Source organism: Heloderma suspectum, chromosome 2 (genome assembly GCF_057233095.1).
Source record: "Heloderma suspectum isolate Gila_16-S chromosome 2, 16-S_ref, whole genome shotgun sequence".
NCBI lineage: Eukaryota > Metazoa > Chordata > Lepidosauria > Squamata > Helodermatidae > Heloderma > Heloderma suspectum.
The window spans coordinates 104,198,967-104,313,066 of NC_139459.1; the positions used below are offsets into that span (position 1 = coordinate 104,198,967).

The 114,100-nt window shown below is 42.6% G+C and overlaps 1 protein-coding gene across 4 annotated transcripts; it reads right to left on the reverse strand.

Annotated features, from left to right (window-relative positions):
• Positions 1-20,324: 20,324 nt before the first annotated feature.
• On the reverse strand, positions 20,325-113,422 carry LOC146352576 (histone-arginine methyltransferase CARM1-like). Of its 4 annotated transcripts, none has more exons than XR_014787771.1 (14): positions 113,017-113,422; positions 81,369-81,494; positions 76,670-76,776; positions 76,353-76,457; positions 68,385-68,495; positions 49,009-49,186; positions 47,083-47,173; positions 34,152-34,233; positions 32,706-32,791; positions 30,975-31,064; positions 28,911-29,048; positions 23,906-23,995; positions 21,044-21,555; positions 20,338-20,862 (listed from the first exon to the last, which is right to left on the reverse strand). XR_014787771.1 is itself a non-coding variant. In XM_084834408.1 (13 exons), the coding sequence occupies exons 1-13, from the start codon at positions 113,183-113,185 to the stop codon at positions 21,546-21,548; spliced, it is 1,383 nt and encodes a 460-aa protein (XP_084690534.1). In that variant the 5' UTR covers positions 113,186-113,422; the 3' UTR covers positions 20,325-21,545. The 4 variants fall into 4 exon arrangements, 2 of the variants coding, with proteins under 2 accessions (XP_084690534.1, XP_084690531.1); XR_014787770.1 differs by having other exon boundaries at positions 76,637-76,776; XM_084834408.1 differs by having other exon boundaries at positions 20,325-21,555.
• Between the last annotated feature and the right edge of the window lie 678 nt (positions 113,423-114,100).

Consider the following 114,100-nt stretch of genomic DNA (forward strand, 5'->3'; position numbering starts at 1 on the left):
GGCGTGCTATGGTCCATGGGGTCACGAAGAGTTGGACACGACTGAACAACAACAACTGAGAGTAAACACGCCTCGGGTTGTGCTGAAATAAGAGGGAACTGACTCTGAGTCGGGGGAGGATGTAGGGGGCGATGAAGATGGAAGTTTAACTAGATTTACCTTTGCTGCACCCTGAGATGTGGTGGATCTCTCTGAGCTGCGCTGATTTCAACCTGACTCTGTGATTATTTCAGGTGGTCACGGCTGCAGTCCTGTACCCACTTACCTGAGGCTGAGCACCGCTGAGCACTGCGGCGCCTGGAACAGCCTCCGAGGCTTCAGAGGATTGTGCTGTCAAAGACACGGACGCTGTTAGTGAAATGATCTGCATCACCGTTCATGCTATTGACAATTCTACAGCAACTTGATGGCATTTATATTCTGAAACATTGCAGTGGAGAGGCGTATCTGTGACATCTTCAATAAACATTAAATAGGTGACTACCCTTAAAGCAGGCTTCCCCAACTCGGTGCTCTCAAAATCTTTTGGACTTCAACTCCAATCAGCCCCAGCCAGCATAGCCAATGGTCAGGAAGGCTGGGAGTTATTTTATTATGTATTGGGTTTTTCAAGGTGCAGTCCCAGCATTGCTGGCTGGGGCATGCTGGGAGTTGCAGGACTCTTTTTTGTCTAAAGAAGTATAGGATTGTGCCTGTAGTCACTTTCCCCTTTAAACACAAGTCAAGGCGACTTACAAGAAGTTCAAAACACAACATTTAAATCAGCTAAGAACAATGTCCACTAAAATTCCATTTGGAGTTGTAGTCCAAAACATCTGGAGGGTGCCAAGTTGGGGGAAGACTGCCTCAAAGCCTTTATGAAAGAACTGTAGTTCACGATAAGTCCCATCTGAAAGATAGACGTCATAAATACAAGGTGGTTGTAACCCCCACCCCAACCTGCAATATGGGGGTAATAACACTAGACTCTATTGCAGGGTTGTTGTAAGCCACTCCTTTTCAGATTCATCACCCCCGCCCCAAACCAGAATATAAGACAGTATCTCTCAGACACAACCTTCTAATAATTCTGAACACTTTTATGTCTCTCTTCCTAGGACAGGAAGTGTCTGCTGGGCGATCTTAAAAAAAACTGTTTAAAACTAAAAAAAACAGATGAATCCCATTTTACACATACAGCAACCCTGAACTTGAAAGAACTTGCACTTCTGTCTTAGATTCTTGCATGCAGCAGGGGAGATGGGCAGGAAGCAAACCAGACGCTGTGAAATCACTGCAAAATCCTGGCCTTCTACATTACTTTGCCTCTAGACAAGGCAAAGGAGGCAAAAGGGCTTCGGGGTGTTGTTATGCGTGTGGTCATAGAAGGCCCCATGGATAGGTTTGGGATAGGAAGCTGGCGCTAACAAATTCTGGCATTTAGCGCTGAATTTTAACAAACATCAAAGTTCTCATGATAATTATCTCATTTTCCCTGAAAATATAGGTACCTTCACTAAGATAGGGTAAAGAAATTATATTCCCAAAACTACTTAAGATTTGACCTGGACCAAACCTGCTTCCTCCAGTTGCCAATACAGAGGCAAAGAAAGGGTGTGGTAGAAAATGTGGCTATGGGAAAGATGCTTGCTATGGACCATTTTGGCGAATTTAAGATCTCACCATTCTCTGGTAGAGCTCTTGTACCTTTCCTGCCTGTGTGACAGTCAGAAATCCAACCACTAAAGCATGCTGTGGAAACCTCTGCCTGTTGAATTACTTCCTATCATGCAACCATTAAAGCTCCAGCAGAAAAAAGTGACATCCTAGTCATCACTGTGATACTACTGCCATGGTGCAGTTCACCCAGTGGGTTTGTTTCCAATGCTATGCTGTGTTTGTTTTATCTAAGCTTAAAGGATTAATTGGTGCCATTACTGAATAATGCAGGAAACAATATGAGAATTGACTTTTGAACAGGGTTGTCCCTGTAACTGAGGTTTTAGTGTTGACGCTCTTGTCTTTAAACAGACATTTCTTGAGTCAGGCCATATGTAAACCATCAGGTTTCTTGTTTCAGTTCAGAGAAATGTCATCTGCATTGAGACTGTGCATTAATTATTTTATATGGTTAATGAATTAGCTAAAGGACTGAAAGCAAAACAGTTGCCCAAATAAAAAAACTGAAGCAGTTGTTTACCACTTTGTCAAGCCTTTTTCCTTCTCCTTGTTTGAACAAGCTGGATTACACGTGAAGAAAAGGCTAAAGTGTAGATGTCCAAAAACGGTGTGCATTTTTTTCTGGAGTCACATCTCAGCATTTTAGGGCACAATCCTATGCATGGTTAGACAGAAAAAAAGTCCTACAACTCCCAGCATTCCCCTGCCAGCATGCTGGCTGGGGAATGCTGGGAGTTGTAGGACTTTTTTTCTGTAAACATGCATAGGATTGTGCCCTTAATCGCTTTGCTGTTCAGTAAGGAATATACTCACCACCAGATGGCATTAGCATCTCAAATACCATAGACTCGAGGGCAAGCAAAGCTACTGTTTCACTACATTTGATAGGGTACTCGCTCAGGTATAGCGATAGTCCCATCATTTGCAAAGGTTAAAGCAACCAACATATATATATGTGTTACTATCTTTGCATCTGGTAAAGTGGGCTTTATTTAAATTTGTTAATCTTTAAGGTACCACCAGACTCTATGTTGTTTTTCCTGCATCAGATTAACGCGGCAGTCCCTCTGGAAATGGCCCTTGCTTTGTTTTACTAAGCTTCCCCCTCGATGACATGTTCACCCCTAGGACCACTCTCAGCCTGATCTCCCACACGGGGCTGCCCGCATTGCCTGAGTCCATATACACACCAGTTGTGCTTCTACAGACACGCAATGTCACCTGCCTTTAGATCGTCCAGGCCCTGACGCACAGCTTGGAAGCGGGAGGTGGTGGCTGGTGGCTTCTTGTGGCAGCGAAGTGCCAGCATCAGTGGGGGAGGGCTTGCAACTGTGCAGAAATGCTTCACCTCCCTCAAGGCCCACTTGCACTCACTTAAATGGTCAAGAGGACTAGGGATGGATGGATTGCGGTAAATCCAATATGTCTGTGTTTCATGGATTGCCAGCCATCTTTCAGCCCATTGTCTGTTCATTAATGGAACTGGAATTCTTTTACCAGAATTTCATTCTACTTGTGCTAATTCGCATTGGTGCTAATGCACACTTGCACTACTGCACATTAGTTAATGTGAATTAGCACTACCCCCCACCCCCAGTGAAACACCAGTCTGCAAATCCACGTGACTCGGAAAAAGCCAGTCTGCAGTATCTGCAGGTCAGATTCATAGAAATCCTAAGTCCCTTGAGTCCACTGTGGATTTCTTCATCAACCCTAGAAAGGACAGAGGATCCTACTCTATGCACCCCCTGCAATGATGGTGCAGGAAAAACCTAATGATAAAACATTTAAGAACCAATAATATGCAACTGTCATCCCTGACCATTGGCCAGGTTGGTTTGGCCTGATGGGAGTTGGAGTCCAACACAGTGGAGGCTGGTGGCTCCAATTTCGGTGGGGCTAAGAATCCATTCTGGGTTTCCGTCAGAACCATCCTCCACTGTGTTGGACTCCAATTCCCATCAAGCCCAACCAACATATTTTGGGGATGGGGTTCAGCACCTTTAGAGATCTGGCTGGTTCTGACTGAAATCCAGAATGTGGTGGTTTTCACTGCATCTATACTTTTTTTTTTTTTAATCATGGTTTGGTAAATGAAAAACTACCTGTAGTTGTTATGAATGCAAAGATCTATCTTAAGCTTGTTGGTGTTTGCACTTCAGTTCTGCAGATGATTTTATTCTAGCTAAAGACAGACAACCATCAAACCCCCTAGTTTCTTAGCAAACATGTTTTTAAAAAATAAACTCTGGATTTCCATTTATAAGCTTCTAAAATTCTCCCTTCTGCAGTGTTCTCAACAGGGGAAAGAGAAAAGAGGATTAATGGATTACTCACTTTGCTGTGATTATATGCAATCCCCTATTACACGTGGTAAAAACACTTCTGTGTAAAGAACAGAACCAGCCGTGTTTTGTCTCACTTCTACATCAGACCATCAGACCCAGTTTTTATGTTTTGCTTTATTTTTGTGTTTTTAAGCAGTTCAGGAATTGTGAGTCCTAATGTCTGTTCAAATTTGGCAATATTGCACTGAAAACAGACGTCACAAACTGCATTTTGATTAATATGCAAAATCTGGCTAGTACATGTCATTGTAAGTGTACATCATTTGTTCACTTTTGCCCCTTGGTAAGGTGATCAGACTGAGATTTTTAGTTTCATGCTTAATTTACAATTCACAGCAGATTCACACTCTACAAAACCAAGGCGAAAACTGGCGCTTTCCCACCTGCTCATGAGCACTCTCTAGCAGATTATAGTGTTCATCTGAATCACACTGGAAAGAACCACTCCTGTGTACCTCTGCTGATTTTGGCTCCCTCAGAGCGGAGCCCTTTCATTGTTGCCCTGGCTGGGTGGGAACCCCTTCTCGGTATGCAGCTTCTGCATGGCTAGGCTAATGTTTAAACAGCCCTCCACATGGGTGGGTTCCAACCCTATGGGTCCTCACCTCAGAATGGACACCCCAACAGGTGGAAAGAAAAATCCATGTACTTGGGCTATTCAGACGTTACCGCTATGGAAAAGCAGTTCCCACATGACTAGGGTAACATTTAAAGGGCCCAAATATTAATTTTTGATGTGAAAAAACAACTACATGCTCTGCACATGTACTTTTTTTCCCTTTTTTCCTTTTGCAAAGTCTGCTGCAATAAGCTCAATGCTTGTAATAGTTATTTAAAAACAACATTGTTTAGGCTTTTAAATGCCAGAAGCTCTTGGATACCTGCCATTTTGATGGTCATTATTCACTGCTTATTTTCAGTTAATTCTGTTTTGAGATGAGTGCCTTTGGACTCAATGGCCTGAAGGATTTGCCAAATGCAGTTCTTTAAAGGGCACCTTCAACACATCCAGATGCTACTTGCTGGTTGTCTTTTTGCAGCCATGGGGCCATCTGTAGAGCTAAAGAGTCTATTCCACTCTTATCTAAAGGCTTTAGAAATCTGCACTGATTTCAAAGGACTGGAAATAGTAAGGAATTTTGGAATTCTGGTCTCACTTTCCAAAAGAGAAGCTGAAGCTTTCTATTCCGCATTCTTTTTTATATGTGTGACGGCAGCTTCCTATCAGTATCTTTGGTCTGGAGATAGCATCTCTGAAGATGGCAAAGTGTAGCATTGATTGTATAAGGGAACAATCCTATGGCTGCTAGTCAATGGCTAGATGTCCATAGGATATGTGGTTTTCCAGGAACTGACCTCGGAGCCCATGCTCCGAGGCCAGTTCCTAGAGAACCGACCTTCTCCCCCTTCCGCACGGCCCTGCGCTCTGAAGAGGAGCACGGAGTGGCAAAAATGGGGCATTCTGGGGGGGGGTGTTCTGGGGGGGGGAAGGTGGAAATGCCGGTACAACACATCCTATGTGTCATCCAGGAGCCTCCTCCCCCACGCCACCTTCCCACAGCTAGACAGCCGAAATCAGCTGTCTAGCTGCAAATGCAGGGCAGCAGAAATGTGGAGGGAATGATCCCCTCTGTGCTTCTCCTGCCCTGCATTGGATAGGCGGTCACCTCCGAGTTCGGAGGCAGCCACCTACCTGCATAGGATTGTGCCCTAAATGTCTGTTCCATTTTGTATAATTAGTTAATATATGTAAATTGCATGCTTTCCTGAATGAAGGATATTTATATATTTATTTATTTATTGGATTTGTGCCCTGCGTTTCTACCAAGAAAACTGGCACTCAAGGAGGCTTACAGTCATAAATAAAACTAGATTAAACAATAATAAAATAAACGTATTGCAACACAATTAAAAACACAACAATTACTGAATAAAAACAGCACCCAACCCAACAGACCTGCTTACACACCAAAGGCCTGCTTGAATAAAAAGGTCTTTGCCTGCTGACAGAAGGACAGTAGAGAGGAAGCCAACCTAGCCTCCTCTCAGCAGAGAGAGCTGCACAAACACACTCCTGGCTGAATTTCAGTTCAGGACCGAGTCCAGGAGTACACACCTGAGTCTTCAAGGGAGTGTAACCCCATCCAGCAAAGGCTGAGTCCCTTTTACCTGATCTGCATTTCCACTAAGCAGCTTTGTCTTGTCTGGATTAAGCTTTAATTTGTTTGCCCTCATCTAGTCCATTACCGACATCAGAGACCCATTTAGAACTAGAACAGCTTCCTTGGATTTCGATGGAAGGAAAAAGTTGGATTTCATTGTCATACTGGTAATACCGCACCACAAAACTCTGGACAATCTCTCCCAGTGCTTTCATGTATATGTTAAATAGCAAGGGGGATAAGATGGAACCCTGAGGGACACCACAGACCAATGACCATGGCATTCAACAGGAATCCCCCAGCACCACCTTCTAAAATCACCCCTCCAAGAAGGACCAGAGCCACTGTATAACAGTGCCTCCCAGTCCCACCTCAGGCAGTCGGCCTCAGTTATGGAGGCCCTAAGCTTTAAGGTATTTAGAGCTTTAATGACCACCTTGAATTGTGTTCAGAAATGGACAGGTAGTTGTTTCAAAACTTGTGAGATATGATTAGGGATGGACCAATCTGACAATGTTGGTTTCTCAATTTCTCATTTTTCCAGTTTTAAGTTTGGTTCATTCAAAATTCATTGAGAATTTTCCGAATCTTAAGTTCAGCATGTTTTTAAAAAGTTTGCATGAAAATTCATAGCCACTTTTGTACACATTTCTCCTAATAAGTGCATTTTGTCTGCAGTTTTGCCTAACATATACATTTTTTGCAAATAATTTTCCTAACCCAAGGTATTTGAATATTATTTTCATGAATATATGCATTTTTGTACACGTTTTGATTGAAGAACCCCATTGCAAAATTTGGAGAAGTGCGAATTGCGAAGGGTGAACTGAGTTGCAGTTCACCTATTGGTTCATAAGTGCAAAACTAAGTTCACATTAAAATGCAAACCAAACTAATTTCTCTTTCATCCCTAGATATGACCCATTCAACAGGTCCTACTAAGTAATCTAGGATGACAGTGCCCACGAAAAGCTCCCTCTGCTCTACAAAAATGGTTGTTTGCACACAGACACTGACTGGGTATTAACTTGACTGATGGGGAAAACATGGATTGGGGGATGTGCAGCCACCATCTTTTTTAAAGCTGATAACGTAGTGTGAAGTGTCAGTGTGTCATGTTGATCACAGAGCATGAGCAATATTGGATCAAATTTTCCTTCAGAACCAATGCCAAGCTTTGAGGCACAGAGCTCACAATCTGAATAAGAAGGAAATGCAGAAGTGTGCGTCTACTCTCACCAAAAGATATTCAGGGCATAAAAGTTAATTTGCATTGAGAAATGCCAAGACAGAACATTAGCTGGAGTAGCAGATGAACCATCAGTAGGCAGCATGAGCCAAAGAGCGTTACTGAGAAGCACAGCCATGACGTACACATGTAGCTTGGACTTCATGCTGGCATCACCGTACCACCCTGCCCAATGTTTCTTTTGTTCTGGGAAAAGCTGCTCAGGCAAGAGGCTCATGGCAACTAGGAACAAGAGGATCCTGGCGTTAGTAGGCGAGGCTACCTGCCTTTATTGTAATTGAAGTTCATTGACCTGTGTGTGTCTTCTATGATAATTTAATCAAAGAGGACAGTTGTCCTCCAACAGCATGCAAAACTTGGGAACCCTGGATAAATGCAAATGCCTTCCTAACTACCAAGTCACCATCCTAGTTCAACAACCCACAGGAATACATTTACATTGGCCAATCTAGAGCCTTGACAGGAAACATGGCCCAATCCTGAAGCACCCTCAGTCCTAAGGACAGATCCGCGGGTTAAAGCACTCCCTGGCCACCCCTCGTCGTACCCTTTTGTTCTGTATACCGCTATCTACCTCTCTCAAAAGCATGGTTTTTGTAATGTGTAAACAGCTTTAATTCAGTCAAGTAGCCAGGAACCCAAAAGAAGGTATCATTTCATTCCCCAGAGCTGAGCATTGATCCCTCTGTTCTACCCCATCCTTACCCCACACAAAGTCATTGTCCCTTCATTTGATGTCTATAACTACCCTTGGGTCTGGGCACCCTGGTGCACTCCTTTATCATGGGCTCAGGGCGGACGAACTTTGTGTCACACACAGCTCCGAGAATTGCCCAGAGTTGGTTTGGCTCTTAGCCTGTTCCTTGTGATCCTTCCAGCACTCTCCCTCTCCTACTCTGGTGCCTAACTCACATTCCCAGTGCCAGAGTTCCTCTGCTCTTGCTTGAACCACCTGGCTCAGATGGAGCTTCACTCCCTATGGAGCACCCATTGTGGCTTTTCAGCTGACTTCCATTTATTTGGTGCAGCCCAATCACACTGTGAGCACAAAAGATCTGCCTGAGTCATCTGAGGTCTCCCATTCTAGGTACATGACCACAATCATGAGGCCACCGATCTTGTTGTAGGTTCTTGGGATCTCAAGGAGCCACTCCTTACAGTAGAGGAGAAAGTGGGGACAGTTATGACTTGCTGAAGTCCAAGCACCCTAGTTTATTTCTCTGAAAGACAAGCTGGGAGCCTAGGACATTGTGCTAAGGCAGCCTTTCCTCAATCTGGTGCCCTCCAGATATTTTGGAAGTCAATCCCCATCAGCTCCAGCAAATAATGAGGAATGCTGGGAGTTGTGGTCCAAAACATCTGGAGGGCTCCAGGTTGGGGAAGGCTGTGCTAAGCTGTTCTAGGGTGTCAAGCCAGGTACAACTGCACACATGCTAAACTAGTGCCCCTTCCATGAATCCTTCCCTATGTTCCCTTGCCTCTCCCCATGTTTGTTATTTCCCCTTCATGGATCACTGCCTTGTTGTGGCGAAGGGGCTTGCGTAACTCAGTGAAGCCATAAGCTATGCCGTGCAGGGCCACCCAAGATGGACAGTTCATGGCAGAGAGTTCTGACAAAATGTGGTCCACTGGAGAAGGAAATGGCAACCCACTCCAGTATTCTTGCCAAGAAAACCCCATGGAACGTATCACAAGGCTAAAAGATATGACGCCGGAAGATGAGCCCCTCAGGTTGGAAGGTGTCCAATATACTACTGGGGAAGAGCAGAGGGTATTTCCAAGTAGCGCCAGAAAGAGTGAAGCGGCTGGGCCAAAGCCGAAAGGACACTCAGCTGTGGATGTGTCTGAAAGTGAAAAGAAAATCCGATACTGTAAAGAACGATATTGTTTAGGAACCTGGAATGTCAGATCAATGAATCAAGGTAAGCTGGAGGTGGTCAAACATGAGATGGCAAGATTGAACATCGACATCTTGGGAATCAGCGAACTAAAATGGACAGGCATGGGCGAATTTAATTCTGGTGACCATCATATCTACTACTGTGGGCAAGAATCCCTTAGAAGAAATCGAGTAGTACTCATAGTCAACAAAAGGGTGGGAAAAGCAGTACTGGGGTACAATCTTAAAAATGATAGAATGATCTCAGTACGAATCCAAGGCAAACCATTCAACATCACAGTAATTCAAGTCTATGCCCCAACCACTGAGGCCGAAGAAGCTGAGGTTGATCGGTTCTGTGAAGACCTACAACACCTTCTAGAACTAACACCAAAAAAAGATGTCCTCTTCATCATAGGGGATTGGAATGCTAAAGTAGGAAGTCAAGAAATCACCGGGATAACAGGCAAGCATGGCCTTGGTGTACAAAATGAAGCAGGACAAAAGCTAATAGAGTTTTGCCAAGAGAACACGCTGATCATAGCAAACACGCTTTTCCAACAGCACAACAGACGACTCTACACATGGACATCACCAGATGGTCAATATCGAAATCAGATTGATTATGTCCTTTGCAGCCAAAGATGGAGAAGCTCTATACAGTCAGTAAAAACAAGACCTGGAGCTGATTGTGGCTCAGATCATGAGCTTCTTGTTGCAAAATTTCGTCTTAAATTGAAGAACGTAGGGAAAACCACTAAACCATTCAGGTGTGACCTAAATCATATCCCTGATGAATATACAGTGGAGGTGAGGAATAGATTTAAGGGATTAGACCTGATAGACAGAGTGCCTGAGGAACTATGGACAGAGGTCCATAACATTGTTCAGGAGGCAGCAACGAAATCCATACCAAAGAAAAAGAAATGCAAGAAAGCAAAGTGGCTGTCTGAATCTGATGAGGCTTTACAAGTAGCTGAGGAAAGAAGGGAAGCAAAAAGCAAGGGAGAAAGGGGAAGATATATCCAACTGAATGCAGAGTTCCAGAGAATAGCAAGGAGAGACAAGAAGGCCTTCTTAAATGAACAATGCAAAGAAATCGAGGAAAACAACAGAATGGGAAAGACTAGAGATCTCTTCAAGAAAATCAGAGATCTCAAGGGAACGTTTTGTGCAAAGATGGGCATGATAAAGGACAAAGAAGGCAGGGACCTAACAGAAGCAGATGAGACTAAGAAGAGCTGGAAAGAATACACAGAAGAACTATACAGGAAAGATCTGAATGTCCCTGATAGCCATAATAGTGCGGTCACTGAACTTGAGCCGGACATCCTCGAGAGTGAAGTCAAGTGGGCCTTAGGAAGCATTAGTAACAACAAAGCTAGCGGAGATGACAGTATTCCAGCTGAGCTATTTAAAATCCGAAAAGATGATGCTGTTAAAGTGCTGCACTCAATATGACAACAAATTTGGAACACTCAACAATGGCCGCAAGACTGGAAAAGGTCAGTTTACATTCCAATTCCAAAGAAGGGCAACGCCAAAGAGTGTTCAAACTACCGCACAATTGCGCTCATTTCACATGCCAGCAAGGTGATGCTCAAAATCCTACAAGCTAGGCTTCAGCAGTATGCGAACCGAGAACTACCGGAAGTACAAGCTGGGTTTTGAAGAGGCAGAGGAACGAGAGATCAAATCGCCAACAATCGCTGGATCATGGAGAAAGCAAGAGAATTCCAGAAAAACGTCTATTTCTGCTTCATTGACTACGCTAAAGCCTTTGATTGTGTGGATCACAACAAACTGTGGCAAATTCTGAAAGTGATGGGAATACCAGACCACCTTACCTGTCTCCTGAGAAACCTGTACAAGGGTCAAGAAACAACAGTAAGAACCAGACATGGAACAACCGAGTGGTTCAAAATTGGGAAAGGAGTACGACAAGGCTGCATATTGTCACCCTGCTTATTTAACTTATATGCAGAGTACATCATGAGAAACGCCGGGTTGGATGACTCACAGGTCGGAATTAAGATTGCTGGGAGAATTATCAACAACCTCCGATATGCAGACGATACCACCCTAATGGCAGAAAGCGAAGAGGATCTCAAGAGCCTCTTGTTGAGGGTGAAAGAGGAGAGTGCAAAAGCTGGTTTGAAACTCAACATTAAAAAAACTAAGATCATGGCATCTGGCCCCATCACTTCCTGGCATATAGAAGGGGAAGAAATGGAAGCAGTGACAGATTTTACTTTCTTGGGCTCCAAGATCACCGCAGACAGTGACTGTAGCCATGAAATTAAAAATGGGAGGAAAGCTATGGCAAACCTGGACAGCATAGTAAGAAGCAGAGACATCACCTTGCCGACAAAGGTCCGTCTAATCAAAGCTATGGTTTTCCCAGTAGAAATGTATGGCTGTGAGAGCTGGACTATAAGGAAGGCTGAGCGCCGAAGAATTGATGCTTTCGAACTGTGGTGCTGGAGAAGACTCTTACGAGTCCCCTGGACTGCAAGGAGGTCAAATCAGTCCATCCTAAAGGAAATCAACCCTGACTGCTCATTGGAAGGACAGATACTGAAGCTGAAGCTCCAATATTTTGGCCACCTAATGCGAAGAGAAAACTCTCTGGAAAAGACGCTGATGCTGGGAAAGACTGAAGGCAAAAGGAGAAGGGGACGGCAGAGGATGAGATGGCTAGATAGCATCACCGATGCAATGAATATGAACTTGAGCATACTCCGGGAGAGAGCGCAGGACAGGAAGGCCTGGCGTGCTATGGTCCATGGGGTCACGAAGAGTCAGACACGACTGAACGACTGAACAACAACAACAACGTTTGTTATTTTCCTTGAAGTAGTAAGTTCCTAAGGGAGACTTTGCTCTAGGGCTCTCCACTCCAAATTCTATTTTTTTAACTACTTCTAGCGGGTTCACCGTGCTAGTCTGTTTGCAGAAAAAACAAGAAAAAGTTTTGTGGCACCTTAAAGATTAAGGACGTAATCCTATGGGGATAGGCGGCTGCCTCTGAATTCAGAGGCGACTGCCTATCCAATGCAGGGCAGGAGAAGCGCAGAGGAGATCATTCCCTTTGTGATTCTGCTGCCCTGCATTTGCGGCTAGAGAGCCGATTTTGGCTGTCTAGCCGTGGGAAGGCAGAGTGGGGGAGGAGGCTGCCGGACGACACATAGGATGTGTTGTACTGGCATTTCTGCCTTTCCAGCCCCAGAACACCCCCTGGAACGCCCTGTTTTGGCTGCTCCTCGCTCCTCTTCCAAGCGCGGAGCACGGGGCTGTTCCATGCTGCCTGCGAGGCAGCACAGAAGTGGGGGAAGGTCAGTTTCCGGAGTGCGGGCTCTGAGGTCGGTTCCTGGAAAACCATATATCCTATGGCCGTCTAGCCACTGACTAGTGGCCATAGGATTGCTCCCTAAGATATTTATTCTGGATTAGCTTTCATGAACTATAGCCCATTTCATCAGATGCATGTGATATTACAGAAAGTTTCAGGTTTATATACAATACATATGGGCATGGGGGAGAATTGTAAACAGTGATGTCAGAAGGAAATTAAGTGCAGATAGTACTGACAGTGACAATCACATTATTAACAATAGCCCTTTGCAAAACAGTTGCTGCTGGTAACACAAACATCCAGGCACTAGCTGATCCAATTAACACATGGAGTGTGATTTTTTAAAAAATCCATTATCCTGTGTAACAAACAGTGTCATAGAAATGGGAAGAAGAAGAGATTGAGTCAGTATGCTCCTCACCCAATATCATGGTGACATCAGTGGCACTTAAGACGAATCTGGAATTAGTCGAATTTATGGTCAGGGCTATAAATAGGTGTTGGCCATGATCACTAAATAGAGGCTCCAGGTTCTGGGGAGGGGCAAACTGCATACAGTAGGAGGGTGGTTGCTTCCATGCCCTACTTCTGGGTTTTCCCCAAGCAATTTACCACCCAACTCACAAATGCCCTCAGAGTGGCTTACAATCATAATAACCCAAAACTATAACAAAATACCAACACAATAATACAGCCAATGAAAATGTAATAACATTGTTTATTAAAAACATTTAAAATAGTAAAGAGCCTGCAGTAAAATGGATAAAGAAGACAGCACATTATAGATTAGATGCCTGCTGGAGGAAGAGGATGTTAGCCTCGCATCTTCATATATATAATTAAGATGCCAGACAGACCTTCCTGGAGAGGGCATTTTACAGATGAGGCCACCACAGAGAAGACTCTTTCCTTGAGCTGCTTGCTGCACAGTGGTGTAGTGGAGGCAGGGCTCGCAGGGATGCAGCTTTTTCATTAGCAGAGACTCTGATGTCATCTGCCACCCCCCTCAGAATTCCGTGTTCCCTCTGAGCTTAGCTGTGGGGGGAATGAATTTTCCAAGCAACAATATATTGTTCCATGTTGGAATGCCTAGTATTTGGAATGACTTGGTCTGGAATGGGCAATTAAGACCTATTTGCTTTATCAAAGACTTGCTCCTGGTGGAGATGAAAACTCCTAGAACGGTTTGTTGATACGGATCAACACAGCTGCCTGAAATTTTTAGACTGCCCTTGGAGGCTATCACAATGAGCTCCTGCATTTCCAAATTTACCACTCCACCACTGTGTGTGTGTAGTTCAATCCAGCTGGGTGTGTGGACATTTCTGTTGCAGGGAGGGGGGAGATATAGTGAAGGAGCTTAGGGAAGGCTAACGAGTAATGTTGGGGTGCTAAGGGAGTGTGCAAGGGGGCTGTTTAAATGAGAAGGGATCTGTCCATGAAGGCTGAGTTGAGAGGGTGAAGCTTCCATAGAGGATCATATTTTGAAAACCTAAAATGTTTGTGTTTGAGTGGGTGAGTGAGTGAGGGTGGAAAAGATTTTAACACCCCTGCATTTTTTCTCAGACGTCCAATTGAAATACCCCTGCACTGTTTTTGGATCCCAGTTGAAGGCGGTATAACTTACAAGGCTGTATAATCTTAGAAGGGGCGTGGCTGTGAGGGGGCGTGGCAGTAACTGCCACGAAGGGGCCCTGCACTTCTGAACTTGCCACTGCACTACTGTTGCTGCAGCATTGTGGGTGGGGGCACTGAGAGAAGAGCCTCCAAAGGTGATCTTAACAGGCAGGCAGAAATATAGGGGAGAAGGCTAGGGGTGGACGAAAGTCACTTACCTGTCCTTGAAGGACATTCGCGGTGGGGGGGAGGCGCTTTGCTGGTCCCCCCGCAAAGTTCAGGCCGGGGGGGGAGGCTTCCCGCCTCGCCCGGCCGAAATTCAGGCTAGGGAGGAGGCTTCCCGCCTCGCCCGGCCGCGAACGCGAAAGTTAAAAAAAAAAAAAACGCCCCCTGATAGGCTACGTGACGATTCACGTAGCCTATCACGGCTAGATCTGCAAAGTCAGCCGTGATAGGCTACGTCAATCGTCACGTAGCCTATCACGGGTGACTTAAAAAAAAAAAAAAGTGTGTACGCTAATGGCGGCCCCCATAGGGAGCCGCCATTCCCGTTCCTTATTTGGTCGCTGTAGTCTACGTAAACATTTACGTAGACTACAGCGACCAAATAAGGAACGGGAATGGCGGCTCCCTATGGGGGCCGCCATTAGCGTACGCGCTTTTTTTTTTTTTTTTTTAAGTCACCCGTGATAGGCTACGTGACGATTGACGTAGCCTATCACGGCTGACTTTGCAGATCTAGCCGTGATAGGCTACGTGAATCGTCATGTAGCCTATCAGGGGGCATTTTTGTTTTCTTTCATTGCAATGGTGGCGGCGGCAGCCGGTCAAAAGACCGGCTGCCGCTCCCGCCCCGCTCGAACACCCGCCGAACCGCCGGCCGGACCTGCCGCCGGGAGGGACATTCGGCGAAGGTAAGTCCCGTCCCGGGGGGGGTGCGGGGTGCGGGGGGGTGCGGAGGATTTTTCCCCGAAACTTGTTCGGGGGGCCGAACACGTTGGCGCTCGGCCCCCCGAAGTTTCGGGGAGAAATTCTCCGCCAACCCTAGGAGAAGGCACGCATTCCGGTAGGTTGATCTTAAGCCATTTAGAGCTTTAAAGGTCAGCACCAACACACTGAATTGGACAACCAGTGCCATTGACACAGCACTGGAGTAATATGTTCTGCCCTGCTCCATTCTGCACCTAAAGTCTCTGGGCCATCTTCAGAGGTAGCCCCAAGTGTAACAGATTGCAGTAATCCAGTCAGGAGGTCACCAGGGAATGGATAACTGCATCCAGGCTATCTCCGCCCAACCAGGGGGGTAGCTGGTTGTAATGGAAGAGTGAGTGGAGGGAATGATTGACTTGGGGATCTTGGGTGGAGTGAGTGGCACCTGGGGGAAGTCAGTTAGAAGGAGGACAGGGAGTTAGGGAGAAGCCTGGGAAAGGAGGCATGGAGTTAGGATGGACAGATAGTGAGAGGAATTAGGGCCAGAGTTAGTTAAGTTATTCAGTGAGTGGAATCTGAGACAGGGAGTAAATGAGAAAGGAGGGAGAGAAGCTATTGGAAGCAGAGACATGGTGTTATGGTTTTTAAACCATTATTATTTTTTATCAATTGTTGTTTGTTCTGAATAAATGAATAAAGTTATGTTTATACTTTTAAATACCTATGTTCTGGTCTGGGCGGATTTGAACATTGGCATATCTCATCCCACATGCTAAGTATAAAAAAAGAGGAGAATCCTACTGCCCTCTGTAATTCAGTAGGTGGTGGCAGCTGGTGTTGGGGGAGTCTTGGGAAAGGTCTGGACTCTGTGGCCTCTAGGAGACAGGGCTTTATAGGGGACCCCTAGTTACATCATACTGGTAGATCAACCTAAGCAGATAAAAAGCACTTGCGTCACTGTGACCACTTGGGCCTCAAGTGACAGAGCTGGATCTATGAACACCCCCAGATTATGAACCTCCTCCTCCTGGGAGAGTACAGCCCCGTTTAGATCAGGTTGAACATGACTTAACTGGACAGATGAACCATCTACTTAACAGAACCTCCAACTTGTCTGGATTGAGCCTTGGTTTATTGGCTCTCATCCAGCCCATTACCAAGTCGAAGCACTAGTTCAAGGTAGTTACTGCCTCACCTACATTGGATGAAAAGAATAGAGCTGAGTATCATCCACAAATTGATGACACCTTGGTCCATCCCTCCAGACAACCTCTCCCAGCAGTTTCAGGTAGATGTTAAGAAGCATGGGGGACAAAATAGAGACCCAAGTGATGTCATAATGGAGTTTCCACATAATGGGGGCAGAACAGTCCCCCAGAACCACCTTCTGCAGTCAGCCATCCAAATAGGAGTAGAAACCACTGTAAAACAGTGCCTCCAATTCCCAATTCATACTCTCCCAAGCAGGATACCATGGTTGATGGTATCGAAAGCCACTTAGAGGTATAGAAGAACCAATAGGGATGTACTGCCCTTGTCTTTCTTTTGGTAAAGATCATCCTGCTGGGCAACCAAGGCAGTTTTCTCTCCATAACCAGGCCTAAAACCTAATTGAAATGGGTCCAGATAATCAATATCATCTAGAAGAGCCTGAGGCTGACCAGCAACCACCTGTTCAATCACCTTGCCCCAAAATGGAAGATTGGGTACTGGTCTGAATTTATTAATGTCTTCTGGATCTAAGCCTGGCTTTTTCAGGAGAAGCCAAACCACTATCATTTTTAAAGACATTAGTGGTTGGCCATCCTTCAAGGAAGCATTGATCATTTCCTGGAACCAAGTCCTCAAACCACATCTACTGTCCTTAATCAGCCAAGATGGGCAACGATCAAGAGTGGTTGGACAGACAGATCCAAGCACATGCTACAACCCGTCACCTCAACCTTCTTAAACATTCACATGAGCACATCTGCTTGTAACACTGGGCTAGTGTCAATGCATAACATTGTGGTTGGCATTATTACCTTGGTACAATGGAGTGGATTCACTATATCCTAGGCTTTTATTGTCTGGCACAGAAAATCTTAAATCTCAGTTAGGAGCACGCCAAGTAATTCTGGAAAACTTGCACTTTGATCCAGTGAGGGGGATCTGTACCTGTAGGAAGACTTCTGCATAAGGATCAGGAATCATGTGCACAAGATTCCTATTGCTGGTCCCCCACTTTCAGCCCTGCTGGATGTGATGCAGTTCCAAACAGGCCCACACACAGGGCACGTTTGCATGATCAGGGAAGAGAAGTAAAACACCGTGGCTTATTTTCCCACCTTGCATGTGCCAGTTTGTTGTTGTTGTTGTTGTTCAGTCGTTCAGTCGTGTCCGACTCTTCGTGACCCCATGGACCATAGCACGCCAGGCCTTCCTGTCCTGCGCTCTCTCCCGGAGCGTGCTCAAGTTCATATTCATTGCATCTGTGATGCTATCTAGCCATCTCATCCTCTGCCGTCCCCTTCTCCTTTTGCCTTCAGTCTTTCCCAGCATCAGGGTCTTTTCCAGGGAGTTTTCTCTTCGCATTAGGTGGCCAAAATATTTGAGCTTCAGCTTCAGGATCTGTCCTTCCAATGAGCACTCAGGGTTGATTTCCTTTAGGATGGACTGATTTGACCTCCTTACAGTCCAGGGGACTCGTAAGAGTCTTCTCCAGCACCACAGTTCGAAGGCATCAATTCTTCGGCGCTCAGCCTTCCTTATAGTCCAGCTCTCACAGCCATACATTACTACTGGGAAAACCATAGCTTTGATTAGACGGACCTTTGTCGGCAAGGTGATGTCTCTGCTTCTGCCTAATTACCATAATTACCCTTGCCAGGTAAACCACCCCCACCACACACCTTTGCCAGGTTTGGATGTCATGACAAGCCATGCCCGGTGAAGGTAATTATGGTAATTAGGCGGCACACAGCCCGCCCATACCAGGCAGGAAAATAAGTCACGAGGGCTTATTTTTTCACGCAAATCATGAGAGCCTGGTCATAGTGTCCCCCAGATGATCAGCACTGTCCATCAGTCATGATGATGTCAGTTACCTGCTGGAAATGATTCAAGCCTTCCATCTTTTTCACACAGATAATCAGCAGTGCAAAGATAATAGACTAGCTGATCAGCAGGGTAGATGCAAACAGGCCATGTCTGCACCTGTTTCAGTGGCTGCACAACAGGGACTGCATTAGTGGTCAAGAATTCAGATTTTCCAAAGCTACAGCATGTCAATAGAAAAAGCATGATAAGCCACATGCTCCCTGGGTGGTACAGAGATCCTAGACAGTGATTAGGGAGATATAACACTGGCTGTGGTTCTGACAGATGATTTGATTATGGTTAGTTCAGTCCAGCAGCAATGAGCAACCTCCTCACCTTGCTCTTCCATCTGAAATTAAAGAGCAGTTGGTGACTGGGATTCGCCCCTAATCTAGCTGTTAGTTGGTAACTCAAGGAATGTAAATGTATTCACTTCCCAGTGGGCTGCAAAGCATGTTCTGCACTGCTTTTCCACCACAGGCCAGCTGCTGGAAGCCAGCTGGATCAAGCGACAGATCATTTAAGAGAGTAGGGAGATAGTTAGCTTCATTTCTCCTAGTCAGTTCATTGTTCAGCCTTTCTGTGTGCTTTTCTTTTTGTGCTGCTGAGTGATGCTGTAAATGATCACTGGCAGAATCAGAGGGAATGACACATCAAATAGAGCCCCAGGGCTAAATACTTGAGGCCACAACCCTGTTGCCCACTAGAGATATTTGTTGTCCTTTTCATATGAGCAATGAAAATGACACAGTGGAAACACAGACAAATCAAAAGCTAAATGGGGGACTCGTGTGTGTGTGTGTGTGTGTAGATTGTATAGAAATCATATATTGAACAGATGGAAAACTTTTTAATCTCAGTAGGCTGAAAGCAAAAAGTAAGGTAATTACATCCTCTGTCATAGAACTTCAATACAGTTATGATAACGTAATCTGTGCACATTCAGAGGAAAATCTCCAAACTATCCTAAATATCTTCGCAGAAGCATGTGAAAAGCTCGGCCTCTTGCTTAACATCAAAAAAACCAAAGTGCTTTACTAGCAAGCACAAACCAATCCCTCTGTAGTGCCATCAATCCAGCTTAACGGTGTGATGCTGGAAAATGTCGATCACTTTTCTTATCTTGGCAGCCATCTCTCCTCAAAAGCCGACATCGATGCTGAAATTCAGCATCACCTGAGCTCTGTGACTGTAGAATTCTCCCGAATGAAGCGTAGAGTGTTTGAGGATCGGGACATTCGCAGGGAGACCAAAATGCTTGTTTACAAAGCCACTGTACTACCAACCTTACTGTACGCCTGTGAAACATGGACCATCTATAAACGCCACTCCCAACTTCTCAAAAAATTCCACCAACGCTGCCTCTGAAAAATTCTGCAAATTACTTGGGAAGACAGATGGACTAATGTGAGCATACTGGAAGAAGCAAAGACCACCAGCGTTGAAACAATGATTCTCCAACATCAACTTTGCTGGATCGGCCATGTTGTTCGAATGCCTGATTATCGTCTTCTAAAGCAGTTACTCTATTCCCAACTTGTGAATGGAAAATGGAATATTGGTGCACAACAAAAGAGATTTAAAGATGTTCTTAAAGCTAATCTAAAAAAATGTAACATAAGCATTGAGAACTGGGAAGCTCTAACTCATGAGCATTCCAAGTGGAGGTCAGCCTATATTAAAGGCGCTATGGACTTTGAAGAAGCACGAGTACAGAGCAAAAGGGAGAAACGAGCTCAGCGGAAGGCACGTCAAGCAAACCCTCACCGTGACCGCCTTCCACCTGGAAACCTATGTCCTCACTGTGGGAGGCTGTGTAGATCCAGAATCGGCCTTTACAGCCACCTGCAGACCCACTGCTAGAGATTAATGTGTTGATTGACCTATCTTCTATGAATCTGTCTAATCCTTTTAAGGAGCTATCTATATAGACTCTATCTTTGGAAGACAATCTTACTCGGTCACGAGTGATCGCCATGATGATGATGATGGAGATAGTATACTTTCCAAAATAAACTCTCAGAGAAACAGAGACCACAACCTCATTATATTTTGTATTTAAATTTTATTGGAAAGATTAAATGTACAAGTGCAATTGTTATCTACAGAATGTATGAAATATACAGAAATATGGGTGCAGAGAAGTTATTCTGCTGTTGCCCTTCTTTGTGAAGTTTATTTTAAGAGCCTGTGAAGCTTGACTTGTTGACTGATTCAAACAGTCCAGGATTGCTTCTTCCAACCATTAAAATAATACAGGTCAGGGATGTCCATTGGGTAATGAGTCTAGCGCCATATTGCTATGATTCAGTAACAGTTTATTATTGGCCAGCTGGGAATAAGCTTCAGGTACATAAATATATCTTGAAAATACAGAAAAGGGGTTAAGTATGATCTTGGTGTTTTGTTCACATTACTTCTATACATCCTATATGTGTATAGAAAGATGAGGTAGGTTTTGTTAAGAATATTCCTCGAAACGGTGGGAGGGATGAAACAAAAAATCAAGGGGTGTCAGTGTTATAAATCAAAAGCAAACCCCTGCCCATCAGATTCTAAAGCTCTTCGGATCAACCCAGTGGAGGCTGGTGGCTTCGATGTCAGCGGGGTGGTAAATCGCTCTGGGTTTCAGTCAGAACTCTAAATGAGATATCGAAGGTGTGGAAGCACCTGGGACAGCTCCTGTAGAGTTCAGATTGAAACCTGGAGTGGATTCACTGCCCCACAGACAATGGAACCACCAGCCTCCACTGGATCAACCAGAACAAAGGGTACAGTAATTAAAATGTATAAACGTGGGACTAACGCTCCAGTCCTATATGCTAGCCTTCCCCAACCCGGTGCCCTCCAGACATTTTGAATTACAACTCCCAACAGCCCCAGCAAGCATGGTTAATGGTCAGGGATGCCGAGAGTTGTAGTCCAAAACATCTGGAGGGCACCAGGTTCAGGAAGGCTGGTATACGCACTTACTCTGATTTCAGTGGGAGAGATTTTCAAGACAATGTGCTAGCCAGGACAGTACCATTAAGCAGTGGGAAATTCTTCCAGGCAGAACATATTTAAAGATTTGGATGTCAGTTTGAAAAAGTAGGAGAACTGCACAAACATCTTCTTATGATATAATTTGCATAAAACATTTCCTTTTGATATGTACAGATTTCACAAGAGCAGCAGCATGTTCAGTATTTTCACTTTTAACTCCACACAGGCTACTTGGTTTGGTTGTAATCCTGGTTGCTCTTCCAGTAGGTGTATACCGTATCATCTACGCGTACCTATAAATAAATTAAAGTTGTATGATATGCAATCTTCTTAGAGTTGCAACTGTACAGAATAAAGCAACAGAGAAGCATTGGGTGTGATTTCTCCCAGAATCAAAAATAGATAACTTTTATTGGATCAGTTTCTGCTGATGGAAAAGTTGCGGCTGAGCCCACAGCATCATTACCTTTGCTATCTGCTAGCGCAGTAGCACCAAACATGGCCAGATGTATTGAATTGTCTACTGGCAATCTGAAAAGGCTCAAACTTTGCACCCGTCGCTCTAGCACATGACTCTGCAGCCCCGCAACACCCCCCCCCCATTCTAGTGTGTGTGTGTCCTGCCTCTTGATCTCAATGTTCACGGTGACTTAGAACATAATTAAAACACAACACTGCATCTTCCTTTTGCCATTTGTTATAACTGGGAGGAGAAGCAAAACACAAATTGCTACATATCTACATCCTAGGAATTACAGTTAAGACTCGCAGTTTCAATAGTAGTTTGTGGTTTGTGGCAAATTATGACCTTCAGTTATTTGGCTGATACACAACTTAGCCATCAAGTTAGTCTGCCTCAAAAAACATTTTGACCATGACACTGGCACAAGGAATGATAGAGCAAGTCTGTGACTTCTGTGTTTTTGCTTTGCCCTTTGTATCTAATCCTCCTTCGTTACATTAGTCTCAGTTCAGTCTTCAGTCCTTGATGCTACTGCTAAATCTGTCATGTCATCTATTTTTTTTTCCTATCTGAAAGCTCACATATGTACATAATGCAGCAGGCTTATCTTGCATATTGCAAACAGCAGCCATTCAACAAAAGGAAGAGTGACAATATCTGGAAATACTTTACAATATATCAGGGAAAAGGAACACTTTCTAAGGTTGTACCTGTACCAATATAATTCCATTGCGGCGTAATGTTTCTAATGCATTGTTTCTTTTCCCTGTGAAGTGTGTCCAATATGTTTTTTGCGACTGATCTACAGTGTATATATGTTTTCTTCTCTCAGTAGTGCTGGAATGTCCTTGCAATGTATGTATGTCCAGGAGGGAGGCAGGAAACTTTCTAGAGCTTAAAAAATATGTCAAATAGTAAAAAATTGCGAAAAGGCAGTCTTGCACAGTAGCATGCTAAGATAAAAATAGATGCAATTTCTCTGATGGAGGAGAAAGAACAGGGTGAAAGCATTTTAACCTTTCTCCAAGTGATAGCTGCTTAAACGATGCTGTAGCAAGGAGAGTATCTATTTATGTGGCCATAGTTTTAACTACAGCAGAGCTGAAGGAAGAAAGTTTCACATTTTCTGCCCCATAAAAAGCACCTCCCCCATTTTTGTCAATGGGGAGGCACTTGAAAGGGCACAAAAATGGGGAGGCAATACATCCATGTGGCCTTAGATTAGAACCTGAGCCAATGTTTTCTGCTTTGCAGTACAACAAGGCAGGGAATTGTCTACTCTGATGGACATTCAGTGCTTGAATGCCATTCTGATGTACATCCAAAATGCATATCCAGGCTGATGCAACTACAGCTGAATCAGGGGTGCTTCTAGACAGACTGCTCCTAGAGCTACCAATCAAAATACACTGTGCAACAATTCTGCCTTTCCCTCCTTAACAGATTTTCTCTGGTAAGAAAAAGGTGGAAGAAGCGATGGGAAAATACAAGAAGGTTACAGCTGGAAGCCCCCACAGAATTCTGTGAATGAGGCAGGGTGATAGCACAATAAAAGTCTTGTCTGAAAATGAGACGAGGCCCCAGACTATCACACTGAAGGTAACACAGCTTCATTTGCCTTCACTGAAATCACCACACAGCTAAATCTGATTAGCTCCATGGCTTTTTGATGTCATAATGTCCACAATATGATGCTGATTGCTCTGGTTGTATGGTGAAGAAGAAAGAAGCCCCAACAAATCTGGGACAAATGGCACCCAGAGTAGCAGCAGATTGGCTCTGCAAGGCGATATGAAAAAAGTGGAGATGTTCATAAAGGCAGGGGGCTTGGGGGAGCATTTCAGACACCTTTAAAGCATGCTTCTTGCCTCAAAAATACCCAAGAGCAAAAATTCAATACAGCTTTAATCTTAGCACTGAGAGTCCCAGAAGCAAAGCAGCACATTTGGAAAGGATGAAGAAGCATATGCAGAGTGCATGTGGTATTTACTAATACAGAGAGCAAAAGTTTGTGCTAAGGGCTAAATGTTAACAAGTAATGGATTCTCCATAGCTTCTGTGAAGAGACAGTATCAGACTGTCTCTCCACAGTCTACTTTTCAATAGCTAAATAAAGATCTCTTTAGCCAAATTTTACAGTTCAGTAATCATTATGAATCTTAACCAAGAGCATTTCTTACCTAAAAAATGGATTCTTTAAATCAAGGACATTGCCTGACTTAAAACCTGTCTCATCCACTACGGCAACAATCTGGATGTCATAACTCTGCCTGTATCATAAATAAGAAATATCATTAAAAATCAATCGTTATGTCTTGGGTATCAATGTTATTGGATTATTTGATACTCTTTTGCTTAAGTATGCCACATGTAACTAGGACTGAAAGTACTAATTTGTACAGTTGATTAACTTTTCACAGATTAATCAGAACTGTCCCTCACAAAAAATATACTCAATAAGGATTACATTGGATTTTGGAATGGGGGGGGGGCTTGCCATAAAGACACACTTGGAGAAAATATATATATACTTAGGCACTGTCATGCTCCTGGTGTCACTAGGACCCAATTTGCATGCTGCCCAATCACTCCCGCTGCTCCTTCAGTCCATGATTTGTTTAGTGTGACATGCAAACCTGGCTCTCTGGCTTCTCTTTCCCCTGACAAGCTAGAGAAATAACCCATGGATGTGGGGGCTCATCCATCACAATTGCCTGGTGTTGATGGTATTGTTGTAAACAATCTTGGTATATATCTTGATGCAAAGAATGCATTTAAAATAATTTGCTTATATTTAGTCAAGACAAACTATTAATCTTCACTGTCTGTAATACTTATGTTAATCAGTTAACAGGAGGTTTCATTTCATCAGTACAGCATTTTTATGTGAAAAAGCACACTTTGGTGACCTTCTCTTCTCCCTCCAATGTTAAGGTCATGAATAACTGAGATCCAGAGAGATCTGTAGGGGCATGGAGGCACTTCTACATGTCTCTCAGAACTTTCCCCTTCTTCTTTTCTAACCACAGCTTCCCAAAGCTATGTTGGAGGCTGCTCTGAAAGCCACCCACCTGCCAGAGGGAGTGGCTCTTAAGAGTGACACCATGGAAAAAAGGCCTCCAAAGAGCAACTGTATGTGTAAAATCTCCTTGGCTGTCCCTTTAGATCCTTCCAGGCTATAATGTCTATGTTCTAAGCTATAATGTCTAGGAATTGGGGACAGAAACTTTGTCAAGACTTAATTCTATGGGTGTTTCCAGATCGATGGCTCTGGTAAGAGAAAAGATGGATAAGTGGTGGGAAAACATGGGAGAGCTACGAATTGAAGATTTGGACCCTGGTTAAATTCTGTAACCCTAACCCTGTCAGTAAACTCCTGCCTTTTCTCTATTTGCCCAGATTCTGAAGCACCAAATCAGGGTCTGAGTTGAATCTTATGGTCAGTGCACACTTCTAATCCATACACACATACACTAACTAGTCTTATTCAGGCATTATAGATCTGAGTAAACGTGTGAGGGGCAGCATGCTAGTCACACCCTTCTTCATGTATTTCCATTGTCCTATACTTATGGAAGGTGACTTTCTCAAGAGGAGAGCCTCTTGCATCTGTGGAGGCTCTCCACATGATTTGGAATGCTGGAATATCAGTTTTCAAAATCACGTGGAGAGCCTCCATGCATACAGGAGTCTCTCCTCTTCAGAAAGTCACCCTCCATGAGTACAGGGCAGACACGTGTGAGAAGAGGACAAGACTAGCATGCCCTCCTCTTCACACATTTACTCTTCTGAGGTTTATAACACCTGAATAGGGCTTTACACAAACATGTACACACACACACACACACACACACACACACACACCTGTTACCTCAGGATAGCACTTCATGCATTTGATGAAGTGGAATGTAAGTCCCGCAAAACCTCATGCAATAATAAATGAGCTAATTTTTAAGGTGCTACTGAACTCTTTTTTTCTTTTTGCTGCAACAGACTAACATGGCTACCTTTCTGGAAAAAAAAACTGTCTTTCAAGAGTTGGCAAAATTCTGACATATGAGTCTCAGGGACTGAGAGGCTGGAGAAATGGCTTCATGGACCCACGAGGTTTTGTTGCCTTGAATAGTTTTTGCCAAATGCATGCCAAAATACTTCATAACTCTCCAACCAGTAATTTGGCCAAAGTATCCATGAAGTGTATATGCATATTTCCTCAGGGTCAGGTTTGTAGACAAGGAAGCAGCCAAGATGCCTGGCCTTTAATGAAGGTTTTGGCAACTGAATCATATTGCTATAGAGACAGTTTTGTAAACAAGTGGGATTACAATAGTAGTTGTGGCACCATGTGATGGAAAACACTGCTTCTCTTAACCCACTAAGTAACTGATACTCTTCACCTTTGAAAGGCAGGCACTGAATATGAGCAATATGACTCCTTCATGGAAAAGCTTTTAACCAGGAAGCTTGGAACACTGAAAGCCACATGGTGGGTATTTGCTGTTGATATGAATGAAGTATTTTGATCGTATTACTAAAACCTCTGATTTGGGCAATGTGCAACCACAGCAATTTATTTTAAAAAAATGCAATGGATCCTTTGCTTCCATTCACAGACACATGCATAAGAAAAAGACATCAAAATGAAAATTTTAGTACTGTTTTATATTGCATTGTAACCTCCTTTGGGTGCCCATTCTGTGCAGAAAAGCACAATATATATAAAACAAACCAGCTTTCTGTGTGGAAGCCCTTCAAACTTTTGATCAAATTCCAACCAAGTGAGTTGCCTATATTATTTCTGACAAATTATAGGCACACTGTAACACACATACACATACCCCTTATATATGCTATATAACTTGCATTTTCATTCTTTCATTAGATAGTGAGCTTTTGCTCAAGCTGTTTTACTCTAGCTGTTCCTCAAGCATATCAGTGATAGACTAAGAATTATGATTAGCAAGTTCCTTAATTTTTTTTAGTGATCTTGTTGTATTATTACGTATAGGTTTTTTGTTTCCTTTTTCAAAAGTTTTAACCCAACAATAAAGTAAAATTTAATGTGGAAAAAACCAACCCAGCTACACTCAGCTGTTCTGCTGTGTTACATTTGCTAGGGTTTCCATGGCAATAAAATCCCGCTGAATCCCATCTTTCTTGGTTACAACCTCCCAATAGCCCTATATAAAAGAAGTAGGAAGATGCTGGTGAGCGGTTTCTTTTTTGGACTGCTGTCCTTTGACCTCTGCCTGTTTCCAGTTTCAGATTGTCATTTGCTCCTTCTTTGTAGGCATTTTTGGTCAACCAAGTCAGCTGAATTTGACCACTTCCTTGCTGAGACTCAGCCCTTCACCTGGGTTCTTTCAGAAACATCCCCCTTACTTGGGACTTGAGGTCTGACCTAATGCTTAACCATCACAATTTCATAGAGCGAAAGGCTGAATTTCAGAAATCTATTAATGATACAGAATAATAAGGACTGTAACTTCCACTATTCTGTCTTAATATGTACTGCTGCACCTTGTTTATGTTTTTCACAAGTAATTCGAACATCTCAGTGCCTTTTCCTGCTGGAGAGCAAATACATTTTTTGCCACATCTTGACTGGCGAGGCTTACTCCTGCTGACTTTGCCAAGGTGACAGGAAGTAACCAAAATTATCCCACTAGGAATAATTAAAGTGCCTGCACACTATGAAAAACAATTGGATGGAATTCAGAAAAAAACCTCCTGGCCTAAGGAGATTTTCAACAGGTCTTCCTCAGCCTGGGGGCGAAACATATGGCTGCCTATAAGATGCCTCGTAGGGTTTTGTTTTTTTTAAAATCTACAGATGCTTTTACTCTGCAATGCTCTCAGATGAATACACCTCCCATCATCCCTGACCACTGGCCATGCTGACTGGAGTTGATGGGAGCTGGGAGTTCAACAATATCTAGAGGGTGCCCTGTTCTATGGTTGAGGCTCGCAGGGGAAACTGTTAACACCTGATGGCAGTCGGATCAAGACAGGAAGAAAACAAGACCTTGGATAGCTCCAAGTGGGTCCTGCTGGCTGGAACTCTCTCCTACTAGAACAACAGGAGGATATTGTCTCAGCAGGTAACTAAAGCAAACTGAAGCCTTATGGAGGCTGATATTTCCTGTAGCGTGGTCAGCTCCACCTCTCCTGGAGGAGCTAAATGGGCTGTTAAGGGCCCTTGCCTGATTTTGTAGCTGAGACTTCTGTGAGGTTGGGGAGATGGAGTTTCTGCCTGGGACTCATCCTCTGAGCCAGAGGTCAATAGCAGGGCTGTGTCCTCTGGCCAGGAGGGTCCTGAGTAAGGTACTGACCACCCTACCCATGAAGAACTGGCCTGTGCTTCATCCTCATCAGAATCCTCTAGAAGGTCTGAGGGCTAGGGGTCATGACACAGGGCTACAGGTTCCCCACCACTGTTCTACAGTGACTCTACTTTTCACCTCTTTTCTATGTATGTAGAATTCACTTGTGGCTGATATACTGTGAAGAAAATACCACAGGAATGTAAGATTTGTGCAAGCCCTTGGTGGGTGCTCTTCTTCACCATCTGTCTTGAAAGGATTGCAATGCCACTGACATGTAGACAAAGTAGCCTTAAAATAGTGATCAGGAATTGTCCTGCATGCTCTACCAACAACAAAAGTTAAAATCATCAAAGATTTAGTGTTAGCTAGCAAAATGAGGTCACATACACACATGGCTCTTTCCTTTATAGTGAGAGCAAGTGAGAGATTAAAATCAAATGAAATAAGTAATGTTGGAGTAAAGGACAGATATGTTAACTACTCTAATGAATGTTTATTACCTCTCTAAAATCACTAAATTTCAGCTTCAAAGAAAAGCTTCAAAGAAAAGGAAATGCGGTATTTGCCCATTATATTCCCTGCAACGAAAATCAATATTGCTATGCTAAATTTAGGAGTAAGAGCATAAAGAGATGCTAATAGGAGCAAATTGTTAGATCTCCGAAGCAAATTCACTTGGCACAAATGTTAAACTGACATTTTTTCTAATCCTCTTTGTGATACATGAACATAGAAAGGGCTGGATTTTCTACACTGTGGGTTGAGATGCAAAGCATATTGTATATTGCCTGTTCTGTTCATTTCCACAAATTTGCAAATGCTTCATAAGGCAGAGAAGCGCCAATGCTTTGCTACTTACCGTTTATTTGCTACAAATAAGACTTTCCCTGAAAGTGTTTCCCCTTCTTTGGCAAAGAGAGGAGTTTGAAGAAGGCAGCGTACTTGATACCAGTGAGTCAGAGGTTCTGTTGGAGCAGTTGACAGCCAAACTGTTACCCTTAGAAGGAGAAATTAAACAAACATGCAGGCATCAAGAAGAGAAAGTGAAGCTAAAAGTCTAGTGCAGCTGTAAAAGAACGAAGGTAAAGAGAAAAAAGACAATGGCTTGGATCCTAATTTTTTGCTCTGTGAATAGAAGGGATGCAAGAATGGAGAGTTGCGCTCACAGAAGGGGTCCTCTTGTGACTGGAAGGACTCCGACGAGTAGAACTCTCCTTCTGTCCACAGAGAAGAAGCTGGAATCCAAGCCAATATATTTTTTAAGGGCAGCATCATATCCAGAAGCACAGAGCAACATCAAACCACTCCTCCAACATGCCAAAGGGAGGAATGTTTACCAAATTAAAAAAAATGACTTTAAGAGAACTTATATAAGGGGAAACAAACTACTGACGTCAGAGCAATTCCACTGGAGCAATGGATTTTACAACCATAGCCTCACTGATCAAGTCATTGCTACGCTGTTACTCTGTTGTTTGCTGCCTCGTTAGTCAAGTAATCGTGCAGTTGACTACACAGACAATTTCAGCATTAAAGATGAAATCCAGCACTCATCCACCTCATGTAGAGAAAATCAAAGCTGTCCTGGATAGTATACCTGCCACAGGGATCAGCATTCCTATGGCAAATCTCTTGCTCCTTAGCCATGTCGCTGTATTTGTTGTATTCAAAGGGTAGACAAATTCACTATATGATAGGCCCAAGCTAAATCCCGACATGGCAAAGAAACAAGTTTGTAGTTTAGGGCTGACTGACAAGCTTTGTTTCTTCGGACCTAAGTGGCCTCTGTGGATTGTACCACCTTCCACCAGCTGAGGTTGATATACCAGCTGTGACCTTTCCTGAACAGAGATAGTCAAGTGAGTTATCCATGGCCTGGTAACCTCCAGACTTCATTGTTAAAATATGCTGTAAGGAGATGCCTTTGAAAAATTTGACTTCTCAGAACAGCTGCTAACTGGGGCTGGTCCTAGGGAACACATCCTGACAGTGAAAGGACTTTGCTGGCTGGTGATTTGTTACCAAACACGATTCAAGGTGCTGGTATTTACTTTTAAAGCCCTATACAGTTTGGGATCTGGGTACCTCTTCTCACATGTGGTCGCCCATGTGTTAAGACAGTCATTGGAGGCCCTTCTCTGGCTGCGCCTCTGCTTTCAGAAGTCAGGTGAGTGTTGACTGGGGAGAGGAACTTTTGGTTATGGCACGCCAATTCTGGAATGGGTCTTCCCAAGGACACCTGGCACTTACTCGTGTCTTTTTGACATCAAGTGAAGACCATTTTTCTTCCAAGGCCTTTTAAAACTTTACCCGACTCTGATTTTATCCTGCCAATATGATATCTGTGGGCTTTATATTGCTTCTGCTGTTTTAATTTATGTTTGGTATTTTTGATATGTTCGTTTAAATTTCTTTATCTCACTGGTAATGTGTTCTTTATCTGACTAGTAGCCACCCTGTATGACTGAAAGACAGGAGATAATTATAAAAACAGCAACACACAAACTCATGCGCTGCAGTTGTATTAAATATCAGTAGGGGTGGAAAACTTGCTATAAAGAGAGTGTTGATCAATGCATGAAGATCAAGATCCACTCTTAGGCTTGGTTTGCTTTTGAGGTAGTGTGTGATGACTTATCATATCATTTTCACAATGAGAGACATTTAGATGAAACGGCCTGAAGTGGAATCTTCTGCATTTTTCATGTAGCGTCTATTTTACACCTTCCAATGCAAAAATGATATGTTGGCATTGACATGTGCAGATCTGACCACCTCAAAAATAAGGATGTGTTAATTGCGCTTCTTCCTTCATGTATTAGGAGGACTTGATCAATCTTGTGAATTTGGCTTAAGGAAAAAGGGCCTTTCCCCTTCAGTAGGTGTTTCAAAGCAGATGTTGGGAGTGAAGAAGAATACGTACAGTGAGCCGACAAATGCCACATCAAACCAAAATGCCAAGCCGTGGATTAGCCCAGACTGCATCATCTGGAAAACAAAGGGGATTTCCACTCTGCAGAAGGAAAACAAAAAGTTGCCATGGGTGTCTTTAGAAATCCAGCATTAAACAAAATGCCACTTTTAGAAGAGAGATGGGCAACTTGTGGCCTGGCAGATGTTTTGGCCTACAACTCCCATCATCCCTCACCCTCAGGTATGTTGGCTAGGGCTGATGGGACTTGTAGGTGATTTAGAAACTGGCATCCTAATCTTAACACATTTACTAGAATGCAAGTTAAATTGGTTTTCATCCAAGGAAGTGTACCTACAGTCAGTCGTGCAGTATGATTCCAAGCATATTTACTCACAAGTCTCACTGGGGTCAATAGTATATAGCAGCCTTCTCCAGCCTGGTACCCTCCAGATGTTTTGGACTTCAACTCCCATCAGCCCCAGCCACCATGGCCAATGGTCAGGAATACTAGGAGTTATACTACAAAACATCTGGAGGTCACCAGGTTGGGGAAGGCTAGCATATCGTCCTGAGTAAGCATGGAAGGGAATTGTCTGGCATCAGTCAGGCTCTGACACTTTATCTCCTGAACCATCACAAGTGCTCTGCTTCCACTGCAAGCCTGGCAGACTGAGCTCTGTGCTTCAAGGGCATCACCTAGGATACAGTACCAGTCTGGCTGAGAATTTAGTCAGCTGACCATAAGGGCCAATCCCTGTCCACGAGGCCCTATAAGGCCCTAGCCTCAGAGCTTGCTCCTCAGTCCAAGCAATGACTTATGCTCCCTTACCCTGACTACTGCCTTGGATCTCTTGACTATGTCCCTGCCTCTGCCTTCATGTTTACTGGTCTGGAAAGTGACCTCTGCTTTGGACCACACACCTCCTTCTTGCTTATGTGGACTGATAGCCACCTCTCCTCAGGCCCTGGAGCCTGATTGCCTGACACTTGTACTGGCTTAAAGCAGGTTAAAAATATGCCTTTTCCACTTTGTGGAGACACGAAAGGAGAACTGCAGATGCTCAAATATTCACTCGGTGGAAGGAATTGAGAGTGACTTGAAATTATAGTGTTCTAGATCTATCCATCTGGAAAACTATGGTGGTAGTGGTATTATTATTATTATTATTATTATTATCATCATCATGATCCTTCCTTTCTGCAATAAGTGGTGCAAAAGGCAACTAACAATAATACAGAATAAAACATGATCTTAATTAAAACAACATAAAAACAAATAAATTATGAATCAAATTTATCTGTTCTGCTACTGAATTAATGAGTGTCACTTGAATTGTTGAGTTAATACCTTTATACCAATACCCATTTTCATCGTCAATGAAGAACTATATATGTCACAACATGTTGGGCTTCCAAAAATTGTATCTTGTAACAAAATCTTCCTATACATTTAATTTCACCTTGCTTTGGTACGATTGTCTTTATGAATGCCATTGCTTTTTTAAAGCAAATACTTCTCACGGAAGTATATTCTGTCCTAATACTGTGTTTATTCTACTATAGCAGGTCAGACTGCTGACCAGTTATGAAGGATAAAAGGCTAAATTTTTTGGATGGGTTCTACTTATGTGCTGTGCAGCTGCTAGCTCACTTGTAAACAGAAAAGAACAGCAGCAAGCAATGTTTTAAAACCGGAGTGTGATATAGAGATGGAAAAGCAGACTCTTTCCAGACACTTACCTGTGCAAATCTTCTTCTTCTGCATCTGTAAAGTTGACAGTGTATTTCACTGTCCGAGCCATCAAAATCCTAATGTCAAATGTGTCCTATAGGTTAAAAGTAACAAACAAACAAGCATGTGTTATCATCTAGTGTTTCAGGCTTGTAAAGCAGGTATTTTTGCCAAAGACGGCACATCTTCACTTGGTCCTTTTCCTATAAGTAATATGCATCTAGAACCCTGAAATATACAACGTACCCAGAAGATCTTAATGGGGTAGGATTTGTACAGGGATACAGGGAGAGACATTTTCTAACCACTGAACCGCCAACTAGTTTTTTTTACTACAATATAGCGCTACTAACTGTACATTTAGAACTGTACAGCAGTAAACTTAACATCTCCGTCCTTCTACTTTCTTATGCATATTGCTAATTCACATCCACCATGAAGGAGGCAAAAATGGCTCATGATGATACAATAGTCAATGGAACATACTGGGGAATAACATTTGCCTTGACAGAACTCCAAACAGCCTTTAAAATTCTGTTTGTTTGGTTTTTCTTTGAAACATTACTTTGCCGTGAACAAAGGAATCACAAGCTTTCATACATTAGCTGATTTTGTCTTAATCTTAAAGAAAAACAAACCATGTCACTCTCAGGTCCATCCTACTGCTGATGCTACCTTTATTCTATAGAAATACTCATCTATGATATATATAAACTAACAGCATGAGCTACATACAAGCAGTCTGTCTCATCCTGTGCCTATGAAGTCTTCTGCATTCATTTCAGAAATAAATTTCAGACTTACTGTTATTGCTGGCCAGCCTTCCCTTAAGTGATGACTTCTAAATTTCACTAGTGGTAAATAACCAACACTCCCGTACTTGATTATGTTTATAAGATTTAGGCTCAAATCACACCTGATGAGGATTTCTGTGATGCCTCCCTCTGCATGAGCCCCAAGTACTCTGCTGCATGGTGCTTTTGTGCAGAAGAGTGTATAGAGAATGGCTGCTTAACTGTTTTCCCTCCTTTCATTTTTGAGCACAACATCCACTCTGCACAAATTACTGTTTTGGTGTGGTGGGGAGAAGAGATACAAGATCTTTCCCCTTTCGAGTGAAAAAGCAGCTTGAGAAAGTTGATTCTGAGCTGGAAAATGACAGGAGGTAAAAGGATTAAGCAGTGATTGTCCTGGTTTGCACGATCACCTTGGCTTCAACTCCCAGCATTCCTGACCATTGGCCATGCTAGCAGGGGATTCTGGGAAATGAAGACCAAAGCATCTGGAGAGTTACCTTCTGCCCACTCCTGTCCTACATCCTCTGAAGCCCAATAGAGTTCAGAAGTATCAGTGTCCTTACTGATCTCAGAAGCCCCCACAAGGGGACAATGGCTGCCTTTGGAACATAATAGGGCAAGAGAGAAAGATAAACAAAAATATAAACAAATACTTACTACAATAGGTTGCCTGAAGTACTCGTCCACAGCTGCATTGCGGAGACTGGACAGATTGACTCCATAAAAACATTGCTGGTACCTAGAAGAAATAATGTAGTTGTAAAAAGAAGAAGAAAGAAACCGTACAAAGAAATCTCAATAGACTACACAACACCCACAGGTCCATGCAAAATCGTCAAATGAACCATGAAGCCTGATCAAAGCACTTCTTTGATTTGCAAAAATACTGTCCTCCTATACAGCATAACTTCTTCAATATACCTGGTTGTTTGTGGGTAATTGCCTATTGGATCAATGACCTCTGCAAACAATGGCAAGATAATGCTGTTTAATTCTTCTAGGGAACCACACTTTGGTGTCTTTCTTTGTTAAAAAAAAAAAGTCTATGTACTGGAATGTTTTTTTAAAAATGCGACACACTACACATGAGGGAAGCACATAACCGAAGAAACCAAATATTATAACTTCCCAGCATGGTACATATCAAATAGCTGTTTCCCAAGGTTCCAAAAGAGTCCAGTTTTTGATGTTCTACTAATTTTAATCGGAGACTGAGGATCTAGAGGTAGAACTTGACATTTGTGTTCATTCAGAAATCTCAGGCAGTGGAAAGTTTCAAGAGCCACATGCATTTCAAGCAAAAGTGCCACCAAGATGTAAGCCCAAAGTTATGAAGAAAGCTCTGATCTAAAGAAGTGGCTGAAAATGTAGAAATTGGAGCGTAGATGGAAAGGCATTTGATTTCAGAAAAATCAGTAATAGCTCCAGAAAGCTGATTGCTGATTTAAGTTAGGAACCTTTGCTGTTAAACTTTCAAAAGTCTGTCTATGAAAGCTTGAAGGAATTTAGGGGAGGGGGGAAATACAGTTAGACCAGTTGGCCATGTTAGCTCCAGCTTCATGTCCCTCCTAAAGAAAAGAATATTTTCATGGGCTCTGAAAAAAACAGGTAATTCCAGCTAAGTCTGAAGAGCAAGTTGATGTAAATTGAAAAAGTTATTTTTTGTTACAAAGGTCACTTATTGCTTGCAGAGCATTGTGTGATGCTCGAGAAATACAACTCGCCATTTGGAAAATCTGCAGAGAGATGTGAATTTAGTTGACTATCAGGGCTGTATTCATCTTTTCCCTGTAAGAATGCCACCCAACATCCACAGCAAGCGCAAGATGAGAGGAAGAGAGAAGCTGAGAATACAAGTATTTGGGTGCTTTGTCTTGCTGTCCATGCTACTGAGAAGAACAAAAACAGCCATCCCTGTAAACTCGGGTGCATGTTGTGCTTCAATGGTCAAGAGGGAGGTTTAATTTCTTTGCCTTGATTAACCATCATAAAAATATGCTAGTGTCCTTAATAAGCCAGGAATTATCCTGAGTAACTGTCTATATTTTAACTGGAATCCAAAGGAACTTGCACCTTTCGTGTGTGTGTGTGTGTGTGTGTGTGTGTGCGTGTGTGTGGCATTGCAGTATCCAAAATCCACAGCCCCATGTGTACTCTGATGCACATACAGCACTTCTGCATGAGTGTGTTGTTTCAATGGAAAGGGCTGCTTCAAAGGGTGCTGCCCTATTTATTAAATTAAATGGGGAAAATGTCTGCAGGCGGGAGAACCTAATAAACAGATTGGGAGTTCCTGTGGGTTCAAGGAAGAGCTGGGTAAACTAAGAATCCACAAACTATTCCATATCCTTTCCTTTCAAAAAGCAGTTTAATATCCATGTTTCATATGCAAATATAAAATATATTAAATATTTTTTAATTAAGACCAATGTCTTAGATTTTAAATCAGTTGTTGACAGTGTTCATTTAAAGCTGTCTTTATATTGCCAGTCTGAGTGGTTTATTGCCAGGCTTGTGCCAAGAATACAGGCGGTAGAATCTAAGGAGCAATACGTGGAGCCATTTTGCTTTTCTGCTTAGAGAGTTGCAGGAAAAAAGAGAGAATCCCAATAAAACACCAGTTTGCTGGCTAGGAACAGTGAAATAAAGATGGGTATGATACATTCTCTGGAACATTTTTGCTCAAATTACAGGGTAAATTTCACAAATGTTTGGTAGAATTACTGTTTCTCAACAGGCTGTGTGTGTGTGAGTGTATGAGAGAGGGAGAAAGAATATGAGAGAGACAGAACGCTCAGGAAATTACTGCCAAACACCTACTCCTCAACCCAGAAAGAACAGCTGCTGTTCAGACAACTTTGCACTGCATACTTAAATCACATAACTAAAAAGAAAAGTAATTAAGTGGGGCTAGCTGTGCTATAAGAATTAAAAATGTAAGAAAAAAGCAAGGTCCAAGTTATTCTTTCACAGTCAAGCCAACCAACCCCGATATGCCCATCACAAAAGCACTAACTTCTGCTTCCAGTGATACTTTAGCGAAATACATGAGGTAAGCCAAACAATGTCAGATGTCAAAACTGGACAGAGTACACAAGATGTGGGGGCTTTCTCCAGCACTGAAGCTATATCTAGATAGGAAAGCAAAACTTAGAGAGCTCTGAGAAACAGTGTAAGCCAACTTTCCTGTCTTAAAAACAGAACTGCCACTAACTGCCTCAAAGAGACTACAGCTTAGATATTTATGGTCTCTACTTCATACAATAGAACTGTAAATACCTATGTGGTATGTTATGGAATCATCATCCCAAAGCCCTGCAACCTCTGGAAAAATATCAAATCCCAATCTGATTGCTGCAAATCTGACCTCTATGGTGTTCAATAGATAACTTCTAAACATACCTAGGGATGTGTGAACCCAGCCCCGTCAGGGTTCTCCGGGCGCCCACCCATCCCCTGCCCCCACTCACCAGACTGCGCTTGAACCCCTCCTATGCTAGGCGAGCAGCCTACACTCACCCCAGCAGCCTTGCTGAGCTCTGCAGTCACCATTTTTAGAAAAATAGAATGGTGATCGCAAAAACACGCATATTTGCACGTATGTGAAAATGCATATTTTTGTGAATGCACATATTTGCGTATGCGTGAAATGCACATTTTTGCAAAAATGTGCATTTTCACACATACACGAATATGCACATTTGCACAAATGCGCATTTTCACATACGTGCAAATTTGTGCACTTGCAAAAATGTGCATTTTTGCGCATATGCAAATATGTGCATTTTTGCAATTGCCATTTTATTTTTCAAAAAATGGTGACTGCAGAGCTCAACGAGGCTGCCAGGATGAGTGCAGGCTGCTTGCCAAGCATGGGCAGGGGGCGAACGGGAGCAGGGGCTCAGTGACTGGGGTTCGGGCAGGGGAGGATCCACTGGAGGGAATTGGGCACCCGCACCATCCCTAAACATACCAGACTTGTTGTTTTTTCAAATAAAAACACTGCATTCAACCTGGCATAGGGAACTCTAGCCCATGGACCAGATATGGTCTGCAGAGATTCTGCATTCAGCCCACCAGCTTCTTCCTTAGAGCCTGTCCCCAACAGGGAAAAGCTCTGATCAACAGCTGATAAGGAGGACACTGCTGAGTGATTCAGTTCTGCTTACTCTGAGGCTTGCCTTGCTTACTTCTGAGTAGGCATGCTGCTTATGCTTACTTCTGAGTCATCTTAAAATGGGTAAGAATCACATTTTGATCCCTCTCCCTCTGCCTTTGGCCATGCCCATGTTGCCTTTGGACCTGCCAAAGGCAACATGGCCTTTGGTATGTGCCCCCTGAGCCCTTTCCCAGACTGGAATTTGGCCATTGGTCTGAAAAGGTTTCCCACCCCTGCATTAAGTTGAGATATTGCTATGGTGATCACAAGCCGTGCAAACTAACCAACATTCTACTATAAAAAAATAAACCTTCTAAGGAACAGGGAAAGGGCTGTAAATAACACAATTATTTAAAATAACACAGTTGCACAGTAATGTTCAACTATGTATCAAATGTCCTTCCAAGTAGCATCAAGAGGTACTGGTTTGTTTTCTGAGAGAAAATGCATGAAAGAACTGAAAGGCATGTTGATTAGGAGTGGTTTCAGATGGAAGGGGGACACTCAGCCATGAACTATTCTAGGATTTCCTGGTCCTAAGGGACATCATCCATGTGGAAGACATGTATATTGTAAACATAGAAGCAAGATGGTATTGTCTGTTAACCAACTGAAAGGAATAGCAGGGAAGTATACTCTAGAATAGTTTATGACCTCTAGCAACAGTAATGTTGTTTATGTAATTCAATGCAATTGCAAGAAAATATATGTGGATAAAACCTCTAGGGCCCTTAAATGTAGGTGAACATTTGCGCAACATTAAGAATGGCAGGGAAGTTTCTCCCTTAGTACAATATTATCTTGAGAAAAATCATATAGTTGCTGATGTGAAATTTTGGACAGTAGGAAGAATGGACTGGGAAAATGAAGAAATGCTGTTAAGGAAAGAAGTTAAGTGGATTTTGGAATTATTTCAGGGTGGGTTGAATAATGAGTTACAACTCCTTCCTTTGCTATGAGTTTTTCCTTTTCTGTATGATTTATTTTTTGTTTGTCTAAATGGCATTTAGAGATAGTGCCTGAGAAATCGTGCAAGAATAATTCAGTGGCTTGACTTTTGAGAAGAGCACTGGATGTTGATTATATGTACTTGTGGGAGTGAGATATAGAGACAACCAATGAACTTACTAGTGATGTTTTAATGGTCAGTTGTTTAAGTGGATACAGATCGTGCATGTAAAAATTGTTCGGTGGTTTCATATTTCTAACATTGGAGGGTGGTTTTATGTAGGGCTGTGCCCCGCTTCAGTCTGAAGCCTGAATAATGAGTTGAAGTGGGCTGCTTTGGCAGTGCCTCCGCGTGATACAAGGCAAAACAGAACAGCAATGAGGCGCCCCAAAGTGAAGCTGCTTGTATACGAAGCACCTCGTCTGACTCGGTGATTTGTTCTGAGCAGCCCAGACAGCCTGATGCCAACAGTATCAACTTGAGAAAGTTCAGTGAGGGGTTGAGGAGGAGGGAAGGGGGAGGGAGCTTTGGAGAATGGAAACTCTAGTTGCCAAATCAGGGCTGAACATAACCCAGCAATCCCTGATCAGTGACAGTGGTGGAGGGGGGTGGGTGGGAAGACTGAATAACTGGAGAAAAATGGCTGCATTTCAGAAACAGAGATCATTCTGGTGGTGTTACTTAGGGATGTGAGAACCCACCCCTGTCCAGGTTCTCCAGACACCTGCCCACCCAGCCCCTGCTCCACTTGTTAGTCCCTCTGCCTCCACCACGACTGCCATGTTTTTAAAAAAGATGGCGATTGGAAGTCTATGTGCACATAGACTTATACACAAATAGTGCTGTGAGCCCAGGCAGGGGGAGGAGGAAGAGGAACGGCACACGCCCCAGCCACAACCGTCTCCTTCTCATGAGCAGGAGATTGCTAGCAGTGGGGGCGTGTGCCGCACCTTCTCCTCTTTCTACCTGGTCGGCTGTCAAGGACACTTTTGCACAAAAACACTTTTGCATAAAAGCCAAATGGCATACAGTACAACATCATGGACATAATACAATTCTGTGAGGCACATACCCCAACCACTAGCTAGCCATCTACTCCTTGTGAGCAGGAGATGAGCAGCAGTCCTTGACAACCAAGCAGGCAGGAGGAGGAGGTGGCACAGGGCTGAGAGGTACCACTCTTTGCTTTGAAAGTTTTTGTGGAAAAAAAATCAAATTTCAGCTGCATCTAGCACAAAAAGTACAGGGCCAAACTGTCTGAAATTTGGCAGGTGGGATCCCCTCCATGGGGGCAGAGAGGCCCCAGGTTTCATGTATTTATCATGAAAACTGAAACGGCTACGGCCATTTCTGTTTTCCCATGCAAGTCAATTGGAAAACGCCCAAACCGAGTGATCTAAATATCCGAACCTTGCTTCAGATCTAGATCTGAGTCAAAGCAGATGGGGTCCAAATCGGTCCAAATTTAAGTGAGACTGATTCGGAGCATCTGAAGTGGCATCTGAAGTGAAGTGTGGGGTCCATGAACAGCCCTAGTTTTATGTTTGTTTTTATAATAGAAGGTTACTCTTTTTATTTGTATTCTGTCCACGGTGTTGTGCTGTATGCCATTTGGCTTTTATGCAAAAGAGTTTTTAAATTTCTATATTTTGTAATGTTTCAGGCAGTCCCTGAAGAAGGAGATTTGTTCTCCAAAACACCAGGCGAGCACAAAGGCACTTTTGTTACTCTTGAGTGCTTGCATATGTAGGCATGTAAATGTGACTATAAGAACACATACATGTGTGAATGTGTGCATCTGTGAATATCTCTTTTTATGTGCATCAGTGAATGTGTCAGTATGAATGCATATACAAACACACAGACATAAATATGTGTATGTTCCTGTTTGTTGGGTCTTCACTTGCTTCTTTTTAAACAGGCAGTCAGTAGCTCCTAGAGTAAACAAGGGGCTAACAAAATGCATCTCACAATTCATTGCAGACATCTGTCTTTGTAAGAATAAAAGAACACTGCATAATTTAGGAGAATTTGGAAAGATGTGCAGTCTTGTAGACTCCCAGCCTGGAATAAATTACCTTGCAGGTGTTTTAGTACTTCTGGGTCTATAGGTACGGTGTGTATTTGGTTTTACATTACAGTCCTTTATTTCCATAGCAAGAATAAGAAACAGGGTGGAAAACAAGTTGCTGAAAAAATGGGAGCAGAATCTTATAACCAACTGGTTCTTCATAAAAGGACTGTATGTTTTAAAATGTATACAGCATCCCCAATGCAACTGTATAGTTACCGAAACACTAAAACAGAACAATGAATAATACATAACAATAACAAGTGGGAACCTCTGATCATTCATGGGGGGGGGGAAGCAAAGGGATACCCCCCCCCCCGCAATCTCCCTCCACCTACTCTAAGTATGCAACATTCACAATACACACAGGGACATGTGCATTCGCATATTTACTTTCTCAAATGCATCAATGCAGCCTATTCTTGTCCTCTTATTGATCAGCAGAAGACTAGCTTGGGATGAGTGAGGGATAAGTATACTGAGTTGACCTTTGTCCCCAAAGTGGTTGGGCTCTGCTGAGTTCAAAACAACATTCACTGGGCTAAAGCACCCCCCCCCCCAGTGCCAGCTCCAGGTTCTGCTCTTGGGCAAGACACTCTCAATAGGGGCCCTCCCTCGGTGAGTCCACCTTCTTACTGCCGTTGTCACCAGCTGCTATTGCTCCTCATCTTCTTTCTCAATTGCTACCACTTGCTTGCGTGACAGCCAAGAGAGAGCCAATGAGCAAGTGGGCAGTGGCATCTATTGCTCTTCCTTCTCACCACCATCATTATCTGTTGTTGTTCAGTCGTGTCCGACTCTTCGTGATCCCATGGACCATAGCACGCCAGGCCTTCCTGTCCTGCGCTCTCTCCCGGAGTGTGCTCAAGTCCATATTCATTGCATCGGTGATGCTATCTAGCCATCTCATCCTCTGCCGTCCCCTTCTCCTTTTGCCTTCAGTCTTTCCCAGCATCAGGGTCTTTTCCAGAGAGTTTTCTCTTCGCATTAGGTGGCCAAAATATTTCAGCTTCAGCTTCAGGATCTGTCCTTCCAATGAGCAGTCAGGGTTGATTTCCTTTAGGATGGACTGATTTGACCTCCTTGCAGTCCAGGGGACTCGTAAGAGTCTTCTCCAGCACCACAGTTCGAAAGCATCAATTCTACTCAGCCTTCCTTATAGTCCAGCTCTCACAGCCATACATTACTACTGGGAAAACCATAGCTTTGATTAGACAGACCTTTGTCGGCAAGGTGATGTCTCTGCTTCTTACTATGCTGTCTAGGTTTGCCATAGCTTTCCTCCCAAGGAGCAAGCGTCTTTTAATTTCATGGCTACAGTCACCATCTGCGGTGATCTTGGAGCCCAAGAAAGTAAAGTCTGTCACTGCTTCCATTTCTTCCCCTTCTATATGCCAGGAAGTGATGGGGCCAGATGCCATGATCTTAGTTTTTTTAATGTTGAGTTTCAAACCAGCTTTTGCACTCTCCTCTTTCACCCTCAACAAGAGGCTCTTGAGATCCTCTTTGCTTTCTGCCATTAGGGTGGTATCGTCTGCATATCGGAGGTTGTTGATAATTCTCCCAGCAATCTTAATTCTGACCTCTGATTCATCCAACCCGGCATTTCTCATGATGCACTCTGCATATAAGTTAAATAAGCAGGGTGACAATATGCAGCCTTGTCGTACTCCCCAATTTTGAACCACTCGGTTGTTCCATCATTATCTAGGCCAGAACAAAAGGCAGGTGAACAAGCAGGCAGCGGAGAGGAACAGAAAATCCAGTGGGCTCTTGTCAGTGGGCCCGCAGCAGAAGCCCAACCATGCCTACCCTTGATGTTGGCCCTGCACCCTCTCCAGCTGGACTATAAGATAATAGGCATGCATTACCTACAGGCTCTTACACTTCCAGAAGGGATTTCAGGATAGCAGAGAGTGAGTTTGAACACACACACACACACACAATTGTTTTGTAAATATCAGGGTGTTCTACCATTAATAGGGACCTTTCCAATGCTAACCAATCCTGCAACTTTCATCCTTAGTCATTCTCATCTGAACAGATGAAGTTCAGACATAGGATTTAGACAAGTGTAGACCCATGTCAATTTGAAAAGGTGTTTTGTGTGTGAGATATCTTCTCTGTGCCCTTTCACTCTCTCCTACATGTTTTCATTCACATATATCCCTCCATACATGCTACTTACACCCAATAACACATCTACATACTACCCCCACACACACAACCTTAAAGCTTACCCATACTTCAATAGTGCTGCCCATTCTCTTCCATACTGCACACATTCCCAAATAACAGAGTTCCATAGGTCTCTAGGCCTTGTGTTGACAGTTTTTAATAATATCAAAGCAATTGGAATGTTCATATATTCCGTGACACTTCTTCTACAGCTAAGTCCACAATTAGGGAATGTTTATTTAAGAATATAAGAAGAGCAAAGCTCGATCAGACCAAAGGCCTCTCTAGTCCAGCATTCTGTTCCCAAAGTGGCCAACCAGATACCTCTTGGGAAACCCCTAAGCGGGATTTGAGAGCAACAGCACCCTCCTGCTCGCGTTTTCCAGCAACTGGTATACAGAAGTATATTGCCTCTGATACCACTGAAGGTAGCATATAGCCATCAGGACTAGTAGCCATTGACAGCCTTATCCAAGATGGATCTGTCTAATCCCATTTAAAAGGGATGGTGGTCATCACAACATCTTATGGTAGTGAATCCTGTCGTTTAACAATGCTCTGCATGAAGAAATACTTCCTTTTATCTGTCCTGAATTTCCCAGCAGAGTGATCCGGGGTTCTAGTATTATGAGAGAGGGAGAAAAACATTTCCCTATCCACTTTCTCCATATGCACCATGCATAATTTTATACACCTCTATCATATCCTCCCTTAATTGCCTTTTATCTAAGCTAAAGAGCCCCATACTGAAGCTGTCTCTTTCAGAGTGGACAGCTAAGGAGGGTTGGGCAGCGGTCATTTATCTCATGCCCTTTTCTTTTGTCGTGCTCATGTGTTTTGGGGAGTAAATTTGCAAAAACACCGTTTTACTGCAAATTCACATGATCTGTGCTTTAATGCGATTCTTCATTCATCTCTCTGCAACTACAGTAATTGACCTAAAAAAGTATCCAAAGTTGTCTTTGACCTTGCAGATAGATATATAGATTATATATTGTGGTTAGAGGTTGGCTTATGAAGACTAATGGAGTAAGGGCTTCCAGATTTTATTTTGCTCATGTAGTTATAAAGTACATGTCTTGTTCACAGTCCAGTAGCTACAAATTCCCAATACGTAAATGTTACTTTCCTTGAGGGCAGGAGTAGTACACGTTTTCCCCTCACCAGTGGAAATGTTATGCACATACTCACAAAAGCAAGTGTTATAGTTGGTAAAGTCTCTCTCATCCTCCTATAAACTGTAAATTTGTAAACTGTCAAATGCAAGTCTTATGCCTTCTGCAGATGAAAAGCCAAAGGCCATAAGAAGATACAATTTTGATGCTACTAGAGACACATCTAATCTGTAAAAGCTTATGATGAAGCTGTTGCGCTTCTGCCTCAGACTGCTAATTAGGCTTACTAAGCATAAACCATCGCTATGCATCAAATCCCCAACTTGCTAGTATGACTAGTTGGAATACAGAAATGGTAACACACAAAAATAACCAAAAACTGGGTACCATTCCATTGCAGCTCATCTTTGTTATTACAGGAACTAGAAATAGAAAGGATTAAGATGAAGAAAACAGTTCATGTGGGAGACAAGGTTTGCAAATCCACTAGCAAACGAAATCAGTTTCAAGTAGAATAAACAGAATAGGTAAGGTATGTGAAGGAGCAACCACATAGTGGTTTTGAAACAGATGACTGTGCATTCAACCCCACAATCTAAGTACACCTGAAAATTCATCCTGTAGTGGCCTATGTCTGTTTCTGCCAGTGTATATAGCAGCTGGCATCCAAGACCCACAGGCCGTAAGTGCCCATGGCTTCATCCCACAAAGATCTTTCATTTGCCTACTTTGCAAGCAGCAATTACTGGACCACCAAAGGCTGGGCAATCTGTACAGCCAGAGTCACCTAATGAAACAACGTACCTGCTTTCTCTAGGCACCTGGTTTGTTTACATATGTCTGTTTCAGTGAATAAGCAATGAAGTGAGAAAACAGGAGTCCCCCATTAGGTGCATGACGTGCATCCAAAAGCAGGTGTCAGTTTGAATGAACATAAAAAATATAATATACTGCATATGATTCAATGGCTTATCTTAGGCCATTGAAGCATTCAAAGAAGAAATAGCAAATGCTAGTCCTCATGTAGGATTTTAAAACCGTAAGGATTAGCACTTCATAAATCACTAACTATTTCAGCATTCTGATGAAACAAACCCACTGGAAGACAAATCAACGAGATCCTCAGGTAGAGACTGAAGAAAAATGTGCAAGATCTAAAAGGAAACCAAAATCCATTTTTGTAAAAGAGGGTTTAATTTATTTTAGAACAGCTTCTACAGATTCTTCAGGTTTCATCTATATCTGTAGCATTTTTTCATTGCAAAGGGAAGTGCAAGAAATGGGAAATGGCAAAACAGGAACTACAGGCAACCCATGTGTAGGAGGTCACCAAAAAGATCTCCACTGAGTACTACTAGTCCAAAAGCAGAACTATATGTCACTAGAGATAGAGTTTCAAGCACTGTGAGTCATCCCGTCACCCCTTCATTGTAATGTTGATTGAACACAACATTTCATACGATGTCACTGCACTGAGGGTTGCCTCCCCCCCTCCCTGCATTACATAATAGACTGGGGGAGATGATACCTTGTGGCACATTGAATTCAACTAGATATTATGGGAAGGAACATGGGCTCTGTCCCTCTTGTAATGTCTAGTTCCACATTTAGATTATGATAAGGTTGTTATTCTTTAAGACCACTTGCTTAACTCGTAGGTATCCCATAATAGAAATAAAAAGGACTGTTGTTCCACAGTGGAGAGAAGAAAGTCATCATGTGAATATGATCAAGAAGCACACTAGATTCTGTGACTATATAGCGATGTGGTCACATCCCATTCGGTCCTTAATATGAGCCAGGTTTCAGCCCTAGAACTTGAGAACTCAGCTCCAGAACCCATTTTCAATGTCGGGGCCCACCCCTGCAGCATGTGATTAAAGTAAAAGACAGCTGCCCATTAGATCAGGTCATAATAGTAAGATCAAGTCCTACTGAATCAGTGCTACCATAGGACTAAAACTTTAATATCAATACTACGTTGCTCCATTTTGAGTTTGTTGGGCTGGGGACTCAACTAGTTGGGTGCTGGATGATCCTGAGTTAACTACACTACCACTCCTACTGCCATTTGAACATGCTACCAATCCCATCCCCGACCCCTTTACTCACATCTGGCTCTCTGCTTTGAACAGGTTTACACATTACTATGGCATGTGTGGTGTAGTGGCAAGAGTGTTGGACTAGGAGCTGGGAGATCCGGGTTCTAGTCCCCACTCGGCCATGGAAGCTCACTGGGTGACTTTGGGCCAGTCACAGACTCTCAGCCCAACCCACCTCACAGGGTTGTTGTTGTGAGGATAAATTGGAGAGGAGGAGGATAATGTAAGCCGCCTTGGGTTCCCTGCAAGAGGAAAAAAGGCGGGGTATAAATGCAATAAATAAATAAATAATAGCCTTCCAATTTGCAGGTGACCATCTCATCACCAGTGTGATGAGCCACAGTAGTGAGAGCCAGTGTGGCATAGCAGTTAGAGCACTGGACTGGGACTTGGGAGATCTGGGTTCTGGCCCCCACTTGGCCATGCAGTGGGGTGACTTTGGGCCAGTCACTGACTCTCAGCCTAACCTACCACACAGGGTTGTTGTAAGGATAAAATGGAGAGAAGGAGGACCATGTACTCCACCTTGGGTTCCTTGAAAGAGGAAAGATGGTGGGATATAAATGGAAAAACAAACAAACAAACAAACAAATCACATGCCGCCATTCTTGTCCTAGACAAGTAGTGCCTGCTTGTAATGAAGAGGCCATCAAATGTAGAGCCACCACATGATGTAGGTTTTAAATGACCAGGCCATCACATGATAACTCTAATCACTGCACAAACAACATGGTTATGCCCTGAAATATGGCCTATAAATCCATAGGTATATAAATAAACAATGGCCTTATGAATCAGCCTTAAGTGTCATAGTTGCAGACCAGTGAAACAGAAATGGAGTTAGAAAATAAGAAAGCCTTTCACTCTCTTTTGATAGGTATAGTTCACCACTGTATTATGATTGCTAGAAGCAGTTTCATTTGGAGACCTCTGTTAAGTTGCTAAGCAAAAGACATTTTTCTTTCTTTCTTTTTTTTGTTTGTTTGTGAAAAAAAAAAGTGAAATAATCATTACCAAAAATTGGCTCTGGAGTAGTGTTCCATGTAGAGCTGTTCATCGGAAAAAGGAGCCAAATGAATGTCACTAAATGTTGGAAACATCATTCCTAGTGAACAAAAGATAATATACAGTAGCAAAGTTCAAATCTTCTATGTAGCCCTATTTAAACAGTTGTTGGAAATATCCATTAATCATTATCCACTCTCCATCTCAAACATTTATCCTTCATAATTCCACAGCGGATAATAATTTATACTTTAATTCCTGATCACATTTCAGTAAGTCCATCAGCAACAACAGAATACTTAAGATGGTAATTCAAAGATGCTGCAATGAGCTGATAAAGGCTTAATGTTTTTAACACATTTGGGATTAGGTATTTAAATAATTTCCTTAAATCAAAGGCAAGATTCTGTTCCAGTTCATCCACCGCAGCTGGCTGAACAGGATAACATTTCTTAACTACAATCTATAGACTCAACATATAAGTAATATGTTATCATGAACAGACTATCAACTGTTTCAATATTCACTAAAGATAATCTTCAAGGATGTCAGTATTAAAGAACTGGTAATGTTACCATGCATTTAACAAGGAAAATCAAAAGACTGCAAAGTATTTTACAGACCTTATGCCCATTTCATATACAGTGTAAAACACACAAGGCTGAGCACGTTACAGAGTTAGACTGCCACCAGAGGAAGTACATGGAACCCAGTCATCCACACTTCAGTTAAATAAGGGCTTAACCCAACAACTATGAAAATAAGTCCAGATGAATACATTTTATAAGTGAATTGGTTATAACCAGTGTACCTGGCAATGTGGAGATAAACTAGCATATGAAGGAGATGCAGGAAATCGACAGAAAATTATACATCTATTTAATGAATGTTAGCTAGGAGGACACATTCCATTTCTACAGAACACAGTTTGAGATGGGGAGAAGCATTGTCTTAAGACAATGCTGTTGTAAACCATGTATTGGTTATAGACTGAAATCCTAAAGCTCTTTACTCCAGAGTAGTCACTGAATTCAGTATTCAGAGTAAGTTGGTTCAGGATGGCAATCTCACAATTCATAGAAGTCATCATTTCAAAATTCTTTATAAACAGAAATCCTTGTTACCCAGGAAAAACCATCTCCATTGTACAGCTCAAGAAAAAAGACCAAATGTTAGCATAATCTGCCTTGCCACTAAAGTAGGATTTGACTTTTTAAGCACAGCAAATTAGAACTGCACCTTTAAAGTAAGAAACACTAACTTTTAAGGCAACAAAAATCCCAAGTTAGAAGAGCTAAGAATGGACACGCTTGAAAATTTAGGCATAAAGTGATGCTTGCTAGGTACTGAGGAAGCCTTGGCAGAAAGCGGAACACCTTGCCAGACCCTCACTGACCCACATTGCACCCAATTCCCTCTTAGTTTATGCTGTACAGTCTCATTGTTCAGAAATCAAATAATAATTATCTACACATTTCCTACAGAACACTCTAAACAAGTGTTCTATAGAGAAAACATTCCACTCCATCTTTTAAATGGGCTGTAAAATTCTTCCATTCTGTCATTCCCATAGAGCCATGTTTGTTTTACAGGGAAACCATCTTGAAGGCACCGGAGGAAGAAGGGGTCTAAGCCACCCCCTAATATTGGAAAATACAATGGTCATTTAGTTGTCCCGGGTCAGGACTTCTATCTGGCTGGGAGTCCGTATTGGTATTTGGACACAAAAGTGAGGATAGGGCTGTCGGGCACAATACATTCTCATCAACTTATTTTATTTCATTTAATTGGGCTTACTGTGGATGATAAGGCATGAAGGGAGAAGCAATTGATAATAGCTAATATGGTAGAGGGAAGCCTGCAGGATCCTATCTGGTCAATTTTTTCTGCAGATCCTCAGTTCTCTAGTCAATGGCTGGCGACATTTAGACTCACCACTTGACTTCAGCCATTTCTTCGAGTGGAGGTAACTTTCCAGCATCCTTTCATTGAATAGCATATAACCCATTGGTTCAGAAACAATAACATCTACGTTCTCAGGCAGAGAGATTTCCTCAATTTTTCCTGACAAAACGTTGATCTTATCAGAAAGGTTGTTACTTCGTACTAGAATCTGTAAAGTGAGGAAGTGGAAAAACCAAAGTGTATTAGTTTCTTATCCATAAATAATATGCAGTGGAATCAAATATGTGGATTAAGCAGAATTGTAGAAGCCTGTAACAAGAATGCTCACAGACCTCTCTATAGTAAAAGTTCCTTACCTAGCTGCTAAAAACCCCTTCCCAGCAACCCTCAGTTATCTTTATGAAGAGATTCAGATACCAGCCAGTGATATAAATGAGCATTATTATGATGTCATATTTCTGTATTCTGCATTTCAGGATCCTCCAGATAAGGCAGGATAAGAAACCTAAATAAGTAAATTAATGCATAAATAAATGCATATACAGAAAGAATGTGTAAGGAATGCACACTTATTTTAAATGTCCAATTTATGATTCAGTTATAAACGTATGTGGAAAATGTCTTTCCTTCAAGTAACCACAGGGGTGCCACCATGCAGAGTGTGTGTGGGGGAGAAGGGGGAGCTACTTGTTGGGGGGACACATGCCCACCTTTCATCTCCCTCCAGTCCCAGCTATATTGTAAATTGTCCACAGTAGTCATTTGTTATCTCTCATCAAAAGTATGCCTAGAAACAACATAACAAGCAGCTGCTGGTAAGGCTACCATTTAGAAGTTGTTTACCTACTGTAGTTCTAAATGGCCAAAGTAGATGCTTTCAACTCAGCCTTCATAAAGCACAGTTTCTAAGAGGACCGGAAATGCTATGATTGCCTGGACCAAAATAGGTAACCGATACGTACTTTCTTCTTGTTGCATTAGTGTGATGATGGGTGCACATCATTTTCTAGAATGTGTACCTGTAAAAAGCTGGGTACAATTTCTGAAATTGATTTCATAGCAGTCTGTATTGTAGCGTAGATTCTGATAGCGCTTTGTTGTTGTTGTTGTTCAGTCGTTCAGTCGTGTCCGACTCTTCGTGACCCCATGGACCATAGCACGCCAGGCCTTCCTGTCCTGCGCTCTCTCCCGGAGCATGCTCAAGTTCATATTCATTGCATCGGTGATGCTATCTAGCCATCTCATCCTCTGCCGTCCCCTTCTCCTTTTGCCTTCAGTCTTTCCCAGCATCAGGGTCTTTTCCAGGGAGTTTTCTCTTCGCATTAGGTGGCCAAAATATTGGAGCTTCAGCTTCATTATCTGTCCTTCCAATGAGCACTCAGGGTTGATTTCCTTTAGGATGGACTGATTTGACCTCCTTGCAGTCCAGGGGACTCGTAAGAGTCTTCCCCAGCACCACAGTTCGAAAGCATCAATTCTTCGGCGCTCAGCCTTCCTTATAGTCCAGCTCTCACAGCCATACATTACTACTGGGAAAACCATAGCTTTGATTAGACGGACCTTTGTCGGATGTCTCTGCTTCTTACTATGCTGTCTAGGTTGGCCAAAGCTTTCCTCCCAAGGAGCAAGCGTCTTTTAATTTCATGGCTACAGTCACCGTCTGCAGTGATCTTGGAGCCCAAGAAAGTAAAATCTGTCACTGCTTCCATTTCTTCCCCTTCTATATGCCAGGAAGTGATGGGGCCAGATGCCATGATCTTAGTTTTTTTAATGTTGAGTTTCAAACCAGCTTTTGCACTCTCCTCTTTCACCCTCAACAAGAGGCTCTTGAGATCCTCTTCGCTTTCTGCCATTAGGGTGGTATCGTCTGCATATCGGAGGTTGTTGATAATTCTCCCAGCAATCTTAATTCCGACCTGTGAGTCATCCAACCCGGCATTTCTCATGATGTACTCTGCATATAAGTTAAATAAGCAGGGTGACAATATGCAGCCTTGTCGTACTCCTTTCCCAATTTTGAACCAATCGGTTGTTCCATGTCTGGTTCTTACTGTTGCTTCTTGACCCTCGTACAGGTTTCTCAGGAGACAGGTAAGGTGGTCTGGTACTCCCATCACTTTAAGAATTTGCCACAGTTTGTTGTGATCCAGACAATCAAAGGCTTTAGCGTAGTCAATGAAGCAGAAATAGACGTTTTTCTGGAATTCTCTTGCTTTCTCCATGATGCAACGAATGTTGGCGATTTGATCTCTAGTTCCTCTGCCTCTTCGAAACCCAGCTTGTACTTCCGGTAGTTCTCGGTTCGCATACTGCTGAAGCCTAGCTTGTAGGATTTTGAGCATCACCTTGCTGGCATGTGAAATGAGTGCAATTGTGCGGTAGTTTGAACACTGTTTGGCGTTGCCCTTCTTTGGAATTGGAATGTAAACTGACCTTTTCCTGTCTTGTGGCCACTGTTGAGTGTTCCAGATTTGTTGGCATATTGAATGCAGCACTTTAACAGCATCATCTTTTAGGATTTTAAATAGCTCGGCTGGAATACTGTCATCTCCGCTAGCTTTGTTGTTACTAATGCTTCCTAAGGCCCACTTGACTTCACTCTCGAGGATGTCCGGCTCAAGTTCAGTGACCACACTATCATGTCTATCAGGGACATTCAGATCTTTCCTGTATAGTTCTTCTGCATATTCTTGCCACCTCTTCTTAATCTCATCTGCTTCTGTTAGGTCCCTGCCTTCTTTGTCCTTTATCATGCCCATCTTTGCACAAAACGTTCCCTTGAGATCTCCAATTTTCTTGAAGAGATCTCTAGTCTTTCCCATTCTGTTGTTTTCCTCGATTTCTTTGCATTGTTCATTTAAGAAGGCCTTCTTGTCTCTCCTTGCTATTCTCTGGAACTCTGCATTCAGTTGGGTATATCTTCCCCTTTCTCCCTTGCTTTTCACTTCCCTTCTTTCGTGAGCTACTTGTAAAGCCTTATCAGACAGCCACTTTGCTTTCTTGCATTTCTTTTTCTTTGGGATAGATTGAGTTGCTGCCTCCTGAACAATGTTACGGACCTCCGTCCATAGTTCCTCAGGCACTCTGTCTATCAGGTCTAATCCCTGAAATCTATTCCTCACCTCCACTGTATATTCATCAGGGATATGATTTAGGTCATACCTGAACGGTTTAGTGGTTTTCCCTACGTTCTTCAATTTCAGCTGAAATTTTGCAAGAAGCAGCTCATGATCTGAGCCACAGTCAGCTCCAGGTCTTGTTTTTACTGACTGTATGGAGCTTCTCCATCTTTGGCTGCAAAGGACATAATCAATCTGATTTCGATATTGACCATCTGGTGACGTCCATGTGTAGAGTCACCTCTTGTGCTGTTGGAAAAAAGTGTTTGCTATGATCAGCGTGTTCTCTTGGCAAAACTCTATTAGCTTTTGTCCTGCTTCATTTTGTACACCAAGGCCATGCTTGCCTGTTATCCCGGTGATTTCTTGACTTCCTACTTTAGCATTCCAATCCCCTATGATAAAGAGGACATCTTTTTTTGGTGTTAGTTCTAGAAGGTGTTGTAGGTCTTCATAGAACCAATCAACCTCAGCTTCTTCGGCCTCAGTGTTTGGGGCATAGACTTGAATTACTGTGATGTTGAATGGTTTGCGTTGGATTCGTACTGAGATCATTGTATCATTTTTAAGATTGTACCCCAGTATTGCTTTTCCTACCCTTTTGTTGACTATGAGTGCTACTCCATTTCTTCTAAGGGATTCTTGCCCACAGTAGTAGATATGATCGTCACCTGAATTAAATTCGCCCATGCCTGTCCATTTTAGTTCACTGATTCCCAAGATGTCGATGTTCAATCTTGCCATCTCATGTTTGACCACTTCCAGCTTACCTTGATTCATTGATCTGACATTCCAGGTTCCTAAACAATATTGTTCTTTACAGCATCGGATTTTCTTTTCACCACCAGACACATCCACAGCTGAGTGTCCTTTCGGGTTTGGCCCAGCCGCTTCACTCTTTCTGGCGCTACTTGGAAATACCCTCTGCTCTTCCCCAGTAGCATATTGGACACCTTCCGACCTGAGGGGCTCATCTTCCGGCGTCATCTCTTTTAGCCTTGTGATACGTTCCATGGGGTTTTCTTGGCAAGAATATGGAGTGGGTTGCCATTTCCTTCTCCAGTGGACCATATTTTGTCAGAACTCTCTGCCATGACCTGTCCGTCTTGAGTGGCCCTGCACGGCATAGCTTATGGCTTCACTGAGTTACGCAAGCCCCTTCGCCACAACAAGGCAGTGATCCATGAAGGGGCTGATAGCGCTTATACCCCCACAATTCTCTTGTGATCTGCAGATTCTGTTGCACAAGTGGTGGGTCCTGCCGATTCCCACCACTTGCGCAACAGAGATTTAGCCCTTCTCAGAGGAAGCCCTAAAACGAGCGGAAATGCTTGTTTCTCACTTGGGACGGTTTGGCGGAGCTCCCTTATGCAAGCTCCAGAAACAAGCATTTTTGCTCCTTTCCCGTTGCCCTGGAAGTTGTGCAAGCGGTGGGCACTGCTTGCAGACAGGACCTGGTAGGGCAGAAGAGAATCAGTGGAGTGTAAGCAGCCCATTGGATTCCCTCCTTGTTGTGATAGGTCCCAATACCTCTCCTGCTGCTCTTTCTCCTTTCCAGATCCATTTCATTTCAATTTTTGATTTACAAAATATACATACTGCTCTACATCCTGATAAAATAAAATTCCTGAAGGTGAACAATAAAAAGGAGAAAAAGAAGAACCAAAATACAGAATTAAAGTCTTTAAAATCAAATTATGGCTAGTCAGTCAAGGAAGGCTTGTTTAAATGTCCGGCCTCCACAGCTCCCTGGTATACCAAGGAACAGAGAGCTCCTCTACAGCTCCAGAGAGGACACTCAGGTGCAACTGAGTCAATGGCCCACTGCATCTCACTGTTCCACAGCAAGACTAGGTCCTTGGCTGGATCACCAGCTCTCTCCATGGGAAAATTCTCAAGAGCATTCAGAAAGCCATTAGATTCCATAAATCCACTGAGGCAAACCATCTGAATAAGTCTGCACCCCTGCGGAGGAATGTAATACTGCAAGTTCAAATCTCACCAGGAAATGGTCTGACCATGGAAACAGGATTACTCCCCACCCCCTACCCCAATTTTCAGACCACTCACAGCTTGGAGCAAAGAACAAATTGAGGGTATGCCCTACTTCATGTGTTGGCCCAATGATAAACCATATTTTGAAGTATGTCTACTATCAACATTGTGCTGAGCGCAAAACATTTAGTGCAATTTGAGGCAAATACACTGGCAAACCAGTGTTGTGGATGATAAGTGTGCTAGGAGGGTGCTGTACAAGTCCTGAAACTTTAAAACTGTTTGAAATTAATGAGAGCAGAAAGCGAGGACAAAAGTCAGAAGTGAAACAGGTTGTCTTAGCAATACTCTAATAATTTCACTACTATTATGAACAGCAGGGGAGGATCATAAATCTCCAGATAAAACTTTGCAGGAATAACTCTTTTTATCACTGGAATGGAGAAAGGGTGCCAGTTTGGAAATAAGCCACAGTACGCCTTGGGATCACAACTTCCCCCCTCCTTCTCCAGAGCACTCTCAAAGAGGAGACTGAAAATTTGTTGTTTTGAGCAAACCCAACAAACTGTGGTTAATATGCTTTGCTTGAAACAAGACAACTTCAAACCATGGGTTATGACACTATCTTGTTTCAACAAACCATAGTGAAGACGATTAATTACAGGGTTCAAACATAATGCTAAACCGCAGTTAATAAACAATGGAAGGAAAAACTTCCAATAACCTCCTCGCAACCATGCTGAATGGGGAGAGAGAAGTGAAGGAGCTCATTGTGGCTTGTTACCATCATGATAAACCATGGTTTATTATGATGTCCAAACCAAACCAAGGAGATGCAAGAAGATGTACTTTTACAGCACAAATTTGGGTATGTGTAATGTTCCACTCCATAGCAATGCTATGAAGTCTTCAGGGAGTGGAAACGCTGTGTGAATAAACCCTAAAATATTCAGTCTATATTTCAGTATATTACTAAACAAGTTATTCAACATTATTATCCAATGCACAGATTTGGAGATACTGCCAAGGCATTTAAAACTCCATTTACTTGCTCAAATTACACCCTGCTCAGAGGCCAAAAGCCTTCTAACACATTCCCATTCTACAACTGTTAGCAAAGACAATAAAACTGAAATGCACTGTTGAAAAGCATTTACCTCCATGCTGGTATTAATTCTAAAAAGAGTCTAAGGATCCTTTACATTTTGACAAAAAAAAAATCAACATCAAATATCAGCTATCAAAGTTTCTTTTGAACAGTAAGTTTTCCATCATGCTGACAAGTATTTTTTTTAAATCCAAAAATAACTTCATGGTTAAGGTGAGTTACAGATGAACAGGACAGGACAAAGCAGAAAACTAAATCATTTCCAGGCTCACATAGATTGTGATGGATAGCTTCTATAACAGTCTAGAGGGCATTTAAAAAAACTAAAGGAAGTTGCTTTTTACTTGTGAAAATGAAGATAATAATGCGAATGCACAACTGCGTCACTTTTAACAGTCTGGCCGTTCTACATTGTAAGAGACTTTATACTGATATAGTTCTGTGTTTCTTAATCTATATTTGCTCATTCCCAATGCAAAAGACCTTGCATCAACCCAACCCAATCCTGTCTCATAATTCCTCTAACGTTAATTTAATAAAGCAGTCACATCTGAGATCAAACTTAATTACCAGTTAACATGTCCCTCAGAGTTATTAAAAACCTTTGCCAATTAGTCTTTAATGCTCCTGCTAAAAGACTAATAGTACCTAACCTCAAAGGCAGTAGTACAGAGCAACCTAACTCAAGGGCTGCATAGAATGAGACAGAGCAAATGGTGCCACTATTCTGGGCAGGGATTATCCAAACCCCAACACCCAAAGGGATCAAGACTCAGCTGTATGCTGAAGACCAACCCCCTGCCCCCAAAGGAGACAGCTTCACCAACTGTAGGTTCCAGACACGTTTTGAGAAAACTCTTTATCACGGGAATCTCAAACTCTTAAACACTGCTCAGGATTCTCTCTCCTTTTTCTCATCCAAGAAAGACTCCTCCTGCTATCCCCCCAAGAAATTCAGTACTGAAAGCCACAGAATTTATCAAACTGTCTCTCGGACATAACAGAAAACAGACCATACCTTTAACCATCTGTCAATAGAAAAAAAAGTGTATCAGTTCTGTCTTGAGGTAAAACGTACACCAAGAAAGCCATAAAGATATTAAGTAGCTGGGGGAAGGTATTAATCATGACACCAGTTCCAAGTAAACAAACATGCCTTCATTGAGAGATATCCTTTCCCAGTAAAACAGCATGGTTGCAAACAAGTCATTGGGGTCAACAATATCCCATAATGTAAAGCGCATAACACCTATAAAAACAAGGTGCGGGTATAGTTGAACAGTGTCAGTATAGTTGATGCCACAGTTTGTTAAACATACAACTATAATATTGTTCCATTAACCTACATATAACATAATTATAATAGTTACATAAGTGTAATAAGTGCAACAATTCTGAGTAGAGAATTATTTGTATCACCAAAAAACATACAGAACTATTGTTTGAAACTTGTTTATTGTGCGCTGCCTTGGGAAAATCTTGGGTCGGATCCATACTTAAGTCATGCTTTGACTAGTCCCATTGGAATCAAATGGGACTTAAGTTAGTCATGACTAATTTGTCCCATTGATTTCAATGTGTTTGTTTACTCTAAGCATGACTAAGTATGGATCCAACCTTTTGTTTTGAAACATGGCATCAAAGTCTTTAAAATAAATAGCTAAATGCACACTGATGAAAAAGTTTTGCATTGTTATACTCCATCCAGAATCCTATAAATGCATTGTTAATTTCTCAACCACTCTCTGGCCTAGGTTTTGAGCTGCTGAAGCTGGCTGGCTATGAAGATGCCCAAGGAGAACCCTCAACAATACATTTTGCAAAGATCTTCCTGTAAACATGAGAAAGTGGTCATCTAAAGGTTCTTGACTGAGAGCTGCCATTAAGTCTGCCCACAAGCTGAAGCGAGGATGGAGGTTGAATGCAAACATTTGCAGATGAAACTCGGGTTAAAAATGAACCTGGAAGCAGAAACAGTATGTATTTTTAGCATGAACTCTGCAATTAGCTATGATGACAACAACAACAACCCAGTTTTGCTGGTCACAAGGAAGGATCTAACAGGGAAAAATTGTTAAAAAGTTAGATTTGTGAACAGGTAATGTAAATCTCTACCACTGACTCCTAATACCATTTGAAGTGTTATTAAGGGAAGTGAGGAATTTGCCTATTATAAAGCATCTGTAGACATAAAGAGTGACTAATACATTTAAACAGCATTTTGCATGGTCATTTTGACCCCCTAGCACCTTGTATTCACGGTTTTTTAATAGTCTTGGTCATTCTAATAGGGGTAGAATTGACTGCCAAAGCCATAGTAGTAAAAGCAACATTTTTTCATTAGATTTAGGAGCCTCCCCCCAACACACACACACACACACACACACACACACCACATGGCAATTCACACTTCATCAAGGTTGAGGAATACCTGGAGCATGGTGTTGCAGAAGGCTGACACAAACATTTTATGAATCTGACAGTTTGACTCCATCTGTCAACAGAGGGTTAAATTCAAAGATCTTCACAAAACAAAACTATAGAAAACTCAACACACTACTAGAATTCAAACTACATCATCACACACCACAATCACTATCTCCAGTAGTCATCCAGCTGAGCTTTTCTGAGTGGCTCGGGGCTGCTTTCATCTACCTCAGTGAAACCAATATTGGAGACCTCAGCAGCCCACTGTGACGAGTTTCTGAGACACTTTGAGGATAAAATTGTCTGCCTTCATGCTGACTTGAATGCCACGATCACTGCAGTGTCTATAGAGGTGCCCAGTGCACTGTCTTATGCTGTTTTTATGGGATCCATTTCAGTTTTTGAAGCCTGAGGATATAAACAGGCATCTGTGTGGCCTACCATGTGCTCTCTCAATCCTTGCCCACCATGTTTCCTTCAAGTTAGCCATATGGGGTTGGATGGATGGATTGGGGGAGTGGTGAATGCATCATTGTGTGATGGGATGATCCCCGTAGCCTTGAAGGAGGTGGTGGTGCGCCCACTCCTAAAAAAAAACACCCATCCTTCGATCCAGAGATTTATACTAACTAACATCCAGTCACACATATTTCCTTTCTGGGAAAGGTGCTTGAGAGAGCTGTGGCAACTCAGCTGCAAGTGCTTCTGGAAGAAACTGATGATCTTGATGCATTCCAGTCTGGGTTCAGATCCAATTTTGGGATGGAATCAGCTTTGATTGTCCTGATGGACCAAGGTTGGATGCAACCTTCTTCAGGAGAGGGACACAGGGAGTGTGACCCTGTTACTTCTTCTCAATCTCTCAGTGACTTTGACCATGATATCCTCCTGAACTGCCTCTGTGAGTTGCAACTTGGAGGCACTGTTTTACAGTGGTTCAAAGGATTGGTTCAAGGGAATAACACAAGGTCACTGTGCCTCAGCCCTTTGGCAGTTGAACTGCAGGGTGCCACAGGGCACTATTTTGTCCCCGGTGTTCTTTAACATCTATATGAAGCCATTCGGAGTGGTCATTAGAAGATTTGGGGCAAGGTATGATCAGTATGGTGATGACACCAAGCTGTAAGGTGATGACACCCATCTCAGTCAGGAGAGGCTGCCCACATTCTGAACCAGTTTCTGGATGCAGTCATGGGCTGGATGAGGGCTAATGCATTGAAACTGAATCCTGACAAGACAGAGTCCCTATGGGTGGGTGGTTCCCAGGTCTGGGAATTGGCCTGTTTACCTGTTATGGATGGAGTTGCATTCCCTTTGAAGGAATAGGTCCATAGTTTGGGGATGCTTCAAAATCCATCTTTGTCATTGGAAGCCCAAGTGACCTCAGTAGCTTGGAGCACCCATGGCTCTATGTGGGCTGCCCTTGTGCCTGGTTTGGAAGCTGCACCTAATACAGAATGCAACAACTAGAGTGCTCAGGGAGGCACCCAGCCATATACACATCACAGCTGTGTTAAAATAACTGCACTGGCTGCCTATTAGCTATTGAGCCATGTTCAAGGATCTGTTGTTAACATACAATGTCCTAAATAACTTGGGACCAGGGTACCTAGCAACCCACCTTCCTCTATATACACCCAGCTATCCATTAACATCTTAGTGGAAGGCCTTGCTGGTCGTTCCATGACCAATAGAATGTTGTCCTCCAACATCTAGACAGCAGGCCTTCTCAGTATTGACACCTAGCCACCGGAACTTCCTCTCCCATGCTCTTTTGGGAGGCAGAAAATGTAGTGAATTTTAAACATGAAAACGTACCTGTTTATGCGAACTTTCACTGGCTTGTAATTGATATCATGATGCTGCACCATTTGTTTTCTATTGTTGTTGTTTTTTAAATTGTTTTAATTGTTTCTGCTATTTATTTTTGTTGTACCTCTAATTGTGTACTGAGTATTTTAATGGTGATTTTTAATCTTTTAGAATAAAAGTTACTTAAAGATTTTATTATATCAAGTGGTATATTAATAAATAAACAAACAAATAAATAAAATGATCATAGAGTGAGACAGAGTTTGCAACTTAATATGTAAGCATCTCCATGTGGAATGTATAATTACATGTGAATTATATCTGAATGTATAATTACATCCTATAATTCTGTATGAACTCTGCAGCTATGATTTAATTCATTCTGCAGTTCAGGGCCATTTCACCTCTATACCTTGTTATATTTTATTGATGAGTGAAACAAGATGGATAAGCATTACACCACATTTAATTAGTATTGAAGCTATTTGATCACATGCCTGACTTTAATTAAGTAAGCAGTTCAACAGGCTTGAGTTCAAAATGCTTATGGTTTTAAAGATTATGCTCCTACTCAAGTAACTTGCTGAATTAGAGCTACAGTGTTACCATTTGCTTAGGATGAGAGAATGAACAGAAAAATCTCATCAGATGGTGAAATATAGAGGTTAGAAAAACACTGCTGTTTTAAATAGTACTTTAAACCGAAGTACTGATTAAATAGTACTTCGGTTATTTAATCTGGCACCCATATTGCAATGCATTTTAAAATAGTTAATACTATGATTGCCAGATGGCCCACCCAAGTTCTGCAATATTTCACTTACCCCTTTCCACTCCTCTTTCTCTCCAGATATTGCTCAATATGGAATTCGGCTTCTTTTCACCAATATACAATTGATAATTTTAATGGAATTACAACTAAACTTGAAGAAAGATGTTTCCCACCATCTTGAAGGTGGTGGCTTATCCTAAATAGGGAGATCCTGAGCATCTAGTAATTTTTATCTGTTCTCTTTCAGCCAGAGAGCCTCATTGCAGTGAGGGCCAACATCATTGGGCAATATGAGGTCCTGTTCACAGCAAGGACTTGAGGCAAGCCAGGTTCAGAGGATTCTGACCAAGCAGAAGTCAGGTTTTCCAGAGAGACAGGAAACAGAGCAGCACCATGGAGAGTTCCAAGTGAAGCTGGGGCTGGAGGCCACATAAGCTTTCCTGTATGTTGCTCCAGCAAGCAGTAGATCATGAATGAGCCTGAAATACGGTTTTCGCTTCTTTTAGGCTGGTTAGTTCTGCCTACATTATGATGGAGGCCTTCTCTCTTAAAGGGGCCAGGTCTGTTTTGGCTGTGGCAACACGGAAGTGGCTGTGGTGTGGTTGTTATCTTAATACCTGGAATCCTCAGAATCTGAGGGTGGCAGTACAATCTTCTCTAGACACAGAGGAGCTGATCTCTGAGGCCTTCCTGGGGAACTAGGTTCTAACAAGATGGAAACTTCATTGTGTTGTTCTGTAGCCAAGCGCTCTCTCTATTCTGATAACTCAGGGCCTCAACCTTGAAGGATGAAGGGTCGGGGACTTGGACCATGACACCATTATCCTGTACAATGTTTCTACAGCATTTCTTTGTCCACTGGAAAGCAAGAATTTACAATTTCTAAACAGGACATTGACTGGCTATAGTACAGTGTAATGTAAAATCTCTCAGCTGCCAATCTCTATTTTCTATCATTGTTCTACTCCTCCTAGATGGTTTGCTAAATGAACATATTGCAAATGAAAATGCAAGTAGATGCATTTCAAACTGCTATTTCATTACTTTTTACTTGTACTAGAATTCCCAAAGTGAATATAAAGTGTTCACCTTTATCACTGGAGGCCCAAGTGGCATCCATAGTGAAAAGTACCTTCCACCAGCTCTGTTTTGTGCACAAGGTATGACCCCTCTGGTTCTGGGGCTCCCTGATTAGACTACTGTCACAGGTTGTATGTGGGGCTGCCTTGGAAAACTGCTGCTCGAAAACTTCAATTAGTTCACAATGCTGCTGCTAGAATAACAACCAGGTCTGACCACTGGGAACATATTTCACCAGTGCTTAAAGAGGCTCCTGGTGTATTTGTGAGCATAATTCAAAGTGCTGGTGCTTACCTTTACAACTCTACACAGTGTGGGACCCAGGTACATGAAGGAACACTTTCATGTGTACCAATTTGTCCATGTACTGAGGGGTCATTATCAGAAGTCCTCTTCTGGGTAGACCCATTATTTGAGGAGATATGGGTAGCAACCAAGGTAAGGATGTTCTCAGAGGTGGCACCCTGTCTCTGGAATTTCTTCCCCATGGAGGAGTACCTGCTACCTATTTTGATCACTTTTAGGTATCAGGCAAAGACACTATTTCCTCAGGCCATTCAATTAAGTAGAAAGGTGGAATAGAAATATAACAAACAAACAAACATCTTCATTTTAACATTGAGTGCATTGTATGTTGCTTCTACTGCTGGTTTTATCTGTTGTTTATTGTATATTGTTTTTAATAATGTTGTTACTGCCCTGAGAACATAACATGTCAAAGGAAGGGGAATAAAATATATTAAATAAATAGGAAACCTCTGAAACAGCAGGGGATAGTACAAAACTAGCAACTCAACATCCTTTCCCTATTCCAAACTAGCCTTTTGTTCATTAGATAGAAACTCTCACACTGGTGGCACAAACACCACAACTGCATCCATAAGAATGATTGCTTCTCCTCTTTGGGCCTCTGTTCGAAAGAAAACCTGTTGCAAACGCTGCCAAAAAGACTTCCCTTTCTCCAGCCTCATATGCCCTCATATGTTTCCCGCCTCCCAGCTGAGCAGAGCAGAGCAGAGCAAGCTGCTCCAGCTGGTCCAGGGACTACAGAAGCAGGCAAGCTCCCAGAGAGCGAGCGAACAGAGCGAGCGAACAGGGGGAGCAAACAGGAGTTGGCCAGGGGAGTTGCAGTGGTTGAAGAGACAAAGGAGACAAAGGAGACAGAGGCTAAGAGGTAAGTGGGTTGCAGGAAGCCCAGGGCGCTGCCCTTTATCCTTCTGACTGGCTGTGAGCTCACCAGGAGCTTCTGAGAGCTCCAACTGAATTGGAGGGGTGTGGCCTGAGTACTCCCAGCAGCTGACTGGGCGGGAAGCTTCAGTCTGTTTCCCGCCTCCCAGCTGAGCAGAGCAGAGCAGAGCAAGCTGCTCCAGCTGGTCCAGGGACTACAGAAGCAGGCAAGCTCCCAGAGAGCGAGCGAACAGAGTGAGCAGACAGGGGGAGCAAACAGGAGTTGGCCAGGGGAGTTCGGCAGGGGAGGTCAAGGGGGAGGCCCCTAACATTTTTTATTTTATTTTATTTTTTTTTTTTTTACTAACTTTTTTTCATTTATTTGTCTTGTAACACACACTTCCACACCAGTGGGACTCTGCTTTTAACCTCTACTGAGTAGAGGAGCAGGCACAGGCTAGTCTAGAACAATCACAAAGCTAGACACAAAAAGGGAAAAGAGGCTATGGAAGGACAAGACTCTCCAGTGGTGGTGACCTGCAAGGTGTGTGCAATGTTTGTTTTCTTGCCTGAGAACAACATGGCCTACACCTGCAACAAGTGCAAGTTGATCACGCTGCTGGAGGAAAAAGTAAGTGGACTGGAGCGGCGACTGTCAACCCTCCGGGGAATAAGAGAACACGAAGAGTTCTTGGACAGAATGGGGGAACTACAGCAGCAAAGGGCAGACCAGAAGCTTGAAGAGCAACAGCAAGATGAGGCAGTGGGAAATGCTGAGGTGAAGAAAAATGGAGTAGAGGATACTCCTTGGAAAACGGTGACAGTTAGGAGAAGAAGAACTAGACGACACTCTGCACCAGTGGAAGCGGTGGAGCTGTGGAACCGATTCCAGGTACTTGCAGATGAGACTGGAGGACAGCCTGCAGAGGAAGAATCACAGGGGAACCTGCATGAGAGTGAGCAAGAGGCTAAAGGTCAGTCAAACAGAGGCGATGAAACCCAGGCCTACAAGAAGAAGAAGAGAAGAGTGGTAGTAGTGGGAGACTCCTTGCTGCGTGGGATCGAGACCCAAGTATGTCGCGAAGACCCGTGGACTCGCCAGGTATGTTGTCTCCCGGGAGGACAGATTAGAGACGTGACTGAAAGGTTGCCTGCACTCATAAAGCCCACTGACAGGTATCCCTTTCTTCTCATCCATGTGGGAACAAATGATACCGCCAAGCGGAGCTACGAAGAGATCACGTCAGACTTTGAAGCTTTGGGAAGGAAACTCAAGAACTTTGAGGCCCAGATAGTTTTCTCATCCATCCTTCCAGTAGTTAGAAGAGGGATAGAAAGGGAACGAAAAATACTCCAGGTGAATGACTGGCTACGAAGGTGGTGCCGACGAGAGAGATTTGGATTCTGGGACCACGGGCTATACTTCCTGGAAGATGGGCTGTTGGCTAGGGATGGGTTGCACCTCACAAAGGCTGGGAAGAATGTGTTTGGCCACAGCATGAAGAACTTCATCAGGAGGGCTTTAAACTGAATCCTACGGGGAAGGGAGATGTAATGTTGGGGGTAACAATGGACGTAGGCGCATGCACTGCAATGGAGAGAACAGCTCTGATAGCGTCCAATAATAGTCTTCAGACACAGGTAGGAAGAAAGCCAGACTATGAAGCACATGGTCTTCGATGTCTATATACTAATGCCCAGAGTATGGGAAACAAACAGAACGAACTTGAACTCTTAATACAGGAGGGAAATTATGACTTGATAGGTATAACTGAGACTTGGTGGGATGACTCTCATGACTGGAATACAGCAATTGAAGGATATAACTTGTTCAAAAAGAACAGGAGGAACAGAAAGGGAGGCGGGGTTGCACTGTATGTGAAAAATACATATCTCTGCACAGAAATACAGGAGGAGGAGCTTGGTAGCCCCATCGAGAGCATCTGGGTTGAAATAAATGGAGCAAAGAATAAAAGGAACCTGGTGGTCGGAGTCTACTACCGGCCACCCAATCAAGGAGAAGACAAGGATGAAACTTTTGAAAAGCAAATAGCCAATGTTTTAAGGAAGCATGATGTAGTAGTAATGGGGGACTTCAATTTCCCCGATATTTGTTGGGAGACAAATTCTGCAAAACATGGCCCCTCCAGGAAATTCCTGACTTGTGTGGCGGATAACTTCCTCCTACAGAAAGTAGAGGAAGGAACTAGAGGATCGGCTATCCTTGACTTGATCCTAACCAACAGAGATGACTTAGTGGAGAAAGTAGCAGTTACAGGAACTCTGGGGGAAAGCGACCATGTTGTACTTGAGTTCTTGGTTCTAAGGGAAGCAAAAGCCGAGTGTACTCAAACGCGTACCCTGGATTTTAGGAAAGCTGATTTTAATAAACTCAGAACAATGATCAGTAAGGTCCCATGGCAAGCAATGCTAGCGAGAAAAGGAGTCCAAGATGGGTGGGAACTTTTAAAAAAGGAAATTCTCAAGGCACAATCACAAACAATTCCAACAAGAAGAAAAGGTGGAAGACAACAGAAGAAGCCAATGTGGCTTCACAAAAAGCTTAGGGATGACCTGAAAACAAAAAAGGACACATATAGGAAGTGGAAAGTAGGCCAAGTAACAAAGGAAGAGTACAGGCAGGTAGCACAGAATTGCAGGGATGGCGTCAGGAAGGCTAAAGCGGAGAACGAGGTGAGGTTAGCGAGGGATGCTAAAAACAACAAAAAGGCTTTCTTCAGCTACGTGCAAAGTAAAAGGCAGAGGAAAGAAATGGTTGTTCAGCTATTAAATAAGGATGGCAAAATGATAACAGAGGACAAAGAAAAGGCAGAGGAGCTCAATTCCTACTTTGGCTCAGTCTTCTCCCAAAAGAGGGTCTATGACCCCCCTGGCAAAGGCGAAGTACAGGCTGAAGGGGCAGGATTGCAGCTTGAGATCGACAGGCATATGGTCAAGGAACACCTCATTACTTTGAATGAGTTCAAATCTCCAGGGCCAGATGAACTGCATCCTAGAGTCATAAAGGAACTGGCAGAAGAACTCTCAGAACCGCTGTCTATTCTCTTTGAGAAATCATGGAGGACCGGGGAAGTGCCAGATGACTGGAGGAGGGCTAACGTTGTCCCTATCTTCAAAAAGGGTAAAAAGGAGGAACCTGGGAACTACAGACCAGTCAGTCTGACATCAATCCCTGGGAAAATTCTGGAGCAGATCATAAAGCAATCCATCTGGAAGCACCTTGACAACAATGCCGTGATTACTCGAAGCCAACATGGATTTGTCAAAAACAAGTCCTGCCAGACAAATCTGATCTCATTTTTTGATCAAGTCACCTCCCTTGTAGACCGTGGGAATGCTGTAGACATCATATACCTCGACTTCAGCAAAGCTTTCGACAAAGTGCCCCATGATATCCTGATGAGCAAACTTGCTCGAAGTGGGCTAGATGAAACAACGATCCGGTGGATCCACAGTTGGCTACAGAATCGGACTCAAAGAGTGCTTATCAATGGGACCTTCTCAAGCTGGGGAGAGGTAACGAGTGGGGTACCGCAGGGCTCAGTCCTGGGCCCAGTGCTCTTCAACATTTTTATTAATGACTTGGAGGAGGAGGTGCAGGGAATGCTGATCAAATTTGCAGATGACACAAAATTGGGAGGGATAGCTAATACTTTGGAAGACAGAAACAAAATTCAAAGTGATCTGGATAGACTGGAGTGCTGGGCAGAAAACAACAGAATGACATTTAATAGGGACAAATGCCAAGTTCTGCACCTAGGAAAAAGAAACCAAATGCACAGTTACAAGATGGGGGATACGTGGCTCAACCACACTACGAGCGAGAAGGATCTTGGAATTGTTGTCGATCACAAGCTGAATATGAGCCAACAATGTGATGTGGCTGCAAAAAAGGCAAATGCTATTTTGGGCTGCATTCATAGAAGCATCGCTTCCAAATCCCGGGAAGTACTAGTTCCCCTCTACTCAGCACTGGTTAGGCCTCATCTGGAGTACTGTGTCCAGTTCTGGGCACCACACTTTAAGAAGGATGCAGACAAGCTGGAGAGGGTTCAAAGGAGGGCAACAAAGATGATCAGGGGACTGGAAACAAAGCCCTATGAAGAGAGACTGAAAGAACTGGGCATGTTTAGCCTTGAGAAGAGAAGACTGAGGGGAGATATGATAGCACTCTTCAAGTACTTGAAAGGTTGTCACAGAGAAGAAGGCCAGGATCTCTTCTTGATCATCCCAGAGTGCAGGACACGGAATAATGGGCTCAAGTTACAGGAAGCCAGATTCCGACTGAACATCAGGAAAAACTTCCTGAGTGTCAGAGCAATACGGCAATGGAACCAATTACCTGGGGAGGTGGTGGGCTCTCCCACACTGGAGGCCTTCAAGACGAGGCTGGACAGCCATTTGTCAGGGATACTCTGACTTGGATTCCTGCATTGAGCAGGGGGTTGGACTCGATGGCCTTGTAGGCCCCTTCCAACCCTACTATTCTATGATTCTATGATTCTATGCCAAACACCTCTGTATTCCTCAAGGGCTAATTTTTTATTTCCAATGATCCCATTACTAGTTGACCTCTCCTATATAGACGTTTCCTCATTCCTACTTGCTCCTGTATCCTGTTTTTTCAAGTGCTCTCCATAAACTCCCTTCAGTTTAACACCACAGTCTTTACACAGATTACTGAAATCCCAAACACATCTATTTGGAAACATCCCATTGATTTCTGTAGAATAAGTTTCCAGCCAAATAGCATTTAGTACAGCATTAAAGTAGTCTGTCAGATTTATATAGTCATTTGGTTAATCCTGGCAAGGTATGCAGTGCAATTCCAGGCATATCTACTCAGAAGTAAGTCCCACTGAGTTCAATGGGACTTACTCCCAGATAAGTGTACTTAGGAATGCAGCTTTGATCCTAGAACACTACTCCACTACTAAATTTTTTTCAAAAGATCATTTTTAATTTCACTCAGCTAGGTAAAGCCTTTTTCAGCTGTAGGTCTAAAATATAGAGTCATGTAAGGGAAAACTTGGCACACTGAGCTGAAAACCAGCTAGATAAACCAGATGGTCATTTTAAATTTTCTACATTCAACTGAGTAATGTTTGTGACATGCCTACTTTTTTCAATTTGCAGGCTGTACCACTGGGATGACAGCACAAGTTGTGTTGCATTTTTATTCAGTACAGTGGCACTGGCCCAAATAGCTTTGGCAATAGCCAAGATATTTAGATATTCAGATTTTGGGATAAAAAGCAGGGCTACTTTATCAGAGCTACACAGAAATGAAGGAAAAAATAAATGTAGATAATCAGTACCTGATTTCAGTTCTTCCAGTTCCTGTAATGAAAACCTAGTGATCCACAATTCCTCCAGATTGGCATCCATCAAAGATTGTGTGTATGTCTGTATTTTGTTTCCCACACACCCATCAAATTAATGGACTGATTATCCATTAGAGGAACTTTCATTTATTCCTACATTCCAGGGTTAAGCCTGAGTTTTGAAAGCAGATGTTAGGCTATGCCTAGGTCAACTCTGGCACAAATTAAGGCCTGCTATAACAACTAAATGAAGCAATAAAGTTCCAATATTTAAATGGAAAAGCTATCCCCCTTTCTTGTAGTCATTAAGTGGAAGCAAGTCTCAGTGAAGTTAACACAACTCACTGCCATTTAACATGTAGGTTCAGGGTGTTAGAAGAATTATGAGCTTTAAGGCACAATCTTGATAAAGACCTGTAAAATGAATAAAGAATGTGCAGAGGCAGCCCCTGGTGGACAACAGTAACCTAAACTGCTAGCGCTCCTACGTTTGCAGTACAGCCATTGACATCTTGCTTCTGAGGCACACAGCAAAACATGCCAAATGAATTCAGTAACTGGATCAAATCCAACACACTTACCTCGGCATATTTTGCCACTGAGCTAGCTTCAACTGCATAGACTTTTCTAGCTCCGGCTTGCACAGCAAAAAATGAAAGGATTCCTGATCCACAGCCAACATCTAGGACCACCTTGAAACAAAAAGGTGGAGGAGGGAGAAGTATGTCATTGTACAAAGGTTTGCTTATGTTCCGAGATTTTATCAGCAGATTCAGAAAGTATAACACCACCGCCCTCAATTGATGCTGTCAATCATCTATAGATTCTTGTATGAAGCATACTAATCAGAAAGAACTTCTAACTGGAACTATGCCAAAGTTCCTTCATTATATTTTCAAATCAAAATATTACCATCCAATTCATATCATATTTGGTCTGAGTACTTCTTCCTAACTTATAGCGACAGGAAAACAAAGAATACATTGTAATGAAATGATGAGCACTGCGTAACTGGGTATACTTATCCTGGAAAACATGCAAATAAATGATAATTGACTCTTATGAAGAACTTCAGTGGCTTCCCTTGCAATAGTATTACAAACCGGAAGCATTAACATCATTGTGAAAGAGGAGTAAGGACAAATATTTTATGATTATTGACTTGCCGCCTTGGGGCCTACAGATTATTTTCAAAGCACTCACTCCCTGGCCCTAAGGTGCAATGCTACAGCAGTTATAATGCTGTTGTCCTCTAATACACCACGATTCGAAAGTCAAGTTCTGAGAGCACTGATATTTTTTTTCTTTGTGAACTCATAGGAAAACAAAGAATCTTGCATAAAGACTCAAATTAGTAAAAACAACAAAACATCACAACTTTTGATATAGCTACTTGTATTAATTTAACAAAACCCAGCAAGTAGTGCCTTGACATTAGTCTGCATTAATCACTACCAATCCCAACAAGGGGACAATGTTGGATTTTATTATGGAGATGCCAGGGATGGCCTTCTCATTGAACCCCTGCCAATGTGGTTTGTTGCTGAAAGAGCTTTTAACTGCTTGGGTGCTATTACTTTTATTGTTGTATTTTTAACTGATCTGTTTTAATACTATGCTTTAATTGAGATTCTGTTTTTAATCTGTATTTTATTATTGACAGCTACTTTGAGAGCCATTTTTGGTGGGAAAGTGGGATATAAATTTACTAAATAAATAAATCCACACAATCTGTAAACCCTTAGCCACATTTTTCCCTCTCTCAAAACATCAACGTATGAACTCAAATCCTTCTACACAGGAGCATCCTGAGCTCCTGTTTTTCCCAGGAGGACTGACGTAGTGCATGAAAGTGCCGAAGGGGTTTTTTTTGCATTGACTGAATCTTTCCAGCCCTTCTCCTTCCCCTAATCTATGGGTCAAACTAGACGGTATATTAAATATGTAGCAAGCAGCTGATTTGGATTGGGACCACTGTGCATGGGTAGGAGAGGTTTAAACCTTCCTTCTTGAAACCACTTGTTTTCCAAAATGCCCCTCCCCCTCCTGTGGGAACTAAAGGAAGGAATGCCTCCATTGCTACGAATGTGCCCTGCATCTTGGAGGGGGGGATTTTGGCAAACAAGTCGCTCGGGAGGGGGGAGGTTTAAACTTCCCCATCCTTCACACAGTGGTTCTGATTCAGACTGGGGATGCACACATTTACTCATGATAAGAAAAAAGAAGAGTCAGCTGCACACAACATATTACACCATGGGCTGAGAGCAGGCACAGAGAGCAATCACTTCCAGCCTTCAGAGAATTGATAAAAACATTACAGTTTTGACTGACATTTGTCTGAGATGATGCCTGAAGTAACGTGAAATAGTTTGACTGTTGTATTTGCTCTGTATCTGCCTTTCTTCATTTAATATGGCTGCTGGTTTGGGGTTTGTTCCTTTATTTTTATAATGTTTTATTGGAGGTTATGTTTTTTAGGATGGTTGGTAGCCTCTTTGAGGTTCTCTTAGGGGTGAAAAGGCAGGATAAAAATATTCAAACAAATAAAAAAGGAACATTGAATGGAAATCAAATATGCATCCCACCCTCAGTGGTGCATTCATACAGAGCATGCACAGTAGCGCAGCCTTCCCCAAGCTGACGCCCTCCAGATGCTGTGTTGCCCCAGTTGTGGGCATTGGACTCTTATGTTAGAGGTGCCAAGATAGTGATAAATCAGATTCGAAGGTTTACTTACAAGGAGACTTTATTGGGTAACTTACAGCACACAGGTGTACCCAATGGTTGGATCAGACAGCTTCTCTGAACCCAGAGCCATCCGCTAACATGTATTTTATACAATACATGTTAGCCGCATAACAGCAGCAAGCACCCCCTAGCGTTCATTCCCAGCATAGGCTAGAAGCGTTTGGTTCTCAAGCACACATACCTAAGATAAACAAACTTTGCTTCCCAGGCAGAGTGCTTGATAACACTCTCACTCATTAGTATGGAATGTGCTAGGCTAAGCTATCGGCCCTTTGAATCATCTTCACATGCTCAGAGGCTTACTAGCAAGGGAACTGCAGCAATAATAAGCTTAAGCAAGCCTTATGTATCTCTAGGCCCCTCGAACACTACAAATGACTTGACTATGCTCCTGGGGCCAATACAGATGCGTTGGCCTACAAGTCCCACATAGCTGGTTGGGTGCTTGTGGGCTTGTAGTCCAACAGATCTGGAGGGCACCATTTTGAGGAATGCTCCAGTCTCCGGGAGCACCCGTTCACCATCTCTGTTCTAAATTTTGGGAAAATGTAAGCGGAAAGGGCAAGAGCGAAATATTTTCTATAATGGAGCTTCCCAGGTCAGTATACTATAGCCATGCTAGCTGGAGCATGCTGGGAGCTGTAGGACTCTTTTGTGTCTAAACATGCATAGGATTGCCCCCTAAATTGTTTTAATGCATGGTACTTCATTAAGCCAGCTAGAAAAGTATTACTTGAACATACATTTGTCAAGTTTTACTCGATGAAATCTCACAGTGTCAAAATACACCTGTCCATCAAAGTTACATTTGTTCTAAATGAAACATGGTAAATTAAATTTATAACATAAAATGACTTTAATTTTATAAGCAGCTAAAGCAAAACATGCCACTCATTAATGCATATAGTTAATGAATATTACTTTTTGCTATAAGTAACTGTTGTAAATTCCCCGCTCCCCAAGATCTCAGAAAGCCACTTATCCCTTATATATCCATATAAAAATGCAATACAGTATGTAAAATGGTAAATACCCCATGACACATGTCCCAGAGGAATGCATGGCCTCAACATGGAAATTCATGACTACAACATCATAGTGGTTAACAGGAGTACAGAGTTAACAGCACAGTCATTCAGTCTATTCAAGACTGACTGAGAAATGAGACACAGATTTCTGCACGTACATAAGAAAACTAATGTTACCCAGGAAACCATGCAGCTGTGTGCCACTCTTATAGTGTACTTTCTATGAAAACAGTCTTATAGTTGAATGAAAACAGTTCAGTTGCATGACCTCCATTCCAACTGTAATCAGTTGCATTTTGTTAACAGAGATTCAGTGTTGCAAACACTAGCTGGCTACTTTACATAGTCTGAAATGAAACCCTTGAGCCAAATCATCTCCAAGCTTATTTCCGATTCCTACTACAGGACTGAATTAAGCTCTCTTTTATTTCACCAATGGCAAGCTGTCAAAAGTGTCAGTTTCAATTATATGGTTTTAGCCAAGTATTGTTGGCCCACACTTTATGCCTGAAAGAGCAAAACCTACAAAACAGTCATGGCAGCACATGTTGATTCAAAAAACTATAAACATGGGTGGGAGTTAATAATAAAGTACAAACTCCTTAGCAAAATCATATGAGATACACAAACTATAACCTTAGGGTTGGTTCAGTATGCCCTCAGTCTTGCTATAAATATAGCGGGCTTGTTCCAGACTTAATCATACTTAGAGTAGCTCCACTGACATCAGTATTACTTATGAGTAACTTAAATCCCATTGATTTAAATGGATCACTCTAAATATGACCAAGTCTGGCTCCAACCCAGCATGTTTTGAAGATGGGGCCAAGAGCCATATCAACAGTTTCCCAAACTAATTTTATACCAGCATCAACTACTGATCAATCACCAGTAATGTATTTTGTGTAAAGTCCCACTGAAATAAATGTACAACAGTTCTAGTCTGTCGTGCACATCCCATTTGTTTCAAGGGAGTTAATACAAATTACATTCATTGAAGGCTGAGCCTCCAAGTGGATATGGCATCTTCCCCCTCAAAAATGGAATGAGACGAAGTACTTAATTTTCTGCCCTTCCTATTCCTTAAGGAAAGGTAATCTATAAACAACTGAAAATTAAGAAAGATAACCTGGCTAGCATACTGAATGCAAATCAGTACAATATTTTGGTTAACTATTTTTTTTAATTGTTTATTCTATTACACTATTCTCCCCATTACTTGAACAGGAAATATTATTGGAATGTTTCTGAAACTGAAACCAAAAGGGCTTATAAAGACCATGAAGTTCATAGAAAAAGAAATGTCATGGGTCAACTCTGTTTGGTAGAAACACTCTTTGATCTGGAAGCCACTTCCCGTAATTATTGATATGTGAGGACTCTAGCTGTGCAAGGACCATTGAGTGTGAGAGAAATGCAGTCTGTACCTGCTCAGGGGCACTTTCATTTAGAGCTGGCCCTAGGATAAATACTGCCCTGGGCAAGGAGTGCCTTTGGTCCCCCCACCCCCCGGCTGTCAGTTTTGCAGGGCCACCCAGAGGATTTATGGGGACTGGTGCAGTTGTGAAGTCCATAGAGAATGACATTGCCCCAAACCTTGATCTCTCAGTCACTGTGCTACAGTTTGCACAAGCCAAAGTACAGAAAACCACATTCTGAGTAGTGGCGGTGCACTATGCAACACACAGCAGAACTATCACAGGTTTTATTTATAATATTTTTTTGTTTTGTAGCAGTTCCTATCTTTTGGTGAGTATTCTTTATTTTAGAATAGCCATTATTTTTATCTTTTAAAATAATAGAGAAAAGTTATACATTAAAAAAGGTATCCAACTGATCTCTTACAGCTTACGGCTTCATTTTATTATTATTTATATCATGCTTATAGTGTTTACAGTATTTGAAGTGCCAAGTTCTTCATAACATTGCTTCAAAGTAAAGCCGTGTTCCACTGATTTTTACCTAGTGCAAATGACATCAAAGTGGAAACTGAAAAGAAATACTTCAAAGCTAATTGAAGGAAGATCATTTTTATAGTTACCCAAACTACAGTTTTTATATTTTATAGTTACCCATTTAATTATAATTATATAATTATATTGGTAATTATATTTTATAGTTACTCATTTTTATGGATACCCAAACAACCTGTAGAACCTTGAAAGAAAGGTTACCGACACTTGCTTTTTGCAACCCTCACTCACTGCAGACAGTACCTTAAAAAAAAACACAGCCACTGAGCTCAGCTTGGATCCCCTCTCAGCTCAGCTTCGTGAATCGTGCCTCCCTCAGCTTGGTGCTCCGGGCAACTGCCCAGCTTGCCCATCCCTAAGCCTGGCCCTGCTTTCATTTATTCATATGTTCCAGGGTTAAGCCTGATCTTGGAAAACAGATGTCATATTGTGCTGTGTCGACCAAGAGTTGTGCCTTGGTCAAGGCTGTGCCTTCATCAACTCTGGTACAAATTAAGCCCTGCTATAACTAAAACAAGTTCCAAAATTTAAATGGAAAAGCTCTCTCTTCTCAAATTAAATGAAATATCTAACATTTGAAAATACAGATTTTCTTACCACTTTTGTTCTTAAGTCTCTATTTTCATAGAAGGATAAGCAACAGGAATTTGTTGTTTCGACAGGTGGCTAACAACTGTTACTGCTCACTATGTTTAAAAAATAAGGATATAAGAGGAGCCTTGCTTAATCAGACCAAGAGTCCACCTAGAACCGCACACAGTATTACAGATGTAGTCACTCTATTAATTTATATAAAGTATTAAGAATGCTTCCAGATGCAGGGCTCCTTGTGCTATCAATTAGCAGGCATTGCACAGCAATTCCGTCTTTTTTTCCTTAGCACATTTTCTGCTAAGAAAAAAGAAAAAGCAATGGGAAAACATGGAAGGGTTAGGAGTGAAGATATCATCATCTGCCCCCTCACACTGTAAAACTCCATGAATGAGGCAGGGTGATGATGCTATAACAGCCTAGTCTGGAAGCACCCTACAATACTGGCCATTTTATATTTCAGTCCCTTTCCTAATAATCCCTAACATGGAATTTGCCTTTTTTAATTACCATCACGTCCAGAGTTGACATTTACATTGAACGCCACACCAGGTTCCCATGGTCCAGCAGACACACCTCTGTGCCCACGTGGGGTGGCGATGGGCCAATGAAGGCAAAAAATGCCTTGCTACTTTGCATTTGGTTTGAAAGAACTGGGCATGTTTAGCCTTGAGAAGACTGAGGAGAGATATGATAGCGCTCTTCGAGTGCTTGAAAGGCTGTCACAGAGAAGAAGGCCAGGATCTCTTTTGGATCATCCCAGAGTGCAGGACACGGAATAATGGGCTCAAGTGACAGGAAGCCAGATTCCAGCTGAACATCAGGGAAACGTCCTGACTGTTAGAGCAATACGACAATGGAACCAATGACCTAGGGAGGTGGTGGGCTCTCCCACACTGGAGGCATTCAAGACGAAGCTGGACAGCCATGTGCCAGGGATGCAATGAGCAGGGGATTGGGCTCGATGGTCTTATAGACCCCCTACTATTCTATCATTCTAGGCTGTGGCTCTCTTGCCGCCCCTTGTGCCTTCCTAGCTGGACCTCTTCCAGCCTTTCAGTGAGGTGTCCATGGTGGGGCCCAGTGCAACAAACCAGAGGGAAGACTTGAGGAGCAACCTTATGTCATGTTCCTTTGTCCTCTCCCTTCACAATCAACACACTCTAGGAAACACGGCTTTGAGCTACACTACTTTATTAGTTAACAACTAGCTTCTTTACAAATGCAGATTCTAGGAAACTGTCAGACTGTAATGAAACACCTAATCCACACATCTACAAATATCAATAGAGGAGACAAGTGGAAGTTAGAGAAGTTGCCAACAATCTGGGCAAGAACTTCTCGGCCAGACTGGCTTTGCAGGGATGCCCCTCCCTTAGGGTGGCTCCCTCCTATGTTGGCTTCCAGTGGCAGAGCGTTTGAGCCCTGCCTCTAACTTTTCCCACTTCACTCTGCAACAGACCCTAGCATCCCTCTAGTCACACCCCTCTCCTCCTCCTCCGAAACCTGGATATTCATGGTGGAGGAAGGGGAGGGGCGTTCAGGCTGGGCCATCTGTGTGTCAAGGTCTTGGGAAGAAAGTCTCGCTGTATCTGGACTCACTATGGAGGGTGCCTCCCTCTGTTCTGGCTGTTCCCATTCTGGCTCTGAATGTGAGCTGCCAGACATCTCCACATGCTCAGATTCATTCCTGACACCTTAGTTCAGTGTCAGAACAGGTGCTTTGGATGCAGAAGATTCCACACTTGGCATTTCTTGTTAAAAGGATCTGTGATAGGGAGGCTGAGAAAACTCCGTGCCTGAGATCTTGGGGAGCCACTGGTAGTCAGAGTAGACAGTTCTGGTCTAGATAGTTGAATAGTAAGACTCAATAGCCCTCTTCAGGTGTTCTTCCTCCCATCTTGAACGAATGTGTGAGGAGAGCAGCATTCTAGCTCTGCCCCCCTCTGGTGCTGCATCCATTGCCTTGTACACCTGGACAGCGACAGTCTGAACAGGAGAGCCTCTTGTATCCGTGGAGGCTGTCCACATGATTAAGAACCCTGGAAAGACACGAAACCTGGAAAAACCCTCATTCAGCATGGGAGGAAGAATGCCTGAAGAAGGCTATTGTTATGCCTGCATTACAACAATATTTTGACAGCACTGTAGGCAGATGGGGCAGTGCATATATTTAGAATTGGGCTGCCAGACACCTAACAGAGCTTACCTTATCTTTAAAATCTATATGGTTCTGTAGTATTGCTCTGTGATATGTGGCCGTCCTCACAAAATCCTGCATCATATTCTGTTGTTGAGATAAGCAGCCATAAAACTAAAAGGAAATAAGGAGACGGGGGGAAAAACGGGGAAAATGTATAAAAATTTGTCCTCTACCACTTGCCTGTTGCACTTCACAAATTAAGGGTAAAGTCTTTGCTGTAGAAACCCAAATTAGTGTTCCAAGAAGCCTGGATCAGGAAGCACAGTAAGACTAGGAAATATTGGATTTACCTCTTGTAGGGTTATGATGCAATGGACCTCTACCTGAAAATATTGAGCTGCAGAAGATTCTTCTGTTCTCTGATTGAACACGGAGTGCTCCTTACTCTGATTCCTACAGGTCGTCAGTGCATTTGAAAACATGCTATATTCTGAAACAGAAATAATGAAGCTAATACACATACCAGTTAAATGTAAAAACATAAAAGGCAGGCAAAAACAAATTAACAGCAGGTTTTCCTAGGGTACCTGGAAGAAATCATGTATGTTATGTGAAACTACTATTGCTTATATATTAAGGTAAACTACATCAGCACCAGATTGTGAAAGAACCAGCAAAGTAAGAAAGGTAACTGAGTTAGGACTCAGTTGTTCTGTACCCTCTACAAAATATAGCATGAAATTCTACTGAAGTAAACTTGTAAATAACTAACCACAAATTATTTCTGTGTTCCATAACATCTCTGTTCTTTTCCTTAACATAGATTAACCCATAGGGGTGATTGTGCTCTTAAGGAGAGCACAGTTGCTTAGCTCCTCTGCAGTTATTAAAAATAGCCCTTTCCCTAATTTTTGGATAGCTTGGAAAATAATGGCAAAAAACAGGTGTTTCCTTAATTACCGTTAACATCTTTTAAGGTAGTCCTGATCTAACAGTGTATACTGCTTCATCTTACACTGTCTGCATGGTGGGAGTCTCATGGATGCTAGCTCTTAGTTTATCTACTAGCCCACAGAAATCTTAAACTGATGCTGTGCCAGCCACATCAGCTGTTTCTGGGATTTATGCAGCACCCTCTCTCAGCAATAGTCCAATCTGCTGTCATAAGGGTTTCCCACCCACCCACCTATCCCATCCTTCAGAAAATGATCCAGGGTCCTTATGAGGACACAATCCTGATCCACTGGGCAAGGCTGACTGGACACCCCAAGCTTGTTACAGCTGAGAGAGGAAAGCTCAAACCGTCACTGGGATGGACGAATCTGCCAATTTCAGTTTCTCTCAGTTTCTCATTTTTCCATTCTTAAGTTTGGTTCATCTTGAACTTTGAGAATTTCACCAGTCTTAAGTCTGGTTTGTCCTGAACTCTGAGATTTTTTTTTTAAGTTTGCATTAAAATTAATAAACATTTTTGTGTACTTGTCTCCTAATACACACATTTTTTTATTTTTTTGCTTAATATACAAGTATCTTGCATGCAGGTTTCTCAATGTATATCTGAAAATTATTTTCTCTAATATATGCATTGTTTCATTGGAGAACTCCACTACAAAATTCAGAACAGTGCAAATTTTGAAGGACAACTGACTTTCAAGTTGCATAGTGGTTCAAAACTGTGAAACTGGGCAAGTTCACATTAAAATGTGAACAGAACAAATTTCTCACCCATTCCTACTCATCCCCGGCCTCCTGTGTCTCAATATTTTGGCCTCACCTACTGTCCTGAGGAGGAAATGCAGCCCTAATTGAGAACTGGGGATTAAGATTCCTTCCAATTCTATTTTTAGTCTCCCTACATTCTTAGACAGTTCAGAGAAGTAATCAGAAAAGTTGTCACGTTGCGAAAGGATGAACACAAATGTGAATAGATCCAGGAAGTTTTACCAAGATGTACATTTCAGACTTGCAACTTCCCAGTCAAATTACAAGAACAGTCTTGTAACAGTTTGCAGTCATTTTCCCCATCAGTTTTCCTATACTATGTTAAACACATTAATAGGAAAAAGTAACATAATAAAGCACCTTAGAGACACTGGTGTTTTTAACCACCAAATTATGCAATCAATGACAAGCTGGATCACATTTGCCCTGAAAGAAAGATGTACAAACTCACTCTGCTCTGCACTGCTACCAACAACTTGATTCTATTCTCTGTGCTTGTCTTCCAATAAAGCAAGAAATATTGCTGTGTGAACTCTTTGAGCAGTTCAAGTGAACCTAAATCTGGGGTGTTGAACCTGGGGCCCAAATGTGGCCCACCAGGGCTCCCCAGATAGCCATGTCCCCTTTCCTTGTCCTCACCCCCTTTCCCCAACTGTTGGTCATTTGGTGGTTTCCCAGTATTTGCATGGTTTTTTTCTCCACTCTAAAAGGTTGAAGTGCCTCTCCTAAGGCTTAGTTCCTGGCAGTAAGAGCTTTAAGCTAAAATATGCTGGTATTTTGGGCCCATCCTTGTTGCCTTTGCTTTGCTTCTTGGAATGCAGCCCCCAAGAGCTTTTCCAAAACTAACTTTGGCCATCGGCTTGAAAGAGGTTCAACGTGTCTGATCTAAACCTTTCAGACGTTGATCCACAAGTGTAACACCAGATCACTGGTGGCAAATGGAAATCTCTTCCTGGTAATTAGCTGCCCTTGGATGTCCAGGGTTGGGGGAAGAGACCCACCCCTATCTCTGTGTTCTCAGCCCATTGCAGAGAACATGGATGGTGGAGGTGGCATCTCTCATGCCAAACAGGAGGGAGAAAGATCCAGACCTTATTTTGAGTTCTCTGAATATGCCATTCACTCTCACTTTATACTGAGCTATGGGGATACTTGAGCAGTGAAAATCTCTATCTCCTTCTGGGTGTCTCAAAATCTGGTGCAACTGCTTCTGACTGCCTCCAAATCCTGCCCTTCTCCTGAGTTGCAGCAGTGGATTGTGATCTATCCACTTTGAATAAGGACTTGGACACAGTCCCTTTTATTGTCTCTGACCTTTCTTAATACCTGGCATGAGTCATTCATAGAACTCAGGAGAAGAGAAGGGTTGATAGCAACCAGAAGAAGTGGCTGACTACCATGGCTATCCAAAATTCATCACCCCCAATTTGCACATGTATATCTGTTTACAGAGTCAATGTATACAAAGAGCACAGAAATTAAAGTCAGCCTTTCTGAAGCCAATGTTGTTGAGAGAGAAATCATCTTAATGTGCCAACTAAATGTTGTTGGGTGGACAACAAGTAGACTGTAATCAGGTGGGCTACACATTCATTGGTTGAACTATTCCAAATAGATGACCACTGTTTGCAAAAGACAAGCCCTTACATAAGAGACACATTCTCAGGCAATTTTATGACCTGCTTGATGCTATTCAGATGTTGCACACATGTTCTGCAGGAAGCCAAGAATACCATCTATGATTTACTGCTCTCTAAATGGTGGAAGCATGAAGAATGAGTATAGCAGCCTTCAGCATGAATTCAGAGTAGGTATACATTTCTCACCATAGAGAGAGATGAAACAGGAGTTTAAATCATCATACCTCTCAAGCCACACACAGTGATGCAATTCCCAGATACACAAATAGAAATACTCCAAACAATTAGAGGACTGTAGGCCTTTCTCTTTGTAGATACCTGTTCACAGTTTAAAAGCCTAAACTAACTAAAAGTTGGAAGCAGTTTAAGCATAGGCTTAGGCTGCAGGAATGAGGCGTTCTGAACAGTATTCTGATCGTGCTGATTATTATTACTGACATTACATGATGGCACATACATGCATCACATTCTCCTAATTTTTTTAAATGAAAAGCATCCATAGGAGGAGAAACAGTGGGAGGGGGTGCTTAACCCTTTCCCTATAGTCCATTTTCCCATTTAAAGTCACTCCCAAAGTGACTTTCCACCAGTGGGGGTGAAAAGGAACCCTGTGCCTGTATTTTCGCTCATAGGTGAAAAAGCAGCTTGGGGAGGGCAATACTTATCAGGAAAATGGTTCATGGGAAAAGGGTTAAGCACCCAGTTCCCATTGCTACTTTTCATTTAAAAAATTGAGAGACATTTTCACACATCTGCTGTGTAAGACTCAGTTTGGCCCTCAGAGCAAAGTACATTTTAACACTGGCACACATTATAATTGAGAAAGGGATGTACATCTAAATACAGATGGTTTTTCTTTGTAGAGAAAATTGTCACTGTCCCATAAAATAAGAGAAGCAAAAGCTGAAAGGTAATGGCTTTTATTGGACAAAATTGTTCATGCCAAACTCTTCATGAAGCAGCACCTGACAAGGGCTATCCAATGCATAGATTACTGAGTAGACAGCCTGGTACTCTCTAGGCATTTTGGACTACAATTCCCATAATGCCTGACCATTGACTATGCTGGCTGGGGCTTATGGGAGTTTTAGTTTAAAACATCTAGAGGGCACCAGCTCGCCTATGCCTTCAAACTTATAGATGAACAAGTGGGACCTGCAACGAAACGTTGCAGTGTATCCCCCCTCCTAAAAGGAGTGCTCCTGTTCAGGGTTCCAGCCAACCCTTACCCGCAAACAGGGCATTCTACTCCGCACTCCATGTGTTCCACTTTTCTTATTCAACTATCACTCTACATTCGGAGGCTAATGAGAATGCTCAGTCCTCATTGGGATGTTTTGTACATTTTTTTGCACTTTCAGGTTTTTAAAAAAATATTTCTTTTTGTATTTCTGCAGACCTCAGGGTTCTCTTCAGCATAGAATCTCCTTGTTTGTCAGTGGCCCTGTTTTGGTTAAAATCCTGCTGGTACTCACTACTGAGTTTGCTATTAGAAGGAGTGATAGGAGTTTGCCCAGTAATGGAGTGTCATCATGTGCATTTGTATCTGGCCCTCAGACATGGATGTCTGAATATGTGGGGGACAGTTGATCATGAACAGCACGATGTCATAAAAGCCACAGAACTGAAGTGTATCAAAGTTGTTGTGTTAGCAAATAGAGTTATGGGGTGAAAAGTTTTCAAACACACACAATACACACACACAGTACTAATCACTTACCAGAATGTGACCTGAATTGGAGTAAGGCGCTGTTGTAACCGAGTGTTATCAAAATGGACTCTTTTCCCACACGGCAGTATTCAGTATCTTTGTTAACTAAGCATTTAAACACACAAAACCCATCAGCTGCAGGGAAGAAAAAATATTTTTTAGTAAATTTATTACAAAAACAACACATACATATATTCATCAACATATATCAACTGTCTGGGGGCTGCATTAGTGGATGCCATTTTTAACTTATGAAATGTGTTTTTATCAAATGACATTGAGCTGGTTCATGTACAAAGCTAAGCCATAATTTAGCACAAAGTGCATGAGCTGGAACAAGCCCAAGCAAGGCCTCCAGCTCATACACACCCACTGTACTCCTCCTGAGAGGCTGGGAGCAGCTTCATAATCCATCAGTTGAAGCTGAACTTGTTCAGAAACTGACCAGAGTTGGTTTACAACAGGGCAAATTTGGAGGTCAGGGGTCATTCTTGCCCCCACCCCAAATGAGCTACAGTCTGCCAGGTGACCTGAAAAAAGAATTTTTAAAGAATTTACACCCCCCCCAAAGTATCCAAAGCATTATGGAGCACCAAAAATATCAAATCTAGCTTGTTCGCTATGGAGTCATAAAACGGTCAACCTTAGCTTGCAAAAAAGCTAGATTTGACTTTTTTGGCTTGCCATAGTGCTCTGATTGACTTTTTTCATTAAAAAAGTTGTTCTTTACCCTTCTTCAGGGTGTGGCAAGGATGCATGTTGCTCACTCTTGGTTTACAAACAATGATAACAACAAGCCAGGATTCATGGAAAGTGAAACTAATGCTATGGAAGTCTTCCTCCCAACTGTGTAAGAACAAGACTTCATTCAGATTAATTCCAGCTTGGGTACATAGCACTAAACCATGGTTTGGCGTTACAGCTGAAACACTGCATTTTGTTATGTGCCTATTTTTATGTTCCACAACATGGCTTCATCTTCACCTAATTGTTTTTGGAATGCCAGAATCCTGCTACTGCAGTGTGAGCTGTAACCAGGAGGCCCCTAGTTCAAATGTCACCTATGCCATGTATTCACTAGATGCCCATATCATGCTTAGAAGTAAAACCAGCAGTAGCAGTGAGAGGAGTTTGAAGGAGAAACAGGAATTGAAGAGACAAAGGCAGAGTGTTAGAGCAGCAAGGAGAGAAGAGTAGGCCCTGTAACTGTCTGTAAGAAACCATTTTAATAAAGCACCCTGCTTATATGAAGTTGGGAGTTGTTCCTTTGATTACTTAAATAATGTCATATGAAACACCCTTAGGCATGGTATCTCTTTCTCCATCCAGCCTCTCCACCTACAATATAGGGATTACTCAGATAATATTTGTGAAACACACCAAACACTCCAAATATCAATGCTGAATTTTATAATATCATTACATTTAATCCATGCCTTATTTTCTGGGCCAGCTTCAGGTTTGACTTGACCCTCAGCAAAGTGCCTGCTGGTGGACTCTCCTGGCAGGCTTACCTAGTGGAGGTGGGGAAGCAGCAACAGCGTTCCAATGAGTGCCAAGTGGCTCCCAGTGGGGGGTGGTCAGTGCACTGTGGGAAAACAAAATGGTGGGTCCTTCCCAGTGTTAATTGGAATGCCAGGGAAAAAATGTTTCAAGGGGCCCCCAGACTAGGCAGCAGGGTCCTGGTAGTTGCCTGAAGGTCATATGTGCTGATGCTTTGTTGTTCAGTCGTGTCTGACTCTTCGTGACCCCATGGACCATAGCACGCCAGGCCTTCCTGTCCTGCGCTCTCTCCTGGACCGTGCTCAAGTTCATATTCATTGCATCCGTGATGCTATCTAGCCATCTCATCCTCTGCCGTCCCCTTCTCCTTTTGCCTTCAGTCTTTCCCAGCATCAGGGTCTTTTCCAGAGAGTTTTCCCTTCGCATTAGGTGGCCAAAATCTTTGAGCTTCAGCTTCAGTACCTGTCCTTCCAATGAGCGCTCAGGGTTGATTTCCTTTAGGATGGACTGATTTGACCTCCTTGCAGTCCAGGGGACTCGTAAGAGTCTTCTCCAGCACCACAGTTCGAAAGCATCAATTCTTCGGCGCTCAGCCTTCCTTATAGTCCAGCTCTCACAGACATACATTACTACTGGGAAAACCATAGCTTTGATTAGACGGACCTTTGTCGGCAAGGTGTTGTCTCTGCTTTTCACTATGCTGTCTAGGTTTGCCATAGCTTTCCTCCCAAGGAGCAAGCATCTTTTAATTTCATGGCTACAGTCACCGTCTGCAGTGATCTTGGAGCCCAGAAAGTAAAATCTGTCACTGCTTCCATTTCTTCCCCTTCTATATGCCAGGAAGTGATGGGGCCAGATGCCATGATCTTAGTTTTTTTAATGTTGAGTTTCAAACCAGCTTTTGCACTCTCCTCTTTCACCCTCAACAAGAGGCTCTTGAGATCCTCTTCGCTTTCTGCCATTAGGGTGGTATCGTCTGCATATCGGAGGTTGTTGATAATTCTCCCAGCAATCTTAATTCCGACCTGTGAGTCATCCAACCCGGCGTTTCTCATGATGTACTCTGCATATAAGTTAAATAAGCAGGGTGACAATATGCAGCCTTGTCGTACTCCTTTCCCAATTTTGAACCACTCGGTTGTTCCATGTCTGGTTCTTACTGTTGCTTCTTGACCCTCGTACAGGTTTCTCTGGAGACAGGTAAGGTAGTCTGGTACTCCCATCACTTTAAGAATTTGCCACAGTTTGTTGTGATCCACACAATCAAAGGCTTTAGCGTAGTCAATGAAGCAGAAATAGACGTTTTTCTGGAATTCTCTTGCTTCCTCCATGATCCAGCGAATGTTGGCGATTTGATCTCTAGTTCCTCTGCCTCTTCGAAACCCAGCTTGTACTTCCGGTAGTTCTCGGTTCGCATACTGCTGAAGCCTAGCTTGTAGGATTTTGAGCATCACCTTGCTGGCATGTGAAATGAGTGCAATTGTGCGGTAGTTTGAACACTGTTTGGCGTTGCCCTTCTTTGGAATTGGAATGTAAACTGACCTTTTCCAGTCTTGCGGCCATTGTTGAGTGTTCCAAATTTGTTGGCATATTGAATGCAGCACTTTAACAGCATCATCTTTTAGGATTTTAAATAGCTCAGCTGGAATACTGTCATCTCCGCTAGCTTTGTTGTTACTAATGCTTCCTAAGGCCCACTTGACTTCACTCTCGAGGGTGTCTGGCTCAAGTTCAGTGACCGCACTATCATGGCTATCAGGGACATTCAGATCTTTCCTGTATAGTTGTTCTGTGTATTCTTTCCACCTCTTCTTAATCTCATCTGCATCTGTTAGGTCCCTGCCTTCTTTGTCCTTTATCATGCCCATCTTTGCACAAAACGTTCCCTTGAGATCTCCAATTTTCTTGAAGAGATCTCTAGTCTTTCCCATTCTGTTGTTTTCCTCGATTTCTTTGCATTGTTCATTTAAGAAGGCCTTCTTGTCTCTCCTTGCTATTCTCTGGAACTCTGCATTCAGTTGGATATATCTTCCCCTTTCTCCCTTGCTTTTCGCTTCCCTTCTTTCCTCAGCTACTTGTAAAGCCTCATCAGACAGCCACTTGGCTTTCTTGCATTTCTTCTTCTTTGGGATGGATTTCGTTGCTGCCTCCTGAACAATGTTACGGACCTCCGTCCATAGTTCCTCAGGCACTCTGTCTATCAGGTCTAATCCCTGAAATCTATTCCTCACCTCCACTGTATATTCATAAGGGATATGATTTAGGTCATACCTGAATGGTTTAGTGGTTTTCCCTACGTTCTTCAATTTCAGCTGAAATTTTGCAATAAGAAGCTCATGATCTGAGCCACAGCCAGCTCCTGGTCTTGTTTTTACTGACTGTATAGAGCTTCTCCATCTTTGGCTGCAAAGGTCATAATCAATCTGATTTCGATACTGACCATCTGGTGATGTCCATGTGTAGAGTCGTCTGTTGTGCTGTTGGAAAAGAGTGTTTGCTATGATCAGCGTGTTCTCTTGGCAAAACTCTATTAGCTTTTGTCCTGCTTCATTTTGTACACCAAGGCCATGCCTGCCTGTTATCCCAGTGATTTCTTGACTTCCTACTTTAGCATTCCAATCCCCTATGATGAAGAGGACATTTTTTTTTGGTGTTAGTTCTAGAAAGTGTTGTAGGTCTTCATAGAACCGATCAAGCTCAGCTTCTTCGGCATCAGTGGTTGGGGCATAGACTTGAATTCCTGTGATGTTGAATGGTTTGCCTTGGATTCCTACTAAGATCATTCTATCATTTTTAAGATTGTACCCCAGTACTGCTTTTCCCACCCTTTTGTTGACTATGAGTGCTACTCCATTTCTTCTAAGGGATTCTTGCCCACAATAGTAGATATGACGGTCACCTGAATTAAATTCGCCCATGCCTGTCCATTTTAGTTCACTGATTCCCAAGATGTCGATGTTCAATCTTGCCACCTCATGTCTGACCACCTCCAGCTTACCCTGATTCATTGATCTGACATTCCAGGTTCCTAAACAATATTGTTCTTTACAGCATCAGATTTTCTTTTCACCACCAGACACATCCACAGCTGAGTGTCCTTTCAGCTTTGGCCCAGCCGCTTCACTCTTTCTGGCGCTACTTGGAAATACCCTCTGCTCTTCCCCAGTAGTATATTGGACACCTTCCGACCTGCGGGGCTCATCTTCCGGCGACATATCTTTTAGCCTTGTGATACGTTCCATGGGGTTTTCTTGGCAAGAATACTGGAGTGGGTTGCCATTTCCTTCTCCAGTGGACCACATTTTGTCAGAACTCTCTGCCATGACCTGTCCGTCTTGGGTGGCCCTGCATGGCATAGCTTATGGCTTCACTGAGTTACGCAAGCCCCTTCGCCACAACAAGGCAGTGATCCATGAAGGGGATGTGCTGATGCAGGGCCTCCTTATTTTGATATAGCATGGAGAAGACAAACCAGGAGAAAGAAAAAGGGAGTGGTTCATTCTCTTTCTTTTGCTTAAGACTCACATCAGTATGGAATTTAGTAATGACCAGCTTCACAAATTCACTGCTGTGATTCCTTTTCTCTGCAAGGTAGTTCTCCCCCAACATGTAAAGGGCCTGTGCCGTGTTTGTGTTTTGCTTGGGTGTTTTGTTTTGATGTGGTGGGTGTCAGTTGGCTTCTTTGCTTGCTTTGATGTGGTTTGTGTTTTACCTGGTTTTGTATGTGTGTGTCTCTGAGCATCACCAGTTTGCTTCCTGTGAAACAGGCACTTTGTTGTGTGTGTGGGGGGGCCCGCAAATTTGTGATTTGGCATTTGGGGTTCAGACCCCACCTCTCCCTTATACTCAGTTTTTTAGCCTTGTTTTTTTTTTTGAGCCTCATCTGTTTACTTTCTGTGAAATGGGTGTTGGAGCAGAGCCTTTCTGGCAGGCTTCCTGAACTGTGGGTTCAGGAAAGTGGTTTTGTGTTTTAGAGCTCAGGCCACACCTCTGCCTCGTACTTGGGTATGTTACTGTTCCTTTAGCCTTACCGGCTTGCCTTTGGGAAATGGCATCATGCCCCTGCTGGAGAAAACCTCCTCTGAGGACAAGCTAAAGCTCCCAGAGATCAACAGCGCAAAGGAGCCATTCATTTCAGGAGATCTGGGGGAGCCTCAGCCCTCAGGGGAGTTGACTGCAGATCCATCCCCACAGGAGGAGGGGAGTTCTGCCTCTGAGGCAGAGGCTGGGTGACCACCTAGCCCCTAAGTGCATTGTTGCCTCAAGAAACAAGCTAGCAGGGCTCCTTTGAGAAGAAGTGTTCAATTACAAAAGAGGAGTCTGCAGGAAGAATGGACTCCTTGGGAGCAAGACCATCTATCTGAGTAGGACTTTTGCCAGAGAGCCTATAACGCACTGCAGCTGTGCCCTATGTGGGGCTCAGGAAGCTCTGGATAGATAAGTCTTCAGTTTCAGGCTAGCTGTTGCTGGAACAACATCAAGTCTACTAGTTCCAGTGTCTTACATTTTTTTTCCTGACTTTGTCTTGTGACTGAACCTCTGTGCTACTGACCCTTGGAGTCCTGCGTTACTCTGCTTCTTGGATTGCCTATTATATCTGCCTGCTTATTTGTGCTTGACCTTGGCTGTCTTAGAACTCTCTTCTAGAAACCATCTACTTGCCAGGTAATACTGTGCTTTGACTGTTGCATGCATCTAAACCACTCATGCCTTAGCCAGATCCTATATTGGACTGAAACCTTTGTGCCTAACCATTTGCCTGCTTTCTTGACTTGCCCCGTAATTTGCCCTAACAATGAATCTGATTCAGCCATTGCAGGACAAATGGGTGTTTTGTGACTGGCCATGCCCACCATGGCATCCATTTTGTGAATGGGCAAGTATCCCATGGCAGCCATTTTGTGAGAGCACCCACAGCACTCTCTCAAAATTTCAAATGTGCCCACCAGCCCAGTAAGGTTGGGGACCCCTAATGTAAGCTTTTGACAAGCAGGGATCTTTTGATGTAGGAACACTTTTAAACTAGCACCCTGCGCCCCCTCATCTAATATGGCACTGTTGCATTATGGAGTGTGTGTGTAGCATTTTCTGGAGAAATCATAGATATGGGACTGAAGAGGCACTCTCTTCTGAACTGGGTTGGGCTATGTACTGAAAGTGGCTTTAACAATAGGAAATTATATCATAATCCTTACGTTATTTCTATGCCACAAAATAGAGAAAACAGATATCAAAGTACCATGCAGTACTGAACTGCTGTAATGACATATCACAAACCCTATCACAACAAGAGCCATTTTTTAAAACACACAACAATTCCCTTAACATATAGTTGAAGTTAACATTCCTCACATGCGACGTCTCATTATGTGTGATAGAGGAACATTTGCTCTGCGTTCCATCAGAACACAACTCAACCATGGCAATAATTTTTTCCATTAAGCAGAAACATGCAGTATGGAACTCCTAAATTAGTTTCTCTAAACGAAATCATGATGATTTCTTCCCTTTGTAATTCTTTGACACACAATTACAACAGTTCTAACCCTTAATGGCACATTATGAGAAATGCCCAATCTGAAACATGACCATATAACTGTTTTTTGTATAAGTTGCTTTACCTTCCACCTGGCACTTTCCTGGTAATAGAATTCCCATTTGTTGTCCTGTGATTCATTTCTTTTAATCCTTTTTGTAACATGTAGCTTCTCAGAATGATAAAAAATAGCTTTCCTCCCCGTCTTAAAAACACCCCCCCCCCAATAAGGAGCTCAGTCAAAGGGTCCTGAAATAGTGATTTACTGTGCAATCCTATGCATGTCTACTCAGAAATAAATCCTATTGCATTCAATTAATTCAATTGCCAGGTAAAGGTGTATATGTAGGATTGCTGCCTTAGCTTTCATAGGGCAATACCACAAGTCATGATTCACAGGTTAGATGGCTGATGGGAGGAACGTAGCCAGTGGGTAGTCTTGCTGTACGGTGGAGGGAAGGATGTGTCATATTTATTTATTTTATTGTGGAAATGAAGTGCACATCCTCCCAAGAAATAAAACAGATGTTTGGAAAGAAAAAATAAAATATTCATGAAATGACAGGGGCACTGCTATGTGTGTGGTGGGGACGAAATGTGACTACCGCAAGAGAGGCTAGACTTCAAAAGGTAAGCAAGGAAGACCTTAAATATATATATATTCAAATGCATTTTTAAAAGGTCACAGAAAGCACAACCAAGGAGAGCGAGATTTGTCATTCATCAGTAAGGAGATCAAATGTACTACATGATAGTTGCTTGTAATACCCCCAATACATTCCACAAACAATTCACCACTGCAATTTATGAATGAACATTGCATTTTTCCAGCAACAAAATATGGTGTTCTGAGCGATGGGAAAATGCAATACACATATTTTATGCCACCTTCAGGAAAGACATCTGGATCGCATCTCACCCCACCCTCTGCAATGTACGAGGAACAACTGCATGTTTGTTGCAAACTAATAGACTGGAACAGGTTATCAGGCTGTGTGGATCCTTTTCATAGCAGAGCCCTTTAGCATTATTGAAGAATTGCTCTTCTGAAATCAGCTGGAAAAGGAAGGAAAACTGTGGTTTCACCATACAAAATCCCTATAATGCCTATCCCCACAGGCAAGAGCATAGATACTTTTGTTCAGAAGTAAGTCCCATTCAATTTTAGGAAGTGTTTAGAATTACAGTCTTCAGTCTGCATAGGTCTTCTTGTGGATTAAAACAACTTCTATTTTTCCCAGCCACTGTGGATAGGTATGAGGGGGTAGGGCCTTCTCAGCAGTGGCACCAATTCTGTGGAACGCCTTCCTTCCCTATTTTCTTTTAGGCAGCTGGCTAAAGTGGTTTTCTTTCATTGTGCTTTTGAGGCTGTATGATTGTTCTGGTTTGGATCTTTGACTATTTCCTGCTATTACTATGGCTTGATGCTGGTTGAACTTTTGATCACTGTCATTAAAATTCAATACAAACTATTAAAATAACTATTAGTCATCTTGTGGATATTCAAATAGAAAGGCATGGTACTACAAATAATAAATAAGTGTACAAGTATAGGCTTCTTATGCTACACATTCTCGTTAAGGGCAACTGTTTAATTTAGCCAAAAACTTGTAGCCTAATTTTAAAAAGTAGAACAGGTTAAATAAATCTGGCTAGTAAACAAGTGTCCCCCCCAATAGATAATGTGTTCCTTCTTTCAGTAGATTTACAACTGTATTCTTTAAAGCATACCAATATTCTTTAATTGTACCAGTCTGACATTCTTGTACCTAAAGCAAAAATGTTAAAATGGCTCATTTCTATAATGATGGAGATTAAGACAGGCAAAAGTCACCCCCTCTGGAATCTGCTGTCTGGAGTAACTGCTTCCACTGATCTTATAGCAGGGACATCCCTGTTCTGTAGTTATTTCTTTTCTTTATTATTGAAATACATAGTTTTTCTTTAGACAACCAACATACACATGTCATCTTATGACTATAGCAGAGAGACCAGTTACCCTACATAGCATCTTTCATGCGGAACACCACAAGGTGCTTTACAAAACAAGAAAGCACATTTCCCTCTTAAAACATTAACATAAATGGCTTACAGTGCAATCCTATGCATACCTACACAGATGGAGGTGCTCCTAGTACTACCAATCAAAACACATTGTGCAGCTATGCAGTGTCTCTCTCCTTAACATATTTTCTGTGGTATGAAAAAAGACAAAAGCAGCAATGGGAAAACACAGGAAGGTTACAAATGGAAGATGACACCATCTGGACCCCTGAAATTCTGTGGAGGGCAATTGCACAATAAAAGCCTCATCTGAAAGAACCCCACCCCATTGAGTTCAATGGGACTTACTCCCAGGTCAGTGTGATGGGTATTGCAAAGTTCAGTTGTTCCTATTTATCAGATGAAATACTAAGTATAAACAATGGGGCACATTTCATCTCAATTAGAAAGGCCTGATGATTTGTACCTGAGGCAATTTCTGAAATCAACTATACAGATAGTTTATACCTACAAATACACCCCGGTACAGAAGGCTTTAAGGAGGACTTTGCAAAGATGGAATTATTGTATTATATTAAGCATTTGACCAAACATGGCTCTTTTAGGAAGCCTTTGGTTGATTTGGTGCTGTTTCTGGAGGAAAGTAGTTGTGTGAAGTAGTTCTATTATCTCCTGATCATATATATTTTTTCATGTGTATAGTTCTACACCATGTAAATAACAGGGCTGCTGTTTTGGTTACCTAAACACGTTGGATGTTTCCTGGTAAGAAAATAAAATTTGTGGGTTCTTTTTCTCAACTTTGCTATATGGCACAAGATGTTGAAAGCACCACACTATGAAAAGGGATGGGGAAAACATGACAGCTCTGACTGTCTGCAGACTATCTGACAATGAATATACAAGCTAGCATGTCCAATGAGTTCCATGAATATAACTCATGGTGCTGCTTACATATTTTTGGCAGAGATGAGAAGAGATATGTTTAGCTCACCATGCGAATACTATTTCTCCTGTTCTATAGGAAAAGAACCATCATATTTGAAAGCTAAAATATATAATTAACTTGTCTTAATATTAACTAACTTACCAGAAGCACAAAAGAAGGAACAAATGAAGTTGTTGTGCAAAATGGCATCATGTTAAGACACTAATATTTTGCATAGCTGCCATCAAACTGTGTGACAGCTTTGAGATGATTCTTCCTTTAATTAAACTGAAGATTCAAAAATCTTTTTGATTTCCTGTTCAAATTCTACAGAATCACAACAGATACACTGCCTAAATTTGTGTGGGTGCTTTAGTGCTGGTGAAAAGGAGGTCAAGACTTTGCTTTCCTGCTCACTGCTTGACTTGAGAGAGGAGCCAGATGGAATTAGGTTACAACTAAGCTAAGAGAAGGTTGAGAGTGCTGAGATCTATTACGGCTGGACAAAACAGGAAATCATCTGTTGCTGCTTTCCCCTGCACAGTAAGGTATTGAATGCCATGCTGCATCACAGTTGAATCTGGTTAGTGCGGGTCCATAATATTTATTATCACATTAATATCCCATCTTTTATTTCTCTTGCAAGAAACCCAAGGCAACTTTCATGGACCTCTTCCTCTCCAATATTATCCTGTGATGTAGGTTAGGCTAAGAGTCAGTCCCGAAGTCACCCAATGAGCTTCATGTCGGAGTGGGGACTAGAACCTAGGTCTCCCAAAACCCAGTCGAACACTCTAACTGGTACACCACACTGGTTCTCAAACTGAATTCAGCCTGCTTATAAAGCAGGTCTAGGATCTGCCAGTACCCCTGCTGCCCGCTGTTACAATGCTTCTGCTAAACCTCCACCTGCTGCCATGAATTATCATGAATGTGCATATATAATTGCTTGTATAACAGTGGCTACCCTTTGCCTAATCCTGGGCTGATGCATGTACAACTGGGGGGCAATGGTAAAAAAATTCCAGCAGCATATGTGCTATAGGAAATGCTACAGCAGCACCAAGAGACAGTGAGCCCGTACATCCACACCCCTGAACCTTAACATGAATACATAGCCCTAATGAATAATATCTGATCCTTTACGTCCTCCAGAAGGAACGGTCATTTAACAGGAGAAAGAAACCAGCAGAAGACTTTTAGCATCACACCCATTGACTGCATCTGGCCTGAAAGTGGGGTTCATTACAAGGTGTGTGTGTGTGGGGGGGTAGTAATACATTCTGTACAGTGCTTCACCAGCTGCACGCTTCCTGCTGCATAGTGCTGAAATACTACAATTAAGTAAAGGATGGGCTTTGCTTATTTTAAAACTTATCAGACAAAATAGCGATTTTAAGAAAAAGGAATTTTGGAGTAGGAAATATCTGTCTCAGATGGTTCCCTGAAGAAACCATCAGTTATGGGGAAAAGAAGCACCACTGCCCAGTTCCTTAGGGTAAGGCCACTCTCACAGCACCCTGACTGAAAATATTGCTAATTTTACAAGTTCTGCTAGATTTTTGCTAGATTGTAGCACACTACTATTTTTTAAAGTACAATAAAATCCAGAATTGATCTGCATCCAGATTACAATATATTAATACCACTTGCTGCAATTGACGAATACTAAAATTCTCTTTCAGAAGGAAATTGACCTGCTTATGTATAAAGCAAGAGCGATACTAATACATAAATATTTGGCAAATACACTTAAATAAGTATGCTTGCATGCAATGGTCAATGCCACAAATTTGACATGTGATTGATTTCTTCATCACGCTGTTACAACCTAATTCTTCCTTTTCTAAACCATTCAAATAGACACATTTTTTAACTGGTACTAAATACTGAAGTTCACATGTAATAGAAACTTTTATGCAAGAATCTTGAGGAACAAATTGTGCATAACTTTGCTTTCACAGCTCAGTGATATTTGAAATGAAAACTCTTTATGCCTTCACTGGAAGCATGTCTAGACGGTGGTTGTTTACTGGAAATACAGGTTTATCTGCAAAATCTGTACTTCTGTACATATGTCTCCACTTTATTTTCAAGAGGAACAAGGTATTTCTATTACTCTCCTTTGGGTTCCATGTATTAAGATGTTAGATGTGTTACACCAGTCTGAAGTGTGATTGAATAAATAACACATGTACACTGCCAAAAACAAAACACATATTTCAGGCAAAGACATAGCAAAGGCACTGGACTAAGCCCAAACCAGTTAAATATGATGGCTTACTTAAAATAACGACAACCCTGCATCTCTGTAAGATAGCCTGAACAAACTCTACCTTTCAAGAATGTATTCGTTTTGTGAGACCTTTCTATAATTGCATGTTGCATAAATACAACAAAATCCAATGTAATTACTGATGAATTTACCATCAACAGAACAAAGAGTTATTGTATGACTTTCCATTTCTCTTTCACATTCTTTTATTTCCCTACAATGTATTTTTTTAACACAGGAGAAAATCGAAAACAAAGACATATAGCATAATGGCAAAAAAATATGCAAATGTTTTTTTAAAAAAAGCAAAAAGCAGAAACAACAGGATAGAGTCAAACAAGTACCCAGTGTACTTATACTCCATTCAACTCAGGACCTAAACCTGAACTTAACAGTTGTAACAACACACTGAAGATTGTGTCAGGAATGAACAATCTGTCCAATTGACTTAAAATGAGGGTTATTTATTTCTGTTGTGCAATAAAGCTGTTTTCCCTAACCTAGTCCCCTCCAGATGTGTTGGACTGCAGCTCCCATCATTTCTAGCTAGCCTGGCCATGTTGGGAAAGTCTACAATAAGGTAGAGATCACAGTGCTCCAATAAGGCTTAGATTGGGAAAGGCATTGCCCCTTTCCCCAGCCTTGGAAAACCGGCAAGCTCCAGCACATGCTCATCTAGCCCCATCCAAACTTGCTCCGAGACTTGTTTTTTGTTTCCTCCTCACCAGCTGCCCTACCAGTGCTCCCATTCCCTGACTGGACTGCTGTCTCCCATCCTTTTAACCCAAGATTTGCAGAGCCCAAACATGCCCAGCGCCATCTCCCAGCAGTAGTCTGGGCCCAATAGGCATGCTTCCAAATCCCCCTTAAGTTGGACAGCTGCTCAGACACAGTCCTCATCCACCCTGCCCTCAGGCCATTTAGCTGGCTCACTTGTGAACCACCCAGAGAGCTTTGGCTATTGGGCGGTAGAGAAATGAAATATATAAATAAACGTTTTTCTGCAATTGCTGTATCTGCATTCCCTTGCACCATCACAAGGGCACAAAGACAGCCAAAAGATGTGATGTGGCAGTATATTTGCCTTGCTGAAATCATGCCCTCAGAGGCCAGCCTTCATCCTATCCTAAAATATTTTCAGTATCAAACAGTTCACATAATAAAACCAGCTGACAATCTGAACAAGACAGAATTAGTAGATGTGAAGCATGGAGTAAATGACCACACACAGTACAAACTTATGGCTTACTGTAGCTGTTAAACTTGAGTTGTAATGAGCATCGTATGCAAGACAAGCAGGGCAGAGTCTTAGATGCTCCACTTACCTCACAAGATTCCAGTTCTCTTTACTCTGCCGTTGTGGTGGCAGAATTAGATGCAGTTGTTTCCATGCCTCTTTAGTATTCTACACCAAGGACCACATCCAGCCATGGCTCAATCTCCACTCTCTTGGACAGCACCACAATGCTACATAGGGGGTCTTTCTGTAGCAATCATGCATCCAGTGCCTGTTGTTATTCAGAGCTAGGGGACTATTGCACCCAGTCTCATGCTCGGCTGCCTATGAGCACAGAGGTCAAGGTTCCAAAATTTCAGTCTTTAAATTTATGTCCCTACGATAAATCTTTAGAACATGAACTTTAAAAATTAAAACAAACTTTATAAACTCTGCCTGTGTGGGTCTTACAGAGTTATGCAGAAATAAAAACTTGTGAAGATTTAAAGCAGGATTGGGCAATACATGGCCCACAGTTTGCATGTGGTCTCCTATCCCTTTTTGTGGCCCCTGCCATCTCCTAATTGCTGACAGTCCACCAGCAATTTGGTGGTACAGAGGGGAGAATTTTCTCATATTTTTCCTTTAAAACAAGGTATGCAGGAGTGCATTAAATCAAGGTGCTTGTTCCCCTGTGCCTCATTTGTCTCACTGCATTGCCACTGATGGCAGGGGGTGCAGCCCCTGGTATGATCTAGGGGGCAGAAATTGGGCCCCAGACCCTCAGAAGTTGCCCACTCCTGATTTAAAGACTCACTCTTAACCAGTCCTTTTCTGAATCAGTATCCAGAAAAAGGCCTATCAGTAGAATTTTAGTAGACATAATGGCAAACTTCTCAAACTTCAGTTGGAGAAAGTGCCTCCAGGTCCAATGGCTGCTAAGTCTATCCCAAGGAACCTGACTTAGGCAGCTTTTTGTCTCACACATGGGTGACAATTTATTTTAGACACCTCTGAAGATGACAACCTGTGTTGCTTGAGAGAAAGCTTCAACATTACCAGAAGCGTAGAGCCCACCATCAAGGGCAGGATTGGGACACTAGAAGAGTTGCCCAGACTGAAACTGACAATTCTGCCAGCAGGCTCCATCAAAATTGAAGTGGCCTCTAGGGAGACACCATATACCCCTCAACCAGCAGATCCATTATAAATTAATGGAAAGCAACAGAACAGAGAACTGAAGTCTTGGATCTTGACAAACTGGAATCTGGTGCCCTGAGTGCCTTCTGACAAAGGAAAGCCCTCAGTTGGGATGCTCTGTTTCTCTAAGTCTGCCAAATGAAAGCATGAAAGTGCTTGCACGAATGTACAAGGTAAGCATCCCCCACACTGGAAGCAAAGAGAGTGGCCATCCATTAGTGGCAATTTCCCCACACACAATGAGCACTTTAGGATGACCGCAAATTTCTGAGATGCCATCGAATACCTCACACCAAAGATGCTGAAGAAAAACCCAGAAAAAAAATCAAACTGCAAAGAATACAAGAGGAGAGAAAGACAGAATAAATAATAAAAGAAAAGAAAAAAGCAAAACTAACTCAAAGTTTCCCCCCTATTTTTTATCTAGCCACAGACCATGCCCCGATGCTCCCACTGCTCATGCAGTCAGAAGATGGGGTGAGGCCCCTGCCAAAACTCTAGTCTAGCTATACAAGCTTCCTGAAGTTTATATTTTTATTTCTTTTAAATTATTTGAGTCTACTTTTATGGGCAGAACCTTCTCGAGGAGGCATGCAAGATAAAAACCATATAAACAGATATAATATCAATAAAGACGTATTCAATAAAAGTTCAATAAAAACAGAAGATTATCAATAAAAACAGCAGCCTAAGAACTATGGAAAGTCCAGCAAACCCATATGTGGGGCTGCATAGAGACCACATAGAAGAACAAGAGGATATGTTAAATGCATGATCATATTGCTATATCTTTAATTTACAAGAACAAAAAAAAATGTAACGGGGGAGAGATGTGAATTGGGACCATGGTGAAGGGAGAGGTGTGCTTTTAATCCTTTCTCCCTAATTTGTGATATGACCTGAAAAGTTATTTGCACCCATAGCAGACTTTAAGTTAGGAAAACTTTGCAGAGGAAAGGGTTAACACTCTGCCAAGGTCTAAATCAAGATTACTGCCTCCGCCTGCCCCTCTAGCTACCTTAAAAAAAAAATTAAAGATGGGATCAAGCATTTAACATATGCATACATCTGCTAGTTTGACTCACAGAGGCCTCAAAAAACCTGCTAACACAGTGTTTCTAGTTCATATTTTATTTTTAAACCACCAGTACATGTATTATACAAGTAAAATGAAGTAACAAATCTTACTGGCTGCTTTTCCTATTGTTTCCACACTGACATTCTGGCAAGCAATACTAAAAGAAAATGTGCAACCTTCTTTCCTTACACCTCATGGTATTTAACAATGGCAAGCTTTTATGACTCTAGGATATACATCCGAGATGCCAGTCATGTCTGACACATAGGTGTTTTTGATGTGATTCAGTTTGCGTAGTTCTAATATGCGGTCCTATTTTGTGGTTATATATCAAATCCTTGCTTTCTTTAGGCATATTTTATAAGTGTGCAGTTTAAATGACCTCTTTGAAAATAGGAAAACGACAAGGAGAAAAACACTCCTTTCAACAAAAAATGTACAGACACATTACCAGTTCCTAGTTGGAAAGGAATATTATACAGTCAAGTCATGGAGGAAAATAAAAGCTAAAATGTAGCGCAACAGCAGGGCATGTCTGGCATGGCTATGAAGCAAAACTAACAGCTGGGATGCAAACAACAAGTACAACACCACAGAAAATTATTCCTAAAATAGTGTAGACCACATTCTCTCATCCAGATTGTCATATATTTTTTTTTCTTTCAATTTCTCCTGTGCCCCAGTTTAGGTTGGGAGGAGGAAAGATTTGGGAGTCTTACAGTACAATCCTATGTCTACTTCATAGCGGACCCATGGAGTTCAGTGGGAGTTACTCCTTAAGCTACAATCCTATATCCTGTTGTGAGTAGACATGAGTGGCATGTATAGGATTCTATTGTTACTCAAAAACAACAACTTGTGACACCTTAAAGACTAATAAATTTATTCTGGCATAAACTTTCATGGACTATAGCCCACTTCAAAGGGGGCTGTGGTCCATGAAAGCTTATGCCAGAATAAATTTGTTAGTCTTGAAGGCATCACAAGAGTGTTTGAGGCAATAGACAGCTACATTCTGGACACAGTTACTGAAGTTCCACATAAGATTTCCAACAGGATTTGAAAGAGAACCTGTTTTATTAAACCTCATTGTCTACTTTTCACCATTTTTCTCCTGAAAATGTTGACTCTTAGCAGACACAAACAAATAAACATGGATTAAAGCATACTCCTAAGCAAGAATATGTGGAATATATTCATCTTTATATTTATTAGTACTTGTTTTAACTTTTAACATTATAAATATAAGTCCACATGCTTTGAGAGATTATTATACTTTAAAGGAAAAAAGTTCCTCATTTTCTCCAACAATTCTTACTTGGGCATTACAATATATAACATTAGAACAAAGAATATTGTTTTTTTCCTTAGGTCTGGCTTCTTTGCCTACCTTTGGTCCTACATTCCTCCAAAAGGGAATATTTTTATCACAACAGATTCACAGTTCAGTTATACTGACATCTCTCTGCTGACTTTAATGGGACCAGACCTGGTTACGTAGAAGCCCAATGGTATAGGCATTACACATCACTAATGCCTATATAGGCTGACCTAGGCATATGAGTTATCATTCTCATGTTCCAACAGTGTATCATGTATAAAGTTCATTCCCATGAACAAAACATGAGAAGCAGCCTTCAGATTGTCTTGCTAAATGAGATGAAATAGGGTGGTATATTTACATTATAATCTATCTCTCATAATGGTAAATGCCTTTTCAGACAAAGTGTTTATTTGATCTTAGCAAGGCTGCCAGAATTTGAGTGAGGCTGGGCAAAACTTTCCAAGGCAGTTTGTTCCCCCTAGCCCATGTTTGTTTGGCATTATGAAATAGCCCAGTTGCTCGTACGATCACAAAACAGGAGAGACAGTTTGAGGCTTAGTGGTTAAGATGCTGAATTGCAGACCGGAAGGTCGGCAGGACAGCAGTTCGAGACCCAAGTGCTGCGTGACGGAGTGAGCTCCCGTCTTCAGTCCCAGCTTCTGCCAATCTAGCAGTTTGAAAGCAAGAAATTGCAAGTAGATAAATAGGTACCGCTTCGGCAGGAAAGGTAACAGTGTTCCGTGCACCTACGGTGTTCAGTCATGCCGGCCACATGACCACGGAAGCGTCTTTGGACAGCGCTGGCTCTTCGGCTTAGAAATGGAGATGAGCACCACACCCTAGAGTCAGACACGACTGGTTGGGGACACCTTTACTTTTTTTTTTTTTTAATTCTTAGAACCTTTCAAAAGACAAAAATTGAATTTCTTCGGAGGGCTACATCAACATTAGCTGGGATCCAATGCCGCGTAGTGCGTTACTCCATTTCTAGATAAAGTACTGGAGAATTTGGAGGGTTGGACAATCCTGCCACCCTGGAAGATACGCATGCACACCTGCCTAGCCATATAAGATGCCAAACAGTAAATAACTCCAAGTTGAGGTTAAAGGGTCCATCAAGCTTGAAATCTATCACCTGTGTAAAATGTGCGAAGTTTATCTAGTTTGTCTACTCATCTAAGTTTCATACACACTTTAAATGAAATGTCAAATAAAAAAATCTGATTGAATATGTACTATAATTCCTGGGCACAGGGCTATGCCCACACATGTACTCTAGTAGCTCATACAATCCTGCACAATGGGCAGTAGGCACCCCCTCTTAAGAAAAATCCTCTTCAACCAGCCTGACTGAGATGCCATTTAGTCCAGCATCCTGCTTCTAATACTGGCCAGACAGATGCTTATGGGAAGCCCAAAGAAGAGCATGAAGGTAGTTGGCCCATTTTTTTCTCCCCACCAAGTGATATTGAATTGCCACCAAATGTGGAGTTTCTATTTTACTAACATGCTAATAGCTGTTGATGGACTTATTTAATTTGTCTAACTTAAAAAAAAGCCACCTAAGCTATTAGCATCACATCTTGTAGGAGTGAATAACTTTGTATTCTATAAAACAATCCCTCATTCTGTTCACTCTGAACCTACCACCAATCAGTTTCATTGTGTGATCCCAAATATTAGTATCCTTCAGAATTTCATAAAGCTCTATCATGTCCCCTCCTCCTTCAGATCTGTTTTTCTAACCCAGCCTTTTATTTTACAACTTATTTAGTAGTCATAGGTGACAAGGCTGGCAGAAGGGGGGTGTCATCACTCCTTGTCTTCCCCCAGTCTGCTTGCTAGAAGTCAGTTTCTTTACTAGCTGGCTAAGAGGCTCCACTTCCTCACAGCAAGCACGGAAATGTAGACTACTAGCATCTTAGGCTAGTAAAGATGCTGCTAGTACCATTTGTGAACTTATTTATAAGGCTGTCCAAAATTTGAAAAAAAACAAAAAACACCCAGCAAGCGTTGTATCCTTTCTTCATAGGGAAGGTATTCCAATCACCAACTTGAAAAGTATGCATATTATGCAGCAGAGCTATACCATGGGGTGAGTTCTTATGTCATGACAAGCCACCCTGACAACAAGCCATGGTGACTTGTTTAATCCATCGCTAACCCACGCTACTGGGGGCAATCAGGCGCTCCTTGGTTTGCCATGGTTTGTTTCCCCCTTGGTCGTCCAGCTTGCTCCCTGCATGTATCCCAGGGTCCTTCGTGGCACAACTTTTTTTTTTAAGAGTAAAATTTTCTTAAACCCATTCCATCTCTGTGTTGTGGATTGTAAGGAATCTTGTTCTTTCTTTTTTTTACTTTCCATAATGTAGTTGGGGGGTGGGGAACAGAGACCAAAAATACGCATTTCCCCTCCCATACATAAAAGCATGAAAATGTGGAGGGGGGGGGGATAATGCTTTTAAAACCTTTTTTCACTTTTGGGGAGATCTGTGCACATTAGCATTAACTAATACACATTAGTTGATGCTAATGTATGCAAATCTCCCCAAAACTGAAAAAAAGGTAAAAACTGCAACCCTCCAATCCACATTGTTATGCTTTAGCCTACAGGGGGGCAGGGAAGAGAATGCATATTTTTGGTCTCTAGGTTTTTTCCCCCTGACTAAATGTGCATACAATTCCAGAAAGTTTTTTAAAAAGTCTTTAAATTAGGAAATTTGGGGAACTTTGCACAAATTTTGCTGTCGATCACTGCTCAATTCATGCATTTCTCCCACCTGCAAAGAGCAAGCTGTAATGGCAAACCCAAACAGGAATCAGTCACACAGGTGTTGCCAGCCTCACAGATGGCTAGTGAGTTCATGAAGCAGCAAGCAGAAGCAGTCAGGTTTTCCGCTGCTCTTGCCAAGTGGCTCTGTAGCCTTTTGGCACAAGCCATCGTGCCAGGTTTGCATGTCACAACAAGCCATTCTGAAAAGAAGCCACCTGAACAACCCAACAACCCATGGGTTTTCAGGGTGGCCTCTGCATGGTTAACAAACTATGCTGAAGCCACTGTGCTGGGTTTGAACGTCACAAGAAGCTACTCTGAAACAAACAAGGCTGACAACCCACCATGGGATGTTGTGTTGTGTGAACCAGGTCCATGAAAGAACAAGAGGAATGCAACACTGGTGGGGCCAGATCTCAGCACTGATGCAAGAATTAACTATTTTAAGCTGGAATTGGGAGGGTACTGCCTGACCAGCTACGACTGTACAGCAGCACAGAGGGCATGTTTGTTAGCACAGCTGACTCTTGAGTGTCATACAGAACATACATTTAGCATTGTTCAACGATCAATGTATTTACGACAATCTGTTTGATTTGGGGTTTTCTGTCCTGTGCAGGAGATATATGATTTATTTACATTGTGTCATTTATCTTTGGGCACTATTTTATACACTGAATATATGCTAGATCTTATATGAGAGTAGTAATGTGTATTAATTCTCTTTCCCCATACCCACTATAGTGTGGTGCAGTGCTTAGACAATTGACTTGGACCAGGGAAATCCAGGTTCAAACCCGCACTCAACCATGAAGTTCACAGGTTGACCTTGAGCTAGTCACCTTTCTCAGCTTAATCTACCTTTTAATCAATTGCATGATTAAAATTGGAGAGGAAACCCTGTGCATCACCCGAAATTCTTCAGAGAAAGGATGGGACAAAATGTAGTAAATAAATACAAAGATGGAAAATGTAATCACTTATTTTAATAATGTCACTTTCAGCTTCCCTACATATCAACAGGAAACTGATTCATCGTAACAAAAATACCAATAATTCATCCATCCATCTAGTCACGTCTGAAAGTAAGGCATTTTCACAGGCTGTAAATTTTAATACAGAAACCTGAAGGTAGCAGCGAAGACAAGTAATCCCTTCACGGAACATTAAAGATGCTCAGAGCTTCAGGGGCGTGCGCCGTAAAATCAGCCTATACAACAAAATTATGCATATTATTTCTGAGGGCACATTTGCGCTGGTTGCTAATAGGTTAACGTTAATTTGCTTCCTCTCTAAGAGAAGTGAGAGCCTATGACAGTTTGGATTGCATCATAAAAGATGCACGTTCTTCAAGCACTACAACCAGAGGTTTTTGTATGGGTAGATTTGACCAAACTCTGTGTTCTGGGAATGGCAGCCACAGCCGCTTGGGCTCCAGCTCTGAATGGGGCCTGGGTGGTTGTAGCTGGTGTTCTGAATAGCTGGGCCTTGCGTTCCTTTCACAGAAGGAGCCCAGGGGGATGTGGCTGGCACCCACCATTTTAATTCTATTTTAGTCTCCGACACAGCATCACTCCAGACTAAAACGGCCAATGTCAACAGCATTGACATTGCTTGACAGCTTTGTTGCTGCTGTGCCCGCCTGCCTTAAGGTAAAAGGAAGGGCATCACTTCTGCCACTGAGAAACCTACCCACTAGGGGACTGACTAAACCTGACAGCAGCCAAAATACCAGTAACAGGGTAGGTGATGGGTCCTTCTGAGGGGTGGCATAATTCTTCCCCTTCTTACCCATGCTGCCGTTCCTCCCTTTCTCTGTTGCTTCCCTGTAACTATGTTGACTTGTAAGCCCCTTCGGGCAGGGAACTATGATAACGGTTCTCTCTAAAGCATCATGTACACAGATGATGCTATATAACGATAACAACAACAAGCAACTGCCAAATGATGCCAATCCCTGATGCCAGGCTGATTAATTCTCTCCTACTCCCAAATAAAATGACTGGGAAATTGTTGATACAAAGTATGTTTCACACTGGTTTGAGGAAAGCAACCTCCATTGTTACTTGCAAACATTCTTAGACATGACATTTAAAGGGATGAAGAGAAGATGAGGATAATAGTGTGGAAAGTCGTATGTCAGGTGAAAATGATTCAAATGAACATGATGTGTGACATGTGCAAATACAGTTATTGTCTACTATATTAAATATATATTGACGATGTTAAAATGCTTTTGAGTGTTTTGCTTGGAGAACTAACAATCGAATTGTAAAAACAGACATCTGTGTACAGATTGTGGCTTTCAGAGACTTGAAGGCAGTATAAAAGAGTCAATTTCCCATGGGTGTATATAGGCTGTGCACATAGCTTCAGCAGTGAGCCTGCTAAGCAAACATAAACACCACTCAGATATACATACAGCCTAGATCAAGCTCGGGGAGAAATGTGTTTAACCAGAAACTGTGCTGATTGGCTGGCCATTATATCAGTCACAAATTCAACTTCCACGATTAGCCAGTTTTTAAAGTGTTTACGAACAGTGTAAAAACTTTTAAAAGGGCTTACAAAGCGCTTGTTTTCTTGAACAAACATAGCAAGCACTTGAAGGTAAGAACAAAAAGTCAAAACAGATTGCACACCTTAAACACCAGAGAATGGGGTGAACACCATGCATCTGTAGTCACAATAACATAAGAGGAGCCATGCTGGATCAGACTAAAGGTCCATCTACTCCAGTGTTCTGTTCACACTGTAGCCAAACAGTGGGAAACCCACAAGCAGGACATGAGTGCAATAGCACTCTCCCTCTCATGCTCCCCAGCAACTGGTGTACATAGGCATACTGCCTCTGACACTGGAGATAGCATATAACCATCAGAACTAGTAGCCATTGGTAGCCTTATCCTCCATGAATTTGTCCAACCCCCTTTTAAAACCATTCAAATTGGTGGCCATCAACAAATTCCATGTTTTAACTTCGCGCTGTGTGAACAGGTATTTCCTTCTATCTATCCTGAATCTTCCACTGATCAGATTCATGGGATGATGCCAGGTTCTAGTATTATGAGAGAGGGAGAAAAAATATCTCCCTATCCATTTTCTCCACACCATCCATAATTTTGTATACTTCTATCATGTCTCCTCTCACTCACCTTTTCTGTAAGCTAAATATATAAGTCCCATATGTTGTAACCTTTTCTCATAGGGGAGTTGCTCCAGCCCCTTGGTCATTTTAGTTGCCCTTTTCTGCACTTCTTTCAACTCTACAATATCCTTTTTTAGCTGCTGTGTCCAGAACTCTACACAATATTCCAAGTGTGGTTGCACCTTAGATTTGTATAAGGGCAGTATGATATTGGCAGTTTTATTTTTGTTTCCTTTTCTAATTATGCTTAACTTGGAACTCATTTTTCCTGTTCTATTGTGGCCTCAAACCAAACAAGTTTTAGCAGGTTCTTGCACTTCAAACGCCTCCAGTATCTGACATGGTTTCCATGAGGTTGCTGCAATGTGACTCAGGGGAATTATGCAGAGAAGCATACCTATGCATAGAGACAGATATTACCAGCCAAATGCTTGAACTGATGGAGTGCAAAGTGTATGAGGAGTTGTTAGAGCATATTTAAGTGCTCTAAGAAGGGATATTAATCCAGTGCATCAGCTCACAACATAGTGTCTTTTCACACTGGAATATACCTTTTTAATGTTGCTGACTGAAACTAAAATTGAGCTTTAGAGCTCCCCACAGCCAAAAGAATAATGTCAGTTTAATGACAATTCTGCTCTCTGTGTGAGTGTGTGGAATAAGCCCTTAACTGATTAAGTTAGTAACTGATTAAGACTTGGTAGATGTGTTTCGCCAGAATGATTATTATCATGTTATCCTTGCCTCCCCTTTAGGTACTTACCAGCAACAGAAATCTGAGGCTGGAATTCCCCTGCACTATGGCACTACTTTTATGGGCAGGGATCTTCACTAAGACCATCAGTGTAAAAACTGTAAAAACAGTTGCTGTGAAGTTTCTTTAAGCTGCTTTTCTCAGCGGCCTCTCTGCGACATTACAAACAGTTTGTATTTATTTCCATTTCCATTTTTATTTGTTTATAAAAACTGCATGGGGAGGGGAAATGGCACACCAAAAGAAGATTCTGATGCAATGCAGGAATGCTGTTGAGAAAAAATGCCCCACTGACTATGCACATGCAAATACATACAACACCTATGCACACAGAGGGACGGTCTCCTTAGACCAGGCCTGAAGTGAGCTTTGGTGTACAGATATACAAAACAGTCAAATGAACTTTGCCAAAGCATATTTGAATCTCATCCTTTTTACCTTCATGGCTTTTATTGTCCACACAGCTTCCTCTTGAGATGAATCAATTCTCATCTGCCCAACACACATTTAAAACAAGCTGAATATGAGCCAACAATGTGATGTGGCTGCAAAAATGGTAAATGCTATTTTGGGCTGCATTAATAGAAGCATAGCTTCCAAATCACGTGAAGTACTAATTCCCCCTCTACTCAGCACTGGTTAGGCCTCATCTGGAGTACTGTGTCCAGTTCTGGGCACCACACTTTAAGAAGGATGCAGACAAACTGGAGAGGGTTCAGAGGAGGGCAATGAAGATGATCAGGGGACCAGAAACAAAGCCCTATGAGGAGAGACTGAAAGAACTGGGCATGTTTAGCCTTGAGAAGACTGGGGGGAGATATGATAGCGCTCTTCAAATACTTGAAAGGTTGTCACAGAGAGGAAGGCCAGGATCTCTTCTCGATCATCCCAGAATGCAGGACACGGAATAATGGGCTCAAGTTACAGGAAGCCAGATTCCGGCTGAACATCAGGAAAAACGTCCTGACTGTTAAAGCAATACGACAATGGAACCCATTACCTAGGGAGGTAGTGTGCCCTCCCACACTGGAGGCTTTCAAGATGAAGCTGGACAGCCACGTGTCAGGGATGCTTTGACTTAGATCCCTGCATTGAGCTGGGGGTTGGACTCGATGGTCTTATAGGCCCCTTCCAACCCTATGTTCTATGAAAACAAAGATCACATTCATGTAATGCTAAAAAAAAAAAAATCCCATGGCACCTATGAAGTAAGGGCAAAAGGAATAGCCCTGACACCAAGATCAATATTTACCTCCATGAAACAAGTTATCATCATCCAGGCCCCCCTGCATTCAGTATTCACAAGCACATAATGGCAGCAGTCCTTTCTCCTAATGCCATGGAAATGCTGGCATTAAAGAGTCTTCTAACACACTCTGAGATAACATCATTGCTTTCAACATCTGTGAACAGCACATTCCGTGCTGAGCAAACAGGAGACAGCCTGTGTCCCAGCTGCATTCGGTTTCATTGTTTTCTAGCCAGTGTGGCTCAGTGGCTAGTGTACTGGGCATGTGCCTGATAGAATTTAATTCTGTCCCCAGCTCAGCCAAAGGCTCACTGAATGGCCTCAGGGAAATCTGTAAATGGAGGTGCTAATGCCGCAGGAGCGTTGGGAGGCCAAAGCAGAAAAGAGCTGGCAAAGCATTTTGTTCCCCCAGCATCCTGATCTCAAGCATTTGCACCAGAATAAATGGCTTCAATGCTAGTGCAACACCACAATGGAAGGAAAGCAATGCCCTGTTTTATGAGATGCTGCCACCACATAGTGGTTGATTATGCAGAACTTATGGAAGAAGGCTCTATTAACACGTCATCTAGACTAGACGTTCTCAAAACGTCTTGCAAAAATCTTTCCAGCTCACAAACACCACTACCTAAGCCTACTACGGTAAACCTCTGCAGATGTAAGAGACAGTTCAACTTTCTACATGTACTTTTTTCTCAGCATAAGGTAGCATCCAATCAGGCATTCTTGTATCTTCCTACATTTTAGCTCATTACACTTTTGTCCATCAAAATAATTTTTGTGTTTTCCATACTCATTTATTTCCTCCTCCTGGAACTACAGGTTTGAGGTTTTACATTTCTGTCCTAAGAAATGCTGAACTTGCACAACTATACCACATGCTCCTGCTCATGTGATGCTTCATCAAATGTCCCCAACCCCTTCCCCAAATCTCCTGAATGTAGACATATCTACTTCTCTAGTACAATTTTTAAGGTTGGAATCCTATATCCAATGACCCGAGAGTAAGCCCAACTGAACTCAATGGGCTGGTTTGCACAATCACTGTTTTAGGGTTGTGGGTGGTTTGTTAACCACACCAACAATCCACACTTGCAGGGTTTGGATGACACAATAAGCCATAGCAACTTCCCACCACAGCTTGACTATTCAAAATGGATGCTGGTACATGGCACACCCTACTGTGGATTACAGAAGCCACAGTAGACTCTGGCAATTATGCGCACCAGGTCATTGTGTCTTATGTTTGAGTAGATATGTATGGAATTATGCTGTAAGACACCTTGGTCAGGATCCAAAGGGCTATTTTAGGCATACCCAGAAGAACTTTCTTCTTTAAAACAGAAAATGTATCTCAAACTGCACTAGAAAGTTCCTTTGGGTACATGGAGTCTGAAAAGCAGTTTGCCATGAGGCATGGGGGAAGGGTGCTGCTGTTCAAGGAAGACAATGCTACAGTCCCCTTGGGTGCATGGAACTAAGCGTATGGTTCCTTCGATCCTGCTCCTTGCGTGCTATTTGGAAAACTGATACCACCAGCATCTTTGTTGATGTGCATTGTTGAGGGCTCATGCACAGTTGAAGAACAGATTAGTTTTCTGTACTGCTGAAGATACCAATGAATCTGTGTGCGTACTTTGGCAAAAATGAGTGCTATGGCTGGTGTGCCCGACAGACTATAATGGAGAAGCAGAGATGCTGCCGTTCAGGGCTACAGGAGCTGGGCTCTGTGCCTTGGTCAGCACTTACTACCTGCACTTCAGAATTGTTCCAAGTGTAACACCATTAATGACTGGAAGAATTTTTTTCTCTCTCTCTCTTTAATTCCAGGTTGGGGATGAAGGTGGAAGAAGAGTAGATGACTCTTGTAGACCAGATACCACTGTCTGAAAGAACATGCTGAAGTGACTCAAGACTCACATAGCACACATAACTTGCTCCAACAAAACACTCATGAACATGAACAGGAGGGCTCGAGGGCTCTTAAAGCTACTAATCAGATAATACTTTAAACTTTTGCTACTCAGATGTATATTCTTTTGTTAAAAACACAAAAAATTAAAATGAAGCAACAAAAACCAACACATAATTGTAGTACAAGACAGTATCATGTATGTATATTTAAAAGATCACTAAAAACTTTCCTAAGGAGCTTATCTCCTATTTGAAAAGTGAATAAAGGCTTTCTCCAGAAAGAGTTATATTTCTGTATAAACTAAACATTTTTCAATTTACAATTACACGCTATTTCAACTTTTGCAGCCATTGTAGCAAAAAGTTGAAGATCTTTACATATGGCTACCAAATGTAAACACAATATGCATTATTATTATATTTCCAACATTTCTGTGAGGATCTCAAGCATATTCTTTTCCATTCCTTTGTGGTTAAATGCCATAGGTACCACATATTCATTAATTAATTCCCATTAAGACATGGGGAGAGCAACCCTATGGCCCCTAGGCAGAGTCTGAGGGACCACAGGATAGTTTGGATTCCTGGATCCAAGGTCAGAGACAGCACTCCAACTGTGGACCCAGGAGTCTGAGCTCCCTGCCCCTCGCAGCTGTTGTGGAGGGACTCACGCCAGTCGCCTCTCTGAGGTCGCAAAGGTGACCTCGGAGGGAAGGAAAAGGGGGCATGTTGGTGGGTGTGGAGGGGATGGCTTATGCCATATCCCCAGGCCTCCCTAGCCTCCTTCCCTCCCCCCCGCCTTGAAGCCTCAGCTGGACAAGTGAAAGCAAAACTACAGAGTGGGAGCTGAAGATTGCCTCCACCGCACCTCCCACTCTGCTTTGGATGGCCATAAACCTCTAAGTCTGGAGGCTTAGAGACATCCCCATAGGACTGTGCCCTAAGGCTCACAAAAGCCACATTAGAACTCAGTATAACAAAACAAACAAAGAGCTAAAAGAAATAAACATGGTACATGATACCATGGGAGATACGGTCAAGCCTTCCCCAACCTGGTGCCTTCCAGTTGTTTTAGGCTACACCTCTCAGCATTCCTGAGCATTGGCCATGCTGGTTGGGGCTGATGAGAGTTAGTCCAAATCATCTGGAAGGGATGAGGTTGGGGAAGGCTGATATTGTCCATAAAAGATACAGAATATCCCAAATCTCTAAATAGGTACAAGATCTTAAAAGTATTTTATATTTGTGCAACTAGATTGTATCATATATTCTGTTGTATAAACATATTGCAATTCTAGTACTATATTGCAGTTTTTATATAATAAAGCTAACTTGAAGCAAGGTCTTTCTTGCATATTTGGACCATTTTTTTTTTTACAATGTAATGCATTTTATGAATTTTGTCATGAGCCACTTATGATTTTATAAGAAAGAAAAGCTAAGTATAAGTGTTTAAATGAATAAAATACAAAGAAATATTAACATGCTCCTTGGTCTTTAATAATAAAATGGCAAATTTGAAAGAATGGAAAGGGAGCAGTTTAAAGACTCCTATTCCAGTCATTACTCTTCATAACTCTTACCTTGATTATTGGTAAAAAAGAAAAAAGAAAAAAAGAATCCAGTATTGTAGGTGATTAATTTTTCCCCATATATATACTAGAACTGAACATTCATTTGCAGTTTTAAAATTGTTTATGATAAATGTTTTGTAGAAATCAGGATTCTGATGAAGGCTTAGTTTAAAATTTATTTTTTAAAGGAAGCCAGTTGTCATTAGATAGTCAATATTTTCTGCCTACATATAAAAGATCTTTTAAGGATATTGTTCAGGTGCTAACCTGAAATCCTGCCTTTTAATAGCTGTCTTCATTAAAATATATAAATTTAAAACTTTTATATCTTGCTTTATCCTTACCCTTAAGCATAGCTCAAGGTGGCTATTTTAAGCCTCTAACGTTTCTCCATTCCCTTAAAAAAAGTTTGAACATCTGCTGCCATTTCTGTAATATTTTTAGCACAATCTTGGTAGTAATGGAACGTTTAAAAAAAAACCCTGCACATTTTAGACATTAAAACAGATTTTCAGAGCAACAACCCCTTCTGTCTAAGATAGCAAAGGGGAGCAGAGGGAAAGAGAAAGACCAGGGCCAAGACATTTTGCTGCCTTAAACAGAGCTCACATGGTACCTTCCTGCAACCAAGACCAACACTTTCAAAAGTCTTGCCACACCTTTCAGACATCAGTTCCTGCCTTCAACAATCCCCCATTATGCTACCACAAGTGGGTCACCTTAACAGGTTGCATGGCATAACCAGACCTGGAAAACAACAGGAACCACACAACAAGCTGAGTTACAAATAGTCCATTACTTACCTGTTCAAAGAATTTGGCTTAAAATGGACAGGGACACAGTTGTTGCTGACAAGGGAATCTGACCCAGCTCACTGTTGGGTCAACTAGAAAGCAGATGCCCAACGATATGTAGCCTGGGACTGCAGCAGGTGACCAATCCCTGTGGCCCCAAATGCCTGATGCCCCTTCACCCCTACCTCCCTGTGGCTCTCCACATTTATCCCCCTGGACTATGGTCCTTGCCTGATGCCAGTTGGGACATTATGGACAGTAGATCAACAAAAAAATTCCAACCAAACAACAAACCTATGTACAATAAAACAAAACACTTTACTATAAGGAAGGAAAAACCCAGGCCTCACGAAGTTGTTCTCAACTCCAATAACTAATAAGTGACTGCAATCTACAACAAAGGAAGCACACGCACACACAGAAAAATACACATTGGCCTTCTCTTGGATAGCGCCACTTTTATATAGCACGGTAATTTCTACTCTGGTCCACCCAGGTAGTCCTTCTACAGTCAACCCAGTGGTGCAGCTAGATAATTTAAAACCCCAGACTTAATGGTCTTGTGGGGGACCCATTTTAGATGGCTGTGCGTGGTCTTTCAGTTGTGAAGCACACAACTGACTTTTCTCTTTCCCCCATTCCATGCTTTGCAACTGCTTCTGCATTCCTGATGTATTAGAACAACAACAAAACTCTTTGCCAGCCCTGATTTTTTTAAAAAGAAAAGGCTGAGCATGTGCAGTTTTGCATTTTAAATTAACTTTAGTACCATCATGACTACAGGAATAAAATGGAGTTTGCTTCTGCAGCTGATACTTTCTGGGTGGACATTTGGGGGTGGGGGCCGGGCTGCAGGGCCTTAAGGTCCAGCTGCTGCTGCACTACTGAGTCAAGCAGCACTAAGCTGATGGACCCAAGGAGCAGAGCATCCTTAATGGACAATTCAACCAACAACAACCCTACTGGCTGTGTGGTCTGCCATTTCCGATCTCTCTCTTAATCGGACCCAAATGGACATCCTCATCAAAGGGCAGAGAATTGCTAACCACACTTTCTTCCAATGTTTGTTGTTGATTTTCTGTTTGTTCACCTAGTAGAATACAAATTAGTTGTAGGAAATATGCTAGGTGTCATCTTAACATGAGAACAATCAGGTCCCCATGTCCACCATATGCAACTGGAACATGGCACACCTTTTTTGAACTGATACTGTCAACATCAAAGCTCAGGTGAGAATTATTCTCCAATTGAAGCTGCCAAGGGTTTAATCTGAGGTCAGAGTTATAATGGTTTGGAACTAGACCTCACTTTGCATGGTGCAATGTTGCATGCTGGGGCTCAACCTTGGAACATGTGCAGTCCTAATAAATAAAGAGTGAAGGCCAGCTGATACCGGTGGTATACCTGTGTGAGCTGAGAGACTGCACATTGTAACCTCTGTGGCAACCACTTCTGTAGGAGTTCCAAATTGGACTCCCCGACTTGTGGAAATTAGTGCTGTGGCACTGCTTGTGTGAAATGAAAAGAGAACCAGAGAATCTGTAGCTATCTTCAAGCATATGCAGAGTGCCTTTCAATCCTCACTGGCAAAACTCAAGCAACCTTTCCAAATCTGGGATGATAGAAAAAAGCTTTTCAAAGAGTGTGCATGTCACACACACAAGTTTGAGCTCTAGCACCTCTCATTTTAGAACATTCTCACATGGAATGTGTAGGAGTTCAGGTGCGTCCTGTGTATGGATGTGATGGTTCCACATGCAGATCTCCCCGCCATGCTCACACGGTATGCTTCCCAGGGCATGTACACCAAGGGACAGCAACAAAAACAAAACGAACCTCCCATGTGTACCAGCTGTGACCATCTTCTCCGCAGATCACACATTCATTCTTATACGGAAAAAGCCTTTGGTGTAGGGAGTTGGTGATGTGAAGCGGCCCTAAATGCCCCCGCAGCAAGTACTCGTGAGGACCTGTGCGATGGATGAGAGAGCTATGTCTTCCCGACGTTACTGGCCAGGCAATCCTCCCAAGAGGTTTTGCAATTCCCCAACTCTTATGTTTTAAAATAAATAAATAAATAAATAAATAAATAAATCTATCGCCCAACTTCCTTAAAAGAGAGAGAGAGAAGGCCAAGGCGGCTCACGAAACACCTCTGGAGAAAATAAAGCGAAGCATTTAAACCACTGGACACAGAACAACAACACAGCCCAGCGCGGTCGGGGGGAGAACGATGCTCCCATGAGCTGCAGCAACGACTCTCTCCCCCCCGCCCGCGGGGCAGCCAGCCCCTTCCCGGAGCCCCGCGCCGCTCTGACAGCGCCCCCTCCCCAGGCGGGCCGGCCGCGCCGCGCACAGCCGCGGACAGACCGCGCGCTTTACTTAACCGTCCGTCACGGTCATCTCGGCGTCTTCCTCCCGCGGCTGCACCTCCAGCCGGAGCGCTTTCTGGTTGGGGCTGGAGAGCGGGAGCCCCTCCAGGAGCTGCTCCTCGCTGAGGAAAAGCAGCTTCACGCTGTACTGCAGGAGCCGGGGCGGCGGAGTCGTCGCAGCCATGGATTCCTCCTCCCCCTCCCCCCTCAGCAGCCCAGCCAGCCACGCACAGCCGCTGAGGCGGCTGGCGAGGCTTCCTCCGGCAGGCGGCAGGAGCAGGGGCAGCTTCGTGGTCCGGGCGCCTCCCCCGCCCCCCACGAGCAACTACGAGGAGAATAGCCCGGGGAGGGGAAAGGGGCGAAGGACTGGGAGCGCCCTGACAAACAAACTCCCCATCTGAGGCGCCTCCTCGTTCTCTCTGGCATTTGCAGCAAACCAGGCGCTTTTTTTTTTTTTTCGTTTTCTTTCTCCCCCCGCCTCCCTCGATTTTTTTTTTTTAAATCCCTTCAGCCAAGAAGAACGATTTGCACACACGCAGACCGAGGCTCGGTAAAGCGGCTGTCTGCGTGTGGCGCAAACTCTCGTTGGCATTGTAAGGAGCGACACCCGCCGTTTACTTTTGGAACTACGCGTGCTGTCTGCAGGAGACCTCGTCGAAATCCACACAAGCAAAGCACCACAACGGGCCTCCCTCTCTCCCTCCACACAAATCCACACAAGCAAAGCACCACAACGGGCCTCCCTCCCTCCCTCCCTCCACACAAATCCACACAAGCAAAGCACCACAACCGTGCCTCCCTCTCTCCCTCCACACAAATCCACACAAGCAAAGCACCACAACGGGCCTCCCTCCCTCCCTCCCTCCACACAAATCCACACAAGCAAAGCACCACAACGGGCCTCCCTCCCTCCCTCCCTCCACACAAATCCACACAAGCAAAGCACCACAACCGGGCCTCCCTCCCTCCCTCCACACAAATCCACACAAGCAAAGCACCACAACCGGGCCTCCCTCTCTCCCTCCACACAAATCCACACAAGCAAAGCACCACAACGGGCCTCCCTCCCTCCCTCCCTCCCTCCCTCCACACAAATCCA

Coding starts and splice junctions, on each gene's coding strand:
- LOC146352576 (XM_084834405.1), bottom strand. CDS start 113,185: ATGGCTGCGACGACTCCGCCGCCCCGGCTCCTGCAGTACAGCGTGAAG. Junction 76,458..76,636: donor GCATCATAACCCTACAAGAG/GTAAATCCAATA, acceptor ATTTCCTTTTAG/TTTTATGGCTGCTTATCTCA. Junction 32,792..34,151: donor ACTTCAGGCAACCTATTGTA/GTAAGTATTTGT, acceptor TTTAACCTATAG/GACACATTTGACATTAGGAT.